Here is a 144,179-nt window from a genome sequence, read left to right on the forward strand (position 1 = left end):
CTGTAGATGGAGGCGGCACCCAGCGCCCCCAGTACTGCAGACTATTGTATCTGTAGATGGAGAGGGCACCCAGAGCCCCCAGTACTGCAGACTATTGTATCTGTAGATGCAGGGGGCACCCAGAGCCCCCAGTACTGCAGAATAATGTATCTGTAGATGGAGGGGGCACCCAGAGCCCCCAGTACTGCAGACTATTGTATCTGTAGATGGAGAGGGCACCCAGAGCCCCCAGTACTGCAGACTATTGTATCTGTAGATGGAGGGGGCACCCAGAGCCCCCAGTACTGCAGACTATTGTATCTCTAGATGGAGGGGGCACCCAGAGCCCACAGTACGGCAGACTATTGTATCTGTAGATGGAGAGGGCACCCAGAGCCCCCAGTACGGCAGACTATTGTATCTGTAGATGGAGGGGCACCCAGAGCCCCCAGTACTGCAGACTATTGTATCTGTAGATGGAGGGGCACCCAGAGCCCCCAGTACTGCAGACTATTGTATCTGTAGATGGAGGGGCACCCAGAGCCCCAAGTACTGCAGACTATTGTATCTGTAGATGGAGGGGCACCCAGAGCCCCCAGTACTGCAGACTATTGTATCTGTAGATGGAGGGGCACCCAGAGCCCCCAGTACTGCAGACTATTGTATCTGTAGATGGAGGGGCACCCAGAGCCCCCAGTACTGCAGACTATTGTATCTGTAGATGGAGGGGGCACCTAGAGCCCCCAGTACTGCAGACTATTGTATCTGTAGATGGAGGGGGCACCCAGAGCCCACAGTACTGCAGACTATTGTATCTGTAGATGGAGAGGGCACCCAGAGCCCCCAGTACTGCAGACTATTGTATCTGTAGATGGAGGGGCACCCAGAGCCCCCAGTACTGCAGACTATTGTATCTGTAGATGGAGGGGCACCCAGAGCCCCCAGTACTGCAGACTATTGTATCTGTAGATGGAGGGGCACCCAGAGCCCCCAGTACTGCAGACTATTGTATCTGTAGATGGAGGGGCACCCAGAGCCCCCAGTACTGCAGACTATTGTATCTGTAGATGAGGGGGGGGGCACCCAGAGCCCCTAGTGCTGCAGACTATTGTATTTCTAGATGGAGAGGGCACCCAGAGCCCCCAGTACTGCAGACTATTGTATCTGTAGATGGAGGGGCACCCAGAGCCCCGATCACTGCAGACTATTGTATCTGTAGATGGAGGGGGCACCCACAGCCCCCACTACTGCAGACTATTGTATCTGTAGATGGAGGGGGCACCCACAGCCCCCAGTACTGCAGACTATTGTATCTCTAGATGGAGAGGGCACCCAGAGCCCCCAGTACTGCAGACTATTGTATGTGTAGATGGAGGGGGCACCCAGAGCCCCCAGTACTGCAGACTATTGTATCTGTAGATGGAGAGGGCACCCAGAGCCCCCAGTACTGCAGACTATTGTATCTGTAGATGAAGGGGGCACCCATAGCCCCCAGTACTGCAGACTATTGTATCTGTAGATGGAGAGGGCACCCAGAGCCCCCAGTACTGCAGACTATTGTATCTGTAGATGGAGGGGGCACCCAGAGCCTCCAGTACTGCAGACTATTGTATCTGTAGATGGAGGGGGCACCTAGATCCCCCAGTACTGCAGACTATTGTATCTGTAGATGAAGGGGCACCCAGAGCCCCCAGTACTGCAGACTATTGTATCTGTAGATGGCGGGGGCACCCAGAGCCCCGCAGTACTGCAGACTATTGTATCTGTAGATGGAGAGGGCACCCAGAGCCCCCAGTACTGCAGACTATTGTATCTGTAGATGGAGGGGGCACCCAGAGCCCCCAGTACTGCAGACTATTGTATCTGTAGATGGAGGCGGCACCCAGAGCCCCCAGTACTGCTGACTATTGTATCTGTAGATAGAGAGGGCACCCAGAGCCCCCAGTACTGCAGACTATTGTATCTGTAGATGGAGGGGCACCCAGAGCCCCCAGTACTGCAGACTATTGTATCTGTAGATGGAGGGGCACCCAGAGCCCCCAGTACTGCAGACTATTGTATCTGTAGATAGAGAGGGCACCCAGAGCCCCCAGTACTGCAGACTATTGTATCTGTAGATGGAGGGGCACCCAGAGCCCCCAGTACTGCAGACTATTGTATCTGTAGATGGAGAGGGCACCCAGAGCCCCCAGTACTGCAGACTATTGTATCTGTAGATGGAGGGGGCACCCAGAGCCCCAAGTACTGCAGACTATTGTATCTGTAGATGGAGGGGGCACCCAGAGCCCCCAGTACTGCAGACTATTGTATCTGTAGATGGAGGGGGCACCCAGAGCCCCCAGTACTGCAGACTATTGTATCTGTAGATGGAGAGGGCACCCAGAGCCCCCAGTACTACAGACTATTGTATCTGTAGATGGAGGGGGCACCCAGAGCCCCCAGTACTGCAGACTATTGTATCTGTAGATGGAGAGGGCACCCAGAGCCCCCAGTACTGCAGACTATTGTATCTGTAGATGGAGGGGGCACCCAGAGCCCCCAGTACTGCAGACTATTGTATCTGTAGATGGAGAGGGCACCCAGAGCCCCCAGTACTGCAGACTATTGTATCTGTAGATGGAGAGGGCACCCAGAGCCCCCAGTACTGCAGACAATTGTATCTGTAGATGGAGAGGGCACCCAGAGCCCCCAGTACTGCAGACTATTGTATCTGTAGATGGAGGGGGCCCCCAGAGCCCCCAGTACTGCAGACTATTGTATCTGTAGATGGAGAGGGCACCCAGAGCCCCCAGTACTGCAGACTATTGTATCTGTAGATGGAGGGGCACCCAGAGCCTCCAGTACTGCAGACTATTGTATCTGTAGATGGAGAGGGCACCCAGAGCCCCCAGTACTGCAGACTATTGTATCTGTAGATGGAGGGGGCACCCAGAGCCTCCAGTACTGCAGACTATTGTATCTGTAGATGGAGGGGGCACCTAGATCCCCCAGTACTGCAGACTATTGTATCTGTAGATGAAGGGGCACCCAGAGCCCCCAGTACTGCAGACTATTGTATCTGTAGATGGTGGGGGCACCCAGAGCCCCGCAGTACTGCAGACTATTGTATCTGTAGATGGAGGGGCACCCAGAGCCCCCAGTACTGCAGACTATTGTATCTGTAGATGGAGGGGCACCCAGAGCCCCCAGTACTGCAGACTATTGTATCTGTAGATGGAGAGGGCACCCAGAGCCCCCAGTACTGCAGACTATTGTATCTGTAGATGGAGGCGGCACCCAGAGCCCCCAGTACTGCAGACTATTGTATCTGTAGATGGAGGGGGCACCCAGAGCCCCCAGTACTGCAGACTATTGTATCTGTAGATGGAGGGGGCACCCAGAGCCCCCAGTACTGCAGACTATTGTATCTGTAGATGGAGGCGGCACCCAGAGCCCCCAGTACTGCAGACTATTGTATCTGTAGATGGAGGCGGCACCCAGAGCCCCCAGTACTGCTGACTATTGTATCTGTAGATGGAGGGGGCACCCAGAGCCCCCAGTACTGCAGACTATTGTATCTGTAGATGGAGGGGGCACCCAGAGCCCCCAGTACTGCAGACTATTGTATCTGTAAATGGAGAGGGCGCCCAGAGCCCCCAGTACTGCAGACTATTGTATCTGTAGATGGAGGGGCACCCAGAGCCCCCAGTACTGCAGACTATTGTATCTGTAGATGGAGGGGCACCCAGAGCCCCCAGTACTGCAGACTATTGTATCTGTAGATGGAGGGGGCACCCAGAGCCCCCAGTACTGCAGACTATTGTATCTGTAGATGGAGAGGGCACCCAGAGCCCCCAGTACTGCAGACTATTGCATCTGTAGATGGAGGGGGCACCCAGAGCCCCCAGTACTGCAGACTATTGTATCTGTAGATGGAGAGGGCACCCAGAGCCCCCAGTACTGCAGACTATTGTATCTGTAGATGGAGGGGCACCCAGAGCCCCCAGTACTGCAGACTATTGTATCTGTAGATGGAGGGGGTCCTGAAGCCCCCACATTAGTCTCCTCAGCTTGATTTCTGCTATGAACTCCTGGGAACCAACAAGCTCCATGAAGTCTCTTCTCTGCAGCTCTCCCCAGCTAATACACGATGGCTCCTCCCACACAGGGGTCTGGTCACATGGGTGTGATGTCATCAAAGGTCCTGTCACCCATTAGGATTTGGCCTCTTCCTCTGCCCATTGAGGTAGGTGGGGGGGTCTCCATCATTGGGGCAGGTGTAGCATTAACCCCTTCAGGAACACTCTGTTTTGGTCTTTAAAGACCAAACCTTTTTTTCCCTATCATTCTCATATCCCATGTATTGTTATAAGGCGGATGGACCCAAGCAGTTATGTCTTCCTGCAGCTGCTGGAATCCTTCATTCTTTAATGCCTCATGTCCGCTGGACAATTAGAATTTCAAAATCCGCGCTGGTGTCCCGCACCGTGATCCGCGCCCATAGGGGATGCATTGGACACACGCAGGCAAGTAAATACCTGCGGATGTCATTTTTCCCCTGCCGCGCGGAAAACACCCGCAGCATGCTCCATTTTCTCGCAGGCTTCCATAGAAGTCTATGGAAGTTGTCCGGATCCGCGGTACACCCGCAGCTGAATTTCTGCTCTGCCCCGGGAGAGCAGGAGTTCAAAAAAAGAAAAGAGAGCGCTGCGCGTGCGCACAGCACGTTGCCAGCGCGACGGGCAGAAGGAAAGAAGATACGGCCGCGACAAACGGGAACCCACAGCTTCCAGACAGGTAAGTAAATTCAGTTTTCAGGCCTTTTGTCCGCGGGAAAGAAGGGACCCGCTGCAGGATTCTGCATGGAGAATCCGCGGGCCCGAGTTTCCTAGTGGACTTTGTAGTGCCTCTCAGCGGGGGCGCCATCAGTGTTCCATCTGCTCTGTCATGCGGGGATAATGATCATTTATGAATCTATTCACCAGCAATGTATTTTTTCACTGCGAGTGAATGGGCGAGAAAACCCTGGCCGAGGGCGCGAAAAGAGTCCATTCATGGCAATAAACGGCACGGATGGGAAAATGTAAAAACCGCCTAAGCTCGTGTGAAAGAGCCCTTAGATTGTGATCTCCTTCTCGAAATGAGTACAGGGCTGAGGAACAAGTAGATCAACCCTTGTGGCCGCACCCAAGTCACCTGCTGAGAAGGACGGTTCATGACAAGTTGCCTGCTGTGGTGGATCTGTTGGCGTTTGAACCTTCAGTTCCCTTATTGTTGAACGGCTCCAAGGCATTCTGTATTTGCTTCTAACTCTTGTGGCCCGGCTTGGGGGACTTGGGAAGTTTGTGTCCGAGTTCTAGATTTATGAAGTTCTCTACCAGATTATTGCTTTATCCTGGCATCATCATTGTGTGAAAGGTGGTTGGTTGGCTATGGTGACGGGGGTCTCTCTTCTCCTGCAGGCGGCTATTCCCTGGTGTCCACTTGGCAGATCCCATACAAATGGCCTCCACGTAGCGTTGTAAAAAGGGATTTTGGAATATATTTAATATTCCTATTAATTGGTCCGTGACGCCAGTGCTGTACAGCGCAAAATGTAGCAGGTGACGAAAATGATAAATAAATCACATAACATCCCAATAAGGAATGGTGTACAGCAAGGGGTCCTCATCCTTTAGCTGCCAATCAGAGCCCCTACTCATTCTTGCCTCTGACCAATCGGAGCAGTGTCGGCTTGCAGCCAATAGGCTATGGCTTGTTGCTGGGCAGACTATAACTAGCTCTCCATAACAGGGCTTATTAACCTGATGATTAACTCCTGCTTGCCCGGGATTACTTATAAATGTCACAAAATAAGACAAACGCTTTTATGACGTTCTCCAGCAGATTGTTGCTTTATCCTGGCATCTCCGTTGTAACCTGTGAATGCCTGTAGTGGTTGTGTGACGATGTGACCTGGTCTGACCTCACATGTGGAGGATCTGCCTAACAAACTATTCCGTTACAGTCCATACAAGGAGAGAGAACACAACATCTAGACTTTATTACCTCCTCGGTTTCCCCTTATTCTCTCCAGTAATCGTATTATTAAGGGGGGTTTTGTATGATGTTACATTGTCTCATCTTCTCCCCATTCAGGATCCTTGGCTGATATCTTCTATATCAGATAATATTCCTGATTGACCCGACAAGGATGGAGAGGAAGAGGGACAAGATGGCGGAGAGTATATTCACCCTCACCCTAGAGATACTCTTCCGGCTTACGGGAGAGGTGAGAGATTCTGGGGATGACGTCACGTTACATCATTCTTATCTCTGTTATACTGAAGCTGTCCTCGTCCTCATGTCTGCAAAGTCACCTATATAGCTGTGCAGACACGACCCCACTAAGACTATCGCCACTACTCTTCTAACCTTACTTACCTCTCTAGCGCCTCCTTATTCCACAGTGCTTTCAAAGCATGGGGGAACACAAACCATATACAATTACATGTGGTATTCAGTTATTCAGACGCAAACGGACTGGGTGGGGGACAAGGAGGTACAGGGGTAGGAGATGTACATGATAGGCAGAGTGGAAAGTGTGGGGAGCCATAGAGAGGGGCAGGAGCATGTTGTGGGGCGTGGGGGATTATACCATGAGGTTTGGTATGCTTCTGTGTAGAGGTGCTTTTTAAAGGTGCGTCTGAAATTCTGTGCGTCGGGGATGGTCCAGATGTTTCGGGGTAGATCGTTCCAGTGGACTGATGCGGCTCTAGAGAGGTCCTGGAGGCTACCATAGGAGGTTCTTATTAGAGGAGTGTTAAGCCTAAATGTGTTGGTGAATCGGAGTGTGTGGGTTGGGTGGTGTATGGACAGGAGGGAAGCGATGTACAGTGGCCCGGTGTCATGTAGAGCTTTGTGCGTGAGGTTGAGGGGTTTGAATTTAGTTTGGTAGTGGATGTGCAGCCAATGCAGTGACTGACATACTGCAGGGGCATCTGAGAAGCTGCTGAATAGGAAGCGGAGTCTAGCTGCTCTATTTAGTATGGATTGGAGAGCGGAGAGTCTGGTGTGGGGAAGGTGGATGAGCAGCAAATTACAGTATTCGAGTTGGGAGTGGATGAGGGCGACAATGAGTGTTTTATTTAGTTTCCGTACATTACTCCGTTTGTGTCCTGAAACTGGACAACCACACTAATAATAGATGGCTATAACTGGAGACATGAAGGACTCTGGAAATGTCTGCAGGGATATTCATGGATGTGTCTCCCCATAAACAGGATTACACGGTAGTGAAGAAGACTTCTAGTGATGGCTGTCAGGCACCAGTGTCTGATGGATGGGGAAGACCCCTGAGCCCAATCACAGGGCCTCCACCTCACCCCCTGATACTGGAGGAGATCAATGAGAAGAAGATCCTAGAACTCACCAACAAGATGATTCAGCTGCTGACTGGAGAGGTGACGCTGCTGGGAATGCTGGGACATTATACAGTAATGCTATGGCGGTATAACGTGTCTGGGTGATGACGGTATCATTGTGTTGTCAGGTTCCTATAAGGTGTCAGGACGTCACTGTTTATTTCTCCATGGAGGAGTGGGAGTATTTAGAAGGACACAAGGATCTGTACAAGAACGTCATGATGGAGGACCACCAGTCCCCCCCATCACCAGGTAATAGACAGGACTAAATCCACACGGCCTTTATTATTTGTATGTAGAGAATGAATTCAGTGGCTGTCTGTGTTTTCTGCAGGTAGATCCAGTAAGAGAACAGCAGCGGAGAGATGTCCCCGGCCTCTTCTTCCACAGGATGATCAGGTAGATGAAGAGAAGGTCTCATGAAATCTCCCCTCTGGTCTGAAGGACGGCTGGGAAGGTCTTATGTTCAGTCTTATTATATGACTGATACTTGTGTAATGAGAAAGCTGGAGATGGCCGGATTACAGCCGACCGCAGACATTAGATCTCCGCATCTTATCACTATTTTCTGGTTCTGGAGACTTCTGGTTGGAATAAAGAAGCAACAGGTTGGAGTTATACAGGAGACCTGCCGCTATTTGGCCCAGATCACTACTGCTGTCATGTCATTTCGGCTCCTCACACTAATTAATGACCTTTTCTGGCCATATAAAACCTCCCACACGACTTCTCCAACTGTGTGATGACTTTTACAATATTTATTTCACAGATTGTGAATCCGGATGAAGATCCGATCCCTATTGATGCTACAGAGACACAAGTGAGGGGGGATCAGCCGTGTAAGGAGGGGATTCCTACAGATAACCACCCAGGTGAGACTTCATGTGGAGAGGAGTCTGTCACAGATTCTCGACTTTCACTGATGCCAACAATTTTATGGCGACTTTTAAGTTCTGTGCTGTCAGATTTTTTGGCTCGTTATTTCCTATTCAGCCAGAATACAAATTAAAGATTGGTGTCAATGTGATACCTTTATGCTGATTACACCCGCTGTTCATTTAAAGGGGCATTAACCTTAAAAAAAAGTTGAATCGTCATAGTGACATTGCAGAAGTCTTGATTGTTCGGGATCTGGGTAGTGAGACCCCAGCAATGGCTGAAACGAAACAGTTGTGCCCGACTCGTCATTTTTGGCTCTTCTGAGTTCAGTGTGTGGGTTCAGCATGTATACCATTCTTTGATCAAGGCAAAGGACTTAGGACTTCTGCCCCTTCGTTTTAACAGTAACCGGAGTCGGGTTGGTGGGGTGATCCCTAAATGAGGAGGACGTTTTTAAATGGATCCCTCTCAGATCTATTTGCCACCAAAGCAAATGGACATACTGAAAGTTATTTTCTCTAGATCCTCTGGATCAGGCAATCATGCAGCAGGGGTAGAAGGTCCACCTTTGTTATTTCTTCCCTCCTCTGTGTCTCCTTCCAATGGTAAGAGAGTAAAGCACAAGAGTCTTATTAACAGCCCCATTCTGGCCCCAGAGAATCTGGTTTAGTTGGCTGAAGAGTCTATCAATAGTAGACCCAAGGGGTATTTCAGATGGGAGGGGATTGCTATCACAGGGATCCATCTTTTATCTGGAACTGGGGAGCCTTCATCTAACAACATGGAACTTGATAGACTAGTCCTCAGGTGTTAGCCAGTGGGAATTTAGTGACCTCCTCCATGTTTGAGAATTTGAAGAACATTTGTCAGATTTGCTAAAATTCCAGTTGATGCCTTGAAGAATCCTGATATCTCAATGTGATTAGAGTTTTTGCAGGAAGGTACTATCAGGGTGGCATCCATAGCAACGCAATGGAAAGCTTCAGACGGCGTAATTCGCCTGCAAAATCACGGCTGTGGACGAGGCCTTAGTGAAAATGAAATCCCGCCTAATTTGATGACTTTTAATTGGGCATTAAATTTGCATAAAGTACAGTTCTTACATTTAAGGTTGCCAAATGGATACTGGAAGCGTGGGTGATGTTGGACGGCAAGGTGACTATGTCCGCTATCACTTCTGCTTGCTTGGAACACAGATGCACCCAATGTGGTGATAGGTACAGGAAGTATGGGAACATTGAATGCACATGATGTTGCTGATGGTATCCTGACATCACTATCAGCTGCAGGTGCTTCGGTATGGCACAGATAGGACGCGACATGAGTATACGGCTTTATGAATTGGCCCTGCGGGTATTTGAAAAAAATAAATTCATTTTTTTTCTTGGCAGATGACGGCACCAGGAGCTCAGAGCGACATCTGATATCGTCACATTTTAAAGTGGAAAATCATTATACCATGCAAGATACATATAAAGAGCCTGCCATCATCCCACATATACCCTCAGCCCTTCACATCAAAGAACTATCATCTGATGCACAATCCTTTTCTCATTCATCACAGTCTGCAAAGCAAAATCAGATTTACAGAATGGATATTGAACATCAAAGAGTTCACGCAGAGAAGAGGCCATATTCATGTTCAGAATGTTGGAAAAGTTTTAACTTTAAAAAACATCTCGTTAGACATCATAGAATTCACACAGGGGAGAAACCATTTCCATGTTCAGAATGTGGGAAAGAATTTGGTCGGAAAGCAGATCTGATTAAACATCAGAGAATTCACACAGGGGAGAAGCCATTTTTATGTTTGGAATGTGGGAAAGATTTTAACCAGAAACAAGGTCTCATTAGACATCAAAGAATCCACACAGGGGAGAAGCCATATCCATGTTTAGAATGTGGGAAAAGTTTTAACTTTAAACCAAATCTCGTTAGACATCAAAGCATTCACACAGGTGCAAGGCCATATTCATGTTCAGAATGTGGAAAGGGTTTTAGTCGAAAACCAAATCTCATTAAACATCATAGAAGTCACACAGAACAGAAGCCATTTTCACGGTAAGAATGTGGGAAAGGTTTTATTTGGAAATCATATCTAGTTGACCATACAAAAATGCACACAAAATCGAAGGCAGAGATATATTCAGGAAATGTTTTACACATGTCACATCATTCTAAAAATATCAGGAGATAAGCCATTTATTTTTTTTACCTTTGATGATTAACAAATAGTACAAGAAAAAAAATCCAGCATTTAAAGTAGTTATTCAACTTATTTTATTCTTAGCTCAATGGGTTGCCCTTGTGAAAAAATTCTAAAGCTGCTTATGCTCCACTCTCCCTAGTGTCCCGCAGGTGATTCTGGGTCTCCTCAATGACCTATTGCATACAAGCTGCAGCAGCCTGTGTATGGGACATCATTGGCTGCTGCAGCAACGACAGAGCTCAGCCATCGATCAATGTAAACATTATGTTAGTGAGGAGACCCAGAGACGCCAGCGGGGAATTTGTGGGGAGAGGTGAATATGAGCCACTTAATTGGGCAGTCCCTTTAGAGTCAAAGTAAAATGAAATGTTATACAAAGGGAAAGCAATCTAGAATACAAAATGTTGATTGATTAATGCTTACCCACGATGCCGTGCTACTTTTCAGAATAAGTTGCTGTGTGTGTAAATAAAAATATCACTATTTCTGACCATTATATTTGCCTTGGATATGTCATTTAGTACCAGATTTTCCCCTCTACAGTTTCCATGTCTAATTCTTCGTTTTTTTCTGAGCTGGTGGGTGTAAAGTAGCTGTTGTGATGTCCCCATATACTGCTCACACAGGAGAGCAGGATCTCTTCTTCTCTATCTCTGAGCCGGTCATTGTAGACTGCTACTATGATATCTCCATACACTGCACACATAGGAGAGCAGGATCTCTTCTTCTCTATCTCTGTGAGCTGGTGGGTGTAGACTGCTACTACAATGTCTCCATACACTGCACACATAGGAGAGCAGGATTTCTTGTATCTATCTCTATGCTGATGGATATAGACTGCTGCTATTCTGTCTTGATACACTGCACACATAGGACAGCAGGATCTCTTATACTCTATCTCTGAGCTGGTGGGTGTAAACTAGCGGTTATGTTGTCCCCATACACTGCACAAATAGGGGAGCAGGATCTTTTCTCTGTAATTTCCCTCAATAATGCAGTTACTAAGAAGAGTGTGCTATAGAGGAGTGCTGAGCAGTGTAGATGTGATATCAGTAGTTGTAACAGAGTAAATCCCTAATAGCTGGAACAATATGTCTGTAAGAGTCTTTGCTTCTCTCTCCCTTCTACCTAGACTTCTATGGCCAGACAGACAACACCCATTTCCTATGCCCTGTCTTGTTGTCTATGTTACTATACTTTATAACAGGCAGTTGAAGCAAATTAGAAGGAAGAGAAACCCTTAGTGGCCGGCATTTCAGGGTGATTTTTTGGGGGGGCTAGGTCGTGAATGGTTACATGGCAATTTTCCAAAATGGCAGGCTCCACTTACTGGATGGTGTCTTCATCGATAGCGGAGTGTGGTCGCCCTGGAATTCGACCCATTTTCACCGAAGTCTGACCACATTTGAATTGACAATGCCAGTTCTTGACTACATCATATGACGGAGAATCCTTCCCATAAACCTCTTTCATCTCATTGAACGTCTCCCTTGCTGTGCAGCCTTTCAAGTAAAGGAACTTGATGACTGCTCTGTATTCCACTGTGTCCATTATCAGACCTGAGGAAGGCAAAAAAAAAACTATTTAGCTCACTTGGAAGAAAAAATTCCTTCCTGACTCCATAATGGCAGCCAGCGTAATCCCTGGATCAACTTTTGAGATCAACAACCCCGCTGGTCACCTAATGTCTAGATCCTGTGATATCATAGCTCTCTAGAAAGACATCTAGTCCCCCCTTGAACTTCTCTATGGATTTTGCCATAACCACGTCCTCAGGCAGAGTTCCACAGTCTCACTGCTCTTACAGTAAAGAACCCCCTTCTATGTTGGTGATGAAACCTGCTTTCTTCTAGACGTAGCAGATGCCCTCTTGTTACCGTCGCAGTCCTGGGTATAAAGAGATCATGGGAGAGATCCTTGTATTGTCCCCTCATGTATTTACACATAGTTATTTGGTCGCCCCTTAGCCGTCTTTGTTCCAGGGTAAATAATCCCAGTTTTGATGCCTCTCTGGGTATTCCAGTCCTCTCATTCTGTTTATTAATTTAGTTGCCCTTCTTTGAACCCCCTCAAGCGCTGCAACTAGAGATGAGCGAACGTACTCGTTTAGGGCAATTACTCGATCGAGCATCGCTTTTTTTTTGAGTAACTGCCTAATCGGGCAAAAAGATTTGGGGGGCGCCGGAGGTGAGCGGGGGGTTGCAGGGGAAAGTGGGGGGGAGAGAGAGAGAGCTCCCCCCTGTTCCTCACTGCTGCCGCCCCCCGAATCTTTTCGCCCGAGTAGGCAGTTACTCGAAAAAAGCGATGCTCAATCGAGTAATTGCCCTAAACGAGTACGTTCACTCATCTCTAGCTGCAACATCTTTCCTGAGCACCGGTGTCCAGAACTGTACACAGTATTCCATGTGAAGCCTGACAAGTGCCTTGTATAGTGGGAGAATAATGTTCTCATCCCTCACCCCTATACATCTTTTAATGCACTCCAAGACTTTATTTGCTTTTGCAGCAGCTGAGTGGCATTGATTGCTCTAGTTAAATCTACAATCCACTAGTACCCCCAGGTATTTTCCATATCACTTTTCCCTAGTGGTACCCCATTTAGTGTATATTGGTGATGTCCGTTTCTCCTGCCCATGTGCAGAACCTTACATTTATCAATATTGAACTTCATTTGCCATTTTTCTGCCCAAGCCCCCAGCTTATCTTGATCCATTTGCAGCCGTACCTTGTCCTCCATTGTATTAATTATGTTGTATAATTTTGTATCATCTGCAAATATTGATATTTTACTGTGCAGCCCCTCTATCGGGTCGTTGATAAATATATTGAACAGAATGGGGCCTAATACTGAACCCTGTGGCCTCCTGCTAGCAACGGTGGCCCAGTCAGAGTATGAACCATTTATTACCACCATCTGCTTTCTATCCCTGAGCCAGTTCTTTACTCAGCTGCACACCTTTTCACCCAATCCGAGCTGCCTCATTTTGTATATCAACCTATTATGCGGCACGGTGTCAAATGCTTTAGAGAAATCCAGATATACAAGATCAATAGACTCTCCCAGGTCCAGCGTAGAGCAAACTGCAGAGTTCTGAGAGTCTCATCCAATGAAAGTGGTATAACAGTACAAGTTACTACAGTCTTTGTATTGCCACCAAATACATTTTTGTGGTTGAGGTTGATGCCTCAGACGTTGGGGCTGGGGCGGTGCTGTCTTCGTCCTTGTGCATTTTTCTCACGTAACTTTTCTACTGCTGAGCAAAATTACGATATTGGTGACAGAGAGCTGTTGGCACTTAAGTGGGATTTTGAGGAGTGGCGTCATCTCCTCGAGGGGGCTCGGCATAAGGTAACGTTATTTCATAGAGCACAAGAACCTGCTGTACTTGGATTCAGCAAAAAGACTTAACCCAAGACAGGCGCAGTGGTCACTGTTTTTTTCTTCGACTTTATGGTTACATATTGTCCTGGCAGTAAAAATGTTAAGGCCGATGGGCTTTCCAGGAGCTTTGTCCTGATGGTTTCAGATAAACTCCCTGCACCGATTCTTTCTGAGGAGGTTGTAGTGCCGGCAGTTTCACTAGATTTGGAGGAGCAGGTCCGTAAGGCACAGGATTTAGCCCCAGCGAGACCTCCGATTTGAAAGCTTTTTGTCCGTGTTCATCTGAGGCTGCAGGTGTCTGAAGTACATAGTTTTGTGTTAGCTGGTCATCTGGGGATTAATAATACACGAAAATTACTCACAAGAATTTTTTGGTGGCTAACATTACGACGAGATGTTTTCAGTTATTTTAGCAGGATGTGTCATTTTGTGGCTCTTCCAGGTCTTCTCAATGCTAAAACCTTGTCCAGATGGTTCATTACTCATATTGTGAGATTGCACGGCTTACCAGCAAATATCTCCACTCATGTTCAGAGTCCAGATTGTTTCCAGGTTCTGGCGTTTTGTTTTCTCTCGGTTGGGAATTCAGCTCTCTTTTTCCTCGGCATATCACCCAGAGATTAATGGACAAACTGAGAGATGTAACTAGAATCTGGAACAGAGAGGCAGGAGGATTGGTCAGGGTGTTTGGCTGAATTTGCACTCAAGAATAGATTGTTGGAATCTACAGGGACGTCACCTTTTTTTTTTAAATTATGGGTTTCATCCACGTTTTGGACCCTTTTCCAAGGAGGTGTCAGAACTACTAGAGGCTGTGTGGGAGCTTATTCAAAAGAACCTTCAGAGGACGATTCAAAATTTCGAGCGGGTAGCGGACAATAGGCGTTCTGACAGGACTAATTTCTTTGTGGGAGACTTGGTGTGGTTGTCAACTAAGAACATAAAACTCAAACAGTCCTTCAAATTAGGCCCACGATTTAGCAGCCCTTTCAAAATCATTGAAAAAATTAATGCAGTATTGTTTCGTTTAGTTATTCCTATAGAACTAGGAATCTCCAATGTGTTCCACAAATCTCGCTTAAAGAAGTGTGTTTATTCAGGAAATGGTTCATCTCCACCAGCCCGATTCCGCTGGATGGAGATATTCAATTTGAGATAAGTCGCATAGTGGACTCTCATCAAGTTAAGAGATCCGTATAGTATTTAGTACATTGGCATGGTTATGGTCCTGAGGAGAGGACATTGGTACCTGAGGAGATGTCCATGTGGATCGGCTTGTGAAAAATTTTCACAGACTGAGCCCGAAATTACCTGGTCCTAAGGGTCGTGGGGCCCCTTGTAAAAGGGGAGGTACTGTTGTGGTGGTTCTGGGATTGCTGCCATGCTGATAGTCTGGTGCGTTTTGAGGGTGGTTCTCCATCCTATAGTCTTGGTGGGTGTGGTATTAGGTGAGACATGCTTAGCTGCACCTGTGGCTAGTTGTCATGGCTAATTAATCTGGCTGATGTTGGACTGAATTGTCATTTAATCTTTAGTCTAACTTGGTCCTGGACTTATCATTTGCCTGCTGCATCTCAAAGCTGGGTTTGTGTTTCTTTTCTTTTGTGTTTCTTCTTTTATTTCCCTGTCCCACATAGGGTTAACTAAAGACCGAAGTAAGGGGTCAGGTACGTACTAGTCAGAGCGAATTGCCTGCATGTAGTCAGGTCCCCGTCCCTAAGATTATTTAGATAGGGAAAACGTTCGCATGTTTTAGTTTAATATTGTTTTGACACAGTTTGTAACCTAGTGCTATTCGACTACAACCTTTACCCCTATTCCAACTAACCTGGTGCTATTCCACCACTACTGTCACTACCATTTTATGTAAGCTGGTGCTATTCTACCACTACCGTCACCACTATCCTATGTACTATTCTACCACTACCGTCACCACTATCCTATGTAACCTGGTACTATTCTACCACTACCGTCACCACTATCCTATGTAACCTGGTACTATTCTACCACTACCGTCACCACTATCCTATGTAACCTGGTGCTATTCTACCACTACCGTCAGCACTATCCTATGTAACCTGGTACTATTCTACCACTACAGTCACCACTATCCTATGTAACCTGGTACTATTCTACCACTACCATCACCACTATCCTATGTAACCTGGTGCTATTCTACCACTACCGTCACCACTCTCCTATGTAACCTGGTACTATTCTACTACTACCGTCACCACTATCCTATGTGACCTGGTACTATTCTACCACTACAGTCACCACTATCCTATGTAACCTGGTACTATTCTACCACTACCGTCACCACTATCCTATGTAACCTGGTACTATTCTATCACTACCGTCACCACTATCCTATGTAACCTGGTACTATTCTATCACTACCGTCACCACTATCCTATGTAACCCAATACTATTCTACCACTACCGTCACCACTATCCTATGTAACCTGGTACTATTCTACCACTACAGTCACCACTATCCTATGTAACCTGGTACTATTCTACCACTACCATCACCACTATCCTATGTAACCTGGTGCTATTCTACCACTACCGTCACCACTATCCTATGTAACCTGGTACTATTCTACCACTACCGTCAGCACTATCCTATGTAACCTGGTACTATTCTACCACTACAGTCACCACTATCCTATGTAACCTGGTGCTATTCTACCACTACCATCACCACTCTCCTATGTAACCTGGTACTATTCTACTACTACCGTCACCACTATCCTATGTGACCTGGTACTATTCTACCACTACAGTCACCACTATCCTATGTAACCTGGTACTATTCTACCACTACCGTCACCACTATCCTATGTAACCTGGTACTATTCTATCACTACCGTCACCACTATCCTATGTAACCTGGTACTATTCTACCACTACAATCACCACTATCCTATGTAACCCAATACTATTCTACCACTACCGTCACCACTATCCTATGTAACCTGGTACTATTCTACCACTACCGTCACCACTATCCTATGTAACCTGGTACTATTCTATCACTACCATCACCACTATCCTATGTAACCTGGTACTATTCTACCACTACTGTCACCACTATCCTATGTAACCTGGTGCTATTCTACCACTACTGTCACCACTATCCTATGTAACCTGGTACTATTCTACCACTACCGTCACCACTATCCTATGTAACCTGGTGCTATTCTACCACTACAGTCACCACTATCCTATGTAACCTGGTACTATTCTATCACTACCGTCACCACTATCCTATGTAACCTGGTACTATTCTATCACTACTGTCACCACTATCCTATGTAACCTGGTACTATTCTACCACTACCGTCACCGCTATCCTATGTAACCTGGTGCTATTCTACTACTACTGTCACCACTATCCTATGTAACCTGGTACTATTCTACCACTACCATCACCACTATCCTATGTAACCTGGTGCTATTCTACCACTACTGTCACCACTATCCTATGTAACCTGGTACTATTCTACCACTACCATCACCACTATCCTATGTAACCTGATACTATTCTACCACTACAGTCACCACTATCCTATATAACCTGGTACTATTCTACCATTACCGTCACCACTATCCTATGTAACCTGGTACTATTCTACCACTACAGTCACCACTATCCTATGTAACCTGGTACTATTCTACGACTACAGTCACCACTATCCTATGTAACCTGGTACTATTCTACCACTACCATCACCACTATCCTATGTAACCTGGTGCTATTCTACCACTACCGTCACCACTATCCTATGTAACCTGGTACTATTCTACGACTACAGTCACCACTATCCTATGTAACCTGGTACTATTCTACCACTACCATCACCACTATCCTATGTAACCTGGTGCTATTCTACCACTACAGTCACCACTATCCTATGTAACCTGGTACTATTCTACCACTACAGTCACCACTATCCTATGTAGCCTAGTACTATTCTACCACTACTGTCACCACTATCCTATGTAGCCTGGTACTATTCTACCACTACTGTCACCACTATCCTATGTAACCTGGTACTATTCTACCACTACTGTCACCACTATCCTATGTAACCTGGTACTATTCTACCACTACCGTCACCACTATCCTATGTAACCTGGTACTATTCTACGACTACAGTCACCACTATCCTATGTAACCTGGTACTATTCTACCACTACCATCACCACTATCCTATGTAACCTGGTACTATTCTACCACTACTGTCACCACTATCCTATGTAACCTGGTACTATTCTACCACTACCATCACCACTATCCTATGTAACCTGGTACTATCCTACCACTACTGTCACCACTATCCTATGTAACCTGGTACTATTCTACCACTACCGTCACCACTATCCTATGTAACCTGGTACTATTCTACCACTACAGTCACCACTATCCTATGTAACCTAGTACTATTCTACTACTACCGTCACCACTATCCTATGTAATCTGGTACTATTCTACCACTACCGTCACCACTATCCTATGTAACCTGGTACTATTCTACCACTACCGTCACCACTATCCTATGTAACCTGGTACTATTCTACCACTACCGTCACCACTATCCTATGTAACCTGGTACTATTCTACCACTACTGTCACCACTATCCTATGTAACCTGGTGCTATTCTACCACTACCATCACCACCATCCTATGTAACCTGGTACTATTCTACCACTACCATCACCACTATCCTATGTAACCTGGTACTATTCTACCACTGCCGTCACCACTATCCTATGTAACCTGGTACTATTCTATCACTACCGTCACCACTATCCTATGTAACCTGGTACTATTCTACCACTACCGTCACCACTATCCTATGTAACCTGGTACTATTCTACCACTACCGTCACCACTATCCTATGTAACCTGGTACTATTCTACCACTACCGTCACCACTATCCTATGTAACCTGGTACTATTCTACCACTACCGTCACCACTATCCTATGTAACCTGGTACTATTCTACCACTGCCGTCACCACTATCCTATGTAACCTGGTACTATTCTATCACTACCGTCACCACTATCCTATGTAACCTGGTACTATTCTACCACTACTGTCACCACTATCCTATGTAACCTGGTACTATTCTATCACTACCGTCACCACTATCCTATGTAACCTGGTACTATTCTACCACTACAGTCACCACTATCCTATGTAACCTGGTACTATTCTACCACTACCATCACCACTATCCTATGTAACCTGGTACTATTCTACCACTACAATCACCACTATCCTATGTAACCCAATACTATTCTACCACTACAGTCACCACTATCCTATGTAACCTGGTACTATTCTACCACTACCATCACCACTATCCTATGTAACCTGGTACTATTCTACCACTACTGTCACCACTATCCTATGTAACCTGGTGCTATTCTACCACTACAATCACCACTATCCTATGTAACCCAATACTATTCTACCACTACAGTCACCACTATCCTATGTAACCTGGTACTATTCTACCACTACCATCACCACTATCCTATGTAACCTGGTACTATTCTACCACTACCATCACCACTATCCTATGTAACCTGGTACTATTCTACCACTACAGTCACCACTATCCTATGTAATCTGGTACTATTCTACCACTACCGTCACCACTATCCTATGTAACCTGGTGCTATTCTACCACTACCGTCACCACTATCCTATGTAACCTGGTGCTATTCTACCACTACCGTCACCTCTATCCTATGTAACCTGGTACTATTCTACCACTACAGTCACCACTATCCTATGTAACCTGGTACTATTCTACCACTACCGTCACCACTATCCTATGTAACCTGGTACTATTCTACCACTGCCGTCACCACTATCCTATGTAACCTGGTACTATTCTACTACTACTGTCACCACTATCCTATGTAACCTGGTACTATTCTACCACTACCATCACCACTATCCTATGTAACCTGGTACTATTCTACCACTACCGTCACCACTATCCTATGTAACCTGGTACTATTCTACCACTACCGTCACCACTATCCTATGTAACCTGGTACTATTCTACTACTACTGTCACCACTATCCTATGTAACCTGGTACTATTCTACCACTACCGTCACCACTATCCTATGTAACCTGGTGCTATTCTACCACTACCGTCACCACTATCCTATGTAACCTGGTACTATTCTACCACTACCGTCACCACTATCCTATGTAACCTGGTACTATTCTACCACTACAGTCACCACTATCCTATGTAACCTGGTACTATTCTACCACTACCGTCACCACTATCCTATGTAACCTCGTACTATTCTACCACTACAGTCACCACTATCCTATGTAACCTGGTACTATTCTACCACTACAGTCACCACTATCCTATGTAACCTGGTACTATTCTACCACTACCATCACCACTATCCTATGTAACCTGGTACTATTCTACCACTACCATCACCACTATCCTATGTAACCTGGTACTATTCTACCACTACCGTCACCACTATCCTATGTAACCTGGTACTATTCTATCACTACCGTCACCACTATCCTATGTAACCTGGTACTATTCTACCACTACCGTCACCACTATCCTATGTAACCTGGTACTATTCTACCACTACAGTCACCACTATCCTATGTAACCTGGTAGTATTCTACCACTACCGTCACCACTATCCTATGTAACCTGGTACTATTCTACCACTACTGTCACCACTATCCTATGTAACCTGGTACTATTCTACCACTACCGTCACCACTATCCTATGTAACCTGGTACTATTCTACCACTACTGTCACCACTATCCTATGTAACCTGGTACTATTCTACCACTGCCGTCACCACTATCCTATGTAACCTGGTACTATTCTACCACTACCATCACCACTATCCTATGTAACCTGGTACTATTCTACCACTACCATCACCACTATCCTATGTAACCTGGTACTATTCTGCCACTACAGTCACTATTCCGGGCTATTCTGTCCGCTTTCTCTGCTGTCACCAGATGTAGTACAATGGGCCGCAGTCTTGTCTGGGGGTTCCAGCCGTCAGCAGAGAGGAGGGCAGAACAGCAAGATTAAGAATTCCCATTGCTACTGAATATTAATCTAATTTTGTCTCCTCCCACACATGTGACTGGTCACATGACGGTGACATCATCACAGGTCCTGTAAGCACAGACCAACCCCTCGGCTCCTGTCCGGCTGCAGGTGGAGGTATGTTGATGCTCATCTTCATCAGAGCAGATTTATGAGCGCCCATAGCAACCAATCACAGCGCAGCTTTCTTCTTTCATGAGCACAGTTAGAAATGAAAGCTGCGCTGTGATTGGTTGCTATGGGCAACAAAGACAGATTTCTTTTTAGACATAAATCAACAATTATCTGTCGGGATTTCGGGGCTGATTGATCACAACAGCATTTTTGTTACAAAGAATGTGTTCTTAGCGAAGTCAGGGGTGCTGAATTCGAAAATGAAATCAGTTTTTGCCTATCGGCTCAGTTTTCTTGTGGCACGCTGCCCTTTTTATAGAAATCCTTGAAAACGCTGGATTTTGGTTTTCTGCTGTGGCTTCATTTAATTCAGCAGTTGTAATTGTTGAAAAACAATTGAAATGTACTAGGAATTACAATACAAACCGCTTTGTTTAGGACGCCACCACCAGGAAATAAGGGGGGTTTGGCCACATTGCCCACGAGTCTTCTGTTGGGTCAGTTGTCACCTGTATCTCAGCATTGAGGGTTCGGCCTCATGTCCACTACAAAAATACAATCTGCGCAGATTCCGCGCGGATTTGCTTTAAATGGGTTTTTTTTGCATGCAGATATCCGCACACATTGCTATCAATGTGATAGCAATGTTGCCAATCCGCGCGGAATCCGCGGTAAAATGAAGCATGCCGCGTTTTTTCTCCCGCGCGTGAAAAAAGCAATTCTATTAAAATGCTATCCGCGGGTGCAAAAATCAATTTAATGGACCGCGGATGGCCAATGATTGCCTATGGGTAAAATCCGCTGCGGAATCCGCAATTCCATTTTGCTAGTGGACATGAGGCCTTCAGTCCACGATTGCTGTTGAAAGTGACGGCTTGTAGTTCTACATTTGTGAAGGTTTGTGTTTTGTGTCAATTCTAGAGATGAGCGAGCGTACTCGGATAAGCACTACTCGTCCGAGTAATGTGCTTTATCCGAGTACCTCCCCGCTCGTCCTGAAAGATTCGGGACGCACTGCGGAGCGGGGAGCTGCAGGGGAGAGCTGGGAGGAACGGAGGGGAGATCTTTCTCTCCTTCTCTCCCGCCCGCTCTGCCCCGCTCCCCGCTGCGACTCACCTGTCAGCAGCGGAGCGCCCCGAATCTTTCAGGACGAGCGGAGAGATACTCGGATAAAGCACATTACTCGGACGAGTAGTGCTTATCCGAGTACGCTCGCTCATCTCTAGTCAATTCACAAGACATGCCTCGTACCTGTGCAAATAGTTCCAATTCTTTTTGTTATATTTGTGGAGAATTTACTCTGACATCTTAAAAAACGTAATCCTCTTGTAAAAAAGTGCTATTTCGGCTGTAAGGTTGGTGAACAGGACAGTATTGTATCTTGACGCCACCGGAAGTAGTGGTGGAGCCAAGATACAAGGTGTTTAACAGGGGGTTCCACTCCTTGTTCCTGATTGGCTGTCCAGCTGTCTCCCCGTCCTTGGCCTCACAGGTCCTGTTGCCACTCGCCGGCCGCCGTGGAGGAAGGTGAGAGGTGGCGCTCAGGACTTATGAGCACTGCTGGGCAGTGGACGAAGCAGTGGAGGAAGGTGAGAGCGGGCAGTCTAGAGTTCACAGCGCTGCTGTGCCAGCGAGTGGTGACTGGCGGCTCTCACAGCTGGACTGGAGAAGTTCACTGTGCAGCTGTGGGTTGGAGCGCTGGTCGGCGGTGGGGAGTTCACGGCGCTGCTGTGGCCTGCAGCGCTATGCGGTGGCAGTTGGGATTTCACAGCAGTGCTGTGCCTTGGAGCGCTGAGCGGTCGGCACTTCAGAGCCACTGATCGCTGGGTCCTGTAAGCACAGAACAACCCCTCGGCTCCTGTCCGGCTGCAGGTGGAGGTATGTTGATGCTCATCTTCATCAGAGCAGATTTATGAGCGCCCATAGCAACCAATCACAGCGCAGCTTTCTTCTTTCATGAGCACAGTTAGAAATGAAAGCTGCACTGTGATTGGTTGCTATGGGCAACAAAGACAGATTTCTTTTTAGACATAAATCAACAATTATCTGTCAGGATTTCGGGGCTGATTGATCACAAGAGCATTGTTGTTACAAAGAATGTGTTCTTAGCGAAGTCAGGGGTGCTGAATTCGAAAATGAAATCAGTTTTTGCCTATCGGCTCAGTTTTCTTGTGGCACGCTGCCCTTTTTATAGAAATCCTTGAAAACACTGCATTTTGGTTTTCTGCTGTGGCTTCATTTAATTCAGCAGTTCTAATTGTTGAAAAACAATTGAAATCTACTAGGAATTACAATACAAACCGCTTCGTTTAGGACGCCACCACCAGGAAATAAGGGGGGTTTGGCCACATTGCCCACGAGTCTTCTGTTGGGTCAGTTGTCACCTGGATCTCAGCATTGAGGGTTCGGCCTCATGTCCACTACAAAAATACAATCCGCGCAGATTCCGCGCGGATTTGCTTTAAATGGTTTTTTTTTTGCATGCAGATATCCGCACACATTGCTATCAATGTGATAGCAATGTTGCCAATCCGCGGTAAAATGGAGCATGCCGCGTTTTTTCTCCCGCGCGTGAAAAACGCAATTCTATTAAAATGCTATCCGCGGGTGCAAAAATCAATTTAATGGACCGCGGATGGCCAATGATTCCCTATGGGTAAAATCCGCTGCGGAATCCGCAATTCCATTTTGCTAGTGGACATGAGGCCTTCAGTCCACGATTGCTGTTGAAAGTGACGGCTTGTAGTTCTACATTTGTGAAGGTTTGTGTTTTGTGTCAATTCACAAGAAATGCCTCGTACCTGTGCAAATAGTTCCAATTCTTTTTGTTATATTTGTGGAAAATTTACTCTGACATCTTAAAAAACAAAAAACTTAATCCTCTTGTAAAAAAGTGCTATTTCGGCTGCAAGGTTGGTGAACAGGACAGTATTGTATCTTGACGCCACCGGAAGTAGTGGTGGAGCCAAGATACAAGGTGTTTGACAGGGGGGTTCCACTCCTTGTTCCTGATTGGCTGTCCAGCTGTCTCCCCGTCCTTGGCCTCACAGGTCCTGTTGCCACTCGCCGGCCGCCGTGGAGGAAGGTGAGAGGTGGTGCTCAGGACTTATGAGCACTGCTGGGCAGTGGACGAAGCAGTGGAGGAAGGTGAGAGCGGGCAGTCTAGAGTTCACAGTGCTGCTGTGCCAGCGAGTGGTGACTGGCGGCTCTCACAGCTGGACCGGAGAAGTTCACTGTGCAGCTGTGGGTTGGAGCGCTGGTCGGCGGTGGGGAGTTCACGGCGCTGCTGTGGCCTGCAGCGCTATGCGGTGGCAGTTGGGATTTCACAGCAGTGCTGTGCCTTGGAGCGCTGAGCTCTGGCGGTTGGCACTTCAGAGCCACTGATCGCTGGGCAATGCAGAGCGGTGGGGGTAGCCCAGTATACTGACCTTTGCTGTTGCAGTATTACAGCGGCTCCGCTACAGTGACAGCGTAGTAATAGCATCAGCCCCCATAGTAATAGCATCCCCACCCCACACATACTGAGATCATACCACCGGATGGGATGTAACTAGAGATGAGCGAGCGTACTCGCTAAGGCAAACTACTTGAGCGAGTAGTGCCTTATGTGAGTATCTGCCCGCTCGTCTCAAAAGATTCGGGTGCCAGCGGGGGAGAGCGGTGAGTTGCGGGAGTGAGCAGGGGGGAGAGAGTGAGAGAGAGATTTCCCCTCCTCCCCCGTTCCTCCCTGCTCTTCCCCGCTGGCACCCAAATCTTTTGAGATGAGCGGGCAGGTACTCGCATAAGGAACTACTCGCTCGAGTAGTTTGCCTTAGCGAGTACGCTCGCTCATTTCTAGATGTAACATCTCATAGTAATAGCACCCTCCCCACACACACATACTGAGATCATACTACTGGATGGGATGTAACATGTCATAGTAATAGCACCCCCCCACACACACACACTGAGATCATACTACTTGATGGGATGTAACATCCTATAGTAATAGCACCCCCCCACACACACAGTGGCCCCCGTAGTAATAGCACCCCACACACACATACTGAGATCATACTACTGGATGGGATGTAACATCCCATAATAATAGCACCCCCCCCCCCACACACACAGTGGCCCCCGTAGTAATAGCACCCCCCACACACACATACTGAGATCATACCATCGTATGGGATGTAACATGTCACTAAAAATACATTACTTGAACGATCATTTGAACTTCTTCCCGGATAACCTTGGCGCCGTTAGTGATGAACATGGAGAACGGTTCCACCAGGACATTTCTCAAATGGAAAAGCGTTATTAAGGCAAATGGAATGGCGCAATGTTGTCCGACTCCTGCTGGACCTTACGGAGAGACGTTCCCGAGGCAAAGTACCGCAGGACATCAGGGAGAAGATCTTTTTAGGTGTTTCTTCACTTCTCTTTAGTCTTATGTTGCTTATATCTTTGATTTCTTTGTGAACCGACAGGGTTTTTTGGAACTCTTGTAGGAGAAGCGCGTCGCTTTGCCAGATACACATAATAGCTTCATACGCCGACGCAAGCATTTACAAAAACCATTATCAAATGAAAACTGAGGCTGATGCAGAAATTCCGAAATGAGATCTGGATTCAGGGAGGAATTATCTTCCAGAAACAGCATGTTTTGTTCTTGTACCAGAAAAATAGTTTTTTTTTGGAGACCAGTGCATTAACCCCTTCAGGACTAAGCATTTTCAAACTTTTCGTTAATGGATGATTCTAAGACCTTTTTTCCTGTTCTTCCATCGATCTGGCTGTGTGAGGCTTGTTTGTCTCAGGATCGCGTATGAGGAGTTGTATCTTGATGACATTTTTGAGGGAGAAATAAAATATAGAATTTTTTAATTCCATTGTTCACTGTGCAACATTAAAAAAGACCCAAAAAAACAAATTCTCATTTCTCACTCGAGAATGTTTTTCATCCGTATTCCATCCGTTTTTTTTCCTGTCAGTAACACGGGGCTAATATTCAACTCTGAGTCCGTTCACGTGGGGGAATAAAATATGTAAGTTGTAAGCAGTTCCCCCCAGTAGTAAGCAGCCCCCCCAGTAGTAAGCAGCCCACCCCCCGTTGTAAGCAGCCCCCCCAGTAGTAAGCAGCCCCCCAGTAGTAAGCAGCCCCCCCAGTAGTAAGCAGCCCTCCCCCCAGTAACCAGCAGCCCCCCCCCCCCCAGTAACAGGCAGCCCCCCCCCCCAGTTAGGGGGCAGCCTACCCCCAGTAACAGGCAGCCCCCCCAGTAATAGGCAGCCCCCCAGTAGTAAGCAGCCCCCCCAGTAACAGGCAGCCCCCACCCCTCAGTAATAAACAGCCCCCCCCCAGTAATTAGCAGCCCTCCCAACCCATATACTTACCTCCTCCCCGCTGTCAGCGTCGGTCCCTCTCTGCTTGCCCAGACGTCAGTGTGCAGCCCGGCACGCTTCCTCCCCGAGTCCTCTCCTGTGGAACTAATGAGCAGGGGACTCGGGGAGGAGGATCCTGGCTGCAATCAGTGTGCGCCGGGACCAGCGCGATTACCAGTGAGGAGCTGCGGCACCCCCGCTGGTAATCGCCTCAGTGGTCAGTGGCGTCGGCACGCCGCGGGCCACATAGCACAAGGCAGCGGGCCGGATTCGGCCCGCGTGCCTTGTGTTTAGAAGAAAAGTTCCGGTGGTGCCGCGGACCGGCGCTAACCACCTAACGGCCCGGCCCCGGTCCGCGGCCCGGTGGTTGGGGACCCCTGGTTTATGTAATTGATCAATGGTTCAAATTGTTGTCGCCACCACTGCCGTGCAATATAAATACAGGCTGCCATTGTAATATATCGTAGCAATTTGAAGGAGGCTTTACAGATATCAGCTGGCTTGTCCCCCAGTAGGAGAATAAAGAGATCTCGTCCATGGGAGCGACCTATAGCCGAGGTAATTAAACGGGTCAATTGTTTTTCCAAAAGCATTGAATAGTCAGGCATGCCTACTATATATGAAGATTATCGCAACCCCAGAATCATGAGACCAGGATCTCGGGAGCATAGAATGAATTCTGATCAGGACCATATAGACCAGTGTTTCCCAAACTCCAGTCCTCACGCCTCCCAATTGGTCATGTTACTGGTGATGTAAAGAGAATTATGAGAAAAGCGCCTCGTGCTGAATATCTTATTCAAACAATGGTATGGGTGAATATTGACTCACCCGGGTTTACCCTGCCCAGGACAATCCCACCTGTACCCCTTATCCACGTAGGTGCTGAATTAAAGTACCCTTTATCCACTATCCGGACCGGACTGGAGAGACGTCTGGGGTATGGGAAGGCTCCCTGGGTAACCTGGGGCCCCTTCAGTAATCCAAGGTATAAGCAAAAAAACACTCCGCGCTCAAAACGGGAACAACCAGCAACATACAGCATTCCGTCAGCTGGTACAATTCTTTATTACTAGTTGCCATGCATATTGGCATTAACCATTGTGCCTTTTTGAAGCATATTACATAAAACAAACAACCAAAATATATACAGTATATATATATATATATATATATATATACACACACACTTACATTTCAACGTCCGTCACATTGCCACGGTGCAGTCAAGATAGAGGAGTATACTCATCCTCCTGGTGATCCTCAAAAGCAGCATCGGGCAGACGATTCTCCCATAATCTTGCTGGGTGTTGCAGAAGATGTGCTCAGCACAGATGGTGGATCCATTGTAATGTCGGTAGATCTCAGGATCTCTTGACCTTCCGATAAGGTGTGAACAGAGTGCTTTCGACCCTCCACCTGAAAAGAGAGAGAAGGAGAAGCCCCATCAGTAGCGAATCTGAGCTCACTGTACTGCCAGGGTAATTGATCGAAGCTGCCTTCTACATTCTGGTGGGAAGGAGGCGACATCCACAAAGAGTTGAACACCTGTCTCTGTTAACGGGAGAGACAAGAGGTTCCTCGCAGCAGAAATGATCCCTCTAGCTTCAGGGTAGTGTAGCTTGAAGACAATGTCTCTGCGAAGCTTTGTGTTGTGCAGCTTAGTCAGGGCTTGGCCAATGAGGTCAATATGAAAGATTTCCAGGTCGGCCTGAGGAAGTAAGGCTTGGAAGATATTTAGAACTACATCTTTAGTCCTCGTATTCGCAAACTAGCTCGTCTAGAGTGATTTTGCAGTTCTTCTAATTTTAATTCAAGTTGCGTGATTATTCTTTCATGATCCTCAATCCTGGTCTTATCTGCATCTAGCGCCTCTACAATTTCATCTGTTTTATTTTCCACTTTGTCAATTTTTTTGGGCTCTTCTAATTGTTTTGAAAACTCGGAGACAGCCGACCTGAAGTTCTTGTTTGAACAAGACCTTCAGGTAGCTGGAGTTGCATCTCCATGTTTGGAAAATGGACCAGAAGAACTTGGGTCTGGGTTCATCGTAATCGGGGAGGATTGTGTATGAAAAACATCTGTGATGGTCTGGGAAGAGTTCGATGCTTCCTGTTGTTTCCCGTATTTTGGCATCCTTGTGTGTAAAGGATTCTTTGGAGGGTGTTTGGTATTGTATAGTTGGAGCGGAGTGTAATGCCTAGACATAGCACCCAGACATAACGCAACCACACTTTCGTCAACAATAAGTCATGCTGAAGGATTAGGCAGTTATTTTCTTACATCCACTGCATTCATATCCGGTTGGGGTGAATATTAGATAGTTGACATGGATAGGACTACCTTGTGGCAGTAGTAGTTTATGGCTATGCGGGTATAATAAAGGTAACATGTATAGCAGATGCAGTTGAACATCCAGTTCAGCCTATTATCCCCCAATGTTGATCCAGAGGAAGATAAAAAAAAACAATGAGATAGAAGCCAATTTTCCCCATTTAAGGGCTTATGTCCACGGGCGGGTATAAATTCTGGAATCGCAGTATGCTCCATTTTGCCGCTGATCCCGCAGAAACACCTTCCTTTGAAGCCAATGGAAGCCGTCTGATCTGCGGTACACCTGGAACTGTAACTCCGGGTGTGCTGCGGGTCCCGCAGGATAGCCCCTCATGGGTTCTTTTATCAAATTCGCCATCACCTCATCCTCAGGCAGAACATTCCACAGTCTTGCCGCTCTTATTGTAAAGAAGTCCCTTCTATATCGGTGTAGAAACCTTCTTTCCTCTAGACATAGAAGGTGCCCCCTTGTTACAGTCACAGTACTGGGTAGAACTAGATCGTGGGAGAGATCTCTGTATTGTCTCCCTATATATTTAGACTGATCATGCAATGAGGGAAAGGAGGACTTCTTTGTTGTAATATCGCCTAAGCAGGCTTAAGCTATCAGTTTACTGGAAATATATACCAGTTCTTGCATACAGGTTTTGGTCACCAGTCTCTTGAATTGGTTGGAGTTAAACCTGTTTCAGGATTGCTCAGATCGTACCAGGAAGGGACCCTAATCACCCACAGAAAAATAATGCAGACCCTTAGGGCGAAGATCCTAAAAGATTAGGGCCGGGCCATGATAACCGTTATTAAAATGAAATGGTGACCATTGTGGAACTGCGCGGAGGCAGACCATCAATATGATGGTTTTAGCAAAGAGGGTATTTCAAATGGAGTATCACTCCCACAGCAAAGTCCAGACCCCACTAAGGACAGATGCACCCTGTAGCTGTAGGGCGCCCCAAAGTGTCCCAAGCAGAGGATAACACAGTCAGGGCTCCAGGACGACTGGGATAGAGGTCGGATTATGAGCAATGCACATTCTGTAGTGGGTCTCCGTAGTAGAAAAAAACTGAAAGGTGGTAGATAGATATGCACTGAGGGGTCTTGGTAGATCACAGCAGCACGATAGCACAGGTCAACCATGGAGGCAGCTCACAGGTTCCGGAGTGCCTTGTTCATTTGCTCCTGCGGCAAATCTAAAGTGACCACTGTGGTGAGATGGGGCCTCCCCCAGAGTCACTGAGGGACCCCTGCCAAGAGCCGCACACCCGGGCAGAGACTCCAGGCACATGTGTATTATTAGCTCTTGTGATCCCAGATGGTAACACTTTGGAACTCGCTGACCTCTACCTTATATTGGAATTACCGATGTGGCATGTAATTGCCCTTAGCCGTATTGTGACGGTGGAACGTGCTTTCACCATGGAGCAACTGCTTTGATCAACTATTCAACTCCTGTTCCATCCCATACAAAAAAAAAGAGAACACAACATCTACACTTTATTACCTCCTCGCCGGTTTACTCTTATTCTCTCCAGTAATTGTATTATTATGGGGGGGGGGGGGGAGGGGGTGTATGATGTTACATTGTCTCGTCTTCTCCCCATTCAGGATCCTCGGCTGATATCTTCTATATCAGATAATATTCCTGATTGACCCGACAAGTATGGAGAGGAAGAGGGACAAGATGGCGGAGAGTATATTCAACCTCACCCTAGAGATACTCTTCCAGCTTACAGGAGAGGTGAGAGATTCTGGGGATGACGTCACGTTCCATCATTCTTATCGATGTTAAAGAGGCGGTCCTGATTTAGAGAAAAAATGAGCACTGTTGGGAAACTGGATCCAGCACTGTCGCTCCACTCACTGGGCACTGTTAACTCAGCTTCAGTGAAGATGTCATGTCGGTATTACATGATTGGCCTCAGCAGGCATTATATGGTATTATTATTGGTGTACTTCAGAGGCCAGTGATTGGCTGCAGCAGTGATGTGTTGTAGACGTCATGTCATCGCTCAGTAGGGAAAACCTGAATGGTGGTGCTGCATATCACAGGTAATTAAGGCTTGTTTCACTCAGTTAGCTAACAGTGCTGTTTTTGTCTTGAATCTGGGCAGCCCCTTTAATAACATGATATGACGGGAGACATGAAGGACTCTGGGAATGTCTGCAGGGATATTTATGGATGTATCTCCCCATAAACAGGATTACACGGTAGTGAAGAAGACTTCTAGTGATGGCTGTCAGGCCCCGGTGTCTGATGGATTAGGAAGACCCCTGAGCCCAATTACAGGGCCTCCACCTCACCCCCTGATACTGGAGCAGATCAATGAGCAGAAGATCCTGGAACTCACCAACAAGATGATTGAGCTGCTGACTGGAGAGGTGACGCTGCTGGGAATGCTGGGACATTATACAGTAGCGCTATGGCGGTATAACGTGTCTGGGTGATGACGGTATCATTGTGTTGTCAGGTTTCTATAAGGTGTCAGGACATCACTGTCTATTTCTCCATGGAGGAGTGGGAGTATTTAGAAGGACACAAGGATATGTACAAGGACGCCATGATGGAGGACCACCAGTCCCCCCTATCACCAGGTAATAGACAGGACTAAATACACGGGGACTTTATTATCTGTATGTAGAGAATGAATTTGAAAAATAAGATTTGGTACGGTGTTAGCCAGTAGAGCAAAATGTGATTGTTCTCAGTAAGATAAAACAAGTAATCTTGTAGATATAATACCTGTTAATGGCTAACAAAAATACATGAGGTTACTGCAAGCTTTCAGACCTTTTAGGATCCTTCCTCAGGCATAAACAAACAGATCTGGATGGGACATTATAAATATACATATATACACAAATGTACACACATGAAAAAGCACAGACCTAGCAAAACTAATTTGCACTGGTATTATTCATTATGCCTGAGGAAGGATCCTGAGAGGTCCGAAAGCTTGCAATAACATCATGTATTTTTGTTAGCCATTAGAAGGTGTCATATCTACAAGATTACTTGGTTTCTCGTACTGAAAACAATCACAAGAATGAATTCAGTGGCTGTCTGTGTTTTCTGCAGGTAGATCCAGTAAGAGAACAGCAGCGGAGAGATGTCCCCGTCCTCTTCTTCCACAGGATGATCAGGTAGATGGAGAGAAGGTCTCATGAAATCTCCCCTCTGGTCTGGGAAGGTCTTGTGTTCAGTCTTATTATATGACTGATACTTGTGTAATGAGGAAGCTGGAGATGGCAGGATTACAGCCGACCGCAGACATTAGATCTCCGCATCTTATCACTATTTTCTGGTTCTGGTGACTTCTGGTTGGAATAAAGAAGCTACAGGTTGGAGTTATACAGGAGACCTGCAGCTATTTGGCCCAGATCACTACTGCTGTCATGTCATTCCGGCTCCTCATACTAATTAATGACCTTTTCTGGCCATATAAAACCTTCCACACGACTTCTCCAACTGTGTGATGACTTTTACAATATTTATTTCACAGCTGGTGAATCCGAATGAAGATCTGATCCCTATTGATGCTACAGAGACACAAGTGAGGGGGGATCAGCTGTGTAAGGAGGAGATACTTATATACCAGTGGCCGGGTAAGTAACTGCTAAATGCAGAAAACCATTACAGATTCTCCCCAGTCAGAGGCCATGAGAATTGGCATATGTTCATCCATGAAACACACATTTTTTTTATCTAAGAAATGGATGAAAATGTAGCATTTCATGGATTCATAGGCTATAGTGGCTTAAACATAGTCAAACTATGCACATGTTGGACTATGTTTAGTCTAGAATACCTTTCCATTATTTCGGGGGGGGGGAGGGGTGAGGGTTTATGGGGTTGACGACACCGCTAAGGTCAGTAGTGCTTGTGCCATGCATTCAAACTGAAAGTCCTGCTGGCTTCTCGTCAGCTTTTTGCTTCCCGCTCAGCGCTTCCTATAAGTTTTCACACGGCATGAGAAGCCAGTGAATGCCAACAAGGTCATTTAAGTTGACAGAAAAATCAGCTTGAACAACCGCTAACAACAAGTGAGCAATAGTTTTGCTTTCACACATAATGAATATTGCTCACTTTTGGTCATTTGGACGGATTTTGAGCGATAATCGTTGCGTGTAAAAGGGCCTTTATTCTTCTATTGTGGGTAAAACGTTTGAAGGGTTTCTAAGAGATGCTATCCTGGAGGACCTCGAGGAAAATAGCTGTATAACCCATGTAAGCATGAGTGAGTTGAAGAGTTGCTACTGTCAAGCCATCTAATTAGCTTCAACGAGGATGTAAGTTCTAGATTGGACTGGGGAGAGTCACTGGACCTTGAATATCTTGATTTTTCCTTGATTTTTGTGTCGCATAAAAGGTTGTCATATAATATGAGAAGGATTGGTCTGGCCGAGAATTTGTGCAAGTAGGTAAGTAACTGGCACAGTGACAAAAAGCAGAGGGGCGTTATAAATGGTACCTACTCTGATTGGGTCACCGTTACTAGAGGGGTCAATAATCTTTTCCTTATTCTTTTTAACATATTTATTAACGTTTACAGTAAAATATCAGTATTTGCAGATGATACAAAATTATCACAAGAGATGACAGACTGCAAATGGATCCGAATAAGTTGGGCGAAAAAGTGGCAAATAAGGTTTAACAATGATAAATGTAAAGTTCTGCACATGGGCAGAGGAAATACATGTCACCATTACACACTAAATGGGAAACCACTGGGGAACACCGACATGGAAAAGGACTTGGGGGTTTTAATTGACCGGAAATTCAACTGAAACAACCAATGCCAGGCAGCTGCTGACAAGGCAAGTAAGATCATGGGGTCTAGGGGCACATGACGAGAACATTGTTCTTCCTCTTTACAAGTCACTGGTCAGACAACACATGGAATATTGTGGACAGTTTGGGGTACGGGTACTCAAGAAGGACATATCAGAGCTTGAGCAGGTTCAAAGACGGGCAATTAAATTAATAAACGGAATCGATGGACTACAATACCCAGAGAGGTCATCAAAACTGGGATTATTTCGTTCAGAAAAAGAAACAGATGGCTGAGGGGCGACCTAATAATTATGTATAAATATAATACAGAGATCTCTTTATACCCAGGACTGTGACAGTAACAAGGGGGCGCACTCTACGTCCAGAGGAAAGAGGGTTTCATCACCAGCATAGAAGGGGGTTCTTTACTGTAAGAGCAGTGAGACTGTGGAACTCTCTGCCTGGCGAATGCGATAAGAGTACAAGAGGGGCCTGGATCCCTTCCTGGAGTGTAGCAATATTACATGTTATAGTCACTGATTAGTTCAGTAGTTTCGGTGATCCAGGGATTATTCCTACCAGAATGGAATCAGGAAGGATTTTTTTCCCCTAAAATGAGGAAAATTGGCTTCTACCTCATGGAGTGTTTTTGTCTTCCTCTGGATCAACCTTGGGGCGTAACAGGCTGAACCGGACAAGCATAGGTCTTTTTTCTAAGCCTTACACACTGTTAGGCCTCATGTCCATGGGGAAAATCAGGCCCGCTACGGATTCTATATGGAGAATCCGTAGCTGGTCCCTCCTGCCACGCGGACATGAGCGCTTAAAATCAGAATTAACTCACCCGCAGCGGACCGGGCAGTTCTTCTCCTCTTCAAGTCCGGATCTTCTTTCTTCGCCCGGCCGAAGAAAGAAGATCCGGCCGTGAAGAAGAGAAGAACTGCCCGGTCCGCTGCGGGTAAGTTATTCTTATTTTAGGTCTCCCGTGGATCCTGATGGCTTCCATAGGCTTCAATAGAGGCCTGCGGGAGACCTGCACGAAAATGGAGCATGGTCCAGATTTTTTCATGCTCCATTTTTTTAAAATTCCCTTTTATTGACCATCCGCAGGTATTTATCTACCTGCGGGTGGTCAATGCATCCCTATGGGATGCGGATCCGCATGCGGGTGATCCGCTGTGGATCTTAAATCCTATTTTGCCCGTGGAAATGAGGCCTTACTATGCTAGGTCAGCTGCCTCTTAACTAAAACTTTTTCTAAGGTAATGGTCTGGGATCCATAGCAGTGAAGAGCAGATCCTGTTTGATGGGGTGAAAGGGTTCAAAATCCCAGGTGCTGTTCCTGGATCTAGCCAAAGTCAAATCAGTTGTGAGGCACAGTGGGTCCATATAATCTGCTGTAACAACTGTTTCCCCGTATCATATTTCACTTAGCATTTAACTATAAAACATTAGCGACGAGCAAACTGAAATGTGAACCTAAGAAGCTGCCGGCTGGAAAACTGCATGAGAACTGCCTGGTAGCCTAACATCATGATCTACTGGTCGTTGCTCTGATGTCTACTGGTAAATTGGGATCAGTCTTGCCACCTCTGCCTGCATTAATTGAATTTTGCTACATAACTAGAAATTTGTACAGACTTTTTATATAGAAATGTTATAAAATATCAATATAATTAAAGTGCACTCCAGAAAACTTTTCATTGTTTCCTCTGTGTGCAGTTGCTCCCCACTGTGCCGAATCCTACAGCATCTGCGCTGTGTGCCTAAAGTGATTTTCTCTATTCATTCAAATGAGAGCCTCAATACAAGTCTGATAGGAAAATAAAAGATAGAGTAACTGCCAGTTTGTTGTAGAGGGGCAAACCATAAAAGGTTTTATTGGAGAGTCCCTATAAGTTCTCTGATTTAAAAATAATAAAATCCATTTTATTCTTGGCAGATGACGACATCGGGAGCTCAGAGGGACATCTGATGTCTTCAGATATCAAGATGGAAGATCATGGTCTTACACAAGATACTTATGAAGAGCCTGCCATTATCTCACATATACCCTTAGACCTTCACAGCACAGATCTTGTAAACGGTTTTAACCACCAATCACATTTTGCTAAGCAAGAGAAAATTTACAAAGGGGAGAAGCCGTTTTCATGTTCAGAATGTGGGAAATGTTTTCCTCGGAAAGCAACTCTCATTACACATCAGAGAATTCACACAGGAGAGAAGCCATTCGCATGTTCAGAATGTGGGAAATGTTTTACAGATAGATCAGTTATTATTAAACATGAAAGAATTCACACCGGGGAGAGGCCATATTCATGTTCAGACTGTGGGAAATCTTTTACAGATAAGTCGGTTCTTGTTAGACATCGTAGAATTCACACAGGGGAGAAGCCATATTCGTGTTTGGAATGTGGGAAATGTTTTAACCAGAAATCACATCTTGTTGCACATCGGAGAATTCATACAGGAGAGAGGCCATTTATATGTTCCGAATGTGGGAAAGGTTTTAGCCAGAAATCAGAACTCGTAATACATCAAAGAATTCACACAGGAGCAAAGCCATATTCATGTTTAGAATGTGGGAAAAGTTTTAACCAGAAATCAAATCTTGTTACACATCAGAAATATCACACAGGGCAGAAACCATATTCACATTAAGAATGTTGGAATGGTTTTAACCATTAAGTAGATTGTGTTTCACATCAGAGAATTCACACGAAGACAAGCCATATTCAAGTTTGGAATGTGGGAAAGGTTTTAACCAGAAATAATAGCTTTTTACACATTAGAGAATTCACACAAATGCGAAGCCATTTTAATATTCAGAAGGCGTTAAGCGGTTTTCGCAGAGGTGTAGCTAGATTTTTTTTCACCCGGCCAAAGATTGTTTTTCTTCTCTCTACCATCTGAAGCTGTAGGGTATGGCCACATATAGCAGATATCTAGCAGTCCAAACCTGACCAAACATATTTTTCAAGTTGACACCATTTTATTTTTATACTGTATTGTTTTTTGGCATTCACCATGTAACTTAAATATCATGATAATTTTATATTTTTTCTCGTTTTTGACAGAAGGCATTTTTTAATGGGGAAAACATGTGTTATTTTTCATTATTTTCTATTATACACTAATTGTCAAAAACAATCCCTCCCCTAGGAGGAGTTGTCAGAATGGGATGAAACTTTCTCTGTGTGATTATAATATCAGAGCAAAAGGATCATTTATTGTGGAAAAATGGGAGGCTCTAGTACCCTGTTATATGACCTGTAGCTTGGATACAAGATGTAACATGGGCAGGCATGGAGGCTGTAGTACCCTGTTGTACCACCTCTAGCTTGGATACAAGATGTAACATGGGCAGGCATGGAGGCTCTAGTACCCTGTTATACCACCTGTAGCTTGGATACAAGATGTGACATGGGCAGGCATGGAGGCTCTAGTACCCTGTTATACCACCTGTAGCTTGGATACAAGATGTGACATGGGCAGGCATGGAGGCTTTAGTACCCTGTTATACCACCTGTAGCTTGGATACAAGATGTAACATGGGCAGGCATGGAGGCTTTAGTACCCTGTTATACCACCTTTAGCTTGGATACAAGATGTGACATGGGCAGGCATGGAGGCTTTAGTACCCTGTTATACCACCTGTAGCTTGGATACAAGATGTAATATGGGCGGACATGGAGGCATACAGGTTCCGTATGGTATCCTGCAGCATATTGTTCGACATTTGCTGTAACTGAGCCTCTAGATCATGCAAACCTGTAGGCTGTTGAAGTTGGTTTTCCAAGAGACTGGAAAATGCCTCTAGAAGCCCTGTCATGAGAGGCAATGAATGTGGCCGCAGGATGTCCTGAAAGTATTGCTGAGCTGTCATTGTCTCGTAGCACTATAGGGGAGACCTACCGTCATATGCAATGCCCCCCCTTCCCCCAGACCATCACACCAGCAGTGGGAGCAGTGTGCTGCTCCTCAGCAAAGGCAGGATTGAGGTACTTACCCCTAAGTCCTCAGACACAAAAATGGCCGTCATCAGTGCCCAAACTAAGCCTGGTTCCACTCCATAGCAGTGCAGTTTCATACCACTACAAACGGAGGTAACGGTGGGTGTCAAAGGCCGTACAAGTAATGGCTGCCATGAGACCTTCAGCCAGGCATCTGAAAATAGTTCAACAGACACAGGGAGCTATAACGATGGCGCCACCTGTTTTCAGCTGGTGGACAATGAAACAGTAGGAGCTGTTCGTGGTTGTCAGATGATCAGATGATCCTCTCTGCTGGTGGTCTGCCGAGCCTGAGCCTGGTTAGCTTGTATGCATGCCTTCATGCATACAGTGGTCCTAATACCTCCTAACAGTGTTTAGAACAGCTTAAGTAGGGGACAGTTCTTTGCTCTACACAAATGGAAAAAAGGCCAACTACGGACAAGTAGCCTCTGAGAGGCTTTTTATTAGCCAAGGATTGAACCACTTTTAGGGCTTCAGGTGCCAAGATCTTTCATCTACTTATGGCACACCTCTAATTTGCATATCTGTCTGAGATGTAACTGCATACTGAGTTTAACAGAAGAAAGACAACTCCTTCTAGGTGCTTGATTTTTTTACAAAGTGTATATATATATATATATATATATATATATATATATTTTAGGCATTTTTAACCTTTTCATTTTAGTGCCACTAAGGAGACTTGAACTATGAGCCAGCTCGCTCATATACTACACTACAATATTTCTCCTATCCTAATCATTGCAGTGGGACCCGTCTGTATATTACAGCCTCGTATATACTGCAATTTAGGGGAGATCCGATCTGTATGTACATTGGTCGCTGCAGATGGATAATTTCTTCAACTCACCATAGATGAAACAGATTTTCCGGACCAATGGCAGCGCATCCCCCTGTTTTCAATCCTACTGGCGCCCGGGGCACATGCCCCGCTTTACCACTCCCTCCTATGCCTCTGTGTTTTATTGGTATATGAGATTTTCTAATACATCGGAGAATTCATGCGCATGAAAAGCCATATTCATTTTTTGGGATGCAGATTATATACCTGGAAATCACGTTTTGTTGACCATGTAAGAAAGGCACAATGGCAAAGCCATATTCATATTCTGATAGTGGAATGTTTTACCCACATAAACATCAAATAACTCATCAAGGAAGTTTTTTTCATTATTTGATTGACAAATACTATAAGTAAACAGTTAAAGTCAAAGAAAAATGACATGCTGCACAGGAGAAAGGGAAATCTATGTCAAGCACTAAATCATGATTAAGAAATGTATCCCATTACCAATAAATGCTAATTATACAAAACGCAAATAGAATCCAGATCACACACCTATATACCAACCATGTGCATAGAATGCTTCACATTAATATAGTTTAAGGGATGGTGTCATCCGAAAATTACTTAATATGCTTAACACAAAAATGTGATTCATATATTATTTATCAATTTTTGTGATTTTGTGTTTCAAAAACATGACAAAAAAAAATCTAAAATTCAGCATTTTTCACACTGAGCACAGACCCTAATGCTAGTCTGTCACTTCCTGATCTCTAGAGAAAACTTTTCAGCAGTCATCTCACTAATATCACAGGTAGGATTACACTGAGAGGTAAAGCCCAATTTGCACGCAACGATTATCACTCAAAATGTGTACAAATTATATCCTTTGAGTGATAATACTTGCATGTAAATGCTACCATCGTTTGCTTTTTGTCTGATGATATTTAGTTGAGTTTAAAATCCATCATTCAGCTGGAGAGCCGATAGCTGTGTTTCTCCATGGGAGCGCTGATAACATTGTATTCAGTTGCCTTCCCATGGCAGAACAAAGGGACTGTATGCAGATAATAGACTACCTGCTGTTATCTGCATACAGCTCGGGCAGGCTCATTTGCATGCAAATGAAGCTAATAAGCTTTTGTAGCTTATGCAAAATGATCGCTCAAACTGTCAATCATCCTATCTTTTGAATGAATTTTGAGTGATCATTTTTGCGTATAAATGGGGAATAACACCTATATGTAGATAACTCAGGATCCACCATTCGCAATAGGTGATATGATTTGACTATCTACTCCCCCCTCCCCCCCCCCCCCTTGCACCATGGCCTCTTCACAGGTTACATAGCATGCCTAGTATAGTCTCCCATACAGATCAATGGGTCCCCTCCTGTCTATTGTGTGACTGACCCATTAAGCTGCTGTGAAGTATATTTTCTAAGTGCTGTTCAATCTAACCCCAGTACAGATGCCCCCCCCCTCCCATAGGTATATTTAGCCAATGGAATAAAAAATTCTACAATCAGAAATTGAAAACGGATTACAAAAAAATGTCACTATCTGTTTTTAATTAATAGAAAGCATTTTGCTGACCCCGTCCCTTTAACTGCATCTAATCTCTCCTCATAAAACACATCTGTTTGCATGTAACTCAACAACTTTTGGTCCAATTTTCATGGGTTTTTATAATGTAGCTACTTTATGAAGTCATATTACAGACTGGGTTTCATCAAAATCTGTCATCTCCAAAGTAATAAAGATATTTGCATGCGAGGTTCGTCCAAAATCTCTATTTTCCATGACAACCTGTTCCCTCAATGTCAAAATTAAGTGATTTAAACACTACATTTTAAGCTGTTTCATGTAAATTGATATTTATGTGCATGTGTAGTACTCATTTTTCCATTTGCAATTGACCTATTTTCTTGAAATATATTGCTGCAAACTCATGACACGGTCTGAAATAGAAACATTTTGTTGTGTTGAGTGTTTAAAGTGCACAAAAAAATACTAATAAAAAAATGTAAAAGAAATGTAACTTTTTGTTGCTCACAGCAACCAATCGGGAAGCTCCTTTCATTTTAAACCTTTCCAATCCACTGTCTGACATCTGAAGACATTCTGATTGAAGGCTGTACAGCTCCGATGTCGGAAGACGTCCGTCAGGGTATTCTTATTGTATATTACTGGCCGCTCTGTTGTCGGGGGCCTCTCCAGCATGTCTCATACCGCAGTACTGCTCTAGCCAGCAGATGGCGCCATTGTATAATGGCTGAAAGAGAAAGCCCCCTAGGAAACCCTGAATCCAAAATTGGATAGCAGAGGGTTAAGAAATGAAAGCTGCTCTGTGATTGGTGGCTATGGGCAACAAAGAATTTCTCTTCGAGAGTATGTTCACATGTAGTAGAATTGGTTTGGATTTTCCACAACGAGAACCTACACCAGAATTGCCCTCATTTCCATGTGAAAAACCCATTGGTGCAATTTTGACATGGATTTCGGTGTGGATCCGCATAAGACTTCACCCCTTCTATTGAGAAGATCACCTGTGGAATTGCACCAACATTCACACCAATGGATTCTAGTGCAGCTTTTCCAGTGCGGAACATCCATTGACATTCCGTTACATGTGATTGTAACCTTAAAGAGTCTCATAAATCTGACATATTTATTCAATGGCAAAGTTTACATTCCATATAGAGATGAGTGAGTATACTCGCTAAGGCACATTACTCGAGCGAGTAGTGCCTTAGCCGAGTATCTCCCCGCTCGTCTCTAAAGATTCGGGGGGGGGGGGGGGGGGGGCGGGAAGCGGTGGGGGAGAGCGGGGAGGAACGGAGGGGAGATCTATCTCTCCCTCTCCCCCCCCCCCCCCCCCGCTCCTCCCTGCTCCCCGCCGCAACTCACCTGTCACCCGCACCGGCCCCCGAATCTTTAGAGATGAGCGGGGAGATACTTGGCTAAGGCACTACTCGCTCATCTCTAATTCCATACTGTGTGGCTAATTTTGCCCATTAGGTGATTTTTTTTATTTCCCTTTTCTTTCCTTTTTCACTTTTTTGCCATATTATGTCTCGATGGAAAAATCTTTACAGAATCAAAATGTAACAGCCAACAAAATGACAGTAACTCCAATAGGTAAGCCCATCGCAAGATGCAATTCGACAGACATTGCAGAGAACAACTGAATCTTCTTCACACGGGAAGGACCAGCTAGCTTTAGATAGATTCAGACAAACCACATGATTATCATTAATCATGTAGTATTATTATTAAATCGAGTGATTTGCATGATAAATGTCAGATGTAAACACATGTAGGGAACAAACGTTCAGTGATAAATCGTTAGCTTATCATTGATTGGATCTTCATGCGGACTTGAAAATCATTGATCATCTGTTGCAAATCCTTTTGTGTGAACAGGCATCATAACAATTTGCTGAATAGAAAGTAGTCGGAGTGGGGTGCCAAGGGTCAGCTAGTAAAATTCATACTGGTGGCTCCTGTACAGCTATATGCAAATATTACCTGATCTTAGTCCAGAAATTCCTGGCCACTGCACTCTCCATATACTTCAACAGAAAAGTGGCTGTGTTTGTGTATGGCCCTGATTCTAGTGAAGTATACGGAGAATACTGTGGGCAGGAATTGGTAGAATTCCATCCATCCATTATGTGTAGATCCGAGGTGGATGGCTGGACATTTCTCCCAGCATTTGAAGTCTTCTGAGGGGAAGGAGTATTCATAGAGAAAGGCACACCTCTCAAGGTGCTGAAGAGACTTTTGAACAGAGGAACCTACTTATCACTACTGATAAAGGCACACTTCTCAACACTCGCAAGAATCTTAGGGTGCCTTTAGATGGAACGATCATCATTCAAAAAAACATTAAAATGTGCAAAAGTCAACGATAATCCTTTGGTCTAAACACGAGACAACAACTGAATGACGAACAAGAATTGTTCGCTTTTCGCTCGTTGTTCATTTTATGCATTCCTAAAAATCATCGTTCGCTTGTTCACTTATCGTTCGAATGATACTGAACAATGCTCCCTTGAACGAGCCAGCGATGCCTGTACCTGTTGTCGCAAGGGGGGTATTCTTGCCTCGGGATCGCTGACCTCTCATACCAGAAATGGCGTACCACACGGGTAAACACGGCTCAGGAATAGCATCTTTTGTCTTGTCTGTCTCTCTCTATCTCTCTCTCTCTCTCTCTCCCCGGCTTTTATCCCTCTCTCTCCCCCCCACCCCCCCTCGCACCAGAAGTCCTGTCTCTGGCCCTCTACAGGCCCATCTGTGTACTACACTGTCCAAACAGGATGCATGAAAGCGAACGAGCTAGTGGTAACATAACTCACTTGTTCGCTCGTTCGCATGAGAATCGGCCCATTTGAAAGGATCCTTAAACAGAGAGGAAAAATCATTTCTAGTGATAGAGTATGCTATGTTATTGTATGGGATATAAAACCACCATTGCAACAATCTGCTCGCCTAACCACATGATCAAGTTCATGATATCGAACTTTAGAATGCCATGATTCTTGATCTTCGTCATACTGGTTCTTGTGAGGGCCATCTACACACCCCATGGATTCATAAAGAATTTTCAGAGTTAAAGGGGTTGTCTTGCGCCGAAACGTTTTTTTTTTTTTCAATAGGCCCCCCGTTCGGCGCGAGACAAATCCAATGCATGTGTTAAAAAAAAAAAACGTTTAGTACTTACCCGAATCCCCGCGCTGCGGCGACTTCTTCCTTACCTTACTAAGATGGCCGCCGGGATCTTCACCCACGATGCACCACGGGTCTTCTCCCATGGTGCACCGTGGGCTCTGTGCGGTCCATTGCCGATTCCAGCCTCCTGATTGGCTGGAATCGGCACACGTGACGGGGCGGAGCTACGAGGACCAGCTCTTCGGCCCCATTCACCAGGGAGAAGACCGGACTGCGCAAGCGCGTCTAATCGGGCGATTAGACGCTGAAATTAGACGGCACCATGGCGACGGGGACGCTAGCAACGGAACAGGTAAGTGAAAAACTTCTGTATGGCTCATAATTAATGCACAATGTACATTACAAAGTGCATTAATATGGCATACAGAAGTGCTGAACCCCACTTGCTTTCGCGGGACAACCCCTTTAAGATACGATTTAGACATTGAGTATCAAAAAGACAGATTAGTCTGTCTCGGACAAATAACCAGTGTATGCCAATTTTGTTGGCCTTTGAAATTTAAAGATTAATTACCTGGGCTGTGTTATCAACTACCATTTCCCTTGAAATAAGACCTACCCCAAAATTAAGCCCTAGCATGATTTTTTTTTTTCAGGATTTTTGAGGATGCTCAAAATATAAGCCGTACTTCAAAAATAAGCCTTACTTGCAGTTCATAAATAAGTCCATTTTAATAGTGTCCAGGCAGCCATACATATAAAAAAGTTAAATCAATTGGCAATAGTATGCAGCAGGAGAAAAAAAACAGACACCCCCAAAAGAATCACACTCAAAGGACTCCATGAGACCCAAAACGATAAGGATTGGCAAGTTCCGGGCTCTCACATACAGATTGCGTAGTCCTGCTGCGTCACTCCACTCCTGAGTTTCCATTAGAGGGATGTGTCTGCTTCCGGTTCCAAGGGAGAACCAACCGCTACACTTGGCAGTGAAACTGGACTACCCGATCTATATGTGATAGCCCGTCACTCGCCCACCCTTATTGTTTTGGGTCTCGTGCAGTCTTTGAGGGGGGGAGGGTCTATCCACTATTCACTACTTCACAATACCAGATGTAAGCAGATAAACAAGAAATATATGTATTTTGACCCGCAGATCCCTAGAATTCAGGGATGGAGAGTTATAATGATGTTCCACATTGTGAAGACATGACTATATATAAATAAATGTAGATTGTTGTTCATTGAAATATAAGACATCCCCTGAGAATAAGCCCTAATGCATTTTTCGGAGCAAAAATTAACATAAGACCCGGTCTTATTTTTGGGGAACAAGGCAAGGTTAAACTAGAACCTACACTGTCTTACCCAGAACCCTTCATGTCGCTGTTGTCTGGACAGCATCATCTACCTGAAGGATTTATATGGCATATCCACAGTTACAATAACACTTATCAAATGACATTTTTTGGAGTCAAACAAGTGGTCGAATCTTGATACATGGCGACATTTAAAATTGAAGGACAGGTGCATCCTACCAAACTCCGAACACAGATCCTTACAAAGGTATTTTATATCCCATAAGTCACCAGTGTCTGCATGTTGTAGTAACAGGCACAATCTTAAGAATGATTTAGATGGGTCTCTTCAAAACATGCCACATGATCCTTATAGGTAATAATTAGAGATGAGCGAGTATACTCGCTAAGGCACATTACTCGAGCGAGTAGTGTGTTAGCTGAGTATCTCCCCGCTCGTCTCTAAAGATTCGGGGTCGGCGTGGGTGACAGGGGAGTTGCGGCTGGGGGGAGAGAGAGAGAGATCTCCCCTCCGTTCCTCCCCGCTCTCCCCCGCCACTCCCCGCCCCCCGAATCTTTAGAGACGAGCGGGGAGATACTCGGCTAAGGTACTACTCGCTCGAGTAATGTGCCTTAGCGAGTATACTCGCTCATCTCTAGTAATGATAGATAAAGGAAAGGAGTGGAGAAACCCCAGTAGGACGTGGAGGAGATCAAAATTCTCATTGGGACAGATGCAGCCAACCCAGATAATGTCAAGCCGGCAAGACTGGACGTGCCAGTGATAGCACCATCAAGAGTGAAGAGAACTGGGAATAAGGCACAGCCGGATGATGTGAGGAACGTACATATATGCAGAAGGATTCGCTCAACTTCTCCGTTCTCAGCAAATGAAAGTTGCGTTTTGAGTAAAAAACAGTCCTTCCTCAGTAATTACTGGGGACACACGTAAGAACTAGTAATCAGAGGCATCTGGATGTGTGTCCATAGAAGCATACAGCCACATCAACACGAAAATAAAAACGTTATGTCGTTACAACGCAGAGATGGAAAAAAAATGAAAAAATTAAGAGTGGATGCCAAGGGAAAGGTTTAAAGGTGTTGTCCAAGGATAAGGCATTGATGACCTATTCTTGGCATAAGTTACTAATATCAAAATGTCCGGGGTCCAAAATTAGCTGCCGGGCTATCAACTATTCCGAGTCTCTCTGCTAGTGCAGGCTCAGCCCTGTTCAGGTGAATGGGAGTCACAAAACTGGGTATGGCTCTGGGTCTTTTTGTCACACAGCAGCTCCAGGCACTGGCACAACTGTTTAGAAAAACAGCTAAACAATGGGGGTGTCTGGTGTTTGATCACACTAATCTTATATTCATGAGGATAGGCCATCAATATTCTAGTCTCAGAAACCCCCCTGTAATGGAGCTGTTTAACCCATTCAGTAGTAGGTCTGCTCACTCAAGAAAAGAACCAAGTATGTATTACATGGCTAACAAAAATACGTGATGTTATAGCAAGCTTTAAAATCTATCAGGATACTTCCTCAGCATACTGCAATAGATTTGAAGAGGCATGCATATATATATATATACACACACATACTTATGACAGGGCACAGACATGGATGTGATTCATTTGCACTTGGAAGGATACTGCAGCAGGATAGGTAAGGAAATAAAAACACATACTTAAATAGTCCACTGATAAAGAGGCAAGGCACAGACATGAGGAAGAATGCTGAGATATTCGAAAGCTCGCAACAACCTCATATATTTTTGGTAGCCATTAAAAGGTATCATATTATCATATCTACAAGACTACTTGGTTTCTCTTGTTGGGAACAATCACATTTTGCTCTACTGGCTAACATGGTACCAAACCTTTTTTTCGAATTCATTCTCTACATACAAATAATAAAGGCCGTGTGGATTTAGTCCTGTCTATTACCTGATGATGGGGGGGGGGCTGGTGGTCCTCCATCATGACGTCCTTGTACAGATCCTTGTGTCCTTCTAAATACTCCCACTCCTCCATGGAGAAATAGACAGTGATGTAATAAGGCCTCTCTTCTCCATATAGGGGCCCCAGTACTATGAATAAAACATTATAGTTGGGGGCCCTGTTACAGGTTTTGCATTGGGGCCCAGGAGCTTCACGTTACGCCTCTGCGTATAGGGGTTAAGAGAAGCTGGGCAGTCCCGAGATAAACTTTTACACCCGGGGCCCATGAGCCTTTCGCTAAGCCCCTGACACAGATTCTGTTAGCCCCATTCAAAGCAAAAACACTGTAGGAAAGGCAGATCCTGCATCGTTGTACTTCTATTGGCTTACGGTTTTGTTTTTTTGTGAAAAACTGCTGGTGGGTTCCCTTTAACTAGAAAAGGCCCCGCAGCGAGCCCTTCACCCCGAGCATGGACATTAACCCCTTAGATATGCATGGCTTACATAATATGCCACCCTTGTTCTGCGGGGCATTACCATGCAGGATATTTTTAGCACTTCTTCAGTACGGAATTCCGTGTCGGGATTCCACATGTGGATTTTGCCCATTTGCAGGCCTAAATCTGCGCTAAATAGCACAGCAGAAAGCCACGGTTTTTAGAGATGGAATTCACGTGGAAATGTAGTACTACTATTTAATGTATCATATAATGTACTGACAAGGTTTGAAACATTTCTAAGAGGAGTGAAAGAGGAGTGAAATGGAAAAAAATGTCATTCCGCCATCTTTAGTGGGGCCTTGTATTTATGGCTTACATACTGCATGATAACTTTATTCGGTCGGTCGGTACGGTTCCTACCATACCAAAGTTGCGTCACAGAAGGGAAAACAAAAAATTAAAAACAATCACAGAAAATGGCCGTTACTTACTGACTGAGGAGTGCATATAGATGCATCCTCCTCTCACCATGCAGGTAGCTGACTACCAAATGGAGGAGCCAATAACACCTGTGAGGGCACCGATAAAACAACCAATCACACTGCCTCTTGATAATGAGGGGGGTGGATGCTTGGAGTACACTCCCACACATAGTGGATACAGTTTGCCAGACCATTCTGATATATGTAGTTCACCATGCAGACCAGCAACCTATTAATGACGCCATGATAATTCAGCGGTTTGCCCTGCACTTCAAACGGTGAACCACATTGGTACTGCCACCCTGGGCTCCCCCTGGAGTCTTAAAGCCACGCTGCATGTGAATGACAGATACCGTGTTTCCCTGAAAATAAGACAGTGTCTTATATTAATTTTTGTTCAAAAAGGTTTAACTTTTTTACATGTATAGCTGCCTGGACACTATTTAAATTGACTTTTTTAATTAACTGTTAGCAGGGCTTAATTTTGGAGTAGGGCTTATATTTCAAGCATCCTCAAAAAGCCTGAAAAATCATTTTGCATCCACAAAAATTCTGGAAAATCATGCTATGTCTTACTTTCAGGGTATGTCTTATTTTCAGGGAAATAGGGTAATAAATGCAAGGCATTGGTTGGATGTTGGCCAAGATACATGAGCCCACTAACCACTTCACGATTCCTTGCTTTGTAGTTGACTTTTTTAATTAACTGTTAGCAGGGCTTAATTTTGGAGTAGGGCTTATATTTCAAGCATCCTCAAAAAGCCTGAAAAATCATTTTGCATCCACAAAAATTCTGGAAAATCATGCTATGTCTTACTTTCAGGGTATGTCTTATTTTCAGGGAAATAGGGTAATAAATGCAAGGCATTGGTTGGATGTTGGCCAAGATACATGAGCCCACTAACCACTTCACGATTCCTTGCTTTGTAGTTGACTTTTTTAATTAACTGTTAGCAGGGCTTAATTTTGGAGTAGGGCTTATATTTCAAGCATCCTCAAAAAGCCTGAAAAATCATTTTGCATCCACAAAAATTCTGGAAAATCATGCTATGTCTTACTTTCAGGGTATGTCTTATTTTCAGGGAAATAGGGTAATAAATGCAAGGCATTGGTTGGATGTTGGCCAAGATACATGAGCCCACTAACCACTTCACGGCTCCTTGCTTTGTAGTGGGTCCCTACACTAATATAAATGCATCACAGATGGGGAAATAAAAAATTAAAAACAATCACATACCAAAGTTATATCGTTTTTTCCCCGCTGTATTACTTTAAAAAAAATAAAAATATCCTTTTCATAAAAAATTTCCAGCCGCTATCGCAGCATCACAGGGATGAGTGGCATCGTTTGCCCCACAGCTCGTCCTGACCCGTGTAAACCCACCATAACTCCTGTTGTAACCCTTTCACTCCTGGGCGAGTGAGATGGGATCCTCACACAGCAGTGAAGCAGGGAGGACAATTAGCTAAGAGTTCAAAAGGTGTGGGGGCGCATTACACATGGAGCCCACTGAGGGATTTCCTGACAGACGACCGCTCTGGGTCTTTCTGCAGTGACAGGAAGAAGGCGGCTTGTTGTCATTTGTAGGTTCATGTGAGTCTCCTACAGAGAGAAGTGGCGCCTATAGACGCCAGGAGCGAACGCGGAACGTCTTAAAGCAACCGCAGAGCTTGTAGAAACAAAGATGGCTGCACGACCTTCTCTGACTACCTGGGGCACGCTGCTTATCAGTACACTTTGTAAAGCTCTGATTAGACCAGCCAGTTTATCGTTTGGACGAGTGAACTCCGCCATAGTTAATACCGGCAGATACATCGTTGGCACGTTCAAACAGGGAATCGTTCGCAGTCGCTGTATAAGTGAGACTCAACGATCCGTGTTCAAACCGAAGCCAATGATGATTTTTATGCCTTTAGAGTGAATTAGCTTCTTGTCCACCACTGCGGCCTCCATGTTGTTTTACCAGACTAACTTCACACGGGCGGGTCTGATATGAATCGCGGCCTGATATTGCGCAAGCCAACGTGCGACATCCCCGTAGATGCGAGGCGTTTTTATATTACTTCAGGGAAGTAGCGAACAGCGGAGGATCACAGAGTTTCTCCCATTGTTTTCAATGTGCAAACCTCGCATCGTGTGCCCTAGCATGTGGTGTGATGCTGCCGCCCGACCCATTAAAAACTATGGGTGATGCGATGCGAGGGCCACTCTCACACGGCCCGCTTTTTACTGTGATTAGCCAGGCATTTCCAACGCCGCACTAACTGCGATACAACGGGGCTTCACAGACTAGCGCTCCAATATGACGTTTCTAACGCTGTGATATTCGCGCGCTATCTGATCTAGTTTCCTGCTTTTTGGTGCTTTTTAAGTGACGTCATCACCCATCACAATGTTGGTGCGTTACCAAGCGCTGTCAACGCTGTGTGTTCCAAAACGACACAATTTCGAACACGGCATTCTGTGAGCGCGGCCTTATATGGCTCGGTTTACGTTTTTCTTAGTCTTTTCTATAGAGTCGATGGAATTAGTAATATGGCGTTTGTATAATTGGGGCCACATTACTGGTCCCCAACGCCGGAGCGGATGTCTCCGTTAATGAGCTGCAGCGATTTGATGCCGTCGTCATCTGCCTACACAACTGCAGCGGTCTCCATGAGACTCAACCTTCCTTGCATCGTAGATTCACAGGTTCTCCGCATCTTGGGGTGTTGATGACTTTGCTGCATCCTGGCTTCCTTCTCTCCCCCTCTATCCCTCCGGCCGCCCCCATCCCTGCCTACCTCCCTTCACACAAAGGGTCATAAATGGAGGCTCCGCCTCGCTTAGGTTCCTTCTACATGGAGTGAATTGGCTGCTTATACCCGCAGATAAATCATTCACCCGGAGTGAATGTCTGAATGATCGCAAGTCACCGTACCAGTGAATGTGAATGATCGCAAGTCACCGTACCAGTGAATGTAAATGACTGAATGATCGCAAGTCACCGTACCTGTGAATGTGAATGATTGACTGATCGCAAGTCACTGTACCATCGAATGTGAGTGACTGAATGATTGCAAGTCACCATACCAGTGAATATCTGAATGATCGCAAGTCACCATACCAGTGAATGTCAATGACTTAATGATCACAAGTCACCATACCAGTGTATGTGAATGACTGAATGATCACAAGTCACCATACCAGTGTATGTGAATAATTGAATGATCACAAGTCACTGTACCAGTGAACGTGAATTGACTGAATGATCGCAAGTCACTGTACCATCGAATGTAGATAACTGAATGATCGCAAGTCACCATACCATCGAATGTGAATGACTGAATAATTGCAAGTCACCATACCAGTGAATATCTGAATGATCGCAAGTCACCGTACCAGTGAATGTCTGATTGATCACAAGTCACCATACCAGTAAATGTGAATAATCGCAAGTCAGTGTACCAGTGAATGTGAATGACTGAATGACTGCAAGTCACCATACCAGTGAATGTCTAAATGATCGCAAGTCGCCATACCAGTGAATGTGAATGACTGAATGATTGCAAGTCACCGTACCAGTCAATGTGAATGACTGAATGATCGCAAGTCACTGTACCACTGAATGTGAATGACTGAATGATTGCAAGTCACCGTACCAGTCAATGTGAATGACTGAATGATCGCAAGTCACCATACCAGTGTATGTGAATGACTGAATGATCGTAAGTCACTGTACCATCGAATGTGAGTGACTGAATGTGCGCAAGTCACCATAGCAGTGAATGTAAATGACTGAAAAATCGTAAGTCACTGTACCAGTGAACGTGAATCACTGAATGATAGCAAGTCACCTTACCAGTGAATATCTGAATGATCACAAGTCACCATACCAATGAATGTCTGAATGATCGCAAGTCACCATACCAGTAAATGTGAATGACTGAATGATCGCAAGTCACTCTACCAGTAAACGTGAATGACTGAATGATCACTGTTTACATGTAATGACACGTAAACAAGCGAACAATGATTTTTATGCCTGCATAAAACGAATGAGAAGCAAACAAATTCTCATTCGTCATTCAAACATTCAACCATTGAATGATCGTATGTCACCGTACCAGTGAATGTGAATGACTGAATGAGCGCAAGTCACCATACCAGTGAATGTAAATGACTATAAGATCGCAAGTCACCGTACCAGTGAATGTGAATGACTGAATGATCGGAAGTCACTGTACCACTGAATGTGAATGACTGAATGATTGCAAGTCACTGTACCAGTGAATGTAAATGACTTAATGATCGCAAGTCACCGTACCAGTGAATGTCTGAATGATCGCAAGTCACCGTACCAGTGAATGTAAATGACTGAAAAATCGTAAGTCACTGTACCAGTGAACGTGAATCACTGAATGATCGCAAGTCACCTTACCAGTGAATATCTGAATGATCACAAGTCACCATACCAGTGAATGTCTGAATGATCGCAAGTCACCATACCAGTAAATGTGAATGACTGAATGATCGCAAGTCACTGTACCATTGAATGTGAATGACTGAATGATTGCAAGTCACTCTACCAGTAAACGTGAATGACTGAATGATCACTGTTTACATGTAACGACACGTAAACAAGCGAACAATGATTTTTATGCCTGCATAAAACGAATGAGAAGCAAACAAATTCTCATTCGTCATTCAAACATTCAACCATTGAATGATCGCATGTCACCGTACCAGTGAATGTGAATGACTGAATGAGCGCAAGTCACCATACCAGTGAATGTAAATGACTATAATAATAATAATAATAATAATAATCTTTATTTGTATAGCGCCAACATATTCCGCAGCGCTTACATAGACGGGGATACAGAAAGACAAAAGTACAAACATTACAGAACCACGGTTACATAGTAATCAGTTGATGGAAACAATAGGGATGAGGGTCCTGCTCCAACGAGCTTACATACTACAAATAGTGGGGTGATACAGAAGGTAAAGGGGCTGGAGATGTGCACGGTATGGGGGGCTGGAGAGTGAGCGATGCTATACACATAGACAATGGTCAGACATTTAGCCGTGTGATGGCAGAATCGGTATGACTGCAGGAGCGGTTTATGATGGCTAGCAGGGATTGCAGTCAGTAGGTCAGGGAGCATGTTATCAGGCGGAGTACAGAGGGGTTTGTTTAGGGAATTCGGTATGCCTCCCTGAAGAGGTGCGTTTTTAGAGCACGCCTGAAGTTCTGCGAGTCCTGGATTGCCCGGGTAGCCTTTGGTAGTGCATTCCAGAGGACAGATGCTGCTCTGGAGAAGTCTTGGAGGAGGGAATGAGAAGTTCGAATTAAAGGGGCGCTCAGTCTGGTTTCGTTAGCAGAGCGGAGAGCCCGGGCTGGTTGATGGATTGAGATGAGGGAGGCGATATAGGGGGGCGCTGAGCTGTGGAGGGCTTTGTGGATGAAGGTGGCGAGTTTAAATTGAATTCTGTATTTAACGGGCAGCCAGTGCAGTGACCGGCACAGGGCAGAGGCATCCGAATAGCGGCTGGACAGGAAGATGAGCCTGGCTGCCGCATTCAGGATGGATTGGAGAGGGTAGAGTCTGGTGCAGGGGAGGCCGATCAGCAACGAGTTGCAATAATCGAGTCGGGAGTGGATGAGGCAACAATAAGCGTTTTTAGCGTGTCCACAGTGAGAAAAGAGCGGATTCTTGCGATGTTCTTGAGGTGCAGCTGACATGTTCAGGCGAGAGATTGGATGTAGGGGGTAAATGAGAGATCAGAGTCAAATATGACCCCAAGGCAGCGGGCATATAAGATCGCAAGTCACCGTACCAGTGAATGTGAATGACTGAATGATCGGAAGTCACTGTACCACTGAATGTGAATGACTGAATGATTGCAAGTCACCGTACCAGTGAATGTCAATGACTTAATGAGCACAAGTCACCGTACCAGTAAATTTGAATGACTGAATGATCGCAAGTCACCATACCAGTGAATGTGAATCACTGAATGATCGCAAGTCACTCTGCCAGTAAACGTGAATGACTGAATGATCACGGTTTACATGTAATGACACGTAAACAAGCGAACAATGATTTTTATGCCTGCATAAAACGAATGAGAAGCAAACAAATTCTCATTCGTCATTCAAACATTCAACCATTGAATGATCGCATGTCACCGTACTAGTGAATGTGAATGACTGAATGAGCGCAAGTCACCGTACCAGTAAACGTAAACGAGCGAACAATGAATTTTATGCCTGCATAAAACGAATGAGAAGCAACAAATTCTCATTCGTCATTCAACCATTGACTACGTTTACACTGAATGATTATTGTTCAAAATTGCCCGATCCAACGATTTTTTGAACGCTAATTGTTTTGTGTAAAAGGTTCCTCAGGATGCCTTCACACTGGCGAGAAAAGCACGCCATTTTTGAGCGATGCGAGAGTGAGTGAGACCGCAGAATTATGAAACCAACGCTTTTCACTGCTTTCATTCCCATTTGCAATTTTTTCACTCATGCAATGTGGTGTAAAACATAAATGTTCAGAAAGCGCAGCCCATCCCATCCTTCTGCATTCCCCTGTGGAGCCGCGATATGTATTTAACATTAGAAACTCCTGTTGTCTTTTTTGCGAGAAAATCGCAGCAAAATCGCGAGCGGCGGCAATGTTTTTGCTAGAAAAAGCAGCGCCGATTAGTGGGAAAAAACAGCAATTTTGCAGCGTTTTTCTTGCGGTGATCTCACGATCGCCAGTGTGAAGGAGCCCTCACTGTGAGGCCTCATGTCCACGGGCGTACACGTAAAACGCTGCGTCTGATTAGCTGCATATCCCTGCGTATTGAATCTTTTTATCTGTGCGATCGCATGTGTGTGTTTTGCGCACGTATGACTGCGTAGGCGCTGCATTTCATTACATGCGCGAAAAAAAAAAAACAGCGACGTCTTCCTGCCTTCTTCTCACTTGCATGTAACCTTATTGTATATTTCCTATGTGTTTCACACTCAGTGCTTATGCAACGGCTTGCGTAAGCACTGCCTTTACGTTGTGTATTCGTACGCACCCATAGGGATCAATAGGGCTGTGCGCACACAACACGTGGTAAAGTAGAGCGCGCTGCGATTTATTTTCCCAGCATAATGACACACATGTGCATGGATCAACAAAGATCCATTGACTTTCATTGAATCCCCTTCCTGCATATCCCGCGGCCGTGCAACGCACGCATTATACTCGGCAAAAAAAAAAAAAAAACGCCCATGGACATCGGACCAAAACAGCTTTCGATTGGCCGCAGGACGCAGCGCAGATACGGATTTTATCAATTATTGCGGATTTGATCATGTTGGTAACCGTGGGACGTGTTCTGCGGAACGTCTTGCAGAACTTTCTAGCGTTTTTTTCCGTAGGCTTAGGGACTCCTTCACACTAGCAATAAAAATGCACAATTTTTGCGTGATGCGGGGAACCGCAGAATTACGAGCCCCGTGCTTTTCAATCACTTCATTCCCATCTGCGATGTGGTGAGATTTGGAAATCGCGGCCTGTCCTATCTTTCTGCACTTTGCTAGTTTTTCTCCCCCCCCGTTTCCCTCTGTTTGATCGCATCACATGAACTTGCGATGTTTGTGTGATGCGTTTTTAACATTATAAATAGAGATGAGCGAGTATACTCGCTAAGGGCAATTACTCGAGCGAGCATTGCCCTTAGCGAGTACCTGCCCGCTCGAGACGAAAGGTTCGGGTGGCGGCGCGGGGGAGCGGTGAGTAGCGGCAGTCAGCAGGTGGGAGGGGGGGGGGGGGAGGGAAAGAGAGATCTCCCCTCCGTTCCTCCCCGCTGCCCGCCCGCCGCCGGCAGCGGAACCTTTTCTCTCGAGCGGGCAGGTACTCGCTAAGGGCAATGCTCGCTCCAGCAATTGCCTTTAGCGAGTATGCTCACTCATCACTAATTATAAACTCCTATTGGCGTCTATCAGGCGGGAAAACCACAAGTGGCAGCGATGCGCGATGTTTCTCCAGGGAGAAGTGTTGCTGCCGCTCAGACATGACATGAGCAGATATGCGATATTGCTGCGATTTTCTCATGGCCACATCGCGCTCGCCAGTGTGAAGGAGCCCTTACAGGTTGGAAATCGGCAACAACCATTCCGCAAGACGCCCTTCATTCCGTAGCAGAAAGCTTATCCGCTGCCGAATTTCATCTTGCGGTTTTGAAGTAAAGATGCGCAACTTTTAAGAAAAGCGGAATTTAACCCTATAGGGATCACACTGCGACGCGTGCGGACTAGTTCCGACCCGCGTGAAAGGTCCCCGAGGCAGCAGTCGGAGTCAGCCCAGCTGGGGGGGTTGGGGTAGTCGCTCATTCTAAGGTTAACTCTTTCCACCCCAGCCACTCACTCCAATCCCCATTGAGTTGCACGAAGGCCCCTGCATAAGGCCCCTCGTTTTCACCGCGCCCCCCTCATCGCTGCTCTCTGTAAGCGGCGCCATTCTTCCCATTCTCTTTGATTACAACCAGATGTATGACGTCATCGGTGTCGCCTTTGGCTGAAGCCCACAGAGCTCTGATTATATCCTGCAAACAACATGCAGTGATGGCAGCGAGGACATGACGGGGGGGACAGAGTCCTATTTGGGGGTCCCAGCAGACAGCGAGGACCCTAAAGAGACAGAATTCCCATTGCTACTGAATATAAACCTGGTCTTGTCTCCTCCCACACATGTGACTGGTCACATGGCGGTGACATCATCACAGGTCCTGTAAGCACAGAACAACCCCTCGGCTCCTGTCCGGCTGCAGGTGGAGGTATGTGGATGCTCATCTTCATCAGGGCAGATTTATGAGAGCCCATAGCAACCAATCACAGCGCAGCTCTCACAAAGAGCTCTCTTAGAAATGAAAGCTGCGCTGTGATTGGTTGCTAGGGGCAGCAAAGACAGATTTCCTTTTCGACCGTCTCATAAATCTCTCCGGGCTGATTTATCGCCCGTCTCTTCACCACCAGCGGTTTCTTTTCATTCTTTTTTTCTTCATTCGACGATTCCAAGCCTTTTTTTTTGTTACATTTTTCCTACCAGCTCTACGAAGGCTTTTTTTTTTTGCAGGATGAGTTGAATTTTGCGGCACATAAAACTTGTTCTTTAACCTTTATTCATTTTTTTTAGGGGGAAATACAAAAATAGCGTTTCACCAGTAAACCATCAGTCTTTTCCCGTCAGTGATATGGCGCTGTTCACACGGCCGTGCCAGTTTTCAGCGCGTGTGTTTACTTGTGCGATTTTCCTCTTGCAGCGATGCCGTGAGACGTAAAAGCTGCAGCGTGTTCTATTTTTCGTCGAGAACTCAGAAAACCAGTTTATTTTTTGCTATGGGTTTGTTAAAAATCGTATCGCAATGCAATTTTTTTAAAAATTCCTATTAAAAAAACTTGCGATTTTTTTAATGAAAATCACATATTCAGCGATGGAATGTGAAAGAGCTGGCGCGGGGCTGTGCCAGATCATCGCCTGTAGATGGCGTAGTCTCTAGGTGTTGGGGGCCTACCTGCAGCCGGGGCGTCAGTGTCCTCCAGGGGAAGCTTTGTGTCTTCAGCTCAGCTCCGGCTTCTCAGGATCGGCCTCTCGGTCACCACTTTGTCTCCCGCTTTTACCAACTGGCTCTCATTCCGGTTCTCAGATTTGGCCTCACCACCGCAGGAATGAATGGCGCTTAGGGTGGTTTCACATTCAAACTATGCATTCAGTCCTTTTTCTTACGTCCCAAGACTGGGCAGCTGAACAGAAAGCCGGCGGACCCCATTATAGTTAATGGGTCCACCCGGAGCTGTTCGGTTCCATTCAGAGACCATGGGATTCCCCTTTCCTGCTCCCCGAATGGAATCCCTATCGCAGATGTGAAAGCAGCTTTACATCCATCATGCAATCAACCAATTTAATAACACAAATGCTAAGCTTGCTCCCCGAATACTGAAGGGGGAATCCGTGGCCCTCAGTTACTTGTCGCCGCTCCTCCTTGGGCTCGATATTCCACAGTCTCACACCAGAATCCTTTTGGTTTCACTATTCTGAATCCCTTTGCCAGAGAATGGGCAGCACGCTACAATATATTTCACACCCTGCTTGCCAGGGTGATGAAGATAAATTGGTGCATTCTGCCTGGCACAGGTTGCCCTTACCAGCAGTCAGGAGGCATAATCTAAAGGCCCATTTAGACACAAAGATGATCGCTCAAAAGATGGCCTATTAGTACCAATTAGTAGTGTGTGAGCCGCCCAGAGCTGTATTCAGAGAACAGACCGCACGCTGTTTGCTGAATACATTCCCTTTGTTCTGCCGCGCTGATTACAGCTGAGACAATGTAATCAGCTGTTATCAGCGCTCCCCGGGCAGAACACAGCGTGCGGTCCGTCTTATCAGCTGTTCTGCTGAACGACGACTTTTATGCCGAACTGAAATCCATCGTTCAGTAGAAAACTGAAAGATGGGCACATTTACATGTAACGATTATCGCTCAAAAGATCGCGCTCACATAGAAAATCACATTTTTACAAGCACAATAGCGGTCTGAGTTTCTTGGGACGATATTGTGCTCGCCTCTATAAATACCGCCTAATCTAGGAGTCTATTTAGACGTGCATAAAAGATATTTGTGCACTTTTGAAAACTCAGCACGCACTACTTTAGTTTGTTTCACGAAGGAAGCATATAAAGACCGATTAAAATATGGATGAGTTTGCAGTTTATTCGCATATCATCTCCATTTTATCTGTGCCGCATCCACTTCTCAAAGTGTCCATGTTAAGACCGGAAAACAGGTGTGTTGGAGGAGTATGTGCTCTTCTCTCTCCTCAATGCACCTTTCAGGTTTTCCCCTGGTACCCTCATTCACTTTCCCATCGTTCAAGGTACATATGCTGCAACTTTTCCATCTGCTGTCCATGTGAGTAGCAGTTATCTACTGCACACCAAGTCCTTCCCTCCTGTTTCTGGATCATTTTTCCACCTGGCTCCTCTACTTCCTATCCTGCGAAAACCCAACACTCATCTTAGGTGACTTTAACATCCCCACCAATTACCTCATCTCCCCATCTGCCGCTCAGCTTCTATTGCTTACCTCTTCCCTTGGTCTCCCGCAACTCACAGCCTCTCCCACGCACAGAGATGGCAATACTGTTGATCTGGTCCACCTCCGTCTCTACTCAGCTTCTCATTTCACTAATTCTCTTCTCCTGCTATTGGACCTCTTTTCTTCCTTTGTCAAACTCCCTACCATCTCCCCAGACCCTCCTATCCACCATACGTATAGGAACGTTCAGACCGTTCATACCCAAAACTTTGCTGAGACCCTACAGTCCTCTCTGTCCCCTATCTCTCTCCACTCTTGCACCAATCTGGCTGCCACACATTACAACACCAATCTCAAACATGCCGTGGATGAAGTGGCACCCCCCTGTGACTCAAGTCATCCGATGCAGACCGCGGCAACTCTGGCACACTTCTCAAACGCGTTTCATCCAGTGGTGCTCTAGGTGTGCTGAATGGCTATGGAGAAAGTCGCAAGAGTCCGCAGACCTTCTCCATTACAAATTCATGCTCAAAACCTACAACCTAGCCCTCCACCATGCCAAACAAGTCTACTTCATCTCATCTTCTCACTATCCCACAACGCTAAACAACTCTTTGACACTTTTCACTCCCTTCTCAGCCTTAAACTCGCACCCCCCCAGTAATGGATCTCAGTGCTGAAGAGCTGGCTGCTTACTTCAAAAAGAAACTCGAAAACATCCAGCAAGAAATAACCTCCCAATCCAGGACTAACCCTGACCCTAGTTTCATCAGTATTGCATGTAGCTCTTGCTTACTCCAACGACAGAGGAAGAAGTCTCCAGATTGTTTTTCTCTGCTTGTCCCACCACCTTCGCGAGTGACCCTCCTTCCTCACACCTCCTCCGGTTCCTCTCCCCTGTGGTCATCTCCCACCTCACCACTATAGTCAACCTCTATCTGACTTCTGGCATTTTCCCTCCTCATTCAAACATGCTATTATATCTCCACTGCTAAAGAAACCGACTCTTGACTCGACCTATGCTGCCAAATACTGACTCATTAAAATCTCCCATTCATCTCCAAACTATTAGAATGCTTGGATTACTCCCGCTTTATAAGCTATCTCTCAGAAAACTTTCTTCTTCACCCCGTACAGTCCGGATTCCGACCTCTACACTCAACAGAAACCGCCCTTATAAAAGTGTCAAATGACCTTATGACAGCTAAATCGAAGGGTGACTACTCCCTACTAATCCTCCTCGATATCTTTACAGCATTTGATACTGTCAACCACGAACTCCTCCTCTGTATGCTACGCTCCATCGGCCTAAGGGACACTGCTCTTTCCTGGTTCTCCTCCTACCGATCTGACCACCCATTCAGCATATCCTTTGCAGGCTTTACCTCCCCTCTTCTTCCCATTGCTGTTGAGTTCCCCCAGGGCTCGGTCCTTGGCCCCCACCTTTTCTCCATCTACAGAACCCCTATTGGACAGACCATCAGGAGATTTGGCCTTCAGTACCATCTCTATGCTAACGACACCCAGTTATACACCTCTTCCCATGACATCACAGCAACATTCCTCCAGAATGCCACCGACTGTCTGTCCACTGCCTCTAACACCATGTCCTCGCTCTACCTAAAACTGAACCTTGCAAAAACTGAGGTTGATGATCTCAAATGTTGATCCAGGAATTACTCTGGCTGCCATTATGGAGTCAGGAAGGACATTTTTTCCTCCGACTAAGCTAAATGGCTGCTTGTTTTTTTTTTTTTGTCTTTCTCTGGACCAACAAAGTGGAGCGAGGGGATTGAAACAAGCTGAACTAGATGGACATTGTCTTCATTCAGTCTAACATACTATGTTGCTATGTTCATGTGACCGATCGGCAGCGGCTTGCATTCCGTTTTCTGTTCCTTTGATGGAATAGCAAAATGGAATGCCTAACGCAGATGTGAACACAGCCTTACCTATATCCTTATGTGAGACTGTTCTTATTCTATGGGTCAGTATGATTAGAGTGATACCAAATATTTTACAGTAGTCAATCTTCATAACGCAGACTCACTTGGAGCGGTAGGACGTACTGCAGTCAGAAGATTTCTGTGCAGAGCGAGTGGATTCTGGCTTAAAAGGCAATTCCCTCATTGATTTTCCAAATTTATAAGATGATAACTTGCATGAAAGAATAATCGAAACGGAGCTTCAGGGGAACGTCTGACTAGTTTATTCTTCTGACTTTGTTACGGGTTGAATTTGTGGTTTGAAGACTGAGGGACGTGTTTGATCTGAATGGTGTATCCATAGTTTACAGAACAGATGAGAAACAAGAATTTTTCTTGTACTCGCTGAAATGGGAACAGCAGCTGAACATAAGCATTGATTTCTAACGTTAATCTCTTTTCCCTTAGGCCTCATGTCCACTGACAAAAGAAGAATTAAAACTCGCAGCGGATTTTAACTCTTCTCCCGCCCGCGGATCCGCACCCCATGGGGATGCATTGACCACCCGCGGATAGATAAATACCCGCGGATGGTCAATAGAAGTGATTTTTTTTAAAATGGAGCATGAAAAAATCTGGACCATGCTCCATTTTCATGCGGGTCTCCCACGGGGACGGCTCCCGCAGGCTTCTATTGAAGCCTATGGAAGCCGTCCGGATCCGCGGGAGACCAAAATCGGAATTTACTCACCTGCTCCGGATCTTCCCTTCGCCGCGGCTTCATCTTCTCTCCGTCATGGCCGGATCTTTTTTCTTCGGGTCGGCACATGCGCGGGGCATGCAACCGACGTGCCCTGCGCATCCGCCGAGCCGAAGAAAGAAGATCCGGCCGTGACGGAGAGAAGATGAAGCCGCGGCGAAGGGAAGATCCGGAGCGGGCGAGAGGTGAGTTAATTCTTATTTTTATGCCTCATGTCCGCGGGGCAGGAGGGACCCGCTACGGATTCTCTATGAAGAATCCGTAGCGGGCCTGATTTTCCCCGTGGACATGAGGCCTTAGTCCTAACAGCTGCACAACCATGGGGTTAATTCTCCAGGACAGCTGGAGTTTTTAATGAATCCGATTAAACACTAATGAACTAGCGCCCCCTGACCCTATAAGAATGATACCATATCTGGTCCCTCTCACCTTATGATTATTATAAAATAACAGTATATAATTAAGATGCAAAGCTTGTGCTGCTGTTAGGACCAAAGGTCCCTTTACACAGAATGCCTGTCGGGCTCATAAGCGTCCCACAGCTGACCCATGGACTGCTGCCTGACTATGGCTCCTGTGCTTTACGTTCAAATGAATGGAGGCTGAGCATCCGAGGACCATTGCAGCCGTCCGTCTCCATTTTTAGTAAACATTGAGCGGTTCCTATTTACATGGGCCAATAGTTACTTGGTTTTTAGTTTTGCTACAAACCAAACAACTACAACAAGTGAGTCATTTCACTCTCAGTGTCCTGTTAGCGGCTGTGCGCACACAGGAAAATTCTCGTATAATTTCACTGTTTGCAGTAAGAATATGGGCAATAATTGCTAGGATTTAGTACCCTTAAGGGAAAACAGAATAACGTTAGAAGTCAGTGCTTCCCTTACATCCTACAGCAGCACAATCATGGGGATTTATGAAGACGTCACACTATGGGGAGGGCCCTCATGCATGGCAGAACTTGAGCATCCAAGAGCCGTGTCTTCTGAAAACTGAAAATTCAACCGGTAATGGTTGATAAATTTATAGTGTAAGCTCAAAGCTGCATGGCAAATCGGATTCCAGATTCCCCGGCATTCACATCCTGGTCCTTGACTGGATGGACTTCAGCAATTTCCTGCAATCTGACAAGGGCAGGATACACATTTTTCCCTTTATCCTAGAATAGATTTTTAGATTTAATATTCTAGCAGGGGAGTAGCTAAAGACTCATGGGCCTGGGTGCAAAAGTTTATCTTGCCCCCCCCCCCCCCTTCTCTTAACTTATTCCAGGTTTTTTTTTATGATGTTACATTGTCTCGTCTTCTCTCCATTCAGGATCCTCGGCTGATATCTTCTATATCAGATAATATTCATGAGTGACCCGACAAGGATGGATAGGAAGAGGGACAAGATGGCGGAGAGTATATTTAACCTCACCCTAGAGATACTCTTCCGGCTTACCGGAGAGGTGAGAGATTCTGGGGATGATGTCACGTTCCATCATTCTTATCTATGTTAAAGAGGCGGTCCTGATTTAGAGAAAAAACAAGCACTGTTGGGAAACTGAATAAAGCTAGCCATACTTACCTATTAGATCCACCGCTGCGACTTCAGTTCTCCTTACCGGACCTTGTTTACCTAGCTTTAGTGAAGATGTCACACTGACAATATGCTAGTGGCCTCAGCAGCCATTATATGGTATTATTATTGGTGGTTACCTTTGATGCCACTGATTGGCTTCAGAGGTCATGTGTTGTAGACGTCATGATATCGCTGAAGTTAGTTAAACAAAGCTCAGTAGGGAGTACCTGAATGATGGTGCTGGATCTTATAGGTAATTAAGGCTTGTTTTATAAAGTTATTCAACATTAATCTGTTCTTGTCCTGAATCTGGACAGCCCCCTTTATAACAGTTAATATGACTGAAAATGTGAGGGATTCTAGAAATATACATGGTGATATTTATGGTTGTATCTCCCCATAATCAGGATTATATGGTAGTGAAGAAGACTTATAGTGATGGCTGTCAGGCCCCGGTGTCTGATGGATGGGGAAGACCCCTGAGCCCAATCACAGGGCCTCCACCTCATCCCCTGATACTGGAGGAGATCAATGAGCAGAAGATCCTAGAACTCACCAACAAGATGATTGAGCTGCTGACTGGAGAGGTGACACTGCTGGGAATGCTGGGACATTATACAGTTATGCTATGGCGGTATAACGTGTCTGGGTGATGACAGTATCATTGTGTTGTCAGGTTCCTATAAGGTGTCAGGACGTCACTGTCTATTTCTCCATGGAGGAGTGGGAGTATTTAGAAGGACACAAGGATCTGTACAAGGACGCCATGATGGAGGACCACCAGTCCCCCCCATCACCAGGTAATAGACAGGACTAAATCCACACAGCCTTTATTATTTGTATGTAGAGAATGAATTCAGTGGCTGTCTGTGTTTCCTGCAGGTAGATCCAGTGAGAGAACAGCAGCGGAGAGATGTCTTCGGCCTCTTCTTCCACAGGATGAGCAGGTACATGGAGAGAAGGTCTCATGAAATCTCCCCTCTGGTCTGTAGGACGGCTGGGAAGGTCTTGTGTTCAGACTTATTATATGACTAACTGATATACCCAGCCTCGCTTGAGTTAATTTGATACAGGTGTTTTCGTGTTGTTTGCACAGAAAAATGTATGAAGTCAAGGTTACTTTAGAGTAACCGAGGAATAAAATACGTATACACATAGGGGAGCGTTAGATTCTCCTCAGGCTGCATGTACCAATGTGCCACCACTCCCACTCTCCTCATTTAGGAGCTAAAGAATGCTCTCGCCAAATTTTCACGCTTGTACAAAACCGACACAGAAGGGTGCACTTACTTTTTCAATTAACATTGAATAATTGAGTTGTGACCCATTTGGTTTTCCTATTTAGGACCTAAAGAATGGTCATGCCATATTTCATGTTTGTGTGACACTGGCAAGTTAGAGAATTAGATTTGGTACATTACACAGGGGTGCCGATACTTTTGTACTTACCATTGAATAACCAAGTTGTGACCCCTTTACTTTTCCTTTTTAAGACCTACAGAATGGTCGTGCCAAATTTCATGTTTGTACAACACCAAGAAGTTACATTACATAGGGGTGCCAATACTTTTGCACTTAGCGTTGAATAATTGAGTTGTGACCCATTTACTTTTGCTATTTAGGACCTAAAGAATGCTCCTGCCAAATTTCATGTTTGTACGACATCAGGATTAGTGCCGAGTCAGACAGTGAGGGCTTTCACCTTTATATGTATAGATTGATACTTGTGTAATGAGAAAGCTGGAGATGGCAGGATTACAGCCGACCACAGACATTAGATCTCCGCATCTTATCACTATTTTCTGGTTCTGGAGACTTCTGGTTGGAATAAAGAAGCAACAGGTTGGAGTTATACAGGAGACCTGCAGCTATTTGGCCCAGATCACTACCGCTGTCATGTCATTCCGGCTCCTCATACTAATTAATGACCTTTTCTGGCCATATAAAACCTTCCACACGACTTCTCCAACTGTGTGATGACTTTTACAATATTTATTTCGCAGCTTATGAATCCGGATGAAGATCTGCTCCATATTGATGCTACAGAGACCCATGTGAGGGGGGATCAGCCGTGTAAGGAGGAGATTCCTACAGATGACCCCCCAGGTGAGTAACCACTAAATGCAAAGAACATCACAGATTCTCCTCAGTCACTGACTACAACAGTTTTAGGCCTCAGTTAGACGAGCGCGTTTTGTGCGCTCGTGTGTGCTGAAAACGCATGAACGGGCAATGTTTCACATGCACATCATATCAAACATTTCCCATTCACTGGAGCTGCTGTGTTTGGAGAAGCACTGCTGCTCGAGGAAGAGAGAGCAGGGCTTCGGGATTTCCCCAAAGCAGGGAGAGTGAGCGGAGCTATGGGGGGGTTTCCCCATAGCACGGAGAGACGAAGCGGGCGAAGGGTTATTTCCTTATTGCTCCGCTCTCTGCCCCTTGCTATGGGGAAATTCCCCATAGGTCCACTTACTCTTCCTGCTCTGGGGAGATCACTCATAGCTCCGCTAAATTTCCCGGCTACGGGGAAATCCCAAAGGATATCCCCATAGCAGAGAGTGAGCGGGTGGTGCTTGAACAAGTGGGCAGGGCTATAGGGATTCTCGCAGAGAATCCCTATAGTTAACCATAGGGGAACGGGGCTAGAGGGGAATCCGTCTAGCTCTGACCCCTCCTCCCACACTCGGGGAAAGCCCTGTACACCCGCCCTCCCCTCTCTCTCCCCGAAATAGGGAAATCTCTTGCAGAGAGAGGTGGGAGGAGTCCCCTATTGCTCCCCGTTTCTGGGGAATCGCCAACAGGGGGAAGGAGGAATACCCCGCTGCTCACAGTAGGACATTTAAAAGGTTCTTCCAGCCATAAGCACCTTTTAAATGACCTGCTGTAAGCAGCGGGGCAGCTTTTCCGCGCGCAGAGTTTCCATTAACTCCTGCTCCTATAGGTCATCACGCTCCGAATATAGTGCATGTTCTATCTTTCTTAGGTGCGTGGTGTTTTACGCCCCTATTCAGCAAATTTGAATGCTTCTATAAGAACCCATTGGTTCTTTTAAATTTGTTCATTTTGCGCGTGCAAAAAGCACGCTTGTCTGACCGAGGCCTTATGTAGATTTTTAAGCTGTATGCTGTCAGTTCTTTTAGCATATATATTTCTCTCTTCAGCCAAAATACTAATTAAATATGGATGAAGACATGATTGCTTTATAGGCCAGCATGCAAAGCTTCCATAAAATAACTGTTACGGTATACTACCCTTGATACGCCAGCCCAGGTGCCCTAGGTCTCAGCCACAACCCCCCCTGCCTACTTGCCTCCACTCCTGGCTAACCCCAGGCGGGCAAATGGGCGACAGTCCCTACTCTGACTAGGGACCGAAAAAGGGACGCTGGCGTACCTGGATGGAAAGGGTAGAATACCGACAGAAAAGGCAGATGTAATTAACCAACACGAACAATACTAAGCAGAACTAAGGCAGATGTAAAAACCTGGCGTATAATAGCAAAGTATAACAGACAAGATGACAGAAGCAGGAGACCAACAGAGGCAGACTAGTTAGCACACTGAGGGAAACCAATACTGGCAGTGATTGCAGATCTCTGCCCGACCCTTTCAACAAAAACCTCCGCCCAGGGGCGGAGAGAGGGAGACAGCCAACTCCCAACAGAACACAACAAAAGGGAGCTCATGCATGGCAGCTGCACTTAACGAAGGGACAAAAGATTTCAATAATGACTTATGAAAAACCCTATGAACCCTCCATGTGGCTGGCAAATCAAGTTCATAAGCAAGCGGGTTTACTACACGCGTGATGACAAAGGGACCCATGTAACGTGGCGCCAGTTTCAAAGACGGAACCTTCAATTTGAGATTTCTAGAAGACAAATATACCTTTTGTCCCACCCTGTAAGGTTCAGATACTGACAGACTCCTCCCACTACGCAACTGCATGCGAGCTCCTGTTGCTTCCTGGTTCTTCTGTACTTCTTTCCATACCCCCGCAGCGCATCTTTGGAGACATCAGCTGCAGGACAGGCAGACGGCGCAGAAATAGCTGTACGGAAGCGAGGATGACCATATACGCAAAGGAATGGAGATACCCCAGTGGAAGAACAGTTCTTTAGCTCAAACTCTGCCAACGGCAGGAATTCTTCCCACTGACAAGTCTTTTCACTAGCAAACAACCGTAAATATTGCACTAAATCCTGGTTCTTCCACTCAGTCTGACCATTAGTTTGCAGGTGGAATGCTCACGAGAAGGAAAGTGACGTTCCCAGGTTTCTACAGAAGGCTCGCCAAAATTGCGCAACAAACTGAACACCACGATCAGATACGATGTTCTCGGGAACCATATGTAGACAAATGATTTCTTTTACAAAAATCTTGGAAAATTCTTTCGCAGAAGGTAGCTTCTTTAACGCCACGAAATGTGCCATTCTTGAGAAACGGTCTACTACAACTAGGATAGTGGTGAACTTCTGAAACTCAGGTAGATAGGTGATAAAATCTACCGATAAATGCGACCATGGACGAGAAGGCATCGGTAATGGTCTCAGAGGCCCCTCCGGACACCGATAACGACTTTTACTGCGTGCACAGACAGACAAAGTTTAAACTTTAACAAAGTTGCGGATCTCCCGAGGCATGCCTGGCCTGCAAGAACAGATGAGTGAGACTCTTCAATGACTCTTAAGATGCAAGGTCTCTGGCACAAACCATCTGCCCTCCGACACCCCCGAGGGAGCGTCCTGCTGACAATTTTGTAGATGGGGAATGAGATCAGATTCTACAGCTACCACCACCACCCCAGGTGCCAAGATATTCTCGGGAGCCACTGCCTTACTTTCTGGCAAACTGAAACTTCATGAGAGGGTATCTGCCTTCACGTTCTTCTCCCCTGGAATCGATGTAACGACAAGGTTAAACCTGGCAAAAAACAACGCCCATCTGGCCTGATGAGCTGTGAGTCTCTTAGCGTTGGCGAGATATACCAAGTTTTTAAGATCAGTATACACGGTAATGGGATGCCTTGCCCCCTCAAGATGGTGACGCCACTCTTCTAGAGACCACTTAATCGTCAATAACTCACGATTACCCACGTCGTAGTTACGTTCTGCCGAACTGAACTTCCGCGAGAAGAACGCACATGGACTATACCCAGATCTCCTGCTGACTTCCTGAGACAATACAGCCCCCGCCCCCACCTCAGACGCATCGACCTCAATGAAGAACGGTCGCCACGCGTCAGGCTGTACTAGCACCGGGGCAGCAATAAACGACCTTTTGAGATGACTAAAAGCCTCTGGCGGCCATCTTACCAAGTCGGCACCCTTCTTGGTAAGATCGGTCAGGGGGTGAGCAATAACAAAATAATTCTTAATGAATTTACGGTAAAAATTTGCAAAACCTAAAAACCGCTGGAGAGCTTTCAGGTTATCTGGTCTGACCCATTGGGAGATTGCTGCCACTTTATTAGACTCCATTGAAATCTCCGTGGGTGAAATTACATAACCAAGGAAAGACACTTGTTTAGTACCAAAAATGCATTTTTCCAACTTGACAAAAAGTTGGTATTCACGCAAACGGATCAGAACCAGCCTCAGGTGCCGCACATGTGAATCCCAGTCTGGGGAATACACCAGAATGTCATCGAGATATATGACCAAAAATACTCCCAGGAAGTCATGGAAGACTGCGATCATAAACGCCTGGAACACAGCGGGGGCATTCCAAAGTCCAAAGGGCATGACCAGACATTCAAAATGTCCGAACGAGGTGTTGAACGCGGTTTTCCACTCATCTCCCTTTCGGATGCGAATTAAATTGTAAGCCCCCCTTAAGTCCAATTTGGAAACCAGTGGGCCCCTACCACCTGATTCAATAAATCAGAAATCAGGGGCAAGGAGCACTGGTTCTTCACTGTAATTTTATTCAAAGCCCGATAATCCACCAAGGCCTCAATGTCCCATCCTTCTTCTCTACAAAGAAGAGACCTGCCCCGGCAGGGGACCTGGATGGCCTGATATGTCGTTTGGCCAGAGAGTCTGAGATATAGGACCTGAGGGCTTCGTGCTCACGCCCAGACAAATTGAAAATGGCTCCCTTAGGGATGGAACTGGGGAGCAAATCAATACCACAGTCCCACTCCCTATGGGGAGGCAAAGTCTCAGACAGTTTCTTGGAAACTACGTCATGAAAATCAGACAAATACTTAGGAATAAGTATGGTATCTGCTGAACACATGGATATAGTACCTAAGTGACTATGACAGGACGACCCCCAATGTGTCAATTCCCGAGTGGACCAATCAAATCGGGGATTGGCAGTGCCAACCAGGTCATATCAAGCACTACATCAACGGACATCCTTTCCATTACCAAGGTCTGACAAAACTTAAACTAATCAAATTGGCGGCAGCACCCGAATCAATAAAAGCTTGACTGGACAAAGTGAAATTCCAAAAGTCAATCTGACAAGGCACCAACAACTTAGGGCGTACCTGTGATCCTAGGCGATCCTCCCAAAAATCGCCTAGGATCTGAAGTTTTCCACTGGTTCAGACTGATGTTGTAGACACTTCTAAGGACAGGTCGCTACACGATGTCTGGCTTTCCCACAATAGAGGCAGAGACGATGAATCATCCAGAACCGTCACCGTTCTTCGTGACTTAACCGGTCCACTTCCATGGGCTCGGCCCCAGAAGTTGGCATGGGAGAAGTGGGAGCGGGTCTGCTCGATTTCCTAGCCTTACGGGCCTGACATTCTTTTTTTCTAGATATCAGCTTCCTGTCAGCCTTAACCGCCAATTCCATCGCATCATTGAGTGTCATGCGAGCGGGATGAGAAATGAGTAGATCCTTGACAGCGTCAGAAAGACCCAACAAAAACACATCTTTAAGAGCGCTATTGTTCCAAGAGGTTTCACCTGCATACGGTTTAAATTTAGAGCTATAGTCCTCTACCCACTGCTGCCCCTGACATAGAGACATGAGATGAGATACCGCCAACCCCACACGGTCCAGCTCATCAAAAATACCTCCAAGTTCCCGAAAAAACAAGTCAACTGACTGTAGGCAAGCCGAACTCTCGGGTAAGGAGTAGGCCCATGTCTGGGGGGGACCCCGAAGTAAGGACCTAATCCAACTTTCTGGGATTCTGAGCCAGAGGAGCGGGGTCACATCCAAAAATACATTCTACATGCTTGCTGAAAAACAAAAAACTTGCTCCTGTCCCCTAAAAATACCTCAGGAAGCAGACACTTGGGCTCAGGAATAGAAGGGGCAGTAGAAACATTCACTAACTCCCGCTGCTCCTGGGCCATCATACGACCGGACAGGTCTTGGATAATCACCACTAAATCCTGCAACTGACTTGCGAGGGTATTCATAGTCTCCATTGGAGAGCAATTTTAAGCACCAGTTATTATGTTACGGTATACTACCCTTGATACGCCAGCCTAGGTGCCCTAGATCTCGCACACCCTGCACACCGCCGCCCCGGAAGGATCAGCAACCGCCGCATAGTAACAATAACTTTTCTATATTTTATTAATTACAATTAAAAAGATGTTACAATACAACAGAGATGAGTCTTCAATGTGCAGCAGACAGGTGGAAGGAAGGCATACAACATATATTTAATTCTATGAACTTGATATGTTCAAAAAATGCATTAATGCAAAATTATATATCAACAAACATTTAATCGTATAAAATAACACATCAAGCATACAAAGCATTGAATCTATACATATAAACAGCAGTACATAATGTATAAAGCCCACCTTACCAACTGCACCTGACGTGTTTCGCCACAAGTTTCCTCAGGGGGACCCCTGATAACTGGGTTTAAGTAGACTGAGATAACAAAATGCAGAACGTGGAGACGTAGACCCGGGTAACAGAATGCAGAAGGTGGAGACGTAGACCCGGGTAACAGAATGCAGAACGTGGCGACGTAGACCCGGGTAACAGAATGCAGAACGTGGCGACGTAGACCTGGGTAACAGAATAGAGAACATGGAGACGTAGACTCAGGTAACAGAATAAAGAACATGGAAACATAGACCTAGATAACAGAATGCAGAACATGGAGACATGGACCCAGATAACAGAATGCAGAACATGGAGACATAGACCCAGATAGCAGAATGCAGAACAATGGGATGTTGATCCAAATAACAGTATGCAGAACATGGATATGTAAAGCCAGATAACAGAATAAAGAACATGGAGACATGGACCCAGATAACAAAATGCAGCACATGGAGATGTAGACCCAGATAATAGAACATGGAGACATAAACCCAGATAACATAATGCAGAACATGGAGACGTAGATCCAAATATCAGTATGCAGAACATGGATACGTAGAGCCAGATAACAGAATACAGAACATGGAGACGTAGATCCAAATAACAAAATACAGAACATGGAGGCATAGAACTAAATAACAAAATACAAAACATGGAGACTTAGACCCAGGTAACAGAATACAGAACATGGAGACGTAGATCCAAATAACAAAATACAGAACATGGAGACGTAGACCCAAGTAACAGAATACAGAACATGGAGACGTAGATCCAAATAACAAAATACAGAACATGGAGACGTAGACCCAAGTAACAGAATACAGAACATGGAGACGTAGACCCAGGTAACAGAGTGCAGAACATGGAGACGTAGACCCAGGTAACAGAGTGCAGAACATGGAGACGTAGACCCAGGTAACAGAGTGCAGAATATGGAGATGTAGATCCAAATAACAAAATACAGAGCATGGAGGCATAGAACCAAATAACAAAATTCAAAACATGGAGACTTAGACCCAGGTAACAGAATGCAGAACATGGAGATGTAGACCCAGATAACAATACAGAACCTGGAGACGTAGATCCAGGTAACAGAATACAGAACCTGGAGACGTAGACCCAGGTAACAGAATACAGAACCTGGAGACGTAGACCCAGGTAACAGAATGCAGAACCTGGAGACGTAGACCCAGGTAACAGAGTGCAGAACATGGCGACGTAGACCCAGGTAACAGAGTGCAGAACATGGCGACGTAGACCCAGGTAACAGAATACAGAACATGGAGACGTAGACCCAGGTAACAGAGTGCAGAACATGGAGACGTAGACCCAGGTAACAGAGTGCAGAACATGGAGACGTAGACCCAGGTAACAGAGTGCAGAATATGGAGATGTAGATCCAAATAACAAAATACAGAGCATGGAGGCATAGAACCAAATAACAAAATTCAAAACATGGAGACTTAGACCCAGGTAACAGAATGCAGAACATGGAGATGTAGACCCAGATAACAATACAGAACCTGGAGACGTAGATCCAGGTAACAGAATACAGAACCTGGAGACGTAGACCCAGGTAACAGAATACAGAACCTGGAGACGTAGACCCAGGTAACAGAATGCAGAACCTGGAGACGTAGACCCAGGTAACAGAGTGCAGAACATGGCGACGTAGACCCAGGTAACAGAGTGCAGAACATGGCGACGTAGACCCAGGTAACAGAGTGCAGAACATGGCGACGTAGACCCAGGTAACAGAGTGCAAAACATGGAGACATAGACCCAGTTAACAGAGTGCAGAACATGGAGACGTAGACCCAGGTAACAGAGTGCAGAACATGGAGACGTAGGCCCAGATAACAGAATGCAGAACATGGAGATGTAGACCCAGATAACAGAATGCAGAACATGGAGACATAGACCCAGGTAACAGAATGCAGAACATGGAGATGTAGACCCAGATAACAGAATAGACAAAAATAAGAGGGCAGCACGCAAAAGCCTCAATAAAAAAACTTTTTAATTGTATGAAATAGAATAATAAAATATTACATTATAGAAGAGACGAGTCCCCAAACAAAAACAAATAATGCATGAAAAAAAGGAAGGAGATAAGCATGTCATGTTTATAGAGACATGTACCGTATTTTTCACCTTATAAGACGCACCTTTTTTCTCCCAAAATGGGGAGGGGTCAGTGCGAATAAAATAAATGTGACAAAACCGTTCCCAGCCAAAAAGCTGAAAGGGATCGCAAGTCATTCTCACACAGCGGAGACCACATCCATAGCGAATAAATCCATAACCAAGCAGGTCAAAATCCCTTCAGTGCTTCTCTTCATTTAAATGAAGTCTTGTCGCATACTTTTTGGGCTACCAACTAAATATACATTCAGATGTTCGATGAAATGAAGAACATAATATTACCTTTCTTGTGTTACACTGCGTCTCTGCTGTCCAGACATAGCCCGATATTTATGCCAAGCACTAAATGCAAATTAGAGGTACACCGTCTGATGGGCGTTCCTGCTCTGCTCACTATATGACTCTCTCACTCCCCATTGACGTAAAAACTGCTCCTACTCAGTGTTTCATCATGTCTCCAGGTCCGCAGGTGCATGCGCTGTGACTTTTTCCAGGCTGGACTGATATCACGATCATGCGCCAACCGCGAAAGGTTCACAGCGCATGCGCCTGCTCACTCAGTGAGGCTAGGAAAGAGTCAATGCGATGTCAGGAGAACGGTGATGGCAGCTGTCACAACAAACACCGGGACTACAGAAACAGCTGCAGTTTTGGTTCCCAGTAGCGCCAGAGGGCTAAGTACACCTCAGTTTATTATTTTAGTACAGTCAGCCCTATTAAAGGAATGCTGTCCGGTAACTGGACATCCCCTTTAACTAGAAAACAGTAGAGAGAGGTACACTTGAGAACAGCCTAGTAGCCTAACATCATGATCTACTAGTCATTGCTCTAATGTCTATCATTAAATTGGTATCAGTTTTGCCACCTCTGCCTGAATTAATTGAATTTTGCTACATTGAAATTTGTATGGAAATTTGTTTTATATTGAAATATTAAAATGTTATATTGATGCAATTAAAATAGCAATCTGGGGAACTTGTTTCCTCTGTCTGCAATTGGCCTGAAATGCATAGTATTACAGTTAGAATACTTACCGGTTTTGTATTTTTCCATAACATAGCTGCTCCGTTCCGGTACCCCTTACCCCGCACTGTAATGAATTCTACAACATCTGCTATGTGGGCCTGAAGTCATTTTCTCTTTTCGTTCTTATGAAAGCCGCAATATGAGTCTAATATTAATTAATAGAGAAAGTGACTTCCTGTCTGTTGTAGGGTTCCCACAGTCAGGCCTAAGTCACACGGGCGTTTTTTCCCGCGATTTGCGGATCGCATAACGGATGCACATCCGCAAATCGCGTGACCGGGGCCAACGATGCGCTGAAAAATCTGCACCTAGCAGCGTTTTCAGCGAAAGGGCCCGATCAAAGGAGCGCTGTCCACTATCCTCTGCCACAGCTGTGGCAGAGAAGAATGATGTTCGCCCAGCCCATTGAATTCAATAGAGCCGGCAATACAGCCGGCTCCATTGAAAGCAATGGGCTGCGGGCAAGCGCTGTATGAATTTTCGGGGAAGGGCTTAAAATATAAGCCCTTCCCTGAAAAGCATCCTGCAAATGTGTAAAAAAAAATAAAATAAAATGTATACTCACCGCAGGGACCAATCAGAGGCAGCTCTCAGCTGTCATTCAATAGGGACCAATCAGAGGCAGCTCTCAGCTGTCATTCAATAGCTGAGAGCTGCCTCTGATTGGTCCCTGCGCTCAGCCAATTAGAGGCAGCACTCACTCACCCATTCATGAATTCATGAATGGGTGAGTCAGAGCTGCCTCTGATTGGTGAGGGCTGTGACCAATCAGAGGCAGCCCATTCAGCAGGCGGGGATTTTAAATCCCTGCCTGCTGAATACTACAGAGAGCAGTTCAGGAAAACTGCCGGCCGGACGCGGCTGAACTCCGGCTGCAGAAAAAAGATGAGTATACATTTTTTTTTTTACACATTTGCAGGATGCTTTTCAGGGAATGGCTTATATTTTAAGCCCTTCCCCGAAAATTCATACAGGGCGTGCCGGCAGCCCATTGCTTTCAATGGATCCGGCTGTATTGCCGGCTCCATTGAATTCAATGGGCGAACGATCTTTAGTATATGTTCTCAATGGGGTCGGCGCTGCTGCCGCCGGCCCCATTGAACGCATATATAGAGCACAGCGATTCGCAGAACGCAGATAGGCGCGTTCTGCGAATCGCTGTGTCCTATAATTTATCGCACATCCGCATAAAAAACGGACATGTGCCTGCTCCTATTGGGATGCATTGGGTCTATATATCTGCAGATCGCAAGTGCATCTGCAGATCGGACCAAAAAACGCCCGTGTGACCGAGCCCTCACAGAGGAGCAAACAATAAAAAGTTTCCCTATAGTGCTCATTTAAGGTTATGTTATTCAAAACTATCAGTTTCATTCTCAGCAGATGACAGCAACAGAAGATCAGAGGGGCAACTGATATCTTCAAATATTAACATATCTTCAGATATTGAAGTGGAGGATCATGGCCTCATGCAAGATACATATGAAGAGCCTGCCATTGTCCCAGATATACCCACAGTCCTTCAAAGCAAAGCTCTGTCATCATCATCGTCATCATCTACAGAATCATCACAGACTGATAAGCAAAATAAAATTTACAGATGGGATGTTGAACATGAAACACTTTACACGGGGGAGAGACCATGTTCAGAAAGTAGGAACAGTTGTAACCAGAAATTAGATCCTCTTACATACCAGAGATGTCACACAGGGAAGAAATTATTTTCATGTTCAGAATGTGGGAAATGCTTTGGTCAAAAAGGAAATCTTGTTGACCACCAAAAAACTCACACATGGGAGAAGTTATTTTTATGTTCCGAAGGTGGGAAACGACTTACTCAGAAATCTGATTTTGTTACACATCAGAGAATTCACACAGGGGAGAGGCTATATTCATGTTCTGAATGTGGAAAATGCTTTACAGATAAATCAGCTCTCGCTAAACATGAGAAAATTCACACTGGGGAGAGACTATATTCATGTTCTGAATGTGGAAAATGCTTTACAGATAAATCAGCTCTCGCTAAACATGAGAAAATTCACACTGGGGAGAGACTATATTCATGTTCTGAATGTGGAAAATGCTTTACAGATAAATCAGCTCTCGCTAAACATGAGAGAATTCACACAGGGGAGAAGCAGTATTCATGTTTTGAATGTGGGAAACGGTTTACAGATAAGTTAATTCTTATTAGACATCAGAGAGTTCACACAGGAGAGAGGCCTTGTTCATGTTCAGAATGTGGAAAAGTTTTTAGCCATAAATCACATCTTGTTAAACATGAGAGAATTCACAGGGAGGAGAGGAAGTTTTCGTGTTCAGAATGTGGGAAATGTTTTCCTCGGAAAGCTAATCTTATTACACATCAGAGAATTCACACAGGGGAAAAGCCATTTTCATGTTCAGAATGTGGGAAATGTTTTACCGATAAATCGGTTATTGTTAAACATGAGAGAATTCACAGAGGGGAAAAACCATATTTATGTTCTGAATGTGGGAAATGTTTTACTGAAAAATCAGTTCTTGTTAGACATCAGAGAATTCACACAGGGGAGAAGCCATATTCATGTTCAGAATGTGGGAAATGTTTTAACCAGAAATCACATCTTGTTGCACATCGGAGAATTCACACTGGGGAGAAGCCATTTTCGTGTTCAGAATGTGGAAAAGGTTTTAATCAGAAATCAAATCTTGTTAAACATCAGAGTTATCACACCATGGAGCAGTCTTTTTCATGTTAAGAATATGAGAATGTTTCTTTGGCCCGGCTGCACACAAACGGGTCAGATTCAGCATGTAGGAGGCCGCAGTGGAATCCAACCTGGTGGTTCCATACCTGTCATTTTGTTTCTTCTTCTGTACTGTGGATGGCCCCCCAGCTTGCTGTCGGATATGCGCAGAACAGATCTTTTTTTTTTTTTTTAAACTCCTGCTTTTGGCTTTTGTCAATGTCAATTGCAGAAGGGTCATTTCAATTGAAGCCATCTGCATGGAAACCGCTCAAAAATTGACCATGCTACCATTTTTTCTCTGCAAGCGTAAAATCGCAATTGATTTCTGCTTGTGTGCAGGAAAAAGCACTTTTCCATAGCATGCTATGGAAAGTATTTTCTGCAGAACCCGGAGGCAGACCCTCGGTGCAGATTCTGCAATGCAAATCCAGTTGTGTGCAGCCAGCCTTAACCAGAAATTAGATCTTCTGCATAATATCAAATCCATATGTCTCACCGCTCCACATAAGATTGTGAGGGAAAGCAATGCATCCAAAGGAATCCTCCTCTATATATATATACATATATATATACATACATATATATATATATATATATATATATATATATATATATAAAGCAGGATGCACTACCGATGGTTCCACAAATGTTCTCCACCAGTGGTGTAGCTGTTTTTATTCGACAATAAGCAATCCTCAAATGGCAGCAATTGATATGTTGCTGACAATGCCCGATCCTAGGTTTCGCCAACATCTTTTTTCGGGAACACCGGAAGAATGTAATCACTATGTTTATATTAAACTCTCTTCAAAAGCTATTGAACCAGGTGTTCGTTTTTGTCCATTTAGTGTGCATGCCCTTTGAGGATCACGTATTGTGGAAACAGCTACAGGACTGGCGGGGAACATGTGTGGAACCATCGGTGGGAGCATCTTGTATGTGTTTCCTGTTTGTTTTTGTAGTGGAGGATTCCTTTGGATGCATTGCTTTTCCTCAAATCTTACATTGAGCAGTAAGACATATGGATTCGTTAGTTTGCAAAAAAATTGCCTCCATCTTTTATCGCCAGCTCCATATGGAGGTGTGAATAATACTTTTATTACATTCTTATTGAATAAATTAGATCTTGTTTCACATCAAAGTATTCACGTGGAGAGAGGTGGTATTCAAGTTCAGAATGTGGGAAGTGTTTCACTGAAAATGACAGCTTGTTACACATTAGAGAATTCACAGAAATGAGAAGCCATTTTAATATTCAGAATTTGAGAGGTTTTTGGGATTCAATGAGATCTTGTTAAACATCAGAAAATTCACATGAATTTTCCGAATGAGGTAAATGTACTCAGAAATCAAATCTTGTTGACCATTAAAAAATTGGCACAAGGGCAAAGTCATATTCATGCTCTGAATGTGGAATGTTTTATCTACAAGTCATATCAGCTTAAGCATCAAATATCTCATCAGGGAAGTAGTGGATTTAGAAAATGGATTGACAAATACTACAAGAAAAAGTCCAACAGTTAGGCTGGGTTCTCACAGGGCGGATTCTCGGCGGAAATCCCTCGGTTTGGCTGCAGCGAAAAAACGTGAGATTTCCGCCGGGAGAACCGCCGCTGCAAAACCCGTGGTGGCTTTAATGCGGCCCGGCCGCTCGCTCTTCCACTGCGGCCGGCGCTCCCATAGAGGAGAGCGCGGCCGCAGCGGAAAAAAAAGAACATGCTGCGGCTGGCAAATCCGCGCCGCAGCAGCGGCTTATGCCGGCTTAGCCGCAGCGGATTTGCCGTCCCGTGTGGACGAGATTTCTGAGAAATCTCGTCCACATGGCTGGCTAATCCCGGGATTAGCAGCCGCATGCGGACTTGCCGCGGTGAAATTCCGCACGGAATTTCCGCAGCAAATCCGCCCAGTGTGAACCCAGCCTTAATGTTAAAGCAGTCATATGTTATACAAGTGAAATAAAAAGCAATTTGAGGCACTTAATGATGATTAAGAAATGTATGCAATTAAGGAAACATAAATGCAATTGTCTGTTGTTCAAATAGCGAATAAGAAGCAGATAACACATCTAAATATCAACCATGTGCGTAGAATAACTCACATTAGTATACTTAAATGCATCTGAAAACCTGTTAGTAATCTGTATGAAGCATCTGTTTGTCTGCTTGCATTTAACTTGAGAAATGCTGTTCCTATTTTCATGCTTTTTTATTATGGGACTGCTGTTCTGACTTTCAGGCTTTATTATCTTGTAGCTGCTTTATCGAGTCATATTATAGGCTTGGTTTCATCAAAAGCTATTTGTTACATCCAAAGTAATAAAGATATTTGCACGCAAGGGTAGCCTGAAATCCATATTTTCAATGTGTTGTTCCCTCCATATCAAAGTTGTCAAGGGAGTTAACCCCTTGCAATCCAATTTTGGATTCAGGGTTTCCTAGGGGGTTCTCTCTTTCTGCCATTATACAATGGCGCCCTCTGCTGGCTAGAGCCAGTACTGCTGGATGAGACATGCTGGAGAGACCCCCGACAATAGAGTGGCCAGTTATATACAGTAAAAATACCCTGCCAGACGTCTTCCGACATCGGAGCTGTACAGCCTTCAATCAGAATGTCTTCAGACGTCAGACAGTGGATTGGAAAGGGTTAAACAGTAAATTTTAAGCTTTGCCTTATTCAAAAATCTAATTTTTCCATTTGCAAATTACCTATTCTCTGGAAATACATTGGGGTACATTAACATAAATTTACGTCCTGACTGGGGGGTACTTAACGCAACAGGATGTAAACTTATGTCCTGTGGATAGTGCGGGTTTCCATGGCAACAGGACGCCAGATACTGGTGTCCCGATTAGCCATTGCCTATGATCACTATTGTAAGCCATAAGAAAAACACAAAAGAACAGCACTTTGGTAGATGTAGTATCACACAAGAATATAAACAAAGCGCTCAATAGTTCAATCAGACAAATAAAGTTAATTTGTTATCCACTGCACAGTGGAAAGCAGCAGACCTGGTAAAACACCAGAATCAACTAAAGCCCCATTTACATGCAAAGATGATCGTTCAAAATTTGTTTAAAAGATAGGGTGATTGACAGTTTGAGCGATCATTTTGCATAAGCTGCTAATGGGCACTAATGCCTATTAGTAGCTTATTAGCTTCATTTGCATGTAAATGAGCCTCCATGCACTGTATACAGATAACAGCAGGGGGTCTCTTATCTGCATGAAGCTCCTTTGTTCTCCCATGGGACTGCAGCTGAATACAATGCTATCTGCACTCCCATGGAGAAACACAGTGTGCGGTCCCTGCTATCAGCTCTCCGGCCAAATGATAGATTTTAAGTGCAACTAAAAATCATCATTTGGCTGAAAAGCAAACGATGGCAGTAGAGATGAGGGAATCTACTCTTTTCGAGTATTTACTCGATCGAGCACCGCGATTTTCGAGTACTTCAGTACTCGGGTGAAAAGATTCGGGGGGGCGTGGCGGTGTGGGGGGTAGCAGCGGGGAACAGGGGGGAGCCCTCTCTCTCTCCCTCCCCCACACCCCGCTGCAACCCCGCACTCACCCACGGCGCCCCCGAACCTTTTCGCCCGAGTACGGAAGTACTCGAAAATCGCAGTGCTCGGGCGAAAAAGGGGCGTGGCCGAGTAGGTTTGCTCATCTCTAGATGGCAGCATTGACAAGCAACGATTATTACTCAAAAGACCTTGTTTGAGCGATGATCGTTACGCGTAAATGTGGCTTTAATTGATCCAGGAACCAGTATATGTAAATTAAATCCCAGGAAAGAATGCAAGGACAAAAAAAAAACACAGATCTGTGCTACAATGACGGAAATGTGAAGTGATTACTATTGCATTTTGGGGGGGAGGCAAAATGCACAAAAGCCATAAGTTTTCCACTTGTCCACAATAGTGTGCTCAATTTATTGTACAGGTTGTTATGGATACGATCATACCAAATATGTGGGATTTGTACATTTTTTATTCTTTTTGTACAAATAGGGGAAAGTGAGCAAATAAGAGTTTTCGGGGGGGGGGGGGTCATTTTTTTCACAATTTTTATTTTATTTTTACATTTTTAAGTCCCTGTAGGCAACTTGAACCATAACAGCTATTTTTTGGCATTTACATGGAACAACTATTGCTGAAATTCGTTCTTTGAACGAATTTTGAGCGATACTCGTTATGTTTGAATGGGCCACAGCAAAATAAACCAACATCTTGAAGGTGCTCCAATAATGCTATTTGATTGTCTGGAATGAGAGCACTATGGCTAATATAAGAGTAGTTACACTTTAGTAAATTACTCAGAACCTCCGGAGGTGAGGGAGAGCTGGTGATGATGGTGATGGTGGTATAACTAGTGGGGAAAGAATTACACCAAGAATTTCTGTTTTTGAAAAAATAATTTCATAGGAGATGAAAAAAAATCAAATATAATACATCATTAAGACGGACCATGGATTCTACTAGCCATCCATCTCATTTCCATACTTTTGCCTGCTAGCTAAGTTTCTCATGTAGCCATATATTGGTATGATGTTGCCTCTGCTCATCAAGAAGAGCTGATTAGACATACCTCAGGGCGTAGTTGGTACTAGAGATTGACTATCTCAGAAGAACGTGTATGGGCTTAAATTTTTTTTTTTCAAATGACAGAACCCAGAAGAAGCAGCAGGCAGCCATGTGCCATACATTGTATACGTGACAGCTCAGCCACTTACAGGCTTCAGCTGTGATTCTTTCATAGAAGAAGAGAAATTTACATATTCTCAGACATGTCTACTGATACCATAGCAGCTGTTTCATGTCGGGTTTATGTTTGGAAAAGCTAAATTGGCCCCTAAGCCTGAACATACCATCCCCAGTCTTGAACTTGGTGGAACTACACTAGAGGTTGGGAAAGCTGTGAAAGGTCCCTACCTAAAAGCAGATTGACCGCTCTGACAAGTGCAAACCTGCTGCACCCCTCTCAGCCTGCTAGATGGTCCTAATACGTGATAAGCGAGAAGACCAAACTGCAGTATGAATAACCAAGAGAGAGGGAGATAAACCACAACTTAACTAAAAGATGAGCAGCTAACTCCAGGAGGACTTGACACAGTTCCAACGACCATGACCAGATGAATTGCAAACAAGACTTGCGAGCAGACATCCAACAACAACTGCAATTACAAGCGTCGGTCACTACAAAGGGGTCAGAGCAGTGCTCTGCGCCTGGTGTATCCTAGTGGGTGCTTCCTAAATAAGCTACAGCCCATAAGTGTAAGGTCAGGAGAATGAGCTGTGATCTCCTCCATTACAGCTGTATAGGAATGTAGAAAACAAAATAAAATCCAGTGCTCAAAGTGTTGTGAGGGATTAGCGTTTAGGGGCAGTAGCAGCGTGGGCATCCGCGGCCAGAGACAGTGACACCGGGCAACAACGTTCTTTAGTCCAGGCTTTGCCTGGGTTTATTGCAGCAGAAACAAAACCAAAACGGAAATAAACACCTGCTCATCTGAGCACTCACTATACATATGCTTGTTCCTGACTACTCACTGTCAGAATACTTCTTGCTTGCTGCACACAGCCAGTCCGGTCCTCAGACCTGTGGAGGTCTCACCACACCCTCCTGGGTGTTGAGGTTAGGGGCGTCACCCTGTCAACCTCGCCTTTTGGCTCTCTCAGCCCACACGCTGGGCTAGCCAGGCTCCTTGCTCCACAGAGCCCTCTCTCTGGCTCTCAGCCAGACGCGCTCTCTCTCTCTGGCTCTCAGCCAGATGCTCTCTGCCAGATGCTCTCTCTAACCTGCAGGCCCAGGCTTTATAAGGCCTGGTACCAGCCTCACCTGGTACGTGGGAGTGGCCATCCCACTCTTCGCTTTGACCACTCCAGGAAAAGCCGGCCCGAACTATGCGGCTTGGAGCCACTTACAACACTACAACGTGTCAGTAACATAGCGTTACCGACACAGAAATGCTGGCTTCCTCCACCGAGCCCAGGCCGCTCGGTGGCACGTATCCACCCTCCAGCACTTTGTCAGTCACTGTCTCACAGTGTTTAGAATTCAGTGCTATCACCAGTGTCCAGGAATGCCAAACAATTAAAAGCATTCTCTGGAAACACTAAGATTGATCCAGCAAAGTGTAAGTTACAAAAATTTATTTACAATTGCACGTTCACTTATGAAAATAAATACGGTGCACCTGCCCCCACGGTACCACCAAATAGATACTGTTATATACCTGGTCAGAAATTTCACCTGTAGCGAACATTTTGCTAGTGATCTAGACTATATGCCTCTCTTAATATATCCCAGAATTGTGTTTGCCTTTTTTACTACTACATCACACTGTTGACTCATGTTCAGTCCATGATCTATTTATATACCTAAGTCTTTTTCACATGTGCTGCTTAGCACAAATCCTCCCATTAAATATGCGCTTTTTCATTTTTCTTGCGCAGATGTAGTATTTTGCATTTCTCCTTGTTAAATACCATTCTGTTAGTCATCGCCCACTGTTCAAGCTTGTCCAGATCTTTTTGAATCCTGTCACTCACTTCTCCAGTGTTACCCTAACTTCTCCAGTGTTAGCTATCCCTCCTAGCTTTGTTTCATCGGCAAACTTGATCAGTCTTTCCTCAATTTCCTCCTCTAAATAATTTATAAAAATGTTGAACAACACTAGGCCCAGGCCGGAACCTTGTAGTAACCCACTTGAAACGTTATTCCAATTGGATGTGCAATGATTTATTACCTCTCTTTGAGTACGGTCACTTAGCCAGAAGTCAATCCACCTAATGTTTGCCCTGTCGATCCCATAGGTGGTCAATTTTTCAGTAAGAATGGTATAAGATGCTTTGTCAAATGCTTATTTAAAAATCAAGATATACTATATCTACAGCATCTCCCTGATCAACCCAGTTGGTGATTCTGCCATAGAAGGAAATTAGGTTAATCTGGAATGACTTGTTTGCAACAAACCCATGCTTGCTCTGGTTAATCACTCAATTCTTATCCAAGTACTTGCATACATGCTATTTAATCATTTGTTCAAAGATCTCTCCCAGTATAGATGTCAGGCTCACAGGCCTGTAGTTTCTTGGGTCTACCTCCTTCCCTTTTTTGAAGATGGGATAACATTTGCCCTTCTCCAATCTTCTGGGAGTTCTCCTGATCTACAGGAATTTTCAATGAGTGGTTAAACAATTACCTTTGCTGCTTCCTTCAGTACCCCAGAATGTAATACATCTGGATGTGAAGACTTGAATTCATGAAAGTTAGCTAAGTTTCCCCTCATCTCTAATGTCTGCTTATAGATAGCCTGCATTTTTGTATTCCTTCAATAACACGGATCACTTGATGTTACATTTACTTTTTGAGAGAAAACAGATACAAAATAGGAATTTAAAATTCATCATGTTTAACTAAATCATTTTAATCCTGTATACATCCTATAGCATCTTTGACTTTTCTTTTTGACATATGCACAAGAGGGAGATTTTTATGTATTCACCGTAAATTTTCTTTCTCATCTAGTCATCGGGGAACACAGCAAAACCCTGGGATATAGCCATATGGCCCCCACCGCCCTAATCGAGTGCACCATCACCCAAAATGGCGGGGGCTTCCCCTTGGCCCAGTAGGCCTTTATTACTACCGAACGATTTGAGCGAGAGATGGTCACCTTGGAAGTGGCAAGACTGAGCCATGGGCCTCCAGGGATTATGAACAGGGAGTCAGAGTGCCGAAAAGGAGCTGTTTACTCCAAGCAGATTCTCAGAGCTCGAACCAGGTCCAATATGTGCAGAGCCTGCTCCCTTGGGTGTACTGCCGCCAGGAAGAAGGAAGGCAGCATGATATCCTCATTGATATGGAAAGCCGATAACACCTTGGGAAGAAAAGAAGGTACTGGACACAGGACCACCTTGTCCTGGTGAGATACCGTGAATGGCTGCCTTGCTGATAACGTTGCGATCTCAGAGACCCTACAGATGGAAGTGACTGCCACCAGAAAAGCTACCTTCCAGATCAATAGATGCCATGGCACGCCACCTAAAGGCTCAAAAGGATGAGCCTGATGGGCATCCAGAACCAAATTCAGATCCCTTGGCGGAACCAGTGAATGGATTGGGGGAGCAGCATGTGCGACCCTCTGCAGGAAGGTGCACACAACAGACCTGGACGCCAAAGGATGCTGGAAGAGGATAGACAAGGCAGAAACCTGCCCCTTGAGGGAGCTAAAACCAAGCCCCATCTCCAGTCCATCCTAAAGGAATGACAAAAGACGGACCAGTGAAAAATGCATGGGGTGAAACCTCCTCTCTTCACACCACAGGATGAACCCTTGCCAAACACAGTGATACACCCTCGATGAGGAAGGCTTTCTAGCCTTAATCATAGTCTGGATTACCGTGGTCTCAACAGCCACGCTGTTAACTGTAGTGTGGACAAACTCGGGTGGCAGAGGGGACCCTGCAAGAGAAGATCTTCTCGCAGGGGGAGGCACCTTGGAGCATCTTCTAGGAGGTCAACGAGCTCCGCAAACCATGCCCATCGAGGCGAATCTGGGGCTACCAGCACTGCCGGGAGCCCTTCCCTCCTGAGAAGCCGAGGGATGAGAGGGACTGGGGTAAACATGTAGGGAAAACGAAATCCCATCCATGGAGCCGTCAATGCAACCACTGCCTGAGCCCTGGGACCCCTCGATCTGGCCATGAAGACTGGGAGCCTCCGGTTGAAATGGGATGCCATCAGATCAATATCCAACTGGCTTCTTCTGAGACATAATGCCCAAAAATTCTTGTGGTGAAGCTCCCACTCTCCCGGGTATACTGACTCTCTGCCTAGAAAGTTGGCAACCCAATTCTCCACTTCTGGAATGAAGGTCGCCGACAAGGCCTGGAGATGGGTCTCTGCCCAAAACAGGACCTTCTCCACCTCTGCCAAATTCTGCCTGCTGTGGGTTCTGCCCTGGTGATTTATGTGTGCAACCGCAGTTGCATTGTCTGACTGAACCCGGACCGAACAGCTGCCAGCTGTGGCTCAAAAAACTGCAGTGCTCGAAGGATGGCCCGGACCTCCAAAACATTGATCGGAAGGAGAGACTCCTGGCCAGACCAGACCCCCTGTGCTAACAGGCCTTAAAAGTTTCCACCTCAACCAGTCAGGCTTGCGTCCATGGTGATAATCAGCCACCATGGGGGCAGGAACGACCGTCCCTGCTGAAACCGCTGCGAGTCCAACCACCACTGAAGTAAGTGCTGCGCTCCCGTTGGAACTAATATTTCCCGATCGAGGTCGCCCATCGACCTGTCCCACCTAGCCAGTAGAGCCTACTGTAGGGGGCGAGAGTGAAACTGGGCAAACGGGATTGCCTCGAACATGGAGACCATCAGACTCAAAACTCTCATACCATGCCAAATTGTTACCCGACACCTGGTGTAGAGGGAGCGCACCTGTACCAATAGATGCTGGTGCTTTGCCACCTGGAGTGAGACCTGGCCCTGCAGGGTATCAAAGGACATCCCCAGAAACTCCATGCGCTGGGACTTTACCAGAGGCGATTTCTATTGGTTGATGACCCACCCGAATCTGGTCAACATATCCAATATGATGCGCAAACTCTGCAAATCGTCTGACCGAGTTGGAGCTTTAACCATGATGTTTTCCAAGTAAGGAATGGCCACTATCCCCTTGGAATGAAGAATAGCCATTACAGCAGCAAGGACTTTCGTAAAAAACCTGGGGGAGGTCGCCAGTTCAAAAGACAATGCCGCAAACTGGAAGTGATCCTCCTGCACTGAGAACCGCAGGTAGCACTGGTTCGCCTGGCAGATAAGAACATGGAGATACGCGTCTTTGATGTCTATTAAGGAGAGAAATTCTCCATGTTCCAAAAACGCAATGACTGAATGGAGAGATTCCATCCGAAACCGCCGCACCCTTACATACCGATTTAGGTTTTTTAGGTCCAGAACTAGCCTGACAGACTCATCCTTTTTGGGGACCACGAAGAGATTGGAATGGAAATTCCTGAAGCATTTGGTGGCCCGGTACCTGCACTATGACGCCCTGGGAAAACAGCCTGAAGAAAACTCTTGGCTTTCTCAGGTGACATTGGGGTTGTGGACTGGAAAAAACGACCGGGAGGACGCAACACGAACTCTTTGGCATAACCACTTGCCTGACTTCCCGTACTCAAACATCCGGCACCTGTGTCAGCCAAACCTCGCTGAACAGGGAAAGCCGTCCCCCCACCCTGATTAACCTGGGTGGGGGCAGTCCCTCATGTGGAAGACTTTCCATGAGGGGCCTTAGAGGGCTGAGGGCCTAGCTGCCGAAGATGGCCTAGACCTACCCGACTGCCATCCCCTCTGTTCCTGCCGCCAGGGACTCTTTCTGGGCTCTGACTTATGGGGACTCGATAGGCAAAAGGGTCGAAAACGGAAAAACTGACAGAGGGCCCACTGGTCAAATTGAGCGTTTCTGAGGCAAATGAGAACCCTTTCCTCCCATAGCCTCTGGGATCTACTCGTCGAGTCCAGCCTCGAAAAGACGTGACCCTACAAACGGGATACTGCTCAGGGACCCCTTAGAGGAGGCATCGACATCACAGGACTGCAACCACAAAACTCTGCGCGTCGCAACAGATACTGCAGATGCCCAAACCACCAGCTTTGCCACATCTAGAAAGGCTTTGCATAAAAATTTCCCGTCCTGCTCTATCTGCCGCACCATATCCCTTAGTTCATTTGGGGGTGCCCCCGAGAGGATTCTTCTGTGTAATTGCTTAGCCCAATTGATAGTGGCTCTGCTCACCCAGGAAGCTGCAATAATTGGCCTGAGGACTGAACCTGCTGCCTAAAAAGCGGATCATGCAATAAGGCAGAAAAGTCTTAGGGGAAACGAAAGGAAAGGGACATAGTCGGAGAAGGAGGAACCTGTTTTGAGATATGGAACATATCCCGTATCAGCACTCTGTGGCTGTCTACCAAAGCTGACAGCTTTGCCCCCTGCTTCTCCTCCAGATCTGAATCAGAGGATGACTCTGATAGCTCTCCCTCGGGGCCACTGTCCTCACCGGACGACCGTTGCGATCTCGTACCTGGGAAGCGCAGTAGGAAGGGGGGAGAACTAGAAGTGCCCCATGACCCCAACAGCCTCTCCGTGGGCGTGCACCCCTTCTGAAAAACTCCTCCATACCTGCATCCTGCATGACAAGAGCCCCGCTATCCAACCTATCGAGGTTCGCCCCAGATGCCTGGGTAAGGTCTGATACCGCCTGGGAAAGGCAGAAGGCCCTCTCTGGCTCCATGGAGGGAGGGGGCTGGATGAGAGAGGAAGTTTCAATGGCTGCCTGCTTAGCTGGGGAGCAATCACAACAACATGGCTCCACCTGCCCGCATGCAAAGTTTGTTTTGCAGCGAGAACAGGCATAGTGCATAGCCCTGGCCGAACCTTGCCTGGACTCCTGGGGTTAGACATGGTACTGAAAAACGCCGGTCGCAATCGTCACCTGTGTCAGCCAACCTTGACCTGCAGGAGCAGTAACTCGGCAGTGCTTGGTCCACTGTGCTGGGGAGCTGACGACAAACAGCAGCACTTCCACAAGGAGAAGAGGAAAAGGCAGGAGAGGCATATCTCTAAAAAAGCCTTTTAAAGAAAAAAACGCTGTCTCACTACTGTGGGCCAGGGGCAGGAGACTACAATCTGCCAGGAAAAAAACCACCACCTGATGAGGGGAAGTGCTAAGGTGCCGATTCCTCATCTCCCCCACCTCTCACACCACTGTGACTCGGAAGAAGCCTCTGCTGCATGCCTGGAGAGTACCCAAGGACACACCAGCAGGTACCCGGAGACTACCTGCCAGGGAAGGGGCCCATCACCTAACCCAGCTACACAAGGGGAGGACGGAAGAGAAGAGGGGAGAAGGGGTAGAGAAGGGGGGGGGGGGGGGAAGGCATATACTCACCTAGCTGACCCAAGCATGGCTCATAGCTCCAGCAGAGATCTGCCCCTAGCGTTGCCTGCCCCTGCACGGGTAGGGGACACAGACAAAGCAGCATAATGGGGGCTCTAGAGCTGGCGGGCTACATGCAGGAGAGCTTGGATGTGCCTTCTTGCCTTCTGAGGGGGCCGGGCAGACAACAGAGTTTGCACATCCAGCTCTGTTCGTTCTCCATGGTTGGGGTGATGGATTGACTATATTGTAAAAGTTTTATTATTTTTTTATGATGGCAGGGTGAAAAAACGCATCAATTCTGCCATTTTTTTTACAGCGTTAATCATGCAGCATAAATTACACAATCCATTTTTTTCTGCGGGTCGGTACGGTTACAACGATACCAAAATTCTTACATTTTGTTTTAGGTTTTTCCACGTTTTTGCAATAAAAAACCCTTTTTTGGAAATCTTTTTTTCTAAATCACTGCATTGAAAGTCCTGTAACTTTTTTATTTTTCTATGTACAGAGCTCTATAAGGAATTATTTTTTGCGCAACGAGCTGTAGTTTTTATTGCTACGATTTTGGGGTACATACGGCTTTCTTGATCACTTTTATTGCGCTTTCAGAGTGGCAAAATGCTAAAAATTAGCATTTTGCCTGTTTTTTAGTGGTTTTTTTAACGCTTTTTTCCGTGCACAGTCAAAAGCATGTGCAGCTTATTGTACAAGTCGTTACGGACGCAACAATACCAAATATGTGGGGTTTTAATTTTTTTTTACATCACAGAAGGGGAAATAAAAAATTAAAAACAATCACAGAAAATGGCCGTTACTTACTGGGTGAGGAGTGCATATAGATGCATCCTCCTCTCACCATGCAGGTAGCTGACTACCAAATGGGGGAGCGAATAACACCTGTGCAGGACACCGATAAGACAGCCACTCACTCTTTTTAATTCTTGATTTTCCCTTCTGTGATGCATTTATATTAGTGTAGGGACCCACTACAACGCAAGGAACCGTGAAGTGGTTAGTGGGCTCATGTATCTTGGCCAACATTCAACCAATGCCTTGCATTTATTATCTATCATTCACATGCAGCGTGGCATTAAGACTCCAGGGGGAGCCCAGGGTGGCAGTACCAATGTGGTTCACTGAAGTAAATGCAGGGCAACCCGCTGAATTCTCATGGCATCATTAATAGGTTGCTGGTCTGCATGGTGAACTACATATATCAGAATGGTCTGGCACCCTGTATCCACTATGTGTGGGAGTGTACACCAAGCATCAACCCCCCTCATTATCAGGAGGCAGTGTGATTGGTTGTTTTATCGGTGTCCTGCACAGGTATTGGCTCCTCCATTTGGTAGTCCGCTACCTGCATGGTGAGAGGAGGATGCATCTATATGCACTCCTCACTCACTAAGGCCATTTTCTGTGATTGTTTTTTACCTTTTTTATGCTAATATGAGAAAAAGCATGAAAAGGGTTTACTTTTTATTTTACATTTTTCTTTTTTATTCTTTTTTTTATGCACAATTTGTGTCCCTCTGGGGCACTTACAGTATAGCACTGATGATCGCTGTGATAAGGCATGGCAGGGCTACAGCCCTGTCATGCCTTATCACTTACACAGCGATCACAGTCTATGGCAATACAGGACACCAGTGTCTGGCATCCTGTTGCCATGGCAACCCGCCGGGCTCTCTGCGATTATATCGTGAGAGCCCGGTGACATCACAGAGGGAGCGCGCTCCCTCTTTGAACCCCTCCCATACTGCGATCTACATAGATCGCGACTAGGAATGGGTTAACAACGGGGGGTGCATCTCCGATGCACCCCATGCTGTTGCAGCGGGAGGCCGGCTATGACTGACAGCCGGCTCCCGCTGCGGGATAGCGCGAGATCATAAGTAATCTCGCGCTATCCCCAGGACATAAGTTTACGCCCTTTTGCAGGAAGCACCCCGCTGCCAGGACGTAAACTTACGTCCTGGAGCGGGAAGGGGTTAAAGGTCAGCATGACACTGCTGAAGTATTAAAGGCATCAGCCCCTGGTAAAGGGGATTACATTTCTTCAAGCCCCTTGTTATTCAAAATTTAATGATGCCTTCCAGCCACCCTTACTTCCTCAACCATTCCCTCCCTGTTGGTAAGCATTAGGTCAAAGATAGCAGATCCCCTTGTTTTCTCTTCTACCTTCTGGAAGATAAAGTTGTCAGCAAGAGCGGATAAGAATTTGTTGGATCCATTACTTTTACCTGAGAGAGAATCCCAACAAATGTCTGGATGGGTAAACTCTACCATGATCTCTATTGAGATCTTGGCCATCTGATGTAGAAAGAGTTCATCCATATCTTCTGCTTGTCCGGGTGGTCTATAGTAAATGCCTACAATGGTGTCCTTTCTTTTATTTTCTCGTATTCTTACCCAAACAATTTCTACAGAACAACTGTTCACTGAAGCTTGAGTCTCGGTGGAGATGTATGCTTTCCTAACATACCGCACAACACCTCCTCCACTTTTATTGTCTGTTTCTTATAAGTTGTATCCTTCAAGCCTTGTATCATCCCACCCAGTTTCCTATGACATCATATTTCTCTTCCTGTGTTAGGAGCTCCAATTCTGCTTGTTTGTTTCCCATGCTCTGTGCATTTGTGTAGAAACATTTTAGTTTGTGATCGGTGTCTCTTGCTCCTCTACTTGCCTTCTGATTTTTTTGTCTTTGTTCTTTCTTTCGATTTCTTCTAATAGAGAGGTTCTCAAATGTATTCATTAGCTGTATATTCTTACCTGGCCTTTTACTGCTCTTCCCATATTGTTCTAGTTTAAAGCTCTCCTGATGAGTGCAGCATGGTGCCTGCCAAATATATGCTTACCTGTCTTTGTAAGGTACAACCCGTCTCTAGCAAGTAGTCCATCATACAAGTAATTCACTCCATAGTCTAGGAATCCAAATCATTGCTGACAGCACCATTTATGCAGCCAGTTGTTCCCCTCTAGAATCCTGTCCCATCACCTTATTCCCTGCCCCCCACTGGGAGGATGGATAAGACCACCTGGGCTCCCAGTTCCTTCACCTTCCTACCGAGGTCTTCACACTCTCTGCAGATAGTTGTAAGGTCCTCCAAGGTCCTCCATGTATTAGCAGGAACGGGTGATGTTTTGTAGGACTGAGGGGTCTTGTTAGCTTATCAGACACATCTGTGATTTGTGCTCCTGGCAGACAGCTCACCTCTCGTGGGGTCATGTCAGGTCTGCAGACAGCGGCCTCTGTTCCTCTATAGGGAATCCCCCACAATCAGCATCTCCTGTTCACAGCAACACATCTATCCCTCCATCCAGGAGGATTCTGGGGGTTTATAGACATATTTGTGGATAATGTAATTTCTTGATGTACCCCGTCTTTCACACGCTCGGCTCTGCTCCTCCATCTCACACACGCTCGGCTCCGCTCCTCCATCTCACACACGCTCGGCTCCGCTCCTCCGTCTCACACACGCTCGGCTCCGCTCCTCCGTCTCGCACACACTCGGCTCAGCTCCTCCATCTCACGCACGCTCGGCTCAGTTCCTCCATCTCACGCACGCTCGACTCCGCTACATGTGCATTACACACACACACGGCTTCGCTCCCCCGTCTCACACACATTCGGCTCTGCTCCTCCGTCTCACACACGCTCGGCTCTGCTCCTCCGTCTCACACACGCTCGGCTCCGCCCCTCCGTCTCGCACACGCTCGTCTCTCCTCCTACGTCTCCCACACGCTCGGCTCGGCTCCTCCGTCTCACACACACTCGGCTCTGCTCCTCCCTCTCTCACACACACTCAGCTCTGCTCCTCCGTCTCACACACAATCGGCTCTGCTCCATCCCCTCTCTGAATACATCCTGATTGGACACATAAACTGCAGGTCACACAGCAGAGTCCTGCATCCACTGAGCGCAGAGACCTGGTCATGTGACCCCTTGTCTCCTCCCACACACTGATCACATGACGATGACATCATCACAGGTCCTGTAAGCACAGAACAACCCCACGGCTCCTGTCCGGCTGCAGGTGGAGGTATGTGGGGTCTCCAGCACTGGGGGGATCATTAACCCTTTCATAAACGTTGTTAGAAGCCGCTCTCTTACTGGCCCTCAGACCCCTCAGGCTGCTGTCGCCGCGGCGTTGGGGCCGTTCAGGGTTCTCATCTCTCTGCTCTGTTTTTGGAGTTGGGAGAATGAAATAAAAGTTTCAATGGGGTTTAAAAAAACAAAACAAAAACAAATGGCAAGCCTTCAGTTCTCTTCCATGCCGCTAGGTTTTCGTTTCCTTGGACTGAAAAACAGTGCAGTATGCAGCGTTATATTTTCGTCCAAAAGAACCTGAAACCCCATTGAATTCAACGGGCGAAAAAAAAAGGATCAATTTTTTTCTATTTTATATCAGTTTCTCAGAGCAGAGAGACGTAAACCCTGAGCAGCCCCCAGTGCCGCGGCGACAGACGCCTCATCTCTACCTTCTATCTAAAGCCTGGTTTAGACACAACGATTATTGCTCAAAAGAAGTCTGGGCAAGAAAAATGAAAAACGCACATACAGAATGGGATGCATTGGGCTCAGCAGCAGCACATGTGAAAAAGACTTGGGTATACTAATAGATCATAGACTGAACATGAGTCAACAATGTGATGCAGCAGCCAAAAAGGCAAACACAATTCTGGGATGTATTAAGAGAAGCATAGAGTCTAGATCACATGAGGTCATTATCCCCCTCTACTCTTCTTAGTCAGACCTCATCTGGGATACTGTGTCCAGTTCTGGGCACCCCACTTTAAAAAAGACATAGACAAACTGGAGCAAGTTCAGGGAAGAGCCACCAAGATGGTGAGCGGTCTACAAATCAGGTCCTATGAAGAACGGTTAAAGGATCTGGGAATGTTTAGCTTGCAGAAGAGAAGGCTGAGAGGAGACTTAATAGCCGTCTACAAATATCTGAAGGGCTGTCACAGTGCAGAGGGATCAGCCCTATTCTCATCTGCACAAGGAAAGACTAGAAGCAATAGGATGAAGCTGAAAAGGAGGAGACACAAATTAGATGTTGGATAGTGAGGGCAATCAATGAGTGGAACAGGTTACCACAGGAGGTGGTGAGTACTTCTTCAATGGAAGTGTTCAAACAGGCTGGATAAATAATGTGTTTCCCCAAAAATAAGACACTGTCTTATATTAATGTTTGCCCCAAGAGAGATGCAGTGTTATTATCGGGGGGTGTCTAATAATACCTAGAACAAATACTGTTGATTACCTCTCCTCAGGACAGGTTGATTGCTGGGAATCCAGCACTTGGGATCCCTGGTGATCAGTTGATCAGTGGAGTGGGGATCGGCTGCATTTATTGCGGTCTGAATGAGCAGCAGATCCAGGAGGATCAACTATTATTAACCGATCCTGATGATGATTACTGAATTGTATTTGCCTGGAAATCCCCTTTGATATCTCCTCACCGGTTTCCCCTTATTCTCTCCAGTAATTATATTATTCCAGGGGGTTTCTATGATGTTACATTGTCTCGTCTTCTCTCATTCAGGATCCTCGGCTGATATCTTCTATATCAGATAATATTCCTGATTGACCCGACAAGGATGGAGAGGAAGAGGGACAAGACGGCGGAGAGTATATTCACCCTCACCCTAGAGATACTCTTCCGGCTTACAGGAGAGGTGAGAGATTCTGGGGATGACGTCACGTTACATCATTATTATATTTGTAAAAGTTGACCTGACCGCCTCGTAGCTTGGCAGATGCAACCTCACTGATGGTATCACCATTCTTGTTGTATCTGTACTCGCCTCTGTTGCCCCCATACAGGCTATCCTTAGATTCAAGTCCCATGGCCTTGAATATGCCAAGTGGATGGTGCCGCCGCTCACTGTCAGTGGGGGGAAGTCAGACTTGGTTGATAGTGAACAGTTTCCACCAGTCATTGTCAATAACATCTGATGTTCCCCATTAACAATGAGTGGTGAGAACTGTCCCCTTGAAACTTCAAAAGCACTGGGAGTTGGATATAAGCAGAGCCTGTAGGGAAACTGGGGTGAGTAGTGAAAAAAGAAAGGAGGTGATAATGGCAGCAGGACTGCAGGTGCAAAGCTCTGCTACCGGCCCGCTTACATGCAGACATGGACAGGTCCTCCTCTACCGGCCCGCTTACATGCAGACATGAACAGGTCCTCCTCTACCGGCCCGCTTACATGCAGACATGAACAGGTCTTCCTCTACCGGCCCGCTTACATGCAGACATGGACAGGTCCTCCTCTACCGGCCCGCTTACATGCAGACATGGACAGGTCCTACTCTACCGGCCCGCTTACATGCAGACATGGACAGGTCCTACTCTACCGGCCCGCTTACATGCAGACATGGACAGGTCCTACTCTACCGGCCCGCTTACATGCAGACATGGACAGGTCCTACTCTACCGGCCCGCTTACATGCAGACATGGACAGGTCCTACTCTACCGGCCCGCTTACATGCAGACATGGACAGGTCCTACTCTACCGGCCCGCTTACATGCAGACATGGACAGGTCCTACTCTACCGGCCCGCTTACATGCAGACATGGACAGGTCCTACTCTACCGGCCCGCTTACATGCAGACATGGACAGGTCCTACTCTACTGGCCCGCTTACACGCAGACCTGGACAGGTCCTACTCTACCGGCCCGCTTACACGCAGACATGGACCGGTCCTACTCTAGCAGCTCGCTTGCATGCAGACATGGACAGGTCCTACTCTACCGGCCCGCTTACATGCAGACATGGACAGGTCCTACTCTACCGGCCCGCTTACATGCAGACATGGACAGGTCCTACTCTACTGGCCCGCTTACACGCAGACCTGGACAGGTCCTACTCTACCGGCCCGCTTACACACAGACATGAACAGTCCGACTCTAGCGGCCCGCTTACATGCAGACATGAACAGGTCCGATTCTAGCGGCCCGCTTACATGCAGACATGAACAGGTCCGACTCTAGCGGCCCGCTTACATGCAGACATGAACAGGTCCGACTCTAGCGGCCCGCTTACATGCAGACATTGACACATCTTACTCTACCGGCCCGCTTACATGCAGACATGGACTGGTCCTACTCTACCGGCCCGCTTACATGCAGATATGGACAGGTCCTACTCTACCGGCCCGCTTACATGCAGACATGGACATGTCCTGCTCTACCGGCCTGCTTACACGCAGACATGGACATGTCCTGCTCTACTGGCCTGCTTACACGCAGACATGGACATGTCCTGCTCTACCGGCCCGCTTACACGCAGACATGGACATGTCCTGCTCTACTGGCCCGCATACACGCAGACATGGACATGTCCTGCTCTACTGGCCCGCTTACACGCAGACATGGACAGGTCCTCCTCTACCGGCCCGCTTACACGTTGACATGGACAGGTCCTGCTCTACCGGCCCGCTTACACGCAACCATGGACAGGTCCTCCTCTACCGGCCCGCTTACACGTTGACATGGACAGGTCCTGCTCTACCGGCCCGCTTACACGCCACCATGGATAGGTCCTGCTCTACCGGCCCGCTTACATGCAGATATGGACAGGTCCTATCTACCGGCCCGCTTACATTCAGACATGGACAGGTTCGACTCTACCGGCCCGCTTACATGCAGACATGGACAGGTTCGACTCTACCGGCCCGCTTACATGCAGACATGGACAGGTCCTACTCTACCGGCCCACTTACATGCAGACATGGACATGTCCTCCTCTAGCGGCCCGCTTACATGCAGACATGGACAGGTCCTGCTCTACCGGCCTGCTTACACACAGACATGGACAGGTCCTGCTCTACCGGCCCACTTACACACAGACATGGACAGGTCCTGCTCTACCGGCCCGCTTACACGCAGACATGGACAGGTCCTGCTCTACCGGCCCGCTTACACGCAGACATGGACAGGTCCTGCTCTACCGGCCCGCTTACACGCAGACATGGACAGGTCCTGCTCTACCGGCCCGCTTACACGCAGACATGGACATGTCCTGCAATACCGGCCCGCTTACACGCAGACATGGACATGTCCTGCAATACCGGCCCGCTTACACGCAGACATGGACATGTCCTGCAATACCGGCCCGCTTACACGCAGACATGGACATGTCCTGCAATACCGGCCCGCTTACACGCAGACATGGACATGTCCTGCTCTACCGGCCTGCTTACACGCAGACATGGACATGTCCTGCTCTAACGGCCTGCTTACACGCAGACATGGACATGTCCTGCTCTACTGGCCCGCTTACACGCAGACATGGACATGTCCTGCTCTACTGGCCCGCTTACACGCAGACATGGACAGGTCCTCCTCTACCGGCCCGCTTACACGTTGACATGGACAGGTCCTGCTCTACCGGCCCGCTTACACGCAACCATGGACAGGTCCTCCTCTACCGGCCCGCTTACACGTTGACATGGACAGGTCCTGCTCTACCGGCCCGCTTACACGCCACCATGGATAGGTCCTGCTCTACCGGCCCGCTTACACGCAACCATGGACATGTCCTGCTCTACCGGCCCGCTTACACGCAACCATGGACATGTCCTGCTCTACCGGCCCGCTTACACGCAGACATACACAGGTCCTGCTCTACCGGCCCGCTTACACGCAGACATACACAGGTCCTGCTCTACCGGCCCGCTTACGCGCAGACATGGACATGTCCTGCTCTACCGGCCCGCTTACGCGCAGACATGGACATGTCCTGCTCTACCGGCCCGCTTACGCGCAGACATGGACATGTCCTGCTCTACCGGCCCGCTTACGCGCAGACATGGACATGTCCTGCTCTACCGGCCCGCTTACGCGCAGACATGGACATGTCCTGCTCTACCGGCCCGCTTACGCGCAGACATGGACATGTCCTGCTCTACCGGCCCGCTTACGCGCAGACATGGACATGTCCTGCTCTACCGGCCCGCTTACGCGCAGACATGGACATGTCCTGCTCTACCGGCCCGCTTACGCGCAGACATGGACATGTCCTGCTCTACCGGCCCGCTTACGCGCAGACATGGACATGTCCTGCTCTACCGGCCCGCTTACGCGCAGACATGGACATGTCCTGCTCTACCGGCCCGCTTACGCGCAGACATGGACATGTCCTACTCTACCGGCCCGCTTACATGCAGACATGGACAGGTCCTACTCTACTGGCCCGCTTACACGCAGACCTGGACAGGTCCTACTCTACCGGCCCGCTTACACACAGACATGAACAGTCCGACTCTAGCGGCCCGCTTACATGCAGACATGAACAGGTCCGATTCTAGCGGCCCGCTTACATGCAGACATGAACAGGTCCGACTCTAGCGGCCCGCTTACATGCAGACATGAACAGGTCCGACTCTAGCGGCCCGCTTACATGCAGACATTGACACATCTTACTCTACCGGCCCGCTTACATGCAGACATGGACTGGTCCTACTCTACCGGCCCGCTTACATGCAGATATGGACAGGTCCTACTCTACCGGCCCGCTTACATGCAGACATGGACAGGTCCTACTCTATCAGCCCGCTTGCACACAGACATGGACTCGTCCTACTCTACCGGCCCGCTTACATGCAGATATGGACAGGTCCTATCTACCGGCCCGCTTACATGCAGACATGGACAGGTTCGACTCTACCGGCCCGCTTACATGCAGACATGGACAGGTCCTACTCTACCGGCCCACTTACATGCAGACATGGACATGTCCTCCTCTAGCGGCCCGCTTACATGCAGACATGGACAGGTCCTACTCTACCGGCCTGCTTACACACAGACTTGGACAGGTCCTGCTCTACCGGCCCGCTTACACACAGACATGGACACGTCCTGCTCTACCGGCCCGCTTACACGCAGACATGGACAGGTCCTGCTCTACCGGCCCGGTTACACGCAGACATGGACATGTGCTGCAATACCGGCCCGCTTACACGCAGACATGGACATGTCCTGCTCTACCGGCCTGCTTACACGCAGACATGGACATGTCCTGCTCTACTGGCCTGCTTACACGCAGACATGGACATGTCCTGCTCTACCGGCCCGCTTACACGCAGACATGGACATGTCCTGCTCTACTGGCCCGCATACACGCGGACATGGACATGTCCTGCTCTACTGGCCCGCTTACACGCAGACATGGACAGGTCCTCCTCTACCGGCCCGCTTACACGTTGACATGGACAGGTCCTGCTCTACCGGCCCGCTTACACGCAACCATGGACAGGTCCTCCTCTACCGGCCCGCTTACACGTTGACATGGACAGGTCCTGCTCTACCGGCCCGCTTACACGCCACCATGGATAGGTCCTGCTCTACCGGCCCGCTTACATGCAGATATGGACAGGTCCTATCTACCGGCCCGCTTACATTCAGACATGGACAGGTTCGACTCTACCGGCCCGCTTACATGCAGACATGGACAGGTTCGACTCTACCGGCCCGCTTACATGCAGACATGGACAGGTCCTACTCTACCGGCCCACTTACATGCAGACATGGACATGTCCTCCTCTAGCGGCCCGCTTACATGCAGACATGGACAGGTCCTGCTCTACCGGCCTGCTTACACACAGACATGGACAGGTCCTGCTCTACCGGCCCACTTACACACAGACATGGACAGGTCCTGCTCTACCGGCCCGCTTACACGCAGACATGGACAGGTCCTGCTCTACCGGCCCGCTTACACGCAGACATGGACAGGTCCTGCTCTACCGGCCCGCTTACACGCAGACATGGACAGGTCCTGCTCTACCGGCCCGCTTACACGCAGACATGGACAGGTCCTGCTCTACCGGCCCGCTTACACGCAGACATGGACATGTCCTGCAATACCGGCCCGCTTACACGCAGACATGGACATGTCCTGCAATACCGGCCCGCTTACACGCAGACATGGACATGTCCTGCAATACCGGCCCGCTTACACGCAGACATGGACATGTCCTGCAATACCGGCCCGCTTACACGCAGACATGGACATGTCCTGCTCTACCGGCCTGCTTACACGCAGACATGGACATGTCCTGCTCTAACGGCCTGCTTACACGCAGACATGGACATGTCCTGCTCTACTGGCCCGCTTACACGCAGACATGGACATGTCCTGCTCTACTGGCCCGCTTACACGCAGACATGGACAGGTCCTCCTCTACCGGCCCGCTTACACGTTGACATGGACAGGTCCTGCTCTACCGGCCCGCTTACACGCAACCATGGACAGGTCCTCCTCTACCGGCCCGCTTACACGTTGACATGGACAGGTCCTGCTCTACCGGCCCGCTTACACGCCACCATGGATAGGTCCTGCTCTACCGGCCCGCTTACACGCAACCATGGACATGTCCTGCTCTACCGGCCCGCTTACACGCAACCATGGACATGTCCTGCTCTACCGGCCCGCTTACACGCAGACATACACAGGTCCTGCTCTACCGGCCCGCTTACGCGCAGACATACACAGGTCCTGCTCTACCGGCCCGCTTACGCGCAGACATGGACATGTCCTGCTCTACCGGCCCGCTTACGCGCAGACATGGACATGTCCTGCTCTACCGGCCCGCTTACGCGCAGACATGGACATGTCCTGCTCTACCGGCCCGCTTACGCGCAGACATGGACATGTCCTGCTCTACCGGCCCGCTTACGCGCAGACATGGACATGTCCTGCTCTACCGGCCCGCTTACGCGCAGACATGGACATGTCCTGCTCTACCGGCCCGCTTACGCGCAGACATGGACATGTCCTGCTCTACCGGCCCGCTTACGCGCAGACATGGACATGTCCTGCTCTACCGGCCCGCTTACGCGCAGACATGGACATGTCCTGCTCTACCGGCCCGCTTACGCGCAGACATGGACATGTCCTGCTCTACCGGCCCGCTTACGCGCAGACATGGACATGTCCTGCTCTACCGGCCCGCTTACGCGCAGACATGGACATGTCCTGCTCTACCGGCCCGCTTACGCGCAGACATGGACATGTCCTGCTCTACCGGCCCGCTTACGCGCAGACATGGACATGTCCTGCTCTACCGGCCCGCTTACGCGCAGACATGGACATGTCCTGCTCTACCGGCCCGCTTACGCGCAGACATGGACATGTCCTGCTCTACCGGCCCGCTTACGCGCAGACATGGACATGTCCTGCTCTACCGGCCCGCTTACGCGCAGACATGGACATGTCCTGCTCTACCGGCCCGCTTACGCGCAGACATGGACATGTCCTGCTCTACCGGCCCGCTTACGCGCAGACATGGACATGTCCTGCTCTACCGGCCCGCTTACGCGCAGACATGGACATGTCCTGCTCTACCGGCCCGCTTACGCGCAGACATGGACATGTCCTGCTCTACCGGCCCGCTTACGCGCAGACATGGACATGTCCTGCTCTACCGGCCCGCTTACGCGCAGACATGGACATGTCCTGCTCTACCGGCCCGCTTACGCGCAGACATGGACATGTCCTGCTCTACCGGCCCGCTTACGCGCAGACATGGACATGTCCTGCTCTACCGGCCCGCTTACGCGCAGACATGGACATGTCCTGCTCTACCGGCCCGCTTACGCGCAGACATGGACATGTCCTGCTCTACCGGCCCGCTTACGCGCAGACATGGACATGTCCTGCTCTACCGGCCCGCTTACGCGCAGACATGGACATGTCCTGCTCTACCGGCCCGCTTACGCGCAGACATGGACATGTCCTGCTCTACCGGCCCGCTTACGCGCAGACATGGACATGTCCTGCTCTACCGGCCCGCTTACGCGCAGACATGGACATGTCCTGCTCTACCGGCCCGCTTACGCGCAGACATGGACATGTCCTGCTCTACCGGCCCGCTTACGCGCAGACATGGACATGTCCTGCTCTACCGGCCCGCTTACGCGCAGACATGGACATGTCCTGCTCTACCGGCCCGCTTACGCGCAGACATGGACATGTCCTGCTCTACCGGCCCGCTTACGCGCAGACATGGACATGTCCTGCTCTACCGGCCCGCTTACGCGCAGACATGGACATGTCCTGCTCTACCGGCCCGCTTACGCGCAGACATGGACATGTCCTGCTCTACCGGCCCGCTTACGCGCAGACATGGACATGTCCTGCTCTACCGGCCCGCTTACGCGCAGACATGGACATGTCCTGCTCTACCGGCCCGCTTACGCGCAGACATGGACATGTCCTGCTCTACCGGCCCGCTTACGCGCAGACATGGACATGTCCTGCTCTACCGGCCCGCTTACGCGCAGACATGGACATGTCCTGCTCTACCGGCCCGCTTACGCGCAGACATGGACATGTCCTGCTCTACCGGCCCGCTTACGCGCAGACATGGACATGTCCTGCTCTACCGGCCCGCTTACGCGCAGACATGGACATGTCCTGCTCTACCGGCCCGCTTACGCGCAGACATGGACATGTCCTGCTCTACCGGCCCGCTTACGCGCAGACATGGACATGTCCTGCTCTACCGGCCCGCTTACGCGCAGACATGGACATGTCCTGCTCTACCGGCCCGCTTACGCGCAGACATGGACATGTCCTGCTCTACCGGCCCGCTTACGCGCAGACATGGACATGTCCTGCTCTACCGGCCCGCTTACACGTTGACATAGACAGGTCCTGCTCTACCGGCCCGCTTACATGCAACCATGGACAGGTCCTGCTCTACCGGCCCGCTTACACGCAACCATGGACAGGTCCTGCTCTACCGGCCCGCTTACACGCAACCATGGACAGGTCCTGCTCTACCGGCCCGCTTACACGCAACCATGGACAGGTCCTGCTCTACCGGCCCGCTTACACGCAGACATGGACAGGTCCTGCTCTAGCAGCTCGCTTGCACGCAGACATGGACAGGTCCTCCTCTAGCAGCCAGCTTACACGCAGACATGGACAGGTCCTACTCTAGCAGCCCGCTTACATGCAGACATGGACAGGTCCTACTCTACCGGCCCGCTTACACGCAGACATGGACAGGTCCTACTCTACCGGCCCGCTTACACGCAGACATGGACAGGTCCTACTCTACCGGCCCGCTTACACGCAGACATGGACAGGTCCTCCTCTACCGGCCCGCTTGCATGCAGACATGGACAAGTCCTCCTCTACCGGCCCATTTGCATGCAGACATGGACAGGTCCTCCTCTACCGGCACACTTGCATGCAGACATGGACAGGTCCTACTTTGAGAGGTTTTCAGAGATGGTTTTTAAGCTGTCCATATTAAAAAAATATTAAAACAGCCCATAATAACCCTTCCCAGGTCCCCAATGCTGAGCACTTCCTCCTTGTCTAGCCCTTTGAGTCTATTTATAACCTACAGAGTTTAGGGGGCTTTTTGACGGAACGATTATTATTTAAAAAAATCTTTCAACTGAGTGAAAGTGAATGATCGTTGGGTCTAAACACAAGCCAACGACTGAACGATGAATGAGCATCTTTTGCTTTCTTTCAACGTTCATTTTATGCAGGCATGAAAACCATCATTCGCTCTCAAACAATAATAATCGTCTCGTCTAAAAAGGACCCTTATCCTGCCAATGGAACGGTTGACTGCTGAGGGCTGTGACTGGCTGCAGCGTGAAAGAAAGCATTGGATGGGGTACGGGCGTGCGGTGCTGCAGCTGCGGGGCCTGAGGTGAATGAAGGACATTTTTTTTTCATACTTTTTTTTTTTTTTTAGAAAACCCTTTAAAGCAGCCGCCTGGTTTCGTACAAACATCGAGCAATGGTGAGAAAGTGAGTAAAATAAGTTTTTTTAGGGCCTATACACACTGCACACTGGCACTTACACGTATGATTCTTGTATGCAGAAAACATACATGAAAAACCGCATGCATTTTAAGCAGATGTTTTATTTCTCAAATCGCATGCACGGTGTACTTTTTTGACTGTAAAACTTTTTTCTTAATAGACTTTTAAAGTTCAACACTTTTTTTTTCCCCTTAAGGCATTTGATCTCAAACAACGTTAAAAAAAAAAAAGTTTCCATCCGTTTTTTTTGTGGAACCCAAAAGGGTATTCGGCTACGATTTTCAGTCCTGTAAAAAATGTACAGAAACACGTGCCTTACTAAACGTATGCTTTGCTTGACTAGGTTTAGCCCACTAGAGCCTACGGGTCAGTTAAACGCTACGCTTTCATCTGTTTTCCGCTGCAGCGGTCGCGTGTTGTTAACATGATGTCATCACTGCAGGCGATTAAACAAAGTCCAGCGGGTAGAATCTTAATGGCGGCATTAGATTGAATACAGAAGGCTTGTTTTATGTAATTTCTCTACATTGCTCAGTTTTTTTTATCATGAAATCGGACAACCCCCCTAATACCAGATGATATGATGGGAGAGATGAAGGACTCTGGGAATGTCTGCAGGGATATTTATGGATGTATCTCCCCATAAACAGGATTACACGGTAGTGAAGAAGACTTCTAGTGATGGCTGTCAGGCCCCGGTGTCTGATGGATGGGGAAGACCCCTGAGCCCAATCACAGGTCCTCCACCTCACCCCCTGATACTGGAGGAGATCAATGAGCAGAAGATCCTAGAACTCACCAACAAGATGATTGAGCTGCTGACTGGAGAGGTGACACTGCTGGGAATGCTGGGACATTATACAGTAACGCTATGGCGGTATAACGTGTCTGGGTGATGACGGTATCATTGTGTTGTCAGGTTCCTATAAGGTGTCAGGACGTCACTGTCTATTTCTCCATGGAGGAGTGGGAGTATTTAGAAGGACACAAGGATCTGTACAGGGACGTCATGATGGAGGACCACCAGCCCCCCCGATCACCAGGTAATAGACAGGACTAAATCCACACAGCCTTTATTATTTGTATGTAGAGAATGAATTCAGTGGCTGTCTGTGTTTCTGCAGGTAGATCCAGTAAGAGAACCGCAGTGGAGAGATGTCCCCGGCCTCTTCTTCCACAGGATGATCAGGTAGGACATAAAGTTCCCATCTTCAGTACTGCGGCCGTGAATGTCTAGTTTTATCCAATAGTATTATAGGATTGATTGTCTAAAGGGAATGCTTAATCAGATAATGACCTCTTGTATAAATCAAGTTTTTATGTTAAAGGGCCACTGTGGCAAAAACACATTTTTCCATCTCTGCCCCCTCATCTGATTGCCTGTCACACTCTGGAGGTCTCCTCTGTATATTGCAGCCACTTCCATGCAGTGCAGCCTCCTGTTGGAAACTCATCAGGCATCATCTTGATAGTGACATTTTTACTTTCACATTAATCCCATGATTCATCACTGTAGCATTAGCTAGAGCCTGTACCATTTATGCCTGCTCTGTGGGCCGTTCAATTTATCATAAGTAAACAGTCAGGAGGCAGTTTCTGTAGTAGGCTCCATGTAATAGCATCACACAAACTGAGAAGCAGACTAAAAACTGAACACATAAACCTAAGTAAATATGAGCTGATCAGAATTAAGTTCACATAACCAGCTGAGGAGAAAGAAGCCAGGAATAAAGGAATAACTAACCCAGAAAACACCAGCCAACTTATATATATACTGGGGTGATAGCTCCATAATGAATACATGTTTTTATTATTACTGCCCTTTAATTACTTTTTAGAATGTTTGATGAGTTTCTTTAATTTTTGCAGTCTCAATCTATATTTAGAAAAAGTCCCAATATCCTGCAATTCTCACACTGACCACTAAGTTTAATAATAGTCTGACAACTTTTGTTCTGCAGGGAGAACTTTTCAGCAGATCTCTGACTATTATCACAGGCAGGATTACAATTGAAGGTAACACCTGTGTGCAGTATAGTCAATACAGGCTCCACCATTTACAGTACGTGATAATCACAGCTTATCTCCTCCACTTCTCTGCTCAGGTGACAGAGTATAGAGTGTTTAAACTGGGGACCAGGAGGAAGGGCAACAAGAGCAATAGGAGGAAAGATAATGTAGATAGTAACCTTGGACCAAGTAATGGGGCTCAAGCAGGGGGTGGGGTTAGTACAGTTAGAACTGACAGAACAGCTATTAGGACCATAAGTAGCATAATGAATATAAAGAATAACAAAAATCATATAAGTTGTATGGCAACAAGTTTAAGAAGACTGATCGGTAAAGTGGGTGAGCTTGAAGTCTGATGAAAATTACGATATAGTAGGAATAACGGAAACATGTCTTGATAGGAAGTTCTATTGGTGGGGAATTTACAGGGTTACAATATCTTCAGAAGAGATCAGAAAGGGTGAGGGTTATGTCCGTATGTTACATCCTACTTAATGCCGAGGCTACGAGAAGATATATGTTAAGGGTTAATCTTGTTTCTAAGTAAACATAACATAAGGATAAATAGAATAAAGATGTTGTTTTTAGTCTGGACCTTGCCCCAAGGACATTGTGATAAGATCTAGTCAGACAAGGTCTACCTCCTAGACAATAGATATGTATATGGCAGGCTCCTACAAAGATAGACTGATTGGTGTTATAACAAACATCAAAGCCATTCTCTTACTTATCTGTAAAGTAGTTTGACCTCTGTAAAGTAGTTTGGCCTATGTAAAGTATCTTTGTACCAGGCAACATTTGGATACGCCTTCTTTTCCTCTTGTATAAGAACTGGCAATGTTCACAATAAAGTAGAATTCATTTGATTCACTTGCTGTGTGTGTAGTGACTTCGTATGGTTCTCCGGGTACTCGTTATAACTTTTCTTTGAATTTGGACTTTGGAATTTGGCAACATCAGCACTGGTCTCCATTGAAGACCCCAAACATATAGGTGTAGGAGAGGAACATGTAGAATCTCTGTGGGTAGAAATACAGGGAGAGTAAAATAACAAAATCCTGATAGGGGTTTTCTATAGGCCACCAAAATAACAGAAGAAACAAAAAACGTATTAATAAGGCAAATAGAAGGGGTGTCAAACCGCAATGAAGTAATTATTATGCGAGACTTTAATTATCCGGATATATTATAGGAAGACGCAACCTGCAAATCTCACAAGGGCAATAAATTCTTGAGAACAATTAAAGATAATTACTTTACCCAACTTGTGCGGGAGCCAACTAGAGGGAGGGCCTATTAACTGACAAACCAGACAGAATCATGGGGGTGAAGGTTGCGGGACACTTGGGAAATAGTGACCACAATATAATTAACTTTTAGCTGTCTTTTAATAGGAAGCCTTTTCAGGGAGCGACAAAAAACTAAAGTTGAGGCCTCCTTCACACGGGCGACACAGCATCGCCACGAGAAAATCACAGCGATATTGCATCGCTGCACGGTGCGATATCGATGTGTCTTCTCACGGCAATACCGCGATTTTTGTAGTGTTACAAAGTCGCGTGACTTTGTAGCATCACATGTGAGGATTTTCGGAGGGGGTGAGGCTTAAAATATAGGACCTACCCCTAAAATAAGCTGTAGCTGAAGAAAAAAAAAGTATGCATCACCTCTCCTGCGCTGTCCTGGGTGTTGTCGCTGCAGCGTCTCCCCTGGGTCCCAGCAGTGATCATCTACTTAATCTTCTGGCCGGGGATTGTCTGACGCTTAGCCAATCACAGCCAGCGCTTCCAGAAGACAGGGATTTTTCAATCCCCAGCCAGAAGATGAAGAAGAGAAGCAGTGCCGGGACCAGGGGAGAAGCTTCGATGGCGTCAGAGAGCACTTCTAAGGGGATGTATCTGTTTTTTAAATTTTTTTCCTGCAGCTGGGGCTTAGATTTGGCTTTGACAGTAGGATTTCCTACTGTGAAAGTTGCATCGAACCACATAAAAATCGCGTTTTCATGCAATGCAACAGAGAGGAAGGCTCCACAGGGAAACATGGGCTACAAAACCTCATGAGTCGCGGGCTTATCGCCGAACCCGCGAGGTTTTTGTGTCGGGTTGTTGCATGCTCCAAAACATTGCATGTGTGAAGGAACCCATAGGAAAGCATGGGCTTCACATACATGCGATTTGTAGCATTGTCGCAACGTGACAAAATCACGCGACTTTGTGATTTAGTCTGGCAAAGATGTGAGATTGGGATGAAGAACCATCTTCCGTCAGGATAAGGACCCTAAGTATACTGCTAAAGCTACACTGGAGGGGTCAAAGGGGAAACATGGAAATGTCTAGGAATCGTCTATTCACAGCCCAGACCTCAATCCAACTGGGAGTCTGTGACCTGATGTGATGACCGCTCTCTATCAACGCCTCCCATCTTACTTGAAGAGGTTCGAACCTGGAAGGATATGCAAACATGCCCGTGCCCAGATGTGCTAAGCTAATAGAGACCTGCCCTAAGAGCCTCCCATCTGTGACAAAAGGGGGCTCCACACGGCGGAGACTTTGAGGGGGCGAATACTTTCCTGTATTAAAGTTCACTGCTCTTTTTTCTTATTCATTGTTGGGTCACTGTAAAAAATATTTTGTAACTTCCAAGTAGTTGGCATGTGGTGTAAAGCAAAGAGCAAGAACCCTCCAGAAATCCATCTTCATTCCTGGTGATAATGGAACAAAACAGAAAAAAATACCAAGGGAGGTGAATACTTTCCCAAAGCGCTGTAACTGATGAAACTCCTATCTCTGCAGCAAAGGTAAGATGGCCGCCCTCATGGTCATGTACAGACTATAACATTTTTAAAAATTTAGCAGAAAATTAAACCCAGATTAGAAAAATGGGAGAGATTTCACTATCTGGTTTAATTGATTTGTTGAAATATTCAGTTGAAAGGGTCACTTCAGGTAACCAATTTTTTAAAAATTCATCATGGAACTCGTCCCCAGTATATATATATCAGCTAGTATTACCTTGTTTAGCTATTCCTTTCTGAAAATTCCTGGAGTTCTTCCCTTCAGGTGGGTCATGTGACCTTATTGTGACCGTCTGGGTATTACTAGTCTCTATGTGACTCCTGAAGAAAACAATCCCAGTCACCGACACTTCCTGTATGATGAATCTCCATGGACTGTACTACAGCAGCTCTTCATGGGGGTCAGAAAAACTTTTCAGTTACCGATGATGATTAGAGACTCCTGTCACAGTTATAATCAAGGAGATGACTGTTCATTTTCCCTCACTGTATACTTATGGTATTTAGTTTATTTAGAAGAATGTAGAGGGTAATGATAATTACACAGTCTTCCCAGCAGGCAGAGATGGTACTGGTTGTGGGCTAGCAGAGCATAGATAAAGAGAAAACATGGAGAAATGTAAAAACCATGATAGTGCCTGATAAGTATCAGACAGAAGGCTGCGCTGCATGGAAGTGAGTGCAATGTATATAGGACATTCAGAGTGATAATGAGTTGAGGAGTGCAGGGATGGAAAATGTGTTTTTGATGGAGTGAGCCTTTAATGAGAAAGCTGGAGATGGCAGGATTACAGCCGACCGCAGACATTAGATCTCTGCATCTTATCACTATTTTCTGGTTCTGGAGACTTCTGGTTGGAATAAAGAAGCAACAGGTTGGAGTTATACAGGAGACCTGCCGCTATTTGGCCCAGATCACTACTGCTGTCATGTCATTCCGGCTCCTCATACTAATTAATTACCTTTTCTGGCCATATAAAACCTCCCACACGACTTCCCCAACTGTGTGATGACTTTTACAATATTTATTTCACAGCTGGTGAATCCGGATGAAGATCTGCTCCATATTGATGCTACAGAGACACATGTGAGGGGGGATCAGCCGTGCAAGGAGGGGATCCCTACAGATGACCCTCCAGGTGAGTGACCACTAAATGCAGAGAACATCCCAGATTCCCCCTAGTCGCTGACTACCACAGTTCTGTGCTTTAAGCTCTGTGCTGTCGGGTCTTCAGCCGTACATCCCTCTATTCAGCTACAATACAAGTAAACCAGGGATGAAAGTGTATTATTATTATAGGGGGTAACACTGCTGGGCGTTTAAAGGAGAACTGAACTTTCAGAAGCTGTTGACACATACGTTTTGATTGTTGAGGGGCTGGTGATGAGACCCCAACTAATCACTAAACTGAAGGCGCAGAAGCATTCATCTGAGCACTGTGACCGATTAGTCATTGGTGTCTCTCTTGGGATCAGTGTATGGGCTCAGTAGGAAGTCTATGAGTCCGCATACCTGGAAGAAACGGCAGGAACACGTCCGCTTCTCCACACAAACTGACAGAGCCTCCACAGCTCTGAGCCCCATCCACTGCCAGTGATGCCACAGGTGAGGGAGACTGATGCTACGAACGCTAGAAGAGGAAGGCCCATCTCCATAATGACACAGTGGTGACACGACCAGCGCATCACCACCCTGAAGAAAAGTCCATGCTATAGAGAATACTGAATAAGGCTAAGCCTCACCCCAAAATAGAGAGAAAATTCTGGGTGCCGAGTGGATGCCCTAAGAAAGCACAGAATGGTGCCAGCAGGGGAATGTGACGGATTGTCCAGACCTAAATTAATCTTGGCCTATCTGCAAGTAGTAGATCATCAGTAGTCCAGGGCTTGTGTCCCTGCTGATCAGCTGTTTGTTGGGAAATCAGCTCAGTGCATGAGCACACTAGCCCCGTGAACAGCTGATCTGCAGGGATCCCAGACAGTGAACCTCTGCCAATCCACTACTAATAGTCTGTCCTACACATACGCCATCAATAGTTAACAACTGGACAACCTCCTTTAAAGTAATGGAGGCCATATTACAACTCCAGCAACACATGCAACCATACCCCATGCTTGGGAGCTGCCACAAAGGTTAGAGGATAGAATGGGGCCAGCTGCAGAGCGGTCAAGAAATCGTATGCTGGCAAACCAACAGGCCTGAGTGACCTAGGGGCCGAGGATAGTGTACATAGTGCATGGGAGGGGAGGGAGTCTCGCTCCCTACTCTTTCTGTGAGGCAGAGATAGGATGGTCGTGTAAAGGTCAGCAGCTGCCCAGACGAAGAAAAGAGCAAGCGAGTCGAAAGCTGACTGTTGTTCGTATTCCTGAGGGCCGTCATAAGTGCCATCATTCCCCAGCTCTGTCATGTATAACATTCCTGGCCAGGGTGGTGGTCTTGGACTTACTTGGACTACCTGAAAGGGTTAATGCACCCATATGATTGTGAATCTTATTGGAAGGCCTTGTTATTTAACTATAACTTTAATTATTACGGCGCAGTTGAATAACAAAAGTAAAGACTTAGGCCCAATGTCCACGGGGAAAATAAATCATTGGGCACCCGCAGGTAATTAAATACCTGCAGATGTCATTTTCCCCAGTGCGCGGATTGCACGTGCGGTAAAACAACTACAGCATGCTCCATTTTTGTGCAGTTCTCCAGCATGGACAGCTCCTGCGGCTTCCATCCTGGCTGCTGATCTTTGCGTCTCATAGGGGCTCCAATGTTTAGTTCCGAGAAGTGTGAAACCAAAGTAAGTCACGAGAAACGTATATTTTAGTGCGGACTTCCATGTCGTACTCCTGTCCTGGCTGCTGATCTTTGCGTCTCATACAACAGTGATTGTTGCAGCCAATGAGAGGCTGCAGTGTCACGTTCCTCAGGATGTGAGCGCCAATGCCAGAATAACAAGTAGTGATTCTGCATATCCTCATTGTCTGCCACGGTACTCTGAATTTGTGGCATCATTTGTCACAGCAATCACTGGAACCAGAGAGGGAGTGCAGCACTAGATCCTGGCAACCATGGAGAGGTAATAATAATTCACTTTATTATTTTCATTTCGGGAGTCCTATTGAAACGGGGTTGTTCAGTAACCAGACAACCCCTTTAATTAAAGTCTCTTTTGAGACGCCACTGGTGAGAAGTCAAATTACAACGCTGCCATTTTTCTTTACTCGCAGACTGACCTTTATTATGTTGGCTTTATATAGAATCAAACTAAACTTTTGTTAACCACACACACAAATAACAAACAGTTCCACGAAGTACACTGGTGCAAAACTACATAATTCTATGAGTAGTGTATATATTATTGAGTTATATTCCCTTTGGTGGTGTTTGTTTATTGTAGTGGTTATACCTTACCTATCTTACATGAAATAAAGGTTATATCGCACTGATTGACCGGACAGCGAGCAGCCTGAGTATACGGCTCTGTGAATGGGCCCTTCAGGTCATATTATTCCAAAATAATAATATAACATTTCTTCTTGGCAGGAGATGGCAGCAGGAGCTCAGAGGGATGTCTGATGTCTTCAGATGATCATAGTATTACCCAAGATGCATATGAGGAGTCTGCCATTATCCTTGATATGCCATCAGCTCTTCACAGCAAAGATCCATCATCTGATCATATTGAGCTGATCCTATCTTCGGATTCATCACAGACTGCAAAGCAAAATAAAAGTTATAGAAGGAATGCTGAACGTGAAAGAGTTCGCAGAAGAGAGAAGCCATATCCATGCCCAGAATGTGGGAAAGGTTTTAACCATAAATCAGTTCTTGTTGCACATCAGAGAATTCACACAGGGGAGAAGCCATTTTCGTGTTCAGAATGTGGGAAATGTTTTTACCGGAAAGCACATCTAGTTTCACATGAGCTAATTCACACAGCGGAGAAACAATTTTCATGTTCGGAATGCGGGAAATGTTTTACCCACAAATCAGTTCTTGTTAGACATGAGAGAATTCACACAGGAGAGAAGCCATTTCCATGTTTAGAATGTGGGAAATGTTTTCTCCATAAGTCACATCTTGTTTCACATCAAAGAATTCACACAGGGGAAAAACTATTTTCTTGTTCAGAATGTGGGTACCGTTTTACAGAGAAATCACGTCTTACGAAACATGAGAGAATTCACACAGGGGTGAAGCCATTTTCATGTTCAGAATGTGGGAAATGTTTTAATCGGAAATTTAATCTTATTAACCATGGAAAGACTCACACAGGGGAGAAGCCATTTTCATGTCTAGAATGTGGGAAAAATTTTATTCGGAAATCAAATCTTGTTAAGCATCAAAAAATTCACAGAAGAGTGAAGCCGTAGTCATGTACTGGTGTTTTTTTTACCCACAAACCACACCAACTTCGATTTCAATAACGCATAGGGAAGCAGCCATTTTTAATTTTTTAACACTTGACAAATGGTACAAAAAATCAAACATTTAAAGGGGTTGTCCCGCGGCAGCAAGTGGGTCTATACACTTCTGTATGGCCATATTAATGCATTTTGTAATGTACATTGTGCATTAATTATGAGCCATACAGAAGTTATAAGACGTTTTTCACTTACCTGCTCCGTTGCTAGCGTCCTCGTTTCCATGGAGCCGACTAATTTTCGCCGTCTAATGGCCAAATTAGCCGCGCTTGCGCAGTCCCGGTCTTCTTCTTTTTTCAATGGGGCTGCTCGTGCTGGATGCCGGCTCCGTGTAGCTCCGCCCCGTCACGTGCCGATTCCAGCCAATCAGGAGGCTGGAATCGGCAATGGACCGCACAGAAGCCCTGCGGTCCACCGAGTGAGAAGATCCCCGTGGCCATCTTCATCAGGTAAGTAAGAAGTCACCGGAGCGCGGGGATTCAGGTAAGCGCTCTCCGGTGTTCTTTTTTAACCCCTGCATCGGGGTTGTCTCGCGCCGAACGGGGGGGGGGGTTGAAAAAAACAAAAAACCCGTTTCGGCGCGGGACAACCCCTTTAAAATCAAAGTCACATGTCAGACATGAGAAAGCAATTTAACGCACTAAATGATGATTAAAACTTACCTACAGTTTCAGGCAGCCTTTCAGGATAAGCTGCCATGTGTATACATGAGGAATAACACTATTTCTGACCATTTTATATATCATTTATTATAACATTTACCCTCTGCCATCTCTTTTTACGGTACCATTACACAAGCCGATAGTTGTTCAAATAATGACTAAAATGAGTAATTTTGGGTGACTGTTGGCTTGTGTACACATGACTACAGACAGGACAACAAGTGAGAAGTCACTCAGTTGTCACTGTTCATTCTATTTCAGCTAGCTGAAGAGGAACAACTGCTAAGTGGCATCTCCCTGAGTGTAAACAGGAATCGTTCAGTGTTTGAGTGACTGCCTGTTTACAGTAAATGGAGGTGGGCGAGCCGGAATGGTCTTGAATGGCAATCGTTACTGTAAAGCACTGGTACGATAGTCGCTGGATGGGCTGTTGAGTGCACGACAGTCATCCAGTATAAAGAGGCCTTCAGTCCCCCAAGAGCTGGTGGGTATAGACTAGCTGATATGATATCGTCATACACTGTACGTATAGGAGAGCAGGATCTCTTCCCTATAATGCAGTTAATTATGAGGGTGTGCTACAGAGAGAGAGAAGTACTGAGGAGTGTACATGTAATTTTAGTAGTCTTAATCCAAGAAATCACTTAATATTACTTGTAGCAGCACATCTATGTGAGTATGTCTGCCTCTCTCATTCCTCCCTTCTATGGGCAGAATGAGAAAACATTCACTCCCACTTCCTGTGTTCTGTCTTGGTGTCTGTTACTACAGACAGAATTTACTTGACAGACAGTGGACAGCAAAGTAGAAGGAAGGGAGGGTACTGGTGTATCTTGACGCCACCAGGAAGTACTGGTGGAGTCAAGATTGACAGGTGGGTAACGCCCCCTGTACGTGATTGGCTGCAGAGTGGGATGGGCTGCAGGTCCTGGCAGCCTACTAAGAAAGGATTTCTGCCCCAGCTGCAAGATCCTTCCCCGCTGGCCGACCAGAAAGCGTTCTTGCAAATATATACTGGACCCCCGCTGCAGGCAGGCAGCCACAATGCCATGAAGCTCCTTCCCCGGAAGCGCCCCATTCACCCCAGAGGGGGGGGGTGCATCAGCAGGGACACCACAGCGGCATGAAGCGCCTTCCCTGCCGGCGCTGCAGCACGGTGCCCGGGGCGCCGTGGGACAGAGACTGAAACCCGGCGACCGCAGCATACCGCAGTAGGAGAGGGAAAGTTGGGAGCCCGTGGTACAGTGACTCACTGCCGGCGCCGGTTGCCGCTGAGTACCAGCAGAGAACAGCAGGGAGCGACCACAACACAGTGACAGCCAGCGCCGGCAGAGTACCGCAGGAGGAAGACAGCAGGGAGCCCATAGAGCGCGGGACGACAGTTACTCGCTGCTGAAGGGAACCCACAGCGCCAGGACACACTGAGTGATACCTGGCACACGCACAGCACAGCCAACTTACACTGAGGTCAAGAAGGAGGAGAGTCATGCGGCTGGGAACAAATTCATCTTAGGACCCTCCAGGACCTTCAATTTTTGCACCAATCGGGAGCTAGGAGTGTGACGGAGGCATTCCTTCATGGAAGCCCTGTCACACCCCTAGCTTCCGGTAGTGTCAAGATACACCAGTATCAGAAGGGAGACCACTAGTGGCCAGCACTTTACATGAAATGATGTTTTAGTGCTAAAAAAGCACAAAAGTGATTTGCACTTTTGCCAATTATCACATTGGCTATCGCGTAAGCTCAAGTTTGTTCAAAGTTCAACGATTATTTAAGAAATGTTTGTTATTACCAATCAATGTCTTTTATCCAAATAGGAAATAGGAAACAGCGCATCTACATAGCAGCCATGTGCATAGAATATCTCACATTAATATATAGAACTGCATCTCAGAGCTTTTCAGCAGTTAATAAATGTTTGCTTGTAAACCTTCCATGCTTGTATTTGGGCTGATCTTCCTGTATTCTATAACCGTTAACCTATCTCCTCAGCCCTCTGGCGGTGAGCAGGAGCCGGTAGGTGTTATGTGCATGAATAGTGAGCACAGCATTACACCAAGGATCCCGGACTTTGTGGAATCTGTTAGGACACTTTCTGGGGTTGAAAAAGATAATTTAACGGGATAAATCAAAAATTTGCTGGACATCCTACAGCAGCACAGAAGAGGTTAATTCACTTGACCCCTGTTCTCAATGGAAGACATTAACTAGAAATACAGTAAACCCTTGAGTAGCATTGCTCTTAAGTAAAGCTGTTTTCAACTTAAGTTGATGTGTCAGGGCAGCGGCGGTTCCTCAAATAAAGTTGCATTTCTCAGATAAGGGCGCCGCCTGCTCCATGACCCCGGGCGCCGCTCAGTGAGCCGGCGCGCAGCTGACGCCGGTCACTTCCTGCTTCTCCTACATCAGCGAGTGCCTACTCCTCCCCCTCCTCTCTCCACAGTACACAGTGCCGGCTGAATGTTGCTGTGTCTGCCTCCTGACACAGTACAGCAGCTGAATTCCCAAAGTGCTGGCTGAACGCTGCCTGCCTCCTTAATCCCCACTGTACTGTAAAACGTAGGTACTGTACAGATAAGAAATGTTTGCAAACAAATACTGCAGTGCTATGTAAAAAAACAGGTAACACAGTGATAATCTTTTTATTATAAAAGTAAAAAACATTACAGGGCGTAATAACAAAAATAGCAAAATAACTGAAAAATTTGCCAAATCAAATCGCAAGAATCATATATACACACACACACATTTACAAAACAGAAATATTTGCGAAAATAACAGAAATATTTGCAAGAAATAATAGCCAAACATTCATATTTACAAAATTTTACAGAAACTGTACAGGAGTGAAAAAATGGTCTGGCCGCATCCCCAATCTCACACATCCCATTTACACAACAAAATTTACATAATATAACAAAACATGTCACAACAAAAACAAGACAACCTATTCCATAATCCCGTAGTGCTGCATATTCCAACCTACTAAACAGAGAAAAAACACACATTAGTAAAACAAGAATATATATAATTTTAATTCCCCCTCCCCTTTAAACTACACACACATTACCCTCTACCCATCCCCTGGTCCGCTGCCAATACCTGCCAATCATGCTTATGAACAGTTTTTTGTTTTTTTTTTAAATATACACAGAACGTAATACTAACCCCCCACAAAAACTCAACATAATACCCCCCACGAAAACACATAATACCACCCATAAACATGATACTACCCACGAAAACACATAATACCACCCATGAAACATGATACCACCCACGAAAAAAACCCATAAACATATAATACCACCCACAAAACCATATAATGCATAATAATCCACAGCCTAAATATACAGAAAAATAAATAACAAAAATATAACCATTAACTCTAGCTCTGGTTCGGGTCCTGTAAGCCTTTTATTCAACTTTTAACTTAAAACAAAACAAAAAGCTAGGGCGAAAGAATCCAACCCCCCACCGGGAAACAGCTCTCCAGGCTAGGGAACCCCAAAGCAAAAACCCCTCCAAAGGAAGGCTGCTTGAGGCCTACCCAACCTTTCAAACTCCAGAGAACGCACCTTCACCAGGTCACCGAGAATATTCCTACTTACCTCGTCCTCGAGGAGGATTTTATGCCGTGTCGATACTACACTCCGTGCGCTCCACGTGTAATACCTAACCACTAGACTTACTAAAAATAAAGTGCAGCGGTCCCTGCCACCCAGATCTCTGAATGCTCCATAACACCACTCGGCGTAGGTAAGGTCAGCCAGCCGAGGCCAACGGATGGAAGCCCCTACCCTCTTGTATACCTCTATATTAAAGGGACAATGAAGCAGGAAGTGGTCCATGCTCTCCAGAGTGTTGCCACACACCTCCCGGGGACAACCTCTGTCCTCGGTGTTCTTGTGCTTCAAGTTGTCCCCCACATACAGCTTACCATGGAAGCAGCGCCAGGTCAAGTCCCAATACTTTGAGGGGATTCTTACCGAATTTAAAAGAGACAAACCCACCCTCAAATCCCTACCTGGGCAGTCTCTGAGGGCCAATGGATTCTGAAAGTGGGTTGGCAAGACCCTCTGGTCCAGCACATGCCTGGCCAGCGTCCTGACTTCCCCCAGGTCAGCCCCCATTGGCGTAAAACCTTCAGAACCTGTGCAATGTAAGCCGGAAGATGTCCGTGCGGTGTACGAAAGTCCTTCACACGCCCTCCTGTCTCCCACTCCTGGAAGAACGGCCAAAACCATCCCTTACAGGAGGATACTCACGGAGGAGCCCTCTCTTTCCAGAGGTTTGCGATATTAGCTTTCAAAAAGGTATTCACGAGGAATACCACTGGGTTGACCATACCCAACCCGCCTAGTCTCCTCGTACGGTAAGTAACCTCCCTCTTGACTGGGTTCAACCTATTCCCCCATAACAGCTGGAAGAACAGGCTGTAGACCCGTGACCAAAGAGGTTCTGGCAAAATGCAGACACTTCCCAGGTACATTAACAAAAGGAGCAGGTAAGTCTTGATCAAGCAAACCCTTTCTCTCAGGGTCAAAGACCACCCTTTCCATTGATCCACCTTTTGAGCGGCATTCCTCAATCTGGCTTCCCAGTTTTTCTCGGGATAATTCCCTTGGTCAAAATCAATGCCTAAAATTTTAGCGGAATCCTGGGGTTCTGGGAGAGCATCCGGAAGATCAAAAGCAGGATCTCCGCCTCCCAGCCAGAGACTCTCACACTTTTCCCGATTGATCTTTGACCCGGAGACCTCCGAGTAGTGGACAACTTCTGACATCACCCACCCCGCCTCCTCCTGAGAGGAGACAAAGATAGTAACGTCATCAGCGTACGCCACTGTCCTTAAGGCCGGGTCTGGGACCCCCGGGTCCATCCTCACCCCCGCCAACGGTCCCCCATCTACCCTTCTGAGGAAGGGATCGACAGCGAACTCGTAAAGCAAGGGGCTCAGAGGGCATCCCTGACGAACTCCAGACCCGACTACAAAAGGACGGCCAACCCAACCATTCACGAGCGGGAAACTCTCGGCCCCTGAATACAATGTTTTTAACCATTTTACGAACCCCACTGGCAGACCATATCTCAAAAGGACAGACCAAAGGTACTCGTGGTTTACTCGATCAAAAGCTTTAGCCTGATCCAGGGAAAGTAAAAACCCCTTCCAGAGACCCACCCTGCCCTGCTCCACAGCCTCCCAGACACTCAGCATGGCGCTAAACGTGCTTCGACTGGGAACAGAGCAGTGCTGAGCCCCAGAAAGAATCTGGGGTGCAAATTTCACCAACCTACTGAACAGCACTTTTGCCAGAATCTTTCTGTCTGTATTGAGGAGCGCTATGGGACGCCAATTCTCAATATGGAGCGGATCTTTACCCTTTGACAAAATAATTAGGGCCGACTTCCTCATTGACTCCGGCAAAACGCCCAAGGATAGACATTCATTAAAAACCTCGGTCAAGAGGGGAACCAAAATTTCCTTAAAGGCTTTATAAAACTCAGATGTTAAGCCGTCTGGGCCTGGCGACTTTTTGGACCGGAGCCCATCAATCGCCAGTCTGACTTCCTCTTCCGTAATTGCTTCTGTCAAAACGCCAAGAGAGGGGTCTACTCCTGGTTCGGGAACGGTTTCTGCCAGGAAAGTCGAGATTCCGTCCCGATTAAGTTCTTTCCCACCCAAGAGATGCGAGTAGAAGGATTTGACGACCTCCAGGATCCCCGATCTGGACCTTTTCAGGGAGCCCGTACTGTCTAGCAGACCCATAATCAATTTACAACTCGCTGACATCTTACAGTTCTTGTAGGGGTCAGGCGAGCGGTACTTCCCAAAGTCCCTCTCAAGAACCAAAGATGCTTGTCTATCATACTGACATTTTTTGAGCAAGGATTTCACTCTGGAGATCTCTTCGCGGCTACCTCCAGTCGAGACCAAACGCTCGAGTTTCCTCTTCAGGCTCTGATACATACGCTTTCTGTTCAGGCTTCTGAGGTTGGAGATCTGTCGGAAGAACCTTCTTACCCGATGTTTGAACATCTCCCACCACTCTGACTTACTGCTGCATAGGCCCAGTAGCGGTTCCTGGCTCTGAAGAAAATCCTCAAAGGACCGTCTTATTTCCGCTTCTTCCAGGACTGACGAATTCAACCTTCATAAACCTTTGCCCATCCGAGGGGTCTCTGTGACATTCAGAGAAAAAAGAATCATACAGTGGTTGGAGAACTCCACCTCCACCACCGATAACGGTGAGGAGACGGCTTCCTCCTTTAAATAAAACCTATCTATCCTAGACCTGCAATAACTACCTCTAAACCAAGTGAATCCCGTGCGCCCTGGGGTGTGCCGAACGTGGACATCCACAAGGCATGCCTCACTAACTACTCTATTTAACGGAACGCTATCATAGCCTAGCTGGTTATTGGAACCTCCTCTATCACAGAGCCTCGTGACATTATTAAAGTCTCCTCCAAAGACCACTTGCCGGCTTGTAAAAAGGAAAGGCTTAATACTCATAAAGAGGTCTTTGCGCCCCTCCTTTGACTGAGGTCCATAGATGTTAATAAGACGCAACTCTTGACCTCCCATGAAAATATCCAAGATCAGGCACCTCCCCATTTCCAGCTCGATAACCCGTCTGCATTCTACCTGTGCAGTTTTAAAAAGGACCGCCACCCCGCTATACGGCTCCGCCGCAAGAGACCAATAGGAGGCTCCGCACCTCTACTCACACTTGGCTTTGTACATGACCGACAAATCTGTCAGCCTGGTCTCTTGCAAAAATAAAATGTCAGCTTCAACTCGGCTGAGAAAATCAAAGGCCGCAAACCTAGCCGCATCTGACTTAATGCTGGCAACATTAATGGATGCCAGCGTCAACAGGGTGAGTGCCGCCATCATTGGTGATCGAGCTGGATGGCTTTCCTCTTAATCTCCCCCTCATCCCTGTCGGAAGAAGAGGTCTCTCCTTTGTTTCTTTTTAATGAAATTGAGACATCCATATCACCGCTCTCATCATAACCTTTAGCCTCCGGCTTCAGGGTAGCCCCCTTCCCGGAGGAAACCGGGTCCCCCACAGAAAGAGACCCAGCCTCCCCCGGGGTTCCTTCCTCAATTATCTCTGCCACCACCTCTGGCACCTCATCCCCAGCCTCTCCCCCTGGCAGGGAAGAGGAGGTGTTATTGAGGGCTTGGTACCGGTTAGAGAGGTCGACCGTAAGGGAACCGATAGGGCCTTCCTTTGGTATCTGCACCAGAGTGAGGGGGACTGAGTCATCCCACTCTGGAGAGGAAGAACCCCTTACACTTTTTTTCCTGCTTTTGCCATTTCTCATTTTCCTCGTCCGCACTTTCTTTATGGGAGGATCCGGCAGAACTGGCAGCCACCTCCTCTCTCTCCATCCTTCTGGTTTCCTCATCCACATCGCTATCCCTTGGGGCCTCAGCAGCTCGACTCCCCCTCCTGCCCTGGCTGGCCATGCACCCCGCTGAGACCCCGTAGCTCTTCCTCCTCCCTATTGCCACCAGCTTCACCCCTGGAGCGACGGGCCTGCTGACCCTCTGACTGGGCTTGGCCGATGTTGGCAAAGGATAAGGGACAACGACTGAATGGGTGCCCTAAAGCACCACACAGGTTACACCGAATGCTGTCACAGGAGGAGGCTGGGTGGTCTCTGCCCCCACACAGCGCACACACCAGCACCTTACACTGTGCACTGAAATGTGTGGGGTCCCCGCACCTGTGGCAGACCTTCGGCTGCCCCTGGTAGAAAACCAGAATCCTGTCCCTTCCCAGGAACGCAGAAGAAGGGATGTGGGTAACGGAATTACCTGCACGTTTCAACTTTACCATGAAAGTCCAGGCCCCTGACCAGATACCGTGTGCGTGCCTGCTTTTCTGGGGAGGATGGAGAATCTCCCCGTACCTGCCCATCCAGGTCATGATGTCAACATAAGAGAGAGACTCGTTACTAGTCAGAACGGTCACTCTCTTAGTGTCATTCTGGCGGGTAATTGCTTGAACAGCAAAATCCCGCCACTCGGGCTGCATCTGAGCCAGCTCGTATTTTGACCAGAAGAGCTCGAGCCCCTCTGGTCTCACGAAGCTAACATCAAGCAGGGAGGTCCCAAAGGGGTGGATCAGGGCAAAGATGTCACTCACCCTGAATTCCATCCCGAGGAGAAGCTCCACCACCCTAGTACGGTTAGGGCAGGCATCGGAGACGAACCACATTCCTTCTGGACCTCCCCTGCCCGGCTGTAGGAAGCGACCATGCCTCTTCTCCCTGCCTTTGCTCTCAGAAGGCCCCTGTGCCAAACCTATCTATCCAAAAGGATAGGTCGCGCTTTTCACCCTCTATAGTGACCGACCTCTCTCCCCTCTTTAAGGCAGATAGGAACAGCTCGTGTGACCTGGGGTCCCTGAAGCCGGGAGGTGAAGGTCCCCCGCAGCTGGACCAGGGCCCACACTCCTCCCCAAACCACCAGACACTCCATCCTAACTTGTGACTTGTGTAAATTTACTATCACCTGTATCTCCCTCAGATACTCCTCTACCAGCAGACACCCCAACATTTAATCTTGTATTATTTAGATTTCCCACACCCCTGCACTCTCCCTCATGCACACCACTCGCTATCATGTTGCTCCCCTCATCCCTTTCACACACCTCCATGCCTTCCATACTCTCACGCTCATCATTCTCCCTATTCTTTGCGATCAGACCGGTAATGGCTTCTCTCTTGGCCGGAAGAGTAAGGGGCACCTGGCGACCCGGAGGTTTCCCAGCCGCTCCCTCCATGCCTGCAGGGGAGCAACCCAGGGTGGGCTTCTGAAATATAGTCCCCTCCGAGCCTCCAGACCCACCCCCCTTAGCACTGGGGGGAAAGGGACTTCCAGCCACGCACTCAGGACCTTTGGCTCCGCCTCCTGCCATCATACTTCGTGTAACCCCAGCAAAAGAATTCCGGCGTTTTGGGTATCCACTTTTTTTTGGGTCCACCGCAGGGCCCTTATTGGGGCCACCCGACGCCGGATGGCCCCCCAAACTCCCAGGATGTTTGGGACCACCCGGGCAATCCCCTTTATCCAGGCCCACCGCAGGGCCTTTCTGGGGGCCACCCAACGCCGGATGACCCCCCACCTTCCGCGAACTTTTGGGATCACCCGACGCTGGGTGACCCCCCTTACTTAGGCCCACCGCAGGGCCTTTCTGGGGGCCAGCCAACGCCGGATGACCCCCCAACTTTTCCTCCAGCTTCCCTGAACTCTTGGGATCACCCGAGGCCGGGAAACCCCCCTTACTTAGGCCCACCGCAGGGCCTTTTTGGGGCCACCCAACGCCGGGCAATCCCCTTTATCCAGGCCCACCGCAGGGCCTTTCTGGGGGCCAGCCGACGCCGGATGACCCCCAAACTGTTCTTCCACCTTCCCTAAACTCTTGGGATCACCCGACGCCGGGTGACCCCCCCTTACTTAGGCCCACTGCAGGGCCTTTCTGGGGGCCACCCGACGCCAGATGACCCCCTGCCTCCGCAGCCTTTTTTGTCATTTTACCTGGATCATCCGACGCCAGATGACCCCCCACCTTTGCAGCCTCAACCAGGGTGAGGATCTCGCTTTTCAATTCCTGGACGGCCTGGTTGTATTGGGCCCTCCTTGACCCACCTGAATTGTCGGCCAGGGACCTGGCTGCCTTTAACTCCTCCTGAAGCCTTCTGATGGTGCCACCGGCCTCACGGTACTCCTGGGTCTTTGAAGCGAGCCTGGCAGCAAAGACGGTAACATCCTCCCTAAGCCGCAGTGCCCCCCAGTGCTCGATGGTAGAACTGGGGGCTCCCCCAGAAGTACCTGGTCTGGCTCCAGGAGGGCCTTTGCTGGAAGTCCCGGCAGCCGAGGTCCCGGAGGGCCGCCGTCCCTCACCCTGGCTAGCCCGACGGCCACCTCGGGTGGTCTCCAGGAGGGGTGCAGGAGACACATCGCTGCGTCTCCTGCTAGATCTCCTCAGCCCCTTCTGGGTAGCCGGTTGCGAAGCATCCCCATCCTCCGCCGGCTGGCTCCGGATGGTGGGGGTAGGTAGTCCTCCCTCTCGCCATAGCCCAAGACCTCACTCCCTCCTGGGTAGGAGAGAGCAAAAAGTCCCAGGCCCTGGAGGAGAAGGAGAGAAGCTTGGAGCTGCTAGCACCTGCTCACAAGTGAACCACACCCTGCAACTGGAAGTGAAGGGGTGTGTCCCTGCAGTGCTATGTCAAAGCACAGATCACACAGTGATACGTACTGCTATAATGATGTCCCTGCAATGTTAATGTATTCTTTACAGTTGTGTTTTATATTCATTCATATTGTTATTGTTTTTGGTATTAAGGACCAGAGTTATTCTCTATTAAATGGGGTTTGGTGTGTTTTTTGGAACGTCTAGAGCCAATTAATTGGATTTACATTAATTCCTATGGAAATAATGTCCTCAACCAACATTGATTTCTACTAAAGTCCATTGCTTCTGGACGGATTAATGACGTTAGCTGAGGTTCTACTGTATATCAATTAGCAGAGACAACCGAACCCCCCCACACATATATTAAAGGAGCTAGAAGGACACAGACTACGTATTTATTTCACTTCTTGTATCAGATAGAAGACAAGTCCTTCTGGAAAATTTTGTGTCTTATATCAGGGATCTGTATACATGGGTTCTCATGTACCTCGACCCACACGTATATGTCCGCCCTGTACACAGGTGGTATATTTGTTCCTCAGGTAAAAGTACACCCTTTGGGGTCTATGATGTATAGACCCGAGTGTGCACAAGGGGAAGGCTGTTTGACAGCCAGGTACGCCCCCGTTCTTCAATGGGTGCACGCCAGTCCTGTCAGTTAGTAAGCGGATGCAGCGGGTCCAAGGGAGGCTGATGGTGGAGGGGGGCTTTAGCAGCACTGGAGTACTGCGGCGGTGCAGTGAGACTGTTAATGGCAGCGAGGACAGACACACAGCGCCGGGAGTGAGTGACAGGAGGCAGGAGGGTACAGCAGTGCTTCGTCCAGAAGGAATAGCATTGCTGCAGAAGGACTAGAGCTGCATGTCCTGCTGTGACTGTTCCTCTCCGCTGCCCTCTTCCCCACTCACTGTGCTCCAAGGTGGCTCACTGGCATCATCCCATAAGACAGTCCCCGGCACCCTCACATCTTCGTGAGTGTCCCCGGCGCACTCCAGTGTGTGCTACTGGCAGTGGTGTGACTGTTAGCACAGGCGCTGATGCAGCCTCCCGGCAAGCAATCACAGCACCTAGTCAGAATGCTGCTCCTCCGTCAGGCGGTCTGCTGCCTCCTAGTTGAGAAAGGCGTTCCTCCAGACACCACTCACATTGCTCCGGCGTTCTGCTGTTTGTGGTCCTGCACCAGTGGACCAGCACGCCTGGGAAAACTGAGGCCGGAGTGATTAATCACTGCCATGACCTGTGAGTCCGAGCACATGAAGCACACCCTGCAGCCAATGACAAACAGGTCGCATCACCTGACTGTCAAACAGTCATACCCTTGTGCACACCCACCAGTTCCGGTGGCGTCAAGGTAAATAATACCCATTAATGTAACATGGTCTTGCTAGAGCTCGGTCTGTAAGGCTATTTAATTTGAGTGCTCCTCTCTTATCAATATGTGATTGTTCTCAGCAAGAGAAACGACGTAATCTTGTAGATATGATACCTTTTAATGGCTAACAAAAATACATGATGCAATAATAGCGAGCTTCCGAACCAATGCAGGGTTCTTCTTCAGGCTTATGGATTGGATCTGAAGAGGCATGCATATTTATACATACTTATAACATACATACTTATGACAAGCCACAGATATGGATGTGATTGGTTCGCACTTAAAAGGAATTCTGCAACAGCAAACAAACTTTTTTTGTCTAGGCACTGATAGCGGAGTGAAAGTTTTATGGTCCCTAAATTACTGTTGGAGGGGGGAAAGTCAGCAGGCTTGAATTGCTACAAGAGATACACAAAAAATTTTAGCTAAACACTGATAAGGGAGTGAAAGTTAATGGTCCCTGAATTACTGTTGATGGGGGTCTTATCTGTATAATAAATGTCTCACACTTCCAATTCACGCATAAATCCTGGGGAATAATTTAACCCAGTATTCAGCGTGTCAAAGGTTGTTATCAATTTATATTCCCAAATTCTTCTGTGGTTTTGTGACTTGAAACCACCCTTCAATATCAAAACTCTCATATCTCCTATGTTATGTCCATGGTTAGAGAAGTGCTCGACCACAGGTAATTCTGTTTTTCTGTGTTCAATCGTGTGGCGATGGGATCTCACCCTGGCTTTCAGTTTCTGTCCTGTTTCTCCAACATAAAGACCCCCAACAGGACATTTACTGCACATGATCAGGTACACAACATTGGACGAGGAACATGTAAATGTCCCTGGGATCTTATAGTCCTGCTGTGTGTTGGGGATCCGTATCCTGTCCGCAGTCAGTATATGTGAGCAGGTCTTACAGCTCCTTACATTACAGGGATAAGTTCCTTTTTGTGTGTCAGAGGGCAATGCACTCCTGATTATAAAGTTCCTCAAGTTAGGAGGTTGCCTACACTCTTTTCTCCTTAGGGAGAGCAACTATATACTATAAACTAAGTGAGGAGACTCAAATGGCCACGCACGCTCCTCTGGGTAATATGCAAATAAGGGAGATGGAATAAATCCATCTCCCTTATTAGGAGGTTGCCTGTAACACAGAAGCGGAGGGTCCGGGAATATGGTTTTCAGACGGTCATCCTTGTGCAGGGTATGGTGTTTTCTTGCGGTTTTCCTTAGTACCTCTAGTTGCGGATTGTAGGTCACTACTAGAGGCACACGATTGTTTCTTTCCTTCTCCTTGTATTGGAGTAGTTGATTTCTGGGTATCCTGGTGGCTCTGGTGATTTGGTCATCAATTGAGGTGGGATGGTAGCCCTGATTTATAAATGTTTTTTTAAGATGGTACAAATGTTCCTCTCTGTTTGTTGGGTTGGAGCAGATCCGCTTGTATCTGATGGCCTGGCTGTAGACAATGGACTTTTTGATGTGTTTAGGATGGAAACTGTCCCATCTGAGGTATGTGGGCCGATCAATCGGTTTTCGGTATAGGGATGTCTGTATTGAGTTGTTTGAAATCTTTATGGTGGTGTCCAAAAAGTTGATTTCTGTATGCGAGTAGCTTAATGTCAGTTTTATGGTGGGGTGGAATGCATTGAATCTTTCATGGAATTTTATTAATTCTTGTTTGGTGTGGGTCCAGATGATCATGATGTCATCAATGTAGCGGAAGTAGGCCAATGGTTTGCTGGGGCAAGAGGCCAGAAAGTCACTCTCCAGTTTTGCCATAAAAAGGTTGGCATATTGCGGTGCCATTTTACTGCCCATGGCAGTCCCCGTGAGTTGCAGGAATTTCTCTTTGCCAAAGGAGAAATAATTGTGTGTGAGAATGAATCTTGTGAGTTGTAGCACTGCATCAGAGGCGACCCCATTGGCCTCAAGGTGCGCCTGGCAGGCAGTCAGTCCATCCTCGTGTGGGATGTTGGAATACAAGGATTCCACATCCATAGTGGCCAGGATGGTGCCATTGGGGAGGGGACCTACAGTTGACAGTTTGTTCAGTAGGTCCGTGGTGTCTTGCAGGTAGCTGGTTGTGTTTCTTACCAGTGGTTTGAGGATGCCTTCCACCCATCCTGAGATTCCTTCAGTGAGGGTTCCCACACCTGAGATAATCGGCTTTCCTGGGTTGCCAGCTTTGTGTAGTTTTGGAAGCATGTAGAATGTTCCCACCTTGGGGTTCTCCGGTATCAAGTCCAGAAGTTTTGTGGAGCCTACAGACAGGCTTCTAATGACCCTTCTCAATTCCCTCACATATTTCTGAGTCGGGTCTTCATTCAGTTTGGTGTAGTATCTGGTGTCCGTCAGCTGTCTGTTTGCTTCTTTTTTGTAGTCCGATGTGTTCATGAGAACTATAGCACCACCCTTATCTGCAGGCTTAATTGTGATTTCCTTGTTGCTCTTAAGTGCATGGATGGCCCTTCTTTCCTGCATATTGATATTAAATGTTTCCCTTCCATGCTTGTCCAGTATAGTGGATTGCACCGCATGCCTAAAAGTCTATGTATTTGTCCAAAGTGCGATTCCGGCCAGGAGGGGGTGTCCAATCAGACTTCTTTTTGGCCCCAAGTACATAGGAGATATGAGAGTTTTGATATTGAAGGGTGGTTTCAAGTCACAAAACCACAGAAGAATTTGGGAATATAAATTGATAACAACCTTTGACACGCTGAATACTGGGTTAAATTATTCCCCAGGATTTATGCGTGAATGGGAAGTGTGAGACATTTATTATACAGATAAGACCCCCATCAACAGTAATTCAGGGACCATAAACTTTCACTCCCTTATCAGTGTTTAGCTAAAAATGTTTGTGTATCTCTTGTAGCAATTCAAGCCTGCTGACTTTCCCCCCTCCAACAGTAATTTAGGGACCATAAAACTTTCACTCCGCTATCAGTGCCTAGACAAAAAAAGTTTGTTTGCTGTTACAGAATTCCTTTTAAGTGCGAACCAATCACATCCATATATGTGCCTTGTCATAAGTATGTATGTTATAAGTATGTATAAATATGCATGCCTCTTCAGATCAAATCCATAAGCCTGAAGAGGAACCCTGCGTTGGTTCGGAAGCTCGCTATTATTACATCATGTATTTTTGTTAGCCATTAAAAGGTATCATATCTACAAGATTACGTCGTTTCTCTTGCTGAGAACAATCACATTTTGCTCTACTGGCTAACACGGTACCAGATCTTTGTTTTCATTATCTCTCTTATCAATGACTCACTTGCAGGCAGTAACTGATTTCCAGTGTGACTCTTCGCTAGATGTCTTGAGTTTTTCCTCCAAATCTTTGGCACTGTCTCATGCTGCCAGTCATGCATTAAGGATAGAACAATAGTCAGGGGATATCCCCTCTAAAGATCATTTTTGTATGCTCCCCTTTTACACATCCAGTCTCCTTGGCCAACGACTTGAGGACATTCTTGAAGGGGTTCTGTGAATAAAAAAATATATATTTACTTACCTATTCCTTCCCCATCAGTCTACTTACCAGATCTTCACCCCGCTGATCTTCTCCTGTCTCCTGCAGTCCCCCCGGGTCACTTCACCTCCAGCTTTCTGATTTCTCTGCTTCCTGTGAGGTTACGTATTTTCACAGGCAGTCTAATTCCTGCCGGCAATGTACGTTACGTCACAATTCACAGGCCAGCAGGGGGAGTGCCGATCTACTTCAGAAACTGCTTGTGCAATAGATCAGCATTCCTTCATAGGCAGTGAAAGATACAGCAAGGGGACGTGACTTTCACTGACCACCCGAAAGAAATATGTCAGGAATGCCGGCGTCAAAACAAGCCGGCCAGCAGGCTGTAAGCTGACCCGGGGCACTGGAAAAGCTCAGCGATGAGAAGATGCCATTAGGAGACTGGCGGGGGAGGCAAAGCGAAGTATAGAATTTTTTTTTATGACAAAACCCCTTTAAGTCTCTTAGTGAGGGAAAAGGTATCCCTTAATCTCAAACTAAAACGTCTTCATTTTGTACCGATTATAAGAAGTTGAGGAGATCTCCCGGATAAGAGGACAATTCACTAACAGGAAGCCGTATAGACCTCGGGTGCACAACAATCAAAGAAATCTGGCTGCTCCAAAAACCTCAGAATTAGGATGCCAAATTACTAGAGATGAGCGAACACCAAAATGTTCGGGTGTTCGTTATTCGTAACGAACTTCCCGTGATGCTCGAGGGTTCGTTTCGAACAACGAACCCCATTGAAGTCAATGGGCGACCAGAACATTTTTGTATTTCGCCGATGCTCGCTAAGGTTTTCATGTGTGAAAATCTGGGCAATTCAGGAAAGTGATGGGAATGACACAGTGACGGATAGGGCAGGCGAGGGGCTACATGTTGGGCTGCATCTCAAGTTCCCAGGTCCCACTATTAAGCCACAATACCGGCAAGAGTGGGCCCCCCCCCCCTCCCAACAACTTTTACTTCTGAAAAGCCCTCATTAGCATGGCATACCTTTGCTAAGCACCACACTACCTCCAACAAAGCACAATCACTGCCTGCATGACACTCCACTGACACTTCTCCTGGGTTACATGCTGCCCAACCGCCCCCCCTCCCCCCCACAGCGCACACCAAAGTGTCCCTGCGCAGCCTTCAGCTGCCCTCATGCCACACCACGCTCATGTCTATTTAGAATTGCGTCTGCCATGACGAGGGACCGCAGGCACACACTGCAGAGGTTGGCACGGCTAGGCAGCGACCCTCTTTAAAAGTGGCGGAGCGATAGCCCACAATGCTGTACAGAAGCAATGAGAAATAGAATCCTGTGCCACCGCCATCAGGAGCTGCACACGTGGGCATAGCAATGGGGAACCTATGTGCCACACACTATTCATTCTGTCAAGGTGTCTGCATGCCCCAGTCAGACCGGGCTTTTTAATTCATAGACACAGGCAGGTACAACTCCCTATTGTGAAGTCCCTGTCGACCCACAGCATGGGTGGCTCCCTGGAACCCACTGGCGGTACACAGAAATATCCCATTGCATTGCCCAACACAGCTGAGGTAGTAATGTCGTGCTTAATGCAGGTGGGCTTCGGCCCACACTGCATGCCCCAGTCTGACTGGGGTTCTTTATAAGTGTACAGATGTAGTAAAAACTCCGTGTGCACCTACAGCATGGGTGGGTGCCAGGAAGCCACCGGCGGTACATAGAAATATCCCATTGCATTGCCCAACACAGCTGAGGTAGTAATGTCGTGCGTAATACAGGTGGGCTTCGGCCCACACTGCATGCCCCAGTCAGACGGGTTCTTTAGAAGTGTACAGAAGTATTAAAAACTCAGTGTGCACCTACAGCATGGGTGGCTCCCTGGAACCCACCGGCGGTACACAAAAATATCCCATTGCATTGCCCAACACAGCTGAGGTAACGTCAGCTGTAATGCAGGTGGGCTAAAAATTAATTTGATTACACTGTAGGCGAGGGCCCACAAAAATTGCTGTATCAACAGTACTAATGTACATCCCAAAAATTGGCCATGGCCAGCCAAGAGGGCAGGTGAAACCCATTAATCGCTTTGGTTAATGTGGCTTAAGTGGTAACTAGGCCTGGAGGCAGCCCAGTGTAACGAAAAATTGGTTCAAGTTAAAGTTCCAATGCTTTTAAGCGCATTGAAACTTATAAAAATTGTTCAGAAAAATTATTTGAGTGAGCCTTGTGGCCCTAAGAAAAATTGCCCGTTCAGCGTGATTACGTGAGGTTTCAGGAGGAGGAGCAGGAGGAGGAGGAGGAGGAATATTAGACACAGATTGATGAAGCAGAAATGTCCCCGTTTTGGATGGTGAGAGAGAACGTAGCTTCCATCCGCGGGTGCAGCCTACGTATTGCTTACGTATCGCTGCTGTCCGCTGGTGGAGAACAGAAGTCTGGCGAAATCCAGCCTTTGTTCATCTTGATGAGTGTTAGCCTGTCGGCACTGTCGGTTGACAAGCGGCTACGCTTATCTGTGATGATTCCCCCAGCCGCACTAAACACCCTCTCCGACAACACGCTAGCCGCAGGACAAGCAAGCACCTCAAGGGCATACAGGGCTAGTTCAGGCCACGTGTCCAGCTTCGACACCCAGTAGTTGTAGGGGGCAGAGGCGTCACCAAGGATGGTCGTGCGATCCGCTACGTACTCCCTCACCATCCTTTTGCAGTGCTCCCGCCGACTCAGCCGTGACTGGGGAGCGGTGACACAGTCTTGGTGGGGAGCCATAAAGCTGGCCAGGCCCTTAAAGACTGTTGCACTGCCTGGGATGTACATGCTGCTCGATCTACGCACATCCCCTGCAACATGGCCCTCGGAACTGCGCCTTCTGCCACTAGCGCTGTCGGCTGGGAATTTTACCATCAGCTTGTCCGCAAGGGTCCTGTGGTATAGCAACACTCTCGAACCCCTTTCCTCTTCGGGAATCAGAGTGGGCAGGTTCTCCTTATACCGTGGATCGAGCAGTGTGTACACCCAGTAATCCGTAGTGGCCAGACTGCGTGCAACGCGAGGGTCACGAGAAAGGCATCCTAACATGAAGTCAGCCATGTGTGCCAGGGTACCTGTACGCAACACATGGCTGTCTTCACTAGGAAGATCACTTTCAGGATCCTCCTCCTCCTCCTCCTCCTCCTCCTCAGGCCATACACGCTGAAAGGATGACAGGCAATCAGCCGGTGTACCGTCAGCAGCGGCCCAAGCTGTCTCTTCCCCCTCCTCCTCATCCTCCTCCTCCTCCTCCTCCTGTACGCGCTGAGAAATAGACAGGAGGGTGCCCTGACTATCCAGCGGCATACTGTCTTCCCCCGCCCCCGTTTCCGAGCGCAAAGCAGCTGCCTTTATGGTTTGCAGGGAATTTCTCAAGATGCATAGCAGAGGAATGGTGACGCTAATGATTGTAGCATCGCCGCTCACCACCTGGGTAGACTCCTCAAAATTACCAAGGACATGGCAGATGTCTGCCAACCAGGCCCACTCTTCTGAAAGGAATTGAGGAGGCTGACTCCCACTGCGCCGCCCATGTTGGAGTTGGTATTCGACTATAGCTCTACGCTGTTCATAGAGCCTGGCCAACATGTGGAGCGTAGAGTTCCACCGTGTGGGCACGTCGCACAGCAGTCGGTGCACTGGCAGCTTAAAGTGATGTTGCAGGGTGCGCAGGGTGGCAGCGTCCGTGTGGGACTTGCGGAAATGTGCGCAGAGCCGGCGCGCCTTTACGAGCAGGTCTGACAAGCGTGGGTAGCTTTTCAGAAAGCGCTGAACCACCAAATTAAAGACGTGGGCCAGGCATGGCACGTGCGTGAGGCTGCCGAGCTGCAGAGCCGCCACCAGGTTACGGCCGTTGTCACACACGACCATGCCCGGTTGGAGGCTCAGCGGCGCAAGCCAGCGGTCGGTCTGCTGTGTCAGACCCTGCAGCAGTTCGTGGGCCGTGTGCCTCTTATCGCCTAAGCTGAGTAGTTTCAGCACGGCCTGCTGACGCTTGCCCACCGCTGTGCTGCCACACCGCGCGACACCGACTGCTGGCGACATGCTGCTGCTAACACATCTTGATTGTGAGACAGAGGAGGAGGAGGAGGAGGAGGGTGCTTTAGTGGAGGAAGCATACACCTCCGCAGATACCAGCACCGAGCTGGGGCCCGCAATTCTGGGGGTGGGTAGGACGTGAGCGGTCCCAGGCTCTGACTCTGTCCCAGCCTCCACTAAATTCACCCAATGTGCCGTCAGGGAGATGTAGTGGCCCTGCCCGCCTGTGCTTGTCCACGTGTCCGTAGTTAAGTGGACCGTGGCAGTAACCGCGTTGGTGAGGGCGCGCACAATGTTGCGGGAGACGTGGTCGTGCAGGGCTGGGACGGCACATCGGGAAAAGTAGTGGCGACTGGGAACTGAGTAGCGCGGGGCCGCCGCCTCCATGATACTTTTGAAGGACTCCGTTTCCACAACCCTATACGGCAGCATCTCAAGGCTGATGAATTTTGCGATGCGGACGGTTAACGTTTGAGCGTGCGGGTGCGTGGCGGCGTACTTGCGCTTGCGCTCGAACACTTGCGCAAGCGACGGCTGAACGGTGCGCTGAACTACACTGCTGGATGGGGCCGAGGACAGCGGAGATGAGGGTGTGGGTGCAGGCCATGAGGCGGTAGTGCCTGTGTCCTGAGAGGGGGGTTGCATCTCAGTGGCAGGTTGGGGCACAGGGGGAGAGGCAGGGGTGCAAACCGGAGGCGGTGAACGGCCTTCATCCCACCTTGTGGGGTGCTTGGCCATCATATGTCTGCGCATGCTGGTGGTGGTGAGGCTGTTGGTGTTGGCTCCCCGGCTGAGCTTTGCGCAACAAAGGTTGCACACCACTGTTCGTCGGTCGTCAGGCGTCTCTGTGAAAAACTGCCAGACCTTAGAGCACCTCGGCCTCTGCAGGGTGGCATGGCGCGAGGGGGCGCTTTGGGAAACACTTGGTGGATTATTCGGTCTGGCCCTGCCTCTACCCCTGGCCACCGCACTGCCTCTTGCAACCTGCCCTGCTGATGCCCTTGACTCCCCCTCTGAAGACCTGTCCTCCTGAGTAAGCGTTGCACACCAGGTGGGGTCAGTCACCTCATCGTCCTGCTGCTCTTCCTCCGAATCCTCTGTGCGCTGCTCCCTCGGACTTACTGCCCTTACTACTACCTCACTGCAAGACAACTGTGTCTGATCGTCATCGTCCTCCACAGAAAGTTGTTGAGACAGTTGGCGGAAGTCCCCAGCCTCTTCCCCCGGACCCCGGGAACTTTCGAATGGTTGGGCATCAGTGACGATAAACTCCTCTGGTGGGAGAGGAACCGCTGCTGCCCAATCTAAGCAGGGGCCCGAGAACAGTTCCTGGGAGTGTTCCCGCTCCTGAGCAGGTGTTATTGTAGTGGAGTGAGGAGGCTGGGAGGAAGGAGGAGCAGCAGACAGAGGATTCGGATTGGCAGCAGTGGACGGCGCAGAACTGCGGGTAGACGATAGGTTGCTCGAAGCACTTTCTGCCATCCAGGACAGGACCTGCTCACACTGCTCATTTTCTAATAACCGTCTCCCGCGTGGACCCATTAATTGGGCGATGAATGTGGGGACGACAGAAACGTGCCTCTCTCCTAATCGCGCAGCAGTCGGCTGCGACACACCTGGATCAGGAGCTTGGCCTGTGCCCACACCCTGACTTGGCCCTCCGCGTCCTCGGCCACGTCCACGTCCACGTCCTCTAGGCTTACCCCTACCCCTCAGCATGCTGTATTACCAGTGATTAGATTTCCCAGGCAGGAAATAAATTGGCGCAAGACTGCAGGCCAAATATAATTTTTGCCCTTTTTGGAAAACGAAAGGCCCCACTGCCTCTAGTAAATGAATAATCTAAGTTTAATAACTGTGCTGTGTCCCTGCTTATGTGTCACAGAACGTGAGGGTAGCAGAGTTATTATAACTCTTGGAGAGCAGGTATTTTTTTTCCCACTTAAGGAAAGCAAATGGCGAACCCAGCAGTAAAGCGTAGCTGGCTGCGTATGATTTAGCAATGTTTTTCACGCAGCTCACACGTCTCCACAGGCGTAAGGACGGACACAGGCTGGACAAATAGATTTGTTTTCAGTTTTTTCCCACCAACAGGCAGCACTGCGTATATTCAATGAACCTGAGAAGTTTAATAACTGTGCTGTGTCCCTGCTTATGTGTCACAGAACGTGAGGGTAGCAGAGTTATTAACTGTGGCAGAGCAGGTATTTTTTTTCCCACTTAAGGAAAGCAAATGGCGAACCCAGCAGTAAAGCGTAGCTGGCTGCGTATGATTTAGCAATGTTTTTCACGCAGCTCACACGTCTCCACAGGCGTAAGGACGGACACAGGCTGGACAAATAGATTTGTTTTCAGTTTTTTCCCACCAACAGGCAGCACTGCGTATATTCAATGAACCTGAGAAGTTTAATAACTGTGCTGTGTCCCTGCTTATGTGTCACAGAACGTGAGGGTAGCAGAGTTATTATAACTCTTGGAGAGCAGGTATTTTTTTTCCCAATTAAGGAAAGCAAATGGCGAACCCAGCAGTAAAGCGTAGCTGGCTGCGTATGATTTAGCAATGTTTTTCACGCAGCTCACACGTCTCCACAGGCGTAAGGACGGACACAGGCTGGACAAATAGATTTGTTTTCAGTTTTTTCCCACCAACAGGCAGTACTGCGTATATTCAATGAACCTGAGAAGTTTAATAACTGTGCTGTGTCCCTGCTTATGTGTCACAGAACGTGAGGGTAGCAGAGTTATTAACTGTGGCAGAGCAGGTATTTTTTTTCCCACTTAAGGAAAGCAAATGGCGAACCCAGCAGTAAAGCGTAGCTGGCTGCGTATGATTTAGCAATGTTTTTCACGCAGCTCACACGTCTCCACAGGCTTAAGGACGGACACAGGCTGGACAAATAGATTTGTTTTCAGTTTTTTCCCACCAACAGGCAGCACTGCGTATATTCAATGAACCTGAGAAGTTTAATAACTGTGCTGTGTCCCTGCTTATGTGTCACAGAACGTGAGGGTAGCAGAGTTATTATAACTCTTGGAGAGCAGGTATTTTTTTTCCCAATTAAGGAAAGCAAATGGCGAACCCAGCAGTAAAGCGTAGCTGGCTGCGTATGATTTAGCAATGTTTTTCACGCAGCTCACACGTGTCCACCGCCCGTAAGGACGGACACAGGCTGGACAAATAGATTTGTTTTCAGTTTTTTCCCACCAACAGGCAGCACTGCGTATATTCTATGAATAATAACTGTGTTGTGGCCCTGCCTATACAATTCTTTCCCTGCAGTATCAATGGAGGGTGGAATGCTCTGCAGAGGCGATTTTGAGAAGCCCAAAAAAAAATGCAGCACAGCCAACAGCAGCCTGGACAGTACTGCACACGGATAAATATGGCCCTAGAAAGGACCGTTGAGGTTCTTGAAGGCTACACTCACTCCTAACACTCTCCCTGCCTATGCAGCACTTCTGTCCCTAATGCCAGGTGCAACGGTCTGCAGAGGCGATTTTGAGAAAAAAAAAATGCCACTGCTAACAGCAGCCAACACACAGCTATCAGTGGCCCTAATAAGGACCTTTGGGGGGTCTTGAAGCCTACACTAACTACCAATTCTTTCCCTACAGCAGCTCCGGTATAAACAGCACTGTCCCTCATCTAACTCACACCGCATCTGAGGCGAGCCGCGGGAGGGGCCGACTTTTATATTAGGCGAACACCTGATCTCGCCAGCCACTCACAGCAGGGGGGTGGTATAGGGCTTAAACGTTGCAGGGGGAAGTTGTAATGCCTTCCCTGTCTTTCAATTGGCCAGAAAAGCGCGCTAACGTCTCAGGGAAGGAAGTGAAAGTAACCAGAACACCGCATGGTGTTCGTCACGAATAACGAACATCCCGAACACCCTAATATTCGCACGAATATCAAGCTCGGACGAACGCGTTCGCTCATCTCTACAAATTACCAAACTCCCTTGGCTGCAGGAAAATTGTCAGAATTCTTCCACATGGGTCCTCCTCCAATGCTTAATGGTCCTTCATTACTAAAAGAGGTTATTCCATGGACTTGGTTTCCTTTCCACCAAATCGGTTTGTGATATACAGGAATCAAAATCCAATCAGTCATTTTGAATCTCATCCAAGAGTTTGTCTCAAAAGGATCTTTAGAACTACTTCCAGACCAGCACAAGGGTTCAGGAGTATACTCAAAGACCTTTTCAGTCCACAAGCCGAGCAGGGATAGCATCTGATCATTGATTTCACTTATTTGAACAATTTCTACTGAAATTCTCCGTCTCACACACGCTCGGCTCTGCTCCTCCGTCTCACACACACTCAGCTCCGCTCCTCCGTCTCACACACACTCGGCTCCGCTCCTCCGTCTCGCACACGCTCGGCTCCGCTCCTCCGTCTCGCACACGCTCGGCTCCGCTTCTCCGTCTCGCGCACGCTCGGCTCCGCTTCTCCGTCTCGCGCACGCTCGGCTCCGCTCCTCCGTCTCACACACGCTTGGCTCCGCTTCTCCATCTCGCGCACGCTCGGCTCTGCTCCTCCATTTCACATGCGCTCGGCTCCGCTCCTCCATTTCACACGCGCTCGGCTCCGCTCCCTCGTCTCACACACTCGGCTCCGCTCCTCCGTCTCGCACACGCTCGGCTCCGCTCCTCTGACTCACACACACTCGGCTCTGTCCCTCTGTCTCACACACACTCGGCTCTGCTCCTCCGTCTCGCACACGCTCGGCTCGGCTCTGCTCCTCCGTCTCACACACGCTCGGCTCTGCTCCTCCGTCTCACACATGCTCGGCTCTGCTCCTCCCTCTCGCACACGCTCGGCTCTGCTCCTCCGTCTCGCACACGCTCGGCTCTGCTCCTCCGTCTCGCACACGCTCGGCTCTGCTCCTCCGTCTCGCACACGCTCGGCTCTGCTCCTCCGTCTCGCACACACTCGGCTCTGCTCCTCCGTCTCGCACACGCTCGGCTCCGCTCCTCCGTCTCACAGACGCTCAGTTCTGCTCCATCCACTCTCTGAATACATCCTGATGGGACACATAAACTGCAGGTCACACAGCAGAGTCCTGCATCCACTGAGCGGAGAGATCTGGTCATGTGACCCCTTGTCTCCTCCCACACACTGATCACATGACGGTGACATCATCACAGGTCCTGTAAGCACAGAACAACCCCACGGCTCCTGTCCGGCTGCAGCTGGAGGTATGTGGGGTCTCCAGCACTCCAGTTAGATGCTCAAAAATAGAACAGACACCGCTGGAAAATCGAGGCGCTGAATAGCGCTGTAATCGAGCGGCTGTCTGAGCGTTCCCATTGAAAACAAAGGCAGCGTTATACCATGATGCGCGCGGTGAAAAACACCTGTGTGAGGGAGGCCTAAAGCAACACGTAGAGAACATATATGCTCATAGGGCCTATCTATATATACGTTTTCAATAGTCAGTTGGGTGTTTGGTCTACCCTCCTGGACTCCTACTGATCTGCTCCTGCACTGCAGGAAGCAGACAGCTCCATTTCCACTGCAGTGGTGAGGCTTGCTACTACAGGCCATTGAAGTGAATTGTCTGCAATACCAAACCTGACCACTGCAGTGGAAATAAAGCTGTCTGCTTCCTGCAGAAATCAGCTCAGTGCTGGAGCACACAGAGACCACAGGCAGCAGAAACCCAGTAAACTTTATTAATGACCTATCCTGCACATAGCTTACAACAGGTCAAGCCCTTAAAGGGGTTCTATCACCAAAAAAGAAGAATGCTATACTTATCTATTCCTTCGGGTGGATTCAGACGACCGTATATTGGCTCGGTTTTCACGCCCAGCCGATATACGTTGTCTCTCTCTGCAGGGGGGGGGGGGGAGGATGGAAGAGTCGGGAGCAGTGCTCTGAGCTCCCGCCCCCTCTCTGCCTCCTCTCCGCCCCTCTGCACTATTTGCAAAAGGGAGAGGCGGGACAGGGGCAGGGCTAATTCTCGAAACTTAGCCCCACCCCCGTCCTGCCTCCTTTCATTGCAAATAGCGCAGAGGGGCGGAGAGGGGGCGAAAGCTCAGTTCCTGCTCCTGGCTCTTCCATCCTCCCCCCCCCCCATGCAGATGAGGACACTGTATATTGGCTTGGCGTGAAAACCGGGCCGATATACGGTCATCTGAATCCAGCCTTCCTGTGAAGTTACGTACATTAGATTAGATAGACTGCCTATCTTCAGAGATTGCTCATGCCAGCTGTCTCTGAAATAGGTTACAATTCCTTCCTAGGCAGTGAAGCTACAGCACAGGGATGTGACCTTCACTGACCCAGCCGGAAGGAATTTGTGATAAGCAGCCCTCATAACAAGCTGGGCCCAGCCTGCAGTGAGCTGACCTGGGGCACTGGAGACGCTTAACCAGGTGAAGATGTGATAAGGAGACAGACAGGGAAGGGATAGGTACGTTTAGATAATTTTTTTAAAATGACAAAACCCCTTTAAGAATGCCGACTATTTGGGTACTTAATGCGGCAACTACTCATTGTCAAAAACCCATCCCTCCCCTAGAAGTTGTCGGCATCAACTGACACTTTCTCTGTGTGATTGGGATGTTGATATAAATAGGTGATTACGATATCAGAGCAAAAGGGTCATTTACTGTGGAACACTGACTCTTTGTAGGTACAAGATGTGATACGGGCAGGCATGGAGGCTCTAGTACCCTGTTGTACCACATGTAGCTCCCATACAAGATGTGATACGGGCAGGCATGGAGGCTCTAGTACCCTGTTATACCACATGTAGCTCCCATACAAGATGTGATACGGGCAGGCATGGAGGCTCTAGTACCCTGTTATACCACATGTAGCTCCCATACAAGATGTGATACGGGCAGGCATGGAGGCTCTAGTACCCTGTTATACCACATGTAACTCCCATACAAGATGTGATACGGGCAGGCATGGAGGCTCTAGTACCCTGTTATACCACATGTAGCTCCCATACAAGACGTGATATGGGTGGGCATGGAGGCTCTAGTACCCTGTTGTACCACCTCTAGCTTGGATGCAGAATGTGATACGGGCAGGCATGGAGGCTCTAGTACCCTGTTGTATCGCACTTAGCTTGGATACAAGATGCGATACAGGTGGGCATAGAGGCTCTAGTATCCTATTGTACCACCTCTAGCTTGGATACAAGATGTAACACAGGGGGGGGGGGGGCATGGAGGCTCTAGTACTCTGCTGTATCGCCTGTACCTTGGATACAAGATGTGATACGGGCAGGCATGAAGGCTCTAGTATCCTGTTGTACCGCCTCTAGCTTTAATTCAAGATGTGATACAATTAGGTATGGAGCCTCTAGTACCCTGTTGTATTGCCTCTAGCTTGGATAGAAGATGTGATACAGGGGGGGGGGGCATGGAGGCTCTAGTACCCTGTTGTACCGCCTCTAGCTTGGATACAAGATGTGATACGGGGGGGGGGGGGGGCGTGGAGGCTCTAGTACCCTGTTGTACCTCCTGTACCTTGGATAGAAGATGTGATACGAGGGGCATAGAGGCTCTAGTAGCCTGTTGTACCTCCTCTAGCTTGGATACAAGATGTGATACGGGGGGCGTGGAGGCTCTAGTACCCTGTTGTACCACCTCTAGCTTGGATACAAGATGTGATATGGATGGGCATGGAGGCTCTAGTACCCCGTTGTACCACCTCTAGCTTAGATACAAGATGTGATATAGTCGAGCATGGAGGCTCTAGTACCCTGTTGTCCTTTCTCTAGCGTGGATACATGATGTGATATGGATGGGCATGGAGGCTCTAGTACCCTGTTGTACCACTTCTAACATTTTTAATGTTTACACTTTTTATGTTTCAAGGGTACCTATTGAAAATATTTTAACATTGGCAACAAGCCTGATGCATGTGCCCCACACAGGAGAGTGTGTGTGTGTGTGGGGGGGGGGGGGGGGAGGGAGAGATTTATAAAGGACAGGAAGTAGTTATATTAGTAAACATTGAAATTGGTTTGTGAAAGAGGATGAGATTATCATACTATGTGATAGAAAGTCATGCAGAGTTGTGAGTTTATTTGTCTTCCACCATCTAAAGCTTGGGACATCCAATCCCGTTAGAAAAGAGTGGAGTAAATGGAGGTGGATCTGAATGAAGTGTTATCTTAAATCATATCTGGCACCACAGTAGAAGGAAAAGAATGAGAATGGGGTGAGATTTTGAAAACTTGCTGCAAGGGGAAATCTGATTCGGAGCAGAGTGGACCAAGTGTGTGGACCAATTTGTGCAGTTTCTATGGGAACCGGTAGCGATGAGTTATGGGCCACGAATATACCGTTTCCCCGAAAATAAACCATTCCCTGATTTTTCAGAATTTTTGGGGAGGCTTAAAATATCAGCCCTGCCCTGAAAATAAGCCCTAACTGCATTAAATTTAAAAAAAACTAAAAACTGTACATCCCCTATTGGTCTCGGTCCAGGTCCCTCCTTCTGTTCTCCGGAGCTCCGGCAAGCTTCCAGCAGTACTTGGCCGCCCACAGAAGATTCATAAATCCCGATTTCAGGAAGCAATGGCTCTGATTGGTTCTCGAGCGCTGCTCAACCAATCAATGCAGTGCTCGATAAACCAAAGCGAAGGAGGTACTTTGCTCATCCAGCACGGCATAAATTGGCTGAGAAATGCTCGAGAACCAATCACAGCCATTGTGTTGTGGAGGCGGGATTTATGAATTGGCCAATCAATGGCATGGCTCAGCCAATTTGTAAATCTCTGCATTGACACAGAATTGGGGACACAAGCTAGTTTATGCCTTTCCTGTAAAGTCTTCTGAGTCCTAGAGTATTCCAGAAATGTCTTCAGAAAAGATGTCTTTTTGATTATCTTAGTCCTGTTTTGTCCCAGGAGAAGATGGTTCTCCCTTCTGAAGAACTTGAGAATCCAGGAACTAGTGGATCTTCCAACCCTTCCAGATTTATTGACCCATCAAAATGTATCAAACATTCATCTTTCAGCATGAATACGTAAAAATCCACACTTTTAGGGAAGGGCCTGTCAGAAAGGGTGTTCCAAGCTGTCTAGTAGGAAGTATACTACCAACAAGATTTACCTTTAAAGTTTGGAAAAAAATTTGCATCATGGTGTTGGGAAACAAGGTTCCAACTCTCAACTCCAAATATGTCACTAATTCATGATGTCCTCCACGACTCACTGGACGTGGGCATTTTCCCTAGTATGTTAGGGGTCCAGATAGCAGCACTCAGTGTTTTTTACAATACCGAACTCTCAGAGGTCACATGGGTTTCTAAGTTCCTAAAAGTGGCAGACAGGTTAAAGCCTAGAATTGAGCATCTATTTCCATCCTAGAAATTAAACTGGGTCCTTAAATTTAGCCTTAGGGCGCCTACCCACTGGCGTTGCTGATTTTCGTGCGTGAAAAACACAGCGTTTTTCACGCGTTTTTCACGCGTTTTTCACAGCTTTTTTGCGCGTTTTCCGTTAATTTCCATTGACATTCATGGGTGCATTAAAAGAAAAATAAGGACACATATGCAACTGACAGTCCCTATGTGAAAAATTGCAACGGACCGAAAAATAAAACGCCAATGGAACACATTCTATACTAATTGCTCTTCAGAAAAAACGCAAAACGCAAAGGAAAAAAAATCGCCAGTGGGTAGGCGCCCTTAGCGTAGACTTCCTTTGAACCCAATTTCTATCCCAATTAGAACCTTAACATTTAAAAACGTTTTTTCCTAGTTGCCATAACTACAGCACGAAAGTAAGTGAGCTTCAGGCTTTATCAATTCAGCAGCCATTCTGTAGGGTCACCAAGAATAAAGTTGTTTTACACAAGCTAGTATCATCTTTCCATAGGTCTCAGGATATTATAATTCCCTCCTTCCGTGATAACCCAAAAAATGACCAAGCATATAGTTTCCACTGCCTTGATGCTAGAAGGACAGTTCTCCAGTATATTGAGTCCACAAGGCAGTGGAGGCAGGACAATAATGTATTTATTCAATTCTATGCTCACAACAAGGGAAAAAAGTTAGAAAGAGCTCTGTTCACCAATGGTTTCATCTGGCTATCACTGAGGCATATAAAGCATTCGATAAACCAATCCCTGAAGGTATTAAAGCTCGTTTTACCAGAGCTGTGCCTACTGGTGGACAGAATAGGCCTCAGCGTCTGTGGATCAGATACGTAAAGCAACTGTGTGGAAGAAGTTGCATACCTTTACCAAACACTACAGGTTAGATGTTCGGGCAAATGAAGACCCAGCCTTTGGTCGTAAAGCCCTTTCTGTAGTAGTCCCTCCCTGAGTTTGTTTAGTTGGTACTTCTCAGGTGGTGCTGTCGTGGAGATGACTGGGGAACGGAGGAATTAGACTCTAGACTGTTTTCCTGGAAGTCTCCTCAACAGCACCCAAATATTCCCCTCCATATGCAAACATGTATATATGGTACATTTGGTTCTCACCCCTGCTTGTTCATCAAAAATCCGTGAGGAGGGTGGGTGCTTTAACCCTCTCTGTCCTCTTAGGAGGACGCAATCTCAGGTGGTGCTGTCATGGAGACTTCCAGTAGACTGGATCACTGGTGAGTCTAATTTCTCTCTTTGAATAAGTTTTTACTTCCATTTCACTCTTAAACTCACGAAAGGTATGCCTCTCTTCACTGTATTGTGGCAGCCAAGGGGCGCCTAGGCAATAGGGCATTGTCAGCGGTGTGAAGCCAGTTGAGCTCTGAGCTGAGCAAGAGTTAGTTTGCTCATTATCACCTTCGTTATAGAGTCCGTTTTACTTTTGGCGTGATCTGCCAAGAATGAGCGCCGGCCCTTTTTAAAATTTTCATATTTGGTACACCAACGTGAAATAGGTCACAGCGGTCACTATCCTGTTTGCAGACGCCAAGTTTTAACTCTCCTACTGCAGTGAGCCAGAGGTAGCTCGAGTGGGTGGTATTACAGTGGCAGCTACTCTGACAGATATGGCGACTCGCGCAGCAGGCAGTTGGTAAAAGTCTCTATGTAGTGCCTTTATATCAGAAAACCCTTACTTAGGGTAATGAAATAACGAGATCAGTCCAATTGGACTGAAGGCATGCAGTTTACTGTGTAATGTCAGGTCATAGACAGTTCACTCTTGTGGATTTGGGAGCAATGATAACAACAACAGTTACATTTGTATCCACATTGACAGTGTCAGATTTCTTACTTCTCTCAGGGTGAAGGTTACTTGGATACAATAAAGATTTCCCCTTTACTTCGTCCAGGGCTGTCAGTGACAGGCTGGAGGGGCTCGTGCAGGGTAGATTATATCCCACTCTTAGATAACTGCGCAAGGGGAGGTAACGCTCACTATTATGATGACCTTTCTATCTGACTGGGTCCGATTTCCTTACTCAGGATAGTGGAGAAACTCCACTACACTTCGTTCTTCCTTCCTCTATCTCTCCTGATGACACACTCGCTGTCTCACCGCACTATATCACTCTCCTACTCTTGTCTGTGCATCTGCCCTCTTCTACTCCCAATCTCCAACTCCCAACTGACAACGTACGCACACTTATGATGACCTTTTCCATGCGGGCTTTGGTATTGCTAAGCAACTAAAGCACCAATCCCTAAGCTGCAACTAAAGCACCAATCAGTAAGCTGTTGCTGGGATAGCTATTTCAGGAATAACAGCTTTTATCTCAGGTGGGGCCCCTCTTATGTCCCCTTGAGGCTTATAGTGAGATCTCAGGAACTTATTAACTCTCTTTGACTACTCTGTAGGACCTTTCGGGTCACTACACATTCAACATCCCAGAACTGTGTCCATGCGCAGTGCTGTGCTAGGGTTTGTATTATATGTGCGAGTTACAGTTTTCATTAGTACTATTTGGGGGTACATATGATTTATCTCCAATAATTGTATTATTACAGGGGGTTTTCTATGATGTTACACTGTCTTGTCTTCTCTCCATTCAGGATCCTCGGTTGATATCTTCTATATCAGATAATATAATTGATTGACCCGACAAGGATGGAGAGGAACCGGGACAAGATGGCGGAGAGTATCTTCACCCTCACCCTAGAGATACTCTTCCGGCTTACAGGAGAGGTGAGAGATTCTTGGGATGACGCCACGTTACATCATTCCTATCTATGGTTACCTGGACCTGTCCACATCC

At 47.1% G+C, this 144,179-nt stretch overlaps 2 protein-coding genes across 2 annotated transcripts; both read left to right on the forward strand.

Annotated features, from left to right (window-relative positions):
- The first annotated feature begins 4,699 nt into the window (after window positions 1–4,699).
- LOC136624529 (zinc finger protein 436-like) lies at window positions 4,700–40,298 on the forward strand. Its single transcript, XM_066598512.1, has 8 exons — window positions 4,700–4,755; window positions 6,097–6,229; window positions 7,221–7,400; window positions 7,490–7,613; window positions 7,696–7,760; window positions 8,131–8,233; window positions 9,632–10,280; window positions 35,688–40,298. The coding sequence occupies exons 2-8, from the start codon at window positions 6,152–6,154 to the stop codon at window positions 36,214–36,216; spliced, it is 1,728 nt and encodes a 575-aa protein (XP_066454609.1). The 5' UTR covers window positions 4,700–4,755; window positions 6,097–6,151; the 3' UTR covers window positions 36,217–40,298.
- A 15,644-nt stretch (window positions 40,299–55,942) lies between these two features.
- LOC136624525 (zinc finger protein 665-like) lies at window positions 55,943–112,451 on the forward strand. Its single transcript, XM_066598509.1, has 8 exons — window positions 55,943–56,002; window positions 62,264–62,396; window positions 62,917–63,096; window positions 63,186–63,309; window positions 63,392–63,456; window positions 64,513–64,615; window positions 74,872–76,161; window positions 111,597–112,451. Exons 2-8 carry the CDS (start codon window positions 62,301–62,303, stop codon window positions 112,160–112,162), a joined length of 2,424 nt encoding a protein of 807 aa, XP_066454606.1. The 5' UTR covers window positions 55,943–56,002; window positions 62,264–62,300; the 3' UTR covers window positions 112,163–112,451.
- Window positions 112,452–144,179: the final 31,728 nt, after the last annotated feature.

This window comes from Eleutherodactylus coqui, chromosome 4 (genome assembly GCF_035609145.1).
Source record: "Eleutherodactylus coqui strain aEleCoq1 chromosome 4, aEleCoq1.hap1, whole genome shotgun sequence".
Lineage (NCBI taxonomy): Eukaryota > Metazoa > Chordata > Amphibia > Anura > Eleutherodactylidae > Eleutherodactylus > Eleutherodactylus coqui.

Excerpts from the sequence above, each read along its gene's own strand:
- LOC136624529 (XM_066598512.1), top strand. The coding sequence starts at position 6,152 with ATGGAGAGGAAGAGGGACAAGATGGCGGAGAGTATATTCACCCTCACC. Across the intron at positions 6,230-7,220 it reads TCTTCCGGCTTACGGGAGAG|GATTACACGGTAGTGAAGAA; the intron begins GTGAGAGATTCT and ends CCCCATAAACAG. Across the intron at positions 7,401-7,489 it reads TTCAGCTGCTGACTGGAGAG|GTTCCTATAAGGTGTCAGGA; the intron begins GTGACGCTGCTG and ends TTGTGTTGTCAG.
- LOC136624525 (XM_066598509.1), top strand. The coding sequence starts at position 62,301 with ATGAGTGACCCGACAAGGATGGATAGGAAGAGGGACAAGATGGCGGAG. Across the intron at positions 63,310-63,391 it reads CCAGTCCCCCCCATCACCAG|GTAGATCCAGTGAGAGAACA; the intron begins GTAATAGACAGG and ends TGTTTCCTGCAG. Across the intron at positions 63,457-64,512 it reads TTCTTCCACAGGATGAGCAG|CTTATGAATCCGGATGAAGA; the intron begins GTACATGGAGAG and ends TTTATTTCGCAG.